The sequence below is a fragment of the Oncorhynchus clarkii genome, chromosome 12 (genome assembly GCF_045791955.1).
Source record: "Oncorhynchus clarkii lewisi isolate Uvic-CL-2024 chromosome 12, UVic_Ocla_1.0, whole genome shotgun sequence".
In the NCBI taxonomy this organism is placed as follows: Eukaryota; Metazoa; Chordata; class Actinopteri; order Salmoniformes; family Salmonidae; genus Oncorhynchus; species Oncorhynchus clarkii.
The window spans coordinates 99,485,764-99,620,122 of record NC_092158.1 but is presented as its reverse complement, the minus strand read 5'-3'; the positions used below and the strand labels follow the sequence as shown (position 1 = coordinate 99,620,122).

General features: G+C 44.9%; 4 protein-coding genes across 5 annotated transcripts; 3 read left to right on the top strand and 1 right to left on the bottom strand.

The window, feature by feature from the left end:
* Nucleotides 1-61: 61 nt before the first annotated feature.
* LOC139421741 (lipopolysaccharide-induced tumor necrosis factor-alpha factor homolog) lies at nt 62-21,126 on the top strand. The gene is made up of 5 exons (XM_071172862.1): nt 62-94; nt 16,364-16,419; nt 18,340-18,462; nt 18,795-18,990; nt 19,429-21,126. Exons 2-5 carry the CDS (start codon nt 16,377-16,379, stop codon nt 19,541-19,543), a joined length of 477 nt encoding a protein of 158 aa, XP_071028963.1. The 5' UTR covers nt 62-94; nt 16,364-16,376; the 3' UTR covers nt 19,544-21,126.
* Nucleotides 21,127-26,344: 5,218 nt separating this feature from the next.
* Nucleotides 26,345-99,885, bottom strand: LOC139421720 (ubiquitin carboxyl-terminal hydrolase 7). Of its 2 annotated transcripts, none has more exons than XM_071172834.1 (31): nt 98,685-99,885; nt 83,536-83,637; nt 83,195-83,393; nt 81,698-81,836; nt 81,485-81,573; nt 79,506-79,614; nt 75,171-75,301; nt 73,755-73,809; nt 66,095-66,175; nt 64,322-64,412; nt 61,657-61,739; nt 59,732-59,841; nt 56,258-56,435; nt 55,204-55,348; nt 52,836-52,966; nt 51,986-52,120; nt 51,437-51,538; nt 51,152-51,257; nt 49,559-49,651; nt 48,618-48,685; nt 45,222-45,322; nt 44,818-44,971; nt 43,405-43,472; nt 42,900-43,008; nt 41,504-41,581; nt 37,315-37,415; nt 35,508-35,607; nt 35,156-35,275; nt 33,190-33,261; nt 30,898-30,988; nt 26,345-27,298 (listed from the first exon to the last, which is right to left on the bottom strand). In XM_071172834.1, the coding sequence occupies exons 1-31, from the start codon at nt 98,767-98,769 to the stop codon at nt 27,192-27,194; spliced, it is 3,333 nt and encodes a 1,110-aa protein (XP_071028935.1). In that variant the 5' UTR covers nt 98,770-99,885; the 3' UTR covers nt 26,345-27,191. The 2 variants fall into 2 exon arrangements, with proteins under 2 accessions (XP_071028935.1, XP_071028936.1); XM_071172835.1 differs by having other exon boundaries at nt 42,900-43,002.
* A 3,557-nt stretch (nt 99,886-103,442) lies between these two features.
* Nucleotides 103,443-116,132, top strand: LOC139421737 (HUWE1-associated protein modifying stress responses-like). The gene is made up of 4 exons (XM_071172857.1): nt 103,443-103,804; nt 105,161-105,244; nt 107,458-107,748; nt 112,909-116,132. Exons 1-4 carry the CDS (start codon nt 103,609-103,611, stop codon nt 113,163-113,165), a joined length of 828 nt encoding a protein of 275 aa, XP_071028958.1. The 5' UTR covers nt 103,443-103,608; the 3' UTR covers nt 113,166-116,132.
* Nucleotides 116,133-121,369: 5,237 nt separating this feature from the next.
* Nucleotides 121,370-132,213, top strand: LOC139422623 (enoyl-CoA delta isomerase 1, mitochondrial-like). Its single transcript, XM_071173769.1, has 7 exons — nt 121,370-121,465; nt 124,361-124,486; nt 127,694-127,821; nt 127,954-128,100; nt 128,562-128,683; nt 130,847-131,025; nt 132,173-132,213. Exons 1-7 carry the CDS (start codon nt 121,423-121,425, stop codon nt 132,211-132,213), a joined length of 786 nt encoding a protein of 261 aa, XP_071029870.1. The 5' UTR covers nt 121,370-121,422.
* The last annotated feature ends 2,146 nt before the right edge of the window (nt 132,214-134,359 follow it).

Sequence of the window (134,359 nt, the reverse complement as noted above, 5' to 3'; positions counted from 1 at the left end):
GGCCTGGGAGTGGATAAGGGAGAGAGGGAAGCAGAGAGAGAGTTCTCCGTACTATCAACAACTACAACACATATTTATCTACACAGCTAGACAGGTAAGACTCTCTACTGAATTACATTCATTATTACTGTTGTTAGACAGGTAAAACAAAGGTTCAATATAATAAATAAATAAAAGGTAAGAATCTATACTGAATTACATTCATTGTTATGGTCGTCAGGGTTGACCTGTGGCTTTCAGGTGACTTCAGGTGTGAGGTTCTCAGGCCGTTTGATAACTTAGAACCCACTGGGCAAAAACTGGTTGAATCAATGTTGTTTCCACGTTATTTCAACCCCCCCCAAAAAATGTGATGACGTTGAATCAACGTGGAAGACCGGACGGATTTGCATAAAGTCATCAACATAATGGAATTATTATTATTTTATAAATATTTTTTTACACCCAACTTCGAACCTAAATCCAATGGCATGGAGACATGTGTTGTTGATTTCACACTGAATTCACATGAGTTGACAACTCGACCGAATGTAAATCCCAACTAGACATTGAACTGACGTCTGTGCCCAGTGGGTAGTTTTCATAGATTACACTGAAACAGATCTGAAGACGGGCTACAGAAACTAAACCAAACTGTTGAAATACTCATCATTCACTATCCACCTGTGAGACTGAGCAAGATAGAGATGAGGTGTGTGATGTCATTAGGGGGGGGGTTAGGTGCTTGGGAGTTGTCTCCCTGTCATATGGAGTAGGTGTCTGGTCTGAGAGTTACAGAGCGACTGCCTTTACAAGGCAACAAATCCCTTTGAAAACGGCCTATGGGGTGTCCATATGAGTCAGAAACACTTATTCTAGTGTCACAATTGACTCCAAAGTGGAAATAGGATCATTTTGGTCGTTTTGAAGTCAGTCTCGTCTAAAATGGAGTTTGGAACATTCACGCATCACAATGGGTAAATGAAGGCTGGGTTTTGATTTGCTGATGTCCTTTTGCCCATTAACATGGGCTGAACAGCTGCCGTGATCGCTCTCTATCCAATAGCACAGACAGTGTGACAGACCTGTTCAGCAGCTCCGACTGTGTACATCAGACAACACATAGCAAACACCTTAGTTAGATGTAAAATTGCGCAACTAAAAAAAAAATCCTTGACAAATAGGCTACGGTGTCTCATGAGGGACAAACATCACTAACCAAACGCAGAATCGGTCAGGAAAAATATAGAGTTTTTCTAATGAGGAACAGAAAATGCCAATCGGAGTGTTCAGTGGATCTATAAGGGTTCATTATAAACTGGGTGGTTTGAGCCCTGAATTCTGATTGGCTGAAAGCCATGGTATATCAGGCCGTATACCACGGGTATGACTAAACATTTATTTTTACTGCTCTAATTACGTTGGTAACCAGTTTATAATAGAAATAAGGAACCTCAGGGGTTTGTGATATATGGCCAATATACCACGGCTAAGGGCTGTGTCCAGGTACTCCGCGTTGTGTCGTGCTTAAGAACAGCCCTTTAGCCGTGATATGTTGGCAATATACCACACCTCCTCGGGCCTTATTGTTTAATTATAGACTACCCTGACATTCTCTGTTTCCTGCTTCTATCATGTTAAATACTAACCACTACCAGTATGGACTGTCAGTAGGTTGGTATAGTCTACATCACCATTCCATTTAGTAACAGTGTCTTCATTCTACCGGTATGGACTGTCAGTAGGTCTAATAATCCAATATACTGTGAGTTCCCTTCGGTTGGTATAGTCTACATCACCATTCCATTTAGTAACAGTGTCTTCATTCTACCGGTATGGACTGTCAGTAGGTCTAATAATCCAATATACTGTGAGTTCCCTTCGGTTGGTATAGTCTACATCACCATTCCATTTAGTAACAGTGTCTTCATTCTACCGGTATGGACTGTCAGTAGGTCTAATAATCCAATATACTGTGAGTTCCCTTTGGTTGGTATAGTCTACATCACCATTCCATTTAATAACAGTGTTTCATTTAGTCTTCATTTGCTTCCTCTGTAAACACACTCACTGCCATGTCGTTGTTGTTGAGGATCATTAGTAACAGCTGATAATATATATATATATTTTTTTAAACGGATATTGAGGCCAATTAAATCGGTTAATTTGGAGCGAAGCACAGATCAAGTGGTAACATTTTGTTCCTGACTTGTTGTGTCAACACAACCTCACACTCTATTCCTGAAAATATATATATATATAAATATCTATAATATATTTGTAATATGTACAAAACGTTTTTCAGCAGATTTTGGTGCGTTTTTGTAAGTTTTTTGTGTGGCTTAATTTGTATAAAATACACACATTTTCAGAGTAGTCTTTTAAAAGTTATAGGAGCAATGGAGTTTGGGTAATGGAGTTCTACACAGCCTTTTTTTAGTGTCCCACATTTATTTATATAAAAAACAAACGTCTTAACGACCCAATATTGTTAATCAACCAGGTCGTGACCTAAATAATTATAATATAATATTATCCTTACGCTGTTTTATTATTATTGTTGTTGTTGTTGTTGTTGTTGTTATTATTATTATTATTATTATTAATGCCGATACTGTTTTCTATGCTTGTTTTCACTTAACACTTTGGGATACTGGTGCTGTATCGGATTTTATGTGGGTTGCCAGATTGGAGTAAAAAACTGTTTTTGTCTGGGGGGTTTTGTGTGGTATCGATGAAGGTATTTGATTGGGAAATGGGGATACACGTTCGTGATGGGAAATAAATTCATCAATAAATGTGAGGAATTTTATTTGATTTCACCTTTTATTTAACTAGACATAGTTAAAACAGAAGACCTGTCGAAATAATCTGTTTGGTGCAACTATAACAAGTCTGGACTAGGATCAATTAAACCATATCTATAACAAGTCTGGACTAGGATCAATTAAGCCATATCTATAACAAGTCTGGACTAGGATCAATTAAGCCATATCAATAACAAGTCTGGACTAGGATCAATTAAGCCATATCAATAACAAGTCTGGACTAGGATCAATTAAGCCATATCAATAACAAGTCTGGACTAGGATCAATTAAGCCATATCAATAACAAATCTGGACTAGGATCAATTAAGCCATATCAATAACAAGTCTGGACTAGGATCAATTAAGCCATATCTATAACAAGTCTGGACTAGGATCAATTAAGCCATATCTATAACAAGTCTGGACTAGGATCAATTAAACCATATCTATAACAAGTCTGGACTAGGATCAATTAAACCATATCTATAACAAGTCTGGACTAGGATCAATTAAACCATATCTATAACAAGTCTGGACTAGGATCAATTAAACCATATCTATAACAAGTCTGGACTAGGATCAATTAAACCATATCTATAACAAGTCTGGACTAGGATCAATTAAACCATATCTATAACAAGTCTGGACTAGGATCAATTAAGACATTTCTATAACAAGTCTGGACTAGGATCAATTAAACCATATCAATAACAAGTCTGGACTAGGATCAATTAAACCATATCTATAACAAGTCTGGACTAGGATCAATTAAGACATATCTATAACAAGTCTGGACTAGGATCAATTAAACCATATCTATAACAAGTCTGGACTAGGATCAATTAAACCATATCTATAACAAGTCTGGACTAGGATCAATTAAACCATATCTATAACAAGTCTGGACTAGGATCAATTAAGCCATATCAATAACAAGTCTGGACTAGGATCAATTAAACCATATCAATAACAAGTCTGGACTAGGATCAATTAAGACATATCTATAACAAGTCTGGACTAGGATCAATTAAACCATATCTATAACAAGTCTGGACTAGGATCAATTAAACCATATCTATAACAAGTCTGGACTAGGATCAATTAAACCATATCTATAACAAGTCTGGACTAGGATCAATTAAACCATATCTATAACAAGTCTGGACTAGGATCAATTAAACCATATCTATAACAAGTCTGGACTAGGATCAATTAAACCATATCTATAACAAGTCTGGACTAGGATCAATTAAACCATCTCTATAACAAGTCTGGACTAGGATCAATTAAGCCATATCAATAACAAGTCTGGACTATCAATTAAGCCATATCAATAACAGGTCTGGACTATCATTTAAGCCATATCAATAACAAGTCTGGACTAGGATCAATTAAGCCATATCAATAACAAGTCTGGACTAGGATCAATTAAACCATATCTATAACAAGTCTGGACTAGGATCAATTAAGCCATATCAATAACAAGTCTGGACTATCAATTAAGCCATATCAATAACAGGTCTGGACTATCATTTAAGCCATATCAATAACAAGTCTGGACTAGGATCAATTAAGCCATATCAATAACAAGTCTGGACTAGGATCAATTAAACCATATCTATAACAAGTCTGGACTAGGATCAATTAAGCCATATCAATAACAAGTCTGGACTATCAATTAAGCCATATCAATAACAAGTCTGGACTATGATCAATTAAGCCATATCAATAACAAGTCTGGACTAGGATCAATTAAACCATAACCTATAACAAGTCTGGACTAGGATCAATTAAGCCATATCAATAACAAGTCTGGACTAGGATCAATTAAGCCATATCAATAACAAGTCTGGACTAGGATCAATTAAGCCATATCAATAACAAGTCTGGACTATCAATTAAGCCATATCAATAACAAGTCTGGACTATGATCAATTAAACCATATCAATAACAAGTCTGGACTAGGATCAATTAAACCATATCAATAACAAGTCTGGACTAGGATCAATTAAGCCATATCAATAACAAGTCTGGACTAGGATCAATTAAGCCATATCAATAACAAGTCTGGACTAGGATCAATTAAACCATATCAATAACAAGTCTGGACTAGGATCAATTAAGCCATATCAATGCAGTTAAACAGGTTAATGTAATGATTTCTGTTGTCTTATACTTATGGCACTTCCCAAGGCCATTTCATGATGATTACTGCAGCCCTGTCAGTCATGTTATATAATTAGGCTGTTGTAAACAAGGCATATGCCAGCATTGTTGGACTACTGCCTCTGCCCAGAGGCCGACAAGACTTTCCTGGCAACGGCCGTTAGAGCTCACTTTGCCACGTATGAGCCCTGGTTAGAGTCCCTGTTGCAGCTTTCGCCGTCTTCCGCTACACTGGTGGCAGAGTTGGGATCAGAGTCCAGCTCACGGTCTATGTGATCGAGTGGTGGCAAGCGTTCTGTTTTTCAACATTGTGTTGGGTGTAATTACGTTGATGTGAACAGTGGATGACAACAACGGGCGTGACAGATAGAAGTCGTCACTACAGGTGTGAACATGTCTTTACGTGTAAAGTAGCCTGAAGCTGAATGGGAAATGCTAAACCCCGACCAGTTATTCAGAACAACATCCACTGTGACTGTCTCATTTACATATGTTCTCTTATGGAACAAACACATTCTACACATTTACATATGTTCACTTATGGAACAAACACATTCTACTCATTTACATATGTTCCCTTATGGAACAAACACATTCTACTCATTTACATATGTTCCCTTATGGAACAAACACATTCTACACATTTACATATGTTCACTTACCAGTGTGGACCCCGGAACAAACACATTCTACTCATTTACATATGTTCCCTTATGGAACAAACACATTCTACTCATTTACATATGTTCCCTTATGGAACAAACACATTCTACTCATTTACATATGTTCCCTTATGGAACAAACACATTCTACACATTTACATATGTTCACTTACCAGTGTGGACCCCGGAACAAACACATTCTACTCATTTACATATGTTCACTTATGGAACAAACACATTCTACACATTTACATATGTTCACTTATGGAACAAACACATTCTACTCATTTACATATGTTCACTTATGGAACAAACACATTCTACTCATTTACATATGTTCACTTATGGAACAAACACATTCTACTCATTTACATATGTTCACTTATGGAACAAACACATTCTACTCATTTACATATGTTCACTTATGGAACAAACACATTCTACTCATTTACATATGTTCCCTTATGGAACAAACACATTCTACTCATTTACATATGTTCCCTTATGGAACAAACATATTCTACACATTTACATATGTTCACTTATGGAACAAACACATTCTACACATTTACATATGTTCACTTATGGAACAAACACATTCTACTCATTTACATATGTTCACTTATGGAACAAACACTTTCTACTCATTTACATATGTTCACTTATGGAACAAACACATTCTACTCATTTACATATGTTCACTTATGGAACAAACACATTCTACTCATTTACATATGTTCACTTATGGAACAAACACATTCTACTCATTTACATATGTTCCCTTATGGAACAAACACATTCTACTCATTTACATATGTTCCCTTATGGAACAAACATATTCTACTCATTTACATATGTTCACTTATGGAACAAACACATTCTACTCATTTACATATGTTCACTTATGGAACAAACACATTCTACTCATTTACATATGTTCACTTATGGAACAAACACATTCTACTCATTTACATATGTTCCCTTATGGAACAAACACATTCTACTCATTTACATATGTTCCCTTATGGAACAAACACATTCTACTCATTTACATATGTTCACTTATGGAACAAACACATTCTACTCATTTACATATGTTCCCTTATGGAACAAACATATTCTACTCATTTACATATGTTCACTTATGGAACAAACACATTCTACTCATTTACATATGTTCACTTATGGAACAAACACATTCTACTCATTTACATATGTTCACTTATGGAACAAACATATTCTACTCATTTACATATGTTCACTTACCAGTGTGGACCCCGGAACAAACATATTCTACTCATTTACATATGTTCACTTACCAGTGTGGACCTCAGGAACAAACACATTCTACACATTGACAAACTACCCGTTTAAAGTGTTATAAAAACCAGGGCTCCCGAGTGGCGCAGCGGTCTAAGACACTGCATCTCAGTGCGGGGGGCGTCACTGGTTCAAATCCAGGCTGCATCACATCCGGCCGTGATTAGGAGTGCCATAGGGTGGCGCACAATTGTCCCAATGTGATCTGAGTTTGGCCCGGGGGTGTAGGCCGTCATTGTAAATAAGAATTTGTTCTTAACTGACTTGCCTAGTTAAGGTTAAAAATAAAACCATGGTACTTTTATTACTGAAGTACATATGTGTTGATTAATTATTTCTTTCTTCAGTGGAAATATAGAATATGTATAAAATACCAAATATACCAACAGCTAAATTAAGCAGATATTTACAACTCTATAACCATGTTAATCATTACTGCAACATTCAAACTACACACATTAACCATGTTAATCATTACTGTAACATTCAAACTACACACATTAACCATGTCATCATTACTGTAACATTCAAACTACACACATTAACCATGTTAATCATTACTGTAACATTCAAACTACACACATTAACCATGTCATCATTACTGTAACATTCAAACTACACACATTAACCATGTTAATCATTACTGTAACATTCAAACTACACACATTAACCATGTTAATCATTACTGTAACATTCAAACTACACACATTAACCATGTTAATCACTACTGTAACATTCAAACTACACACATTAACCATGTCATCATTACTGTAACATTCAAACTACACACATTAACCATGTCATCATTACTGTAACATTCAAACTACACACATTAACCATGTCATCATTACGGTAACATTCAAACTACACACATTTAACCATGTTAATCACTACTGTAACATTCAAACTACACACATTAACCATGTTAATCACTACTGTAACATTCAAACTACACACATTAACCATGTTAATCACTACTGTAACATTCAAACTACACACATTAACCATGTTAATCATTACTGTAACATTCAAACTACACACATTAATCATGTCATCACTACTGTAACATTCAAACTACACACATTAACCATGTTAATCACTACTGTAACATTCAAACTACACACATTAACCATGTTAATCACTACTGTAACATTCAAACTACACACATTTAACCATGTTAATCACTACTGTAACATTCAAACTACACACATTTAACCATGTTAATCACTACTGTAACATTCAAACTACACACATTAACCATGTCATCATTACTGTAACATTCAAACTACACACATTAACCATGTTAATCACTACTGTAACATTCAAACTACACACATTTACCATGTTAATCATTACTGTAACATTCAAACTACACACATTAACCATGTTAATCATTACTGTAACATTCAAACTACACACATTAACCATGTTAATCACTACTGTAACATTCAAACTACACACATTTACCATGTTAATCATTACTGTAACATTCAAACTACACACATTTAACCATGTTAATCACTACTGTAACATTCAAACTACACACATTAACCATGTTAATCATTACTGTAACATTCAAACTACACACATTAACCATGTTAATCATTACTGTAACATTCAAACTACACACATTAACCATGTTAATCACTACTGTAACATTCAAACTACACACATTAACCATGTCATCATTACTGTAACATTCAAACTACACACATTTAATCATGTCATCACTACTGTAACATTCAAACTACACACATTAACCAGTTAAAGGGAATGAATACATTAGATACAAATATATAATACAAAATAATGAATACAAAAGTCAAGATTTGGCTATAACCTGAGTACAAACAAAGTGTGTGTGTATATGTGTGTGTATTATGGTGTGTATATGTGTGTAAGTGTGTGTGTGTATATGTGTGTAAGTGTGTGTAAGTGTGTGTGCGTATATGTGTGTAAGTGTGTGTGTGTATATGTGTGTAAGTGTGTGTGTGTATTATGGTGTGTGTATATGTGTGTAAGTGTGTGTGTGTATATGTGTGTAAGTGTGAGTGTGTGTATATGTGTGTAAGTGTGTGTGTGTATATGTGTGTAAGTGTGTGTGTGTATTATGGTGTGTATATGTGTGTAAGTGTGTGTGTGTATATGTGTGTAAGTGTGTGTGTGTATATGTGTGTAAGTGTGTGTGTGTATATGTGTGTAAGTGTGAGTGTGTGTATATGTGTGTAAGTGTGTGTGTATATGTATATGTGTGTAAGTGTGTGTGTGTATATGTGTGTAAGTGTGAGTGTGTGTATATGTGTGTAAGTGTGTGTGTATATGTATATGTGTGTAAGTGTGTGTATTGTGATGTGTATCATATTTCCCATCATAAACATTTATCCACATTCCCCAATCAAATACGTTCTGAAGAAAAGCGTGTAGGACTACTGTTGCCTACACGGAAAAAGGGCCGTGTAGAACACCATTACCCATCATGCATTGGTCTAATAACTTCCAAAAGATTGTTCCCGAAATTTGCCCCCCATAAAATGTATTCTCTTATGATGTCACAAAGAACAGTTGTGTATTTTCCTACTATGACATCACACACAGTTCTTTTCCTGTCTTTTCACACGAATTAAGAAACACAAAAAAACGCACAAAATCTGCTGAAATACTTTTTTTTTGTACATATTTGTGCACGAACTGAGTGTGAGATTGTGTTGGTGTCATCACACAGTTCCACGGTTAGCGCAGGCAACAGACGAGGGTGCAGCCCTACTACTGTACACTATTCTCCATACTATAGTTCTATGTACACTAATCTTCCAACATGACCATGTGGCTTGAAGAACTGAATGAATCAAACCAGAAACTGGTTCTCCAACCCTGTTTTCACGATTCAGAAATACTTTCCTAAACCCTAAATAATCAACAAGATAAGAGTTTTGTTTTTTAAATCTACCAACTGGTGCTGAAACGGAGAAGAATGTGCATGTACACACGACTTGGCCGAAAGTGGAAAAAAATGTGTGGATTCGGCTATTTCAGCCGCACCCGTTGCTGACAGGTGTATAAAATCGAGCACACAGCCATGCAATCTGCTTAGACAAACTTTAGCAGTAGGATGACCTTACTGAAGACCTCAGTGACATTCAATGTCAGTTCGTCAAATTTCTGCCCATGCTAGAGCTGCCTCGGTTAACTGGAAGTGCTGTTATTGTGAAGTGGAAAAGTCTAGGAGCAACAACGGCTCAGCCATGAAGTGGTAGGCCACATAAGCTCACCGAATGGAACCGCCGAGTCCTGAAGCGCGTAGAGTGTAAAAATGGCCTGTCCTTGATAGCAAAACACTCTCTACTGAGTTCCAAACTGCCTCTGGAAGCAACATCAGCACAAGAACTGTTCGTCGGGAGTTTCATTAAATGGGTTTCCATGGCCGAGCAGCCGCACACAAGCATAAGATCACCATGCACAATGCTAAGCATCAGGTGGAGTGGTGTAAAGCTCGCCCCCATTAGACTGGAGCAGTGGAAACGCGTTCTCTAAAGTGATGGACGAATCTGCGTTTGGCGGATGCCAGGAGAACGCTACCTGCCCCAATGCATAGCGCCAACTGTAATGTTTGGTGGAGGAGGAATAATGGTCTGGGGCTGTTTTTCATGGTTCAGGCCCCTTAGTTCCAGTGAAGGGAAATCTTAACACTACAGCATACAGTGACATTCTAGACGATTCTTTGCTTCCAACTTTGTGGCAACAGTTTGGGGAAGGCCCTTTCCTGTTTCGCCCCTGTGCACAAAGCGAGGTCCATACAGAAATGATTTGTTTGAGATCGGTGTGGAAGAACTTAACTGACCTGCACAGAGCCCTGACCTCAACCCCATCGAACACCATTGGGATGAATTGGAACGCCTACTGCGAAACAAACCTAATTGCCCAACATCAGTGGCAGAACATCATTAATGCTCTTGTGGCTGAATGGAAGCAAGTCTCCGCTGAGGAAAGGCTGTAGAGATGTTTATGTTTATGTTTATGTTTATGTTTACCTTGTATTTCCTCATTTAGATCCCGACTTAGGAATTCATACCTTTCCTAAGAACATCTTTCCTACGCACTTCTCATTATTTTGCATTCAGACTTTGTCAGTTGTGTAATACTCTCTGAATACATTTCATTCAACCACTGAAAATGCTCCTACTTGCTGGCCAACCAAGTTTTCATTCAATAAGGGTATTCAGGATATTTATCTTAAGCCATCCCTTCAAATACGGGGAAGCATCCTGCAGGGCACCAGAGGAGACAGACAGGGAAGCATCCTGTAGGGCACCAGAGGAGACAGATAGGGAAGAGAAGCATCCTGCAGGGCACCAGAGGAGACAGACAGGGAAGAGAAGCATCCTGTAGGGGACCAGAGGAGACAGACAGGGAAGCATCCTGTAGGGCACCAGAGGAGACAGACAGGGAAGCATCCTGCAGATCTGCATTCCTCCTCTTCTGTTGTACGGGTGTCTGACTGCTTCCACCAACGTGTGTGTTTACATGTCTGTGTGTGTGTCTATTCCATATGTGCATGTGTGTGTCTATTCCATATGTGTATGTGTGTGTCTATTCTATATGTGTCTGTGTGTGTGTCTATTCTATATGTGTCTGTGTGTGTGTCTATTCTATATGTGTCTGTGTGTGTGTCTATTCCATATGTGTATGTGTGTGTGTCTATTCCATATGTGTCTGTGTGTGTGTCTATTCTATATGTGTCTGTGTGTGTGTCTATTCTATATGTGTCTGTGTGTGTGTCTATTCCATATGTGTATGTGTGTGTGTCTATTCCATATGTGTCTGTGTGTGTGTCTATTCTATATGTGTCTGTGTGTGTGTCTATTCTATATGTGTCTGTGTGTGTGTCTATTCTATATGTGTCTGTGTGTGTGTCTATTCTATATGTGTCTGTGTGTGTTTACACGTGTATGTGTGTGTGTCTGTAGGCCTTTGTTCCCCACCCTAGTTAAGATGGGCATCCTTCATGTTGCATAGTGTATAATCCCACTGACAGCAGAGGACTGAGTGGCTGACAGTCAAAGCTCTGTCTGATGGATGGGTGGGCAGTGTGTGTGTGTGTGTGTGTGTGTGTGTGTGTGTGTGTGTGTGTGTGTGTGTGTGTGTGTGTGTGTGTGTGTGTGTGTGTGTGTGTGTGTGTGTGTGTGTGTGCGTGCGTGCGTGCGTGCGTGCGTGCGTGCGTGCGTGCGTGCGTGCGTGTGTGTGTGTGTGTGTAGGTCTATGAAAGGCCCCAGGCAGGTTACAATAGTGAAGGCGTAACTCAGCTCTAGAAAAGGAGCTGGTCCGTATGTCTGAGTCTGGGGTAGAGTTAGATTTGGGTCAGATAGATAGTTCCCTCTCAGGTCAGGTTTAACAGGTATAGGATAGATAGTCAGGTATAGGATAGATAGTCAGGTATAGGATAGATAGTCAGGTATAGGATAGATAGTCAGGTATAGGATAGATAGTCAGGTACAGGATAGATAGACAGGTATAGGATAGATAGACAGGTATAGGATAGATAGTTCCATCTCAGGTCAGGTTTAACAGGTATAGGATAGATAGTCAGGTATAGGATAGATAGTCAGGTATAGGATAGATAGACAGGTATAGGATAGATAGTCAGGTATAGGATAGATAGACAGGTATAGGATAGATAGTCAGGTATAGGATAGATAGACAGGTACAGGATAGATAGTCAGGTATAGGATAGATAGACAGGTATAGGATAGATAGACAGGTACAGGATAGATAGTCAGGTATAGGATAGATAGTCAGGTATAGGATAGATAGACAGGTATAGGATAGATAGACAGGTACAGGATAGATAGTCAGGTATAGGATAGATAGTCAGGTATAGGATAGATAGTCAGGTATAGGATAGATAGTCAGGTATAGGATAGATAGTCAGGTATAGGATAGATAGTCAGGTATAGGATAGATAGACAGGTATAGGATAGATAGTCAGGTATAGGATAGATAGTCAGGTATAGGATAGATAGTCAGGTATAGGATAGATAGTCAGGTATAAGATAGATAGTTCCATCTCAGGTCAGGTTTGACAGGTATAGGATAGATAGTCAGGTATAGGATAGATAGACAGGTATAGGATAGATAGTCAGGTATAGGATAGATAGTCAGGTATAGGATAGATAGACAGGTATAGGATAGATAGTTCCATCTCAGGTCAGGTTTAACAGGTACAGGATAGATAGTCAGGTACAGGATAGATAGTCAGGTATAGGATAGATAGTCAGGTACAGGATAGATAGTTCCATCTCAGGTCAGGTTTGACAGGTATAGGATAGATAGTCAGTGTTCTGGCTTCCAAATGGAATCCTTAGGGGCTTTACAACATTCGGAACATTTAGTCTCAGAATTCCCTGCTTTGCAGAAGTCCTGGTTTCAGGATTCTAGATTCAGCAGCAACACAACACTGATCCAGTAGTGAGATGAGATTTGGTCGCTGTAGAATGAGATCATCTCACTGTATAAATGTTCTGCCGTTTGTGGATTGGGGTCAGATGCAGTGAGCTACAAATGTATTGGGACATATGACATATTTGTTGTTGTTTTTGGCTCTGTTACTCCAGCACTTTGAAATGATACAATGTCTATGAGGTTAAAGGTCAGAGTGCAGACTTTAATTTGAGGGTATATTTTCATCTGTATCAGGTGAACCGTTTAGAAATGACAGCACGTTTTGTACATAGTCTCCCCCCCACCTCATTTTACGGGACCAAAAGTATTTGAACAAATTACCTGTAATTAAAATAGTCCAAGGTTTTGTATTTGGCCCCATATTCCCGTGGTCGTTTTGTAAATGTTTCTTCTTTGTGGAATTCAGGAAGTAGAGTAGATGTTGCCATAGTAACAGCTAATGGAAACCCCCCCCCCCAAAAAAAATATAGCTCTCTAAATTATAGTTTGGGTACCAGTCTGTTTAGCCGTCATTCCCCTTTATGCTGAACATCTGACGTGGAGTACAAGGAGAGGAATGTTAGCTAAACAGACTGATACTGAGACTAGTGAAGCCCCGCCTATAAACCTTTAAAAGACACAAGACGACACTCCCTAAATAACTACAGGACAGTGAGGTTTGTTCAGCTCATTCTTACCATAACTACTAGTCTGTGGAGTATGCTGAGTGACAGGTTTCAGCTGTGGAGTGAATGTGTGACTGTGTGACTGTGTGTGTGTGTGTGTGTGTGTGTGTCTGTGTGTGTGTGTGTGTGTCTGTGTGTGTGTGTGTGTGTGTGTGTGTGTGTGTGTGTGTTCTCCGTACCTTGAGTTGTAACACCACCTAGTGGCTGAATAGAGCATTACGTCAGCCTGGGTTGGACTTGCATTATGTCAGCCTGGGTTGGACTTGCATTATGTCAGCCTGGGTTGGACTGGCATTATGTCAGCCTGGGTTGGACTGGCATTATGTCAGCCTGGGTTGGACTGGCATTATGTCAGCCTGGGTTGGACTGGCATTGTATCAGCCTGGGCTGGACTTGCATTATATCAGCCTGGGCTGGACTTGCATTGTATCAGCCTGGGCTGGACTTGCATTATGTCAGCCTGGGTTGGACTTGCATTGTATCAGCCTGGGCTGGACTTGCATTATGTCAGCCTGGGTTAGACTTGCATTATGTCAGCCTGGGCTGGACTTGCATTGTGTCAGCCTGGGTTGGACTTGCATTGTATCAGCCTGGGCTGGACTTGCATTATGTCAGCCTGGGTTGGACTTGCATTGTATCAGCCTGGGCTGGACTTGCATTATGTCAGCCTGGGTTAGACTTGCATTATGTCAGCCTGGGCTGGACTTGCATTGTATCAGTCTGGGCTGGACTTGCATTGTATCAGCCTGGGTTGGACTTGCATTATATCAGCCTGGGCTGGACTTGCATTGTGTCAGCCTGGGTTGGACTTGCATTGTATCAGCCTGGGCTGGACTTGCATTGTGTCAGCCTGGGTTGGACTTGCATTGTATCAGCCTGGGCTGGACTTGCATTATGTCAGCCTGGGTTAGACTTGCATTGTATCAGCCTGGGCTGGACTTGCATTATATCAGCCTGGGCTGGACTTGCATTGTATCAGCCTGGGCTGGACTTGCATTATGTCAGCCTGGGTTAGACTTGCATTATATCAGCCTGGGCTGGACTTGCATTGTGTCAGCCTGGGTTGGACTTGCATTGTATCAGCCTGGGCTGGACTGGCATTGTGTCAGCCTGGGTTGGACTTGCATTGTGTCAGCCTGGGCTGGACTTGCATTGTATCAGCCTGGGTTGGACTTGCATTATGTCAGCCTGGGTTAGACTTGCATTATGTCAGCCTGGGCTGGACTTGCATTATATCAGCCTGGGTTGGACTTGCATTATGTCAGCCTGGGTTAGACTTGCATTGTATCAGCCTGGGCTGGACTTGCATTATATCAGCCTGGTTTAGACTTGCATTGTATCAGCCTGGGTTAGACTTGCATTGTGTCAGCCTGGGTTGGACTTGCATTATGTCAGCCTGGGTTGGACTTGCATTATGTCAGCCTGGGTTAGACCTGCATTATATCAGCCTGGGTTGGACTGGCATTATGTCAGCCTGGGTTGGACATGCATTGTATCAGCCTGGATTAGACTTGCATTGTATCAGCCTGGGTTGGACTGGCATTATGTCAGTCTGGGTTGGACTTGCATTATGTCAGCCTGGGTTAGACTTGCATTACGTCAGCCTGGGTTGGACTTGCATAGTATTAACGAAGGCAGTGGCACACATTTTACAGGGGCTGACTTCATATCCAAGGCCTCACTTCAGTCCCACTTTAAACCAATTACAACTGTGTCACGGCTTTTCGGTAGCCTACATAGAGGCTTCATAAGCGCTACATAAATGCTTCTCTAATCGCCTATACGTGTATGTTATCCTCTATAAATGGTGTGTAAACATATCGCTTTATGTCACATTGGGCAATTCAACCTGTAAATGGTTCATATGTCACCCTTTATACACCATTTATAGAGGTCGCAAGCGCTTATAGATGATTTGTGAAATAATCGGGGTTTTTTTTGTAGCCCTTATGAAGCCTCTCACTCTAGACCTGGCTGTAAAAACACACCTGATTCAAGTCTTGTTTCGGAGATGATGATTGGTTGATTCAGTCCTGATGAGCCTGGTTCGCTCCAGAGGACGATGCTGATGTTACAGTGCTTATGGTAGACACACCTGGTGCGGCAGGGTAGGCTAGTGGTTAGAGCGTTGGACTAGTAACCATAAATGGTTGCAAGTTCAAATCCACGAGCTGACAAGGTACAAAACTGTCGTTATGCCCCTGAAAAGGTAGTTAACCCTCTGTTCCTAGGCCGTCATTGAAAATAAGAATTTGTAAAATAAAAAATAAATGGTAGACACACCTAACCTCTGACCCCTCTCACAGAAAGCCCAGGACAATGAGCGTAAATGGAAAAGAACCTCCACCCTACAACATACCAGGTACGTCAACATTCTGTTGTTCGCTGTGACATGCGGACAATAAAGTTGTATTGTACTATTACATACAAGGCTGTAGCTATACTGTACCTGTGTATCATATGGGTTACGTCCCAGGTTGTTACTGTACCTGTGTATCATATAGGTTACGTCCCAGGTTGTTACTATACTGTACCTGTGTATCATATAGGTTACGTCCCAGGTTGTTACTGTACCTGTGTATCATATAGGTTACGTCCCAGGTTGTTACTATACTGTACCTGTGTATCATATAGGTTACGTCCCAGGTTGTTACTGTACCTGTGTATCATACAGGTTACGTCCCAGGTTGTTACTATACTGTAGCTGTGTATCATATAGGTTACGTCCCAGGTTGTTACTATACTGTACCTGTGTATCATATAGGTTATGTCCCAGGTTGTTACTGTACCTGTGTATCATATAGGTTATGTCCCAGGTTGTTACTGTACCTGTGTATCATATAGGTTATGTCCCAGGTTGTTACTATACTGTACCTGTGTATCATACAGGTTACGTCCCAGGTTGTTACTGTACCTGTGTATCATATGGGTTACGTCCCAGGTTGTTACTGTACCTGTGTATCATATAGGTTACGTCCCAGGTTGTTACTGTACCTGTGTATCATATAGGTTACGTCCCAGGTTGTTACTGTACCTGTGTATCATATAGGTTACGTCCCAGGTTGTTACTATACTGTACCTGTGTATCATATAGGTTACGTCCCAGGTTGTTACTGTACCTGTGTATCATACAGGTTACGTCCCAGGTTGTTACTGTACCTGTGTATCATATAGGTTACGTCCCAGGTTGTTACTATACTGTACCTGTGTATCATATAGGTTACGTCCCATGTTGTTACTGTACCTGTGTATCATACAGGTTACGTCCCAGGTTGTTACTGTACCTGTGTATCATATAGGTTACGTCCCAGGTTGTTACTATACTGTACCTGTGTATCATATAGGTTACGTCCCAGGTTGTTACTGTACCTGTGTATCATATAGGTTACGTCCCAGGTTGTTACTATACTGTACCTGTGTATCATATAGGTTATGTCCCAGGTTATAACTATACTGTACCTGTGTATCATATAGGTTATGTCCCAGGTTGTTACTATACTGTACCTGTGTATCATATAGGTTACGTCCCAGGTTGTTACTGTACCTGTGTATCATATAGGTTATGTCCCAGGTTGTTACTATACTGTACCTGTGTATCATATAGGTTATGTCCCAGGTTGTTACTATACTGTACCTGTGTATCATATAGGTTACGTCCCATGTTGTTACTGTACCTGTGTATCATATAGGTTATGTCCCAGGTTGTTACTGTACCTGTGTATCATATAGGTTATGTCCCAGGTTGTAACTATACTGTACCTGTGTATCATATAGGTTATGTCCCAGGTTGTTACTATACTGTACCTGTGTATCATATAGGTTATGTCCCAGGTTGTTACTATACTGTACCTGTGTATCATATAGGTTACGTCCCATGTTGTTACTGTACCTGTGTATCATATAGGTTATGTCCCAGGTTGTTACTGTACCTGTGTATCATATAGGTTATGTCCCAGGTTGTAACTATACTGTACCTGTGTATCATATAGGTTATGTCCCAGGTTGTTACTGTACCTGTGTATCATATAGGTTAACGTCCCAGGTTGTAACTATACTGTACCTGTGTATCATAAGTGCCAGGTGTCACTTGCTATAGATTGTATTCATTCTATTTTACATATTGGAGCTATCTAATCAACCTCTTTCTTTCTCTTTTCCTAACTCTCAAACCCCCCCGCAATTCTCTCCTTCATCTCACCCCTCCCTCCCTCCCTCTCTCTCCTCCCCCTCCCCCCCTCCCTCCCTCTCTCCCTCCCTCCCTCCGTCTCCCTCTCTCTTCCAGTTGAAGGACAAGGTGATAGTGGGGTGAAGGTATATCATGTCCATACCCCCTTCAACCCTCCTTCCTCCACCATCCCCTCCAATAATTACTCTGTGTTTCAGTCTCAGTCTCAGGGAAAGCCAGGTAAGCACTTCCTGTCCTAAGCCTCATTTATACTGTCCGCAAGCACACAACACCAGAACTGCATCCACACCAGCTAGCTCGTCTAGCGAGCTAAAATGAAATCTCATTTGGTCGAAAAATTGTTTTGACTTCAAAAGAAACTTGAACGCAATCATGGCGTATTTATAACTGGTAAATTCCCAGGTTCCAAGGGAGATTATTTTGAAGGCAGCAGAAGTATCTCTCTCTCGTCTCTACCGTTTATACCATCTTTGTCTCCCTTGTTCCCCTCTACACCAGCAGTGTTGGAGCCAGACACAATATAACTTGTCCTCTTCTCTCTCTTCCCCCAGTGTACACCAGTGGAGGAGGTGGTATTGGAGGAGGTGGTGAAACTCCCACTCAGAAGTTTGTGAGTTATGACACAGAACTGGGCCGTTCAGAGGGCATGACCACCTGTACTTCCTGTCAACAACAGGTGATGACGAACGTGACCTATAAAGTCGGAGCCTACGCCTGGCTCATGTGCATCCTCTTCATCCTCTGTGGGTGAGTAAAGAAGGGGAGGGGGGAGGGTGGGAGGGATGGAGGGGGGAGGGTGGGAGGGATAGAGGGGAACAGAGGGACCCATAAAGTGGTCTTCATCCTCTGTGGGTGAGTGAAGAAGAGGAGGGTGGGCGGATAGAGGGGAACAGAGGGACCCATAAAGTGGTCTTCATCCTCTGTGGGTGAGTGAAGAAGAGGAGGGTGGGGGGATAGAGGGAAACAGAGAGGAACAGAGGGACCCATAAAGTGGTCTTCATCCTCTAAGGGGGAGTGAAGAAGAGGAGGAGTTGTAGAATGTCTTGATACTTTTGAGGGAATTAGACGTGTCTAAAATCAACTGAACACCATGTCTCCCACCCTTCTCCCCATCAATCTCCCACCTCTCTCTCCCCCACCACTTCCACTCTCCCCATCTCCTCCAATCCCCCCTCTCTCTCCCAGGTTGGTAGTGGGCTGCTGTCTGATCCCGTTCTTCATGAAACACTTTAAGGATGCGTACCACTCCTGTCCTCGTTGCAACCGCATTATCCACGTGGACAAGCCACGCTGTTGCTGACCGCCATACCACCACCCACCACTAGGAGAGCTGCTGCTGACTGCCATACCACCACCCACCACTAGGAGAGCTGCTGCTGACTGCCATACCACCACCCACCACTAGGAGAGCTGCTGCTGACTGCCATACCACCACCCACCACTAGGAGAGCTGCTGCTGACTGCCATACCACCACCCACCACTAGGAGAGCTGCTGCTGACTGCCATACCACCACCCACCACTAGGAGAGCTGTTGCTGACTGCCATACCACCACCCACCACTAGGAGAGCTGCTGCTGACTGCCATACCACCACCCACCACTAGGAGAGCTGTTGCTGACTGCCATACCACCACCCACCACTAGGGGAGCTGCTGCTGACCGCCTTAACCCCACCCACCACTAGGGGAGCTGCTGCTGACTGCCACACCACCACCCACCACTAGGAGAGCAATTGCTGACCGCCATAACCCCACCCACCACTAGGGGAGCTGTTGCTGACTGCCATACCACCACCCACCACTAGGGGAGCTGCTGCTGACCGCCTTAACCCCACCCGCCACTAGGGGAGCTGCTGCTGACTGCCACACCACCACCCACCACTAGGAGAGCAATTGCTGACCGCCATAACCCCACCCACCACTAGGGGAGCTGTTGCTGACTGCCATACCACCACCCACCACTAGGAGAGCTGCTACTGACCGCCATACCACCGCCCACCACTAGGGGGAGCTGGTGCTGTGGCCAATATGCTTTACTACCAGCAGGGGAGCTGTGGCTCTGCTCTCAGTCTGACCACTGGCCACTCTCTCGGTCTGGATTCCATTAGAAGTGCATCAGTTCAGTGAAATGCCTTTCTCACAGAAAACATGCTCCCTTTCCCTCATGCACCCACAGCTCGGTGTAGGAATTTGAGAGTGGTTATATTTATCCAGCCCCATCCCTCAGCTGTTTACCAATGCAGTGGCGAGGTCAGGGTGACCGTTTTTTGGTAGTTCTTTGAATTGCAGATTGCCCTTTTAAATTTCGGGTTTCAATACGGCTCTTATCTACACTCTATCAGAACAGCGAGGGAGAGGAAAAGGGGGGGATGTTTTCAGAATGGAATCCAGCCGAAGGGAGAGACCTCCTAGCAGCAGCCCCACAGAAGGGGATGTTTTCAGAATGGAATCCAGCCGAAGGGAGAGACCCCCTAGCAGCAGCCCCACAGAAACCTACAGGATTTACACAGTCGTAGGATGAATCCACAAAATGGCACCCTACTCCCTATATAGTGCACTACGTTCGCGAGGGAGCTAGTACAAAAGTAGTCCACTACATAGGGAATAGGGTACGATTTGGGACACACTTTAGTTTAAATGCTGACCTAACTTAATGTACCAGAGGGTTGTAAATAGTATGAATCTGTGACCTATTTTTGTAAAATAAAAATAAAAACAAGCTAGCAGATGAAGACGTGGTAGAGCTCAACCTGGGCCTTGTTCACAAAGGGAGCAGGGTTGTACAGTTCTAGTAACTTACCCAGGTTTCCCACAAACCCCAGGTTGGAATATGAGAAGGGAAGAGGGTAGCCTGGGTACTAGTCTGTTAAGATATCATTCCACTCTTTGTTCTTGGCAAACATGGCAAAGAGTGGAATGTTAACACACAAACAGACTGGATTTCTCCAGGCTAGGAAGAGGCAGAACATACGGGAATACGCCAACTGGGATGTCTGATTGGTTACCGGACTACTGCAACCCGTTGAGTAACCTTATACAGAACCTTCAGATAGAAATGTGTTGTGTAGAACAGACATGATTCCCTGGTAAATGTCTATCTATATTCCCGTTGAGTAACCTTATACAGAACCTTCAGATAGAAATGTGTTGTGTAGAACAGACATGATTCCCTGGTAAATGTCTATCTATATTCCCGTTGAGTAACCTTATACAGAACCTTCAGATATAAATGTGTTGTGTAGAACAGACATGATTCCCTGGTAAATGTCTATCTATATTCCCGTTGAGTAACCTTATACAGAACCTTCAGATATAAATGTGTTGTGTAGAACAGACATGATTCCCTGGTAAATGTCTATCTATATTCCCGTTGAGTAACTTTATACAGAACCTCCAGATAGAAATGTGTGTATCTGTCGGTTGGTCAACCCAGGGCCTTAATCAAGGGAATATAGATAGTAATGTATACATTTTACCAGGGAATCATGTCTGTTCTACACAACACATATTTCTATCTATATTCCCTTGATTAAGGCCCTGGGTTGACCAACCGACAGACAACGAGCCCAATATTCAGATAATGATCATTGTAGCTATGATTCCTACAAATCGGGCATCATTTAGTGCTCTCCCCAGGTCTTCCCCCCCTTTCAGAAAGCTGTTATGTACATAAAGGACTGAACTGGGTGTTTTACCTTAATTTAAAATTAACCAAATATGATTTTATTGAGAAAACTCATCATTCTAACTGTCAACTACAATGACGTGCAACAGCACCACATAGCTGACCTGATCTGTTATATTGTGTAACAACATCACACAGCTGACCTGATCTGTTATATTGTGTAACAACATCACACAGCTGACCTGATCTGTTATATTGTGTAACACCACACAGCTGACCTGATGTTCTGTTATATTGTGTAACACCACACAGCTGATGAGAAATGGAGTACTGTTTCTTCCAGACGTGATATTGCTTACATAGATTATATGCCTCTAATAAAATATATTATCACTTTTGTTGTGGTTTGGTTGTTGCATTAGACAGGGAGTTGAGAGTAAATGAGAGGTGGCTGTCTGCCTGTTCAGGGGCAGAACGACAGATGTGTACCTTGTCAGCTCGGGGGTTTGAACTTGCAACCTTCCGGTTACTAGTCCAACGCTCTAACCACTAGGCTACCCTGCCTCCTCTACACTCTAACCACTAGGCTACCCTGCCACCTCTACACTCTAACCACTAGGCTACCCTGCCACCTCTACACTCTAACCACTAGGCTACCCTGCCGCTAAAGACCAAAAGGTTTATCACTTCCTGTGCCTTCAGAAAGTATTCAGACCGCTTGACGTCTTCCACATTTTGTTACAGCCTTATTCTTAACATTTATTAAATTGTCCCCCCCATATCAATCTACACACAAAACCCCATGACAAATAAAAACGGAAATATCACATTTAAATAAGTATTCAGACCCTTTACTCAGTACTTTGTTGAAGCACCTTTGGCAGCGATTACAGCCTCGAGTCTTCTTGGGTATGATGCTACAAGCTTGGCACACCTGTATTTGGGGAGTTTCTAACATTCTTCTCTGCAGATCCTCTCAAGCTCTGTCAGGTTGGATGGGGAGTTTCTAACATTCTTCTCTGCAGATCCTCTCAAGCTCTTTCAGGTTGGATGGGGAGTTTCTCCCATTCTTCTCTGCAGATCCTCTCAAGCTCTTTCAGGTTGGATGGGGAGTTTCTAACATTCTTCTCTGCAGATCCTCTCAAGCTCTGTCAGGTTGGATGGGGAGCATCGCTGCACAGCTATTTTCACGTCTCTCCAGAGATGTTCGATCGGGTTCAAGTCCGGGCTCTAGCTGGGCCACTCAAGGACATTCAGAGAGACTTGTCCCGAAGCCACTCCTGCATTGTCTTAGCTGTGTTCTTAGGTTCATTGTCCTGTTGGAAGTTGAACCTTCACCCCAGTCTGAGGTCCTGAGTGCCCTGCAGCAGGTTTTCATCATGGATCTCTGTGTACTTTTCTCCGTTCATCTTTCCCTCAAACCTGACTAGTCTCCCAGTCTTTGCTGCTGAAAAACATCCCCTAAGCATGATGCTGCCACCACCATACTTCACCGTAGGGATGGTGCCAGGTTTCTTCCAGACGTGATGCTTGGCATTTAAGCCAAAGAGTTCAATCTTGGTTTCATCAGACCAGAGAATCTTGTTTCTCATGGTCTGAGAGTCTTTAGGTGCCTTTTGGCAAACTCCAAGCGGGCTGTCATGTGCCTCACTGAGGAGTGACTTCCATCTGGCTACTCTACTATAAAAGCCTGATTAGTGGTGCAGAGATGGTTGTCCTTCTGGAAGGTCCTCCAATCTCCACAGAGGAACTCTGGAGCTCTGTCATGAGTGACCATGGAGTTCTTGGTCACCCCGATTGCTCAGTTTGGCCAGGCGGCCAGCTCTAGGAAGAGGCCTCCATCATTTTAGAATGATGGAGGCCACAGTGTTCTTGGCAACCTTCAATGCTGAAACAATTTTTTGGTACTTTTCCCCTTTTCCCCTCGACACAATTCTGTCTCTGAGCTCTACGGACAATTCCTTCAACCTCATGGCTTGGTTTTTTTCTCTGACATGCACTATCAACTGTGGGACATTATATAGACAGGTGTGCACCTTCCCAAATCATGTCCAATCAATTTAATTTAGACTCCCAAGTAGAGTCTAAATTCCAGGTAGACTCCAATAAAGTTACGGAAACATCAAGGGTTATCAATGGAAACACGATGCCACGGAGCTAAATTTCGAGACCAGATATTTCTGTTTTTAATACATTTGCAAACATTGAATTTTTTATTTTTAGAACTTTGTCATTATGGGGGTATTGTGATGTCATTATGGGGTATTGTGATGTCATTATGGCGGTATTGTGATGTCATTATGGAGTATTGTGTGTAGATTGCTGAGAAAAAAACTAATATTTAATCAATTATAGAATAAGGCTGTAAACGTAACAATATGTGGTACTAGTCAAGGGGTCTGAATGCACTGTACATCCACACCACAACGCCACTAAATTTTATTTAAAACATAAATTAGTACATTTCTGGAAGTAGGCCAACAAGACAACTTGCTCGTCCTGGTGCTGTCCTTCTCAGCATTGTTTTAACATGTATATACAGTGAGTGTACAAAACATTAAGAACACCTTCATATTGAGTTGCGCAACCCCCCTTTTGCCGTCAGAACAGCCTCAATTGGTCGGGTATGGACCGTACAGTGGCGTAAGGGTTCCACAGGGATGCTGGCCCATGTCGACTCCAATGCTTCCCACAGTTGTGTCCAGTTGGCTGGATGTCCTTTGGGTGGTGGACCATTCTTGATACACACAGGAAACTGTGGAGTGTGAAAAACCCAGCAGCTTTGCATGTCTTGACACAAACTGGTGCACCTGGCACCTACTACCCTACCCCGTTCAAACACATCTAATCTTTTGTCTTGTTCATTCACCCTCTGAATGGCAACACATACACAATCCATGTCTCAATCGTCTGTAGGATTAAAAATCCTTCTTTAACCAGGTCTCCTCCCCTTCATCTTTAACCAGGTCTCCTCCCCTTCATCTTTAACCAGGTCTCCTCCCCTTCATCTTTAACCAGGTCTCCTCCCCTTCATCTTTAACCAGGTCTCCTCCCCTTCATCTACACCTATTGAAGCGACATCAATAAGGGATCAAAGTATTTCACCTGGTCAGTCAACGTCGTGGAAAGAGGTGTTCTTAATGTTCTGTCCGCTCTGTCTATATACTGGCTCCATATAAAACCTGGTTTTAACTCGACTCAGACGGGACTGGCAGCGAGCGCACATGTTTTTATAGAAAATTTTATTCAACATACATTTTCCAGCAAAAAAAAAAAAAAAGGCAATATACAGGAGTAGTTGTGGTACACTGCTGCTACAGGGACGAGCTTCAACTGGAAACACACCCAATCAAGGAGGAACAAGGGCGTTGATCAGGGCCCGTATCCACCAAGAGTCTCAGGATAGTAGAGCTGGTCTAGCAGCAGTTTGGACTTTTTAGATCGTAAAGGAATAAGCTTGTACGGACAGATCCTAGATCAGCACTCCTAAATCAAAGACACTGTGGATAACGGGCCCTGATCTCATCATCTAGGGTGACAAAACTCCAGTAACTTTTTTCCCCAGAATTCCCTGGGTTTTCCCAGAAATCCCTGTTGGATGATTCCTCTGAATCAGAGGAGTAATACGCAGGTAGTCTGGAATCCTCCAACTGGGATGTGTGGAAAACCTGGGAGTTTTTTTGGGGGGAAAAGTTATTTCTAAACCCTAATCCCACCGGTCAGTAGCGCAGCTCGTTATCTTAACCCTTAACATCAATATCAGAGCCAACGGGTGCCGTTAGTTAAAACAAAAAACAGGAGAAAACAGAACCAAAACAAGAATCTAAAGAATCAAGGAACCCCTAAAACGAAAACAAAACAAAAACTACACAAGAAATATGAACACCTGAATCTTCTCAGTTTGTAGCCAACCAATAACATCGTTCTGTGTTTCTCATTTCACGTTTTTGTTGTGTTTTTTTTAAATATATACACACAATTTCAAATCTCTTCACAAAGCCAACTATGATGGGCTTTTAGGGAGGGGGGGGGGGGGGCATTCCATCTGTGCTTAAGAAAAAAAAGGTCAGTGTGTTTTGTTGTTCTAATAATAATTATAGTAACACTGGTTCTGTGTATATATGGTGAAACCAGAGGGCTCACTAATGGCCGAAACTTCCTACTAAAGCAGCACTACTCAAACTCCCCAAACACCAGAAGAGGTACAGCCCATCCCAAACCCTCAGTCAAACTCCCCCAACACAAACCCTCAGTCAAACTCCCCCAACACAAACCCTCAGTCAAACTCCCCCAACACCAGAGGAGGTACAGCCCATCACAAACCCTCAGGGATGGAGGGAACATAACAGGGCAGGAAAAGAGGAGAGGAAGGGCAACATTAAAATCATAAGTAGGACCAAAGTTGCCATTTACCAGTCCTGAGAAACGGCTTTGATATGGAGTGGCAACGTGCAAGATGAAAGTACAGACCACTTCTTCTCTTTTTACATTTATTTTAAACAGATGCTGTGGATTTTTATTTTATTATACAAGAAGATATTGCAGAAAAAAAGACAAAAACTGATTTTTTTTTATTTTTTAAAGATGGAAACACTTTGACTAGTTGACTAAAGGAGAAGGGGGGGGGGGGGGAGGATATGAAGAGGATCACATCAGGAATACTAGTCTCAAGCTTCAACCCTTCTGTAACTGGTTCTCTTCTTTAAAATACCAAATCATCCTTCTTGGTTTCTGTCCCCCCCCCCCCACCCCACCACTATACGCAGCAGCGCTCTTTACGTTTTGAAACAACTCTTATCATTAAAAACAAAAAACAAAATAAACCAGGAAAAAGTAAAGTTCATCTTCCTGTCCTTTCTCCAATTTCATTTCTTTCATCCAGACAAAAAATAGGCAGTCGGAGTTAGAGAAGCCAAAAACCTAACAGCCTCAAAAACAGTAGAAGGGCGGTGGTGGGGGGAGGAAGGGGGAGAGGGGGTTTGGGTGGAAGGCGGGGGTTTGGGTCGAAGGGGTGGTATAGTATTCATCATCATCATCATCAGCAGCCTGCTAATGGATGGATGGGATCGATCCGTGTGACAGGAGACACGGTGTCTGTCTGTGGAAGGTGTTAGAGGTGGGGCACAGACACTTGGTTGGTTACAGTCTGTGGTTATGGTGGGTTAAGGAGGAAGAAGAGAGAGGAGGAAGAGGAGGGAGGAGGAAGAGGAGGGAGGAGGAAGAGGAGGGAGGAGGAAGAGGAGGGAGGAGGAAGAGGAGGGAGGAGGAAGAGGAGGGATGAGGAAGAGGGAGGAGGAAGCGGGAAGAGGAAGAGGAGAGTTGCTCAGTTGTGGATCTTGATAGCTTTCTCCAGGTAGGTATAGCGACCTCTCTTCGGGGCTTTGTTGAAGTGGTCCAGGCCTAACCAGGGTCGAGGGTGGGACATGTTACCTAGAGGGGAGAGGAGGGATGTTACAAAACCACAGCACACAGTTCACATTCTGAGAGAGAGGAAGCCTGGTGGTGGTGGTAGTGTTACAATACCACAGCACATAGTTAACATTCAGAGAGAGAGGAAGCCTGGTGGTGGTGGTAGTGTTACAAAACCACAGCACACAGTTAACATTCTGAGAGAGAGGAAGCCTGGTGGTAGTGTTACAAAATCACAGCACATAGTTAACATTCAGAGAGGAAGCCTGGTGGTGGTGGTAGTAGTTGTGTTACAAAACCACAGCACATAGTTAACATTCTGAGAGAGAGGAAGCCTGGTGGTGGTGGTAGTAGTTGTGTTACAAAACCACAGCACATAGTTAACATTCTGAGAGAGAGGAAGCCTGGTGGTGGTGGTAGTTGGTAGTAGTTAGTAGTAGTAGTATCACAATACCACAGCACATAGTTAACATTCTGAGAGAGGAAGCCTGGTGGTGGTGGTAGTTGGTAGTAGTAGTAGTATCACAATACCACAGCACATAGTTAACATTCTGAGAGAGAGGAAGCCTGGTGGTGGTGGTAGTTGGTAGTAGTTAGTAGCAGTAGTAGTAGTGGTAGTAGTAGTGTCACAATACCACAGCACATAGTTAACATTCTGAGAGAGGGGAAGCCTGGTGGTGGTGGTGGTGGTTGGTAGTAGTTAGTAGTAGTAGTAGTTAGCAGTAGTAGTAGTGGTAGTAGTAGTGTCACAATACCACAGCACATAGTTAACATTCTGAGAGAGGGGAAGCCTGGTGGTGGTGGTGGTGGTTGGTAGTAGTTGTAGTAGTATTAGTAGTTGGTAGTACTAGTAACAGTGGTAGTAGTTAGTAGCAGTGATAGTATTAGTCGTAGAAGTGGCAGCGGTAGTTAGTAGTAGTGGCAGCAGTAGTATTAGCAGCGGTAGTTAGCAGTAGAAGTGGCAGCGGTAGTTAGTAGTAGAAGTGGCAGCGGTAGTTGGTAGTAGAAGTGGCAGCGGTAGTAGAAGTGGCAGCGGTAGTTGGTAGTAGAAGTGGCAGCGGTAGTTGGTAGTAGAAGTGGCAGCGGTAGTTGGTAGTAGAAGTGGCAGCGGTAGTTGGTAGTAGAAGTGGCAGCGGTAGAAGAAGTGGCAGCGGTAGTTGGTAGAAGAAGTGGCAGCGGTAGTTGGTAGTAGAAGTGGCAGCGGTAGTTGGTAGTAGAAGTGGCAGCGGTAGTTGGTAGTAGAAGTGGCAGCGGTAGTTGGTAGTAGAAGTGGCAGCGGTAGTAGAAGTGGCAGCGGTAGTTGGTAGTAGAAGTGGCAGCGGTAGTTGGTAGTAGAAGTGGCAGCGGTAGTTGGTAGTAGAAGTGGCAGCGGTAGTTGGTAGTAGAAGTGGCAGCGGTAGTTGGTAGTAGAAGTGGCAGCGGTAGTTGGTAGTAGAAGTGGCAGCGGTAGTTGGTAGTAGAAGTGGCAGCGGTAGTTGGTAGTAGAAGTGGCAGCGGTAGTTGGTAGTAGAAGTGGCAGCGGTAGTTGGTAGTAGAAGTGGCAGCGGTAGTTGGTAGTAGAAGTGGCAGCGGTAGTTGGTAGTAGAAGTGGCAGCGGTAGTTGGTAGTAGAAGTGGCAGCGGTAGTTGGTAGTAGAAGTGGCAGCGGTAGTTGGTAGTAGAAGTGGCAGCGGTAGTTGGTAGTAGAAGTGGCAGCGGTAGTTGGTAGTAGAAGTGGCAGCGGTAGTTGGTAGTAGAAGTGGCAGCGGTAGTTGGTAGTAGAAGTGGCAGCGGTAGTTGGTAGTAGAAGTGGCAGCGGTAGTTGGTAGTAGAAGTGGCAGCGGTAGTTGGTAGTAGAAGTGGCAGCGGTAGTTGGTAGTAGAAGTGGCAGCGGTAGTTGGTAGTAGAAGTGGCAGCGGTAGTTGGTAGTAGAAGTGGCGGCGGTAGTTGGTAGTAGAAGTGGCGGCGGTAGTTGGTAGTAGAAGTGGCGGCGGTAGTTAGTAGAAGTGGCAGCGGTAGTTAGTAGTAGTAGTGGCAGCGGTAGTTAGTAGTAGAAGTGGCAGCGGTAGTTGGTAGTAGAAGTGGCAGCGGTAGTTGGTAGTAGAAGTGGCAGCGGTAGTTAGTAGTAGAAGTGGCAGCGGTAGTTGGTAGTAGAAGTGGCAGAGGTAGTTAGTAGCAGTGTGTGTCAGCTACATGCACAAGCACAGCCTGGCTAGCTACCGCCCCCTAGAGAAGACAGGCAGCCTGGCTAGCTACCGCCCCCGCTAGAGAAGACAGGCAGCCTGGCTAGCTACCGCCCCCCCTAGAGAAGACAAGTAGCCTGGCTAGCTACCGCCCCCTATAGAAGACAAGTAGCCTGGCTAGCTACCGCCCCCTATAGAAGACAGGCAGCCTGGCTAGCTACCGCCCCCCCCCCCCCCCTAGAGAAGACAGGCAGCCTGGCTAGCTACCGCCCCCCCCTAGAGAAGACATGCAGTCTGGCTAGCTACCGCCCCCCCTAGAGAAGACAGGCAGCCTGGCTAGCTACCGCCCCCCCCTAGAGAAGACAGGCAGCCTGGCTAGCTACCGCCCCCCCTAGAGAAGACAAGTAGCCTGGCTAGCTACCGCCCCCTAGAGAAGACAAGTAGCCTGGATAGCTACCGCCCCCAAGAGAAGACAAGTAGCCTGGCTAGCTACCGCCCCCTAGAGAAGACAAGTAGCCTGGCTAGCTACCGCCCCCTAGAGAAGACAAGTAGCCTGGCTAGCTACTGCCCCCTAGAGAAGACAAGTAGCCTGGCTAGCTACCGCCCCCTAGAGAAGACAAGTAGCCTGGCTAGCTACTGCCCCCTAGAGAAGACAAGTAGCCTGGCTAGCTACCGCCCCCTAGAGAAGACAAGTAGCCTGGCTAGCTACCGCCCCCTAGAGAAGACAAGTAGCCTGGCTAGCTACTGCCCCCTAGAGAAGACAAGTAGCCTGGCTAGCTACCGCCCCCTAGAGAAGACAAGTAGCCTGGCTAGCTACCGCCCCCTAGAGAAGACAAGTAGCCTGGCTAGCTACTGCCCCCTAGAGAAGACAAGTAGCCTGGCTAGCTACCGCCCCCTAGAGAAGACAAGTAGCCTGGCTAGCTACCGCCCCCTAGAGAAGACAAGTAGCCTGGCTAGCTACCGCCCCCTAGAGAAGACAAGTAGCCTGGCTAGCTACCGCCCCCTAGAGAAGACAAGTAGCCTGGCTAGCTACTGCCCCCTAGAGAAGACAAGTAGCCTGGCTAGCTACCGCCCCCTAGAGAAGACAAGTAGCCTGGCTAGCTACTGCCCCCTAGAGAAGACAAGTAGCCTGGCTAGCTACCGCCCCCTAGAGAAGACAAGTAGCCTGGCTAGCTACCGCCCCCTAGAGAAAAGACAAGTAGCCTGGCTAGCTACCGCCCCCTAGAGAAGACAAGTAGCCTGGCTAGGTACCGCCCCCTAGAGAAGACAAGTAGCCTGGCTAGCTACCGCCACCTAGAGAAGAGACAGACTGGATCCTCTCAATCCGTACACGACATTGGACAAGAAGTCCCGAAAGTAACAGAAATTGTAGTACCGAACCGTTTTTCATGTTCTAGTGTTCAAAAGAGTACCAACGTTTTGGCATACCGTGCAAAACTAGTAGTTAGTAGTACTGTACCTGGCTGTGGCTGGAAGTCTTTCAGGTTGACCTCGTACTCATCCTCAGTGAGGTACTGATGCCGGCCCATCATCACTATCGCAAACTTGAACTGCAGACAAACAAAGAACAGTGAGAATTCAGTAAGGGGTTTATACTCCTCCCTCCTGGTTATAACTACTCCTCCCTCCTGGTTATAACTGCTCATCACTCAACAGGTCAGTAAGGGGTTTATACTCCTCCCTCCTGGTTATAACTACTCCTCCCTCCTGGTTATAACTGCTCATCACTCAACAGGTCAGTTAGGGGTTTATACTCCTCCTTATATATCTCAGTGACATACTCTGCCAGTAAAGTAGCGGTATTTCCTCTCTATTGACAGTTGACAAATAATTGTTATTACTCACAAAGCTGAAACGACTCGTTTTTGACAACAGTAACATATAGTATCATAGCGGCTAGGCTATAGATGACTGACGGATGTAGTAGCATAGCGGCTAGGCTATAGATGGCTGATGGATGTAGCAGCATAGCGGCTAGGCTATAGATGGCTGATGGATGTAGCATCATAGCAGCTAGGCTATAGATGGTTGATGGATGTAGCAGCATAGCGGCTAGGCTATAGATGGCTGATGGATGTAGCAGCATAGCGGCTAGGCTATAGATGGCTGATGGATGTAGCAGCATAGCGGTTAGGCTATAGATGGCTGATGGATGTAGCAGCATAGCGGCTAGGCTATAGATGGCTGATGGATGTAGCAGCATAGCGGCTAGGCTATAGATGGCTGATGGATGTAGCATCATAGCGGCTAGGCTATGGATGGCTGATGGATGTAGCAGCATAGCGGCTAGGCTATAGATGGCTGATGGATGTAGCATCATAGCGGCTAGACTATAGATGGCTGATGGATGTAATCTGAAACGACTCGTTTTTAACAACAGAAAACAGTAGGCGTTTTTAACAACGGTCTTCGCCGCAATTCCATTTCAAAACGTCGCTCAACTGTCAGTATTGCTTGTGTGTATCAAAACTCTCCCTTCACTCTGCGTGCTAAGTGGGAGCCAGCAGTGAAACAAGGGGCTGGGTTTCAGACTCATAAAAGACACACCCTTGTCTTTGGTACACTCGCCTTATGCTCTTGGGGGGACTCCCCGTTTGCGTGTACAATTATGTTGACGTCAGGGGGCCTGAAACGTCCCATAATTCAATTCACCAAGGTTGTACATCCCCGCTAAGAAAAGTCAGCCGAAACTTTAACCTCACCGTCAATACGGAGAAGTCAACACGGTGTAAGTAAAAAACGTACAAGTTTAAGTAAAAAAAGGAATGTAAAACGTGTAGCAAAATGTGCTGCTAATGCACACGACGGCACAAACACGTCTCGTAAAAGTAATGATGTTTCTGTTTGGTTCGCATTTGGAAATGGTAGAAATAAAACTTATTCAGAAGTTCCAGCTAGGCAGGCTAACGGTAGTTAGCTAATTAATTAATTTGCTAGCTATCCTACAGTAGGTGTCTAATAATTATATAACGTTAATATAAGTAGACATGCAATCATAATTGACTGTAACACATATAAAGCATCCACAAGCTATCGGTGGCTGAAAATACAACTGCGGGATGAGACGAATTTCCGGGCAAGGGCGGTCCATTTAAAAACCTAAATCATTAAGTTTCCACTTCATTTGAGGGCTGAGGGGAGAGGGTGTGTCTTTTAAGTGTTTGGAATGCAGCCACGGTCTGGGCAGATACGGTCATTGCAGGAAGCAGATTATTTGTACATCACTGTTGACCAAATAATGGTTTTTAGAACACAAAAAATGTGCAGTTGTGTTGCCTAATCATCGAAATTACCGACATTATCAAAATGGCTTCGGTAAGAGGGCAATGTGGTCAGTAGTTTTCAGTTTATCGTTAGTGGACACCCTGGAAAGAAAGCAATGGCGAGGGAGGGAGGAGGAGAGAGAGAAGGCGAGAGACAAGGCGAGAGAGGAGGAGAGAGAGAAGGCGAGGGAGGAGGAGAGAGAGAAGGCGAGGGAGGAGGAGAGAGAGAAGGCGAGTGAGGAGGAGAGAGAGAGAAGGCGAGTGAGGAGGAGAGAGAGAGAAGGCGAGTGAGGAGGAGAGAGAGAGAAGGCGAGTGAGGAGGAGAGAGAGAAGGCGAGGGAGGAGGAGAGAGAGAAGGCGAGGGAGGAGGAGAGAGAGAAGGCGAGGGAGGAGGAGAGAGAGAAGGCGAGGGAGGAGGAGAGAGAGAGAAGGCGAGAGAGGGAAGGGAGAAATAGGGAGGGATTGAAGACGGGGAAGAAAGTACTGACCTTCTCAAACTCTTTCTCCTGGATTTCCAGCATGCTCTGAATCCTCCTCATCACATCTCTGAACGGCTCACCCTGAGAACACACACAAGAGGTAGTCCAGGAAAAAACCAGCAGCGTTACAATCCTCCAAGCTGTTTAAAGGCACAGTCAATTTAGTGTATGTAAAACTTCTGACCCAGTGGAATTGTGATACAGTGAATTATAAGTGAAATAGTCTGTCTGTAAACAATTGTTGAAAAAAATTACTTGTCCTGCCCAAAGTAGATGTCCTAACCAACTTGACAAAACTATAGTTTGGTAACAAGACATTTGTGGAGTCGTTGAAAAACTAGTTTTAATGACGCCAACCTAAGTGTATGTAAACTTCTGACTTCAACTGTATATCAAACCTTTGATCTACTCAAATATCCATTATTAGCGTGTTCTAACCACTCCTATAAAAACGATAGATTATCAGACACTCAACAAGAAGGTCTGATTTCATTATTACTGAAACAGGTATAAGTATAAAGATCCAGTACGGGGGGAAAAAATTTTTAAAAATTGGAGGCCCCTTTTTACACGTCACTGCTGTGATGTAAAACTCCTGACAAAATGCAGAGCGAATAGAACAACTTCGAAAAAGACCTTTGATAAATCTTGGGGAATCTCTTGTACAACAGGTTAAAGTCATGTACAACAGGTTAAAGTCATGTACAGCAACACCAAGATTTAAAACAGTAAAATAAACTTCTCAGAAAGTTTTGAACGGCCCAGAGGAGTTAAACAAGGTTGTCCGTTGTCTCCATATGCATTTGTTCTGGCCATTGAAATTCTCTCTTAAGTTTAGATCGAACAATAACATCAAGGGTTTACAAAATCATAGACTAAAAACAAGTGTTAATATATGCAGATGACTCAAGTTTCTTAAGTATTTAATTTTTTAAATCACACCGTTTAGCTCCAATCACATCACAGTTTATGTATTCACTAACTTACGCTATCTACACCAGACTACTCATCTTTCAAATTACATATGAGCAAATAATATTTACATTTATTTGGAATGGTAACCCAGACAACATTAAAACATACTTATTTATATAATGAATATGTTTGGGGGACTGAAATGTAAATATTAAAAAGCATTAAAAAGATCTCACTAAAAGCTTCACTCATACAGAAGTTCTACTGAAACCCAAAATGGTTCCTCAGTAGCAACATGTGTTGTTAATCCACAATACTGTAGTATTGTAGTGAAAAGGAAGCCTGCACACACCTGTTTGCAACAAGGCACTAAAGTAATACTGCAAAAAATGTGGCAAAGCAATTAACTTTTTGTTAGATATCTTGTTTTAACAACATTATGTGGCAAAAATAGTAGCAGTGCAGTACAACTTTACCATCAGCTACAGTAGACTAGACACCTCTGTCTGAGACAGCAGGACAGACATGCTTCAGCATCAGCTACAGTAGACTAGACACCTCTGTCTGAGACAGCAGGACAGACATGCTTCAGCATCAGCTACAGTAGACTACACACCTCTGTCTGAGACAGCAGGACAGACATGCTTCAGCATTAGGCTTTTAGTCCCACCAGATCCAGTCAGACCAGTCAGTCACACCAGATCCAGTCAGACCAGTCAGTCCCACCAGATCCAGCCAGTCAGACCAGTCAGTCCCACCAGGTCCAGTCAGTCAGAACAGTCAGTCCCACCAGATCCAGAACAGTCAGTCCCACCAGATCCAGAACAGTCAGTCCCACCAGATCCAGCCAGTCAGAACAGTCAGTCCCACCAGATCCAGCCAGTCAGAACAGTCAGTCCCACCAGATCCAGCCAGTCAGAACAGTCAGTCCCACCAGATCCAGCCAGTCAGTCCCACCAGATCCAGCCAGTCAGAACAGTCAGTCCCACCAGATCCAGCCAGTCAGACCAGTCAGTCCCACCAGATCCAGTCAGTCAGAACAGTCAGTAAGACAACACACCTGTCTGATCTTCAACAGGAAGGGGATTCCAAACGTTCCAAAGACCTCCTTGTGGAAATGTGCGACGGGAATCAACATCTCAGTGTCCTTATCCAGGTCTACCTGGTCCAGAGGAAGTTCCTAGAGAGAGAGAGAGAGAGAGAGAGAGAGAGGGGTTAGGAGGAGAGGAGGAACGTACCTCTATTCTGAAGGTGTGGAGAGAGAGGAGTGAGCAGAGAGGGGTTAGGAGGAGAGGAGGAACGTACCTCTATTCTGAAGGTGTAGAGAGAGAGAGGAGGAACATACCTCTATTCTGAAGGTGTAGAGAGAGAGAGGGAGGAGGAGAGAGGTTAGGAGAAGAGGAGGAACGTACCTCTATTCTGAAGGTACGGCTGGCGGCGGGAGATAAACATTCTAACAGCTCGTCCTCCTGGTGAACCCCGATGATCTTATAGCTTACTATCTCCAACAGTCTGGAGAGGGAGGTGGGAGGGAGAGGGCGAGAAGGGGCGTGGTGAGGGAGAGAGAGAGGGGGCGTGGTGAGGGAGAGAGAGAGGGGGCGTGAGGGAGAGAGAGGGGGCGTGAGGGAGAGAGAGGGGGCGTGAGGGAGAGAGAGAGGGGGCGTGAGGGAGAGAGAGAGGGGGCGTGAGGGAGAGAGAGAGGGGGCGTGAGGGAGAGAGAGAGGGGGCGTGAGGGAGAGAGAGAGGGGGCGTGAGGGAGAGAGAGGGGGCGAGAGGGAGAGAGAGAGGGAGAGAGAGAGGGGGCGAGAGGGAGGGCGTGAGGGAGAGGGAGGGCGTGAGGGAGAGTGAGAGGTTAGAGGCAGGGTGGAGAAAAGTAGAGAACAGCAGCAGTTATGCCTAATAATACCATTGAAGAACCCCAGGGTGCAATACAGGCCTGACCATGAAGAACCCCAGGGTGTAATACAGGCCTGACCATGAAGAACCCCAGGGTGTAATACAGGCCTGACCATTGAAGAACCCCAGGGTGTAATACAGGCCTGACCATGAAGAACACCCGGGTGTAATACAGGCCTGACCATGAAGAACACCAGGGTGTAATACAGGCCTGACCACCAGAGGTATAATAATACCATTGAAGAACCCCAGGGTGTAATACAGGCCTGACCACCATTAATAGCATTGAAGAACCCCTGGGTGTAATACAGGCCTGACCACCATTAATACCATTGAAGAACCCCTGGGTGTAATACTGGCCTGACCACCATTAATACCATTGAAGAACCCCTGGGTGTAATACAGGCCTGACCACCATTAATACCATTGAAGAACCCCTGGGTGTAATACAGGCCTAACCACCATTAATACCATTGAAGAACCCCTGGGTGTAATACAGGCCTGACCACCATTAATACCATTGAAGAACCCCTGGGTGTAATACAGGCCTGACCACCAGAGGGATATTAATACCATTGAAGAACCCCTGGGTGTAATACAGGCCTGACCACCAGAGGGATATTAATACCATTGAAGAACCCCTGGGTGTAATACAGGCCTGACCACCAGAGGGATATTAATACCATTGAAGAACCCCTGGGTGTAATACAGGCCTGACCACCAGAGGGATATTAATACCATTGAAGAACCCCTGGATGTAATACAGGCCTAACCACCATTAATACCATTGAAGAACCCCTGGGTGTAATACAGGCCTGACCACCAGAGGGATATTAATACCATTGAAGAACCCCTGGGTGTAATACAGGCCTAACCACCATTAATACCATTGAAGAACCCCTGGGTGTAATACAGGCCTAACCACCAGAGGGATATTAATACCATTGAAGAACCCCTGGGTGTAATACAGGCCTGACCACCAGAGGGATATTAATACCATTGAAGAACCCCTGGATGTAATACAGGCCTAACCACCATTAATACCATTGAAGAACCCCTGGGTGTAATACAGGCCTGACCACCAGAGGGATATTAATACCATTGAAGAACCCCTGGGTGTAATACAGGCCTAACCACCATTAATACCATTGAAGAACCCCTGGGTGTAATACAGGCCTGACCACCAGAGGGATATTAATACCATTGAAGAACCCCTGGGTGTAATACAGGCCTAACCACCATTAATACCATTGAAGAACCCCTGGGTGTAATACAGGCCTGACCACCAGAGGGCAGCACTGTGGTGACAGTCTCTCTGCTTACCGGAGCTTCTCTGAGCCTTTGTCGGAGAGCTCCACAGCTTTTTTACATTCCTCCAGCAGGTCCCTGACACAGCCATGTTTATCTGGGTAGAGAGTGATCTCCTGGAGGGAGAGAGTTAGTTACGAAAATCCTTTATTCATCATCATCAGGGTCAAAGGTTAGAAAGCCTTAGTGAGATAACGTTTTTCATACGAGGTGACAGTACAGAATGTTAACTGTTATTTGAGGGTATTTTAATGAACATGTTTATTTAATTTATACACTTTCTACATCTAGATCCTCCTTTTGAAGAAGTCATAAGTATTGAGACAAAATTCACTTGGGTGTATTAAAATAGTGAAAGGTTTAGTGTTTGGTCCATATTTCTAGCACGCAATGAATAGATCAAGCTTGTGACTCTACAAACTTGTCAGATACATTTGCAGCTTGTTTTGGTGTAACATTAAAAGATCAGGCCCCGCCCCCTACCATAACCAACAACAGGGCGGTATGATCAGGCCCCACCCCCCACCATAACCAATAACAGGGCAGTATGATCAGGCCCCGCCCCCCCACCATAACCAATAACAGGCGGTATGATCAGGCCCCGCCCCCCATCATAACCAATAACAGGGCGGTATGATCAGGCCCCACCCCCCCACCATAACCAATAACAGGGGGGTATGATCAGGCCCCGCCCCCCACCATAACCAATAACAGGCGGTATGGTCATTACTATTCATGATTCATTCAGGTCTATCTGTAACCATGGTAGCATCCACATTAATGTAGAAGTGTTTAGAAACATCTATTCTTATTTACAATAAAAATGACTCCAAAATGTCAAAATGTTATTTACCCTTCATTTCTATTGGGCACAACATAACGCAATTTCATGCAACTAGTTGGTAGTCACAAGCTTGATGGATGTAGTCATTGCATGCTAGGAATATGGGACCAAATACTAAACCTTTGACTATTTTAATACATGATAGATACATAAAGTGCTTTCATTTCTAAAACAGATATGAAAATACCCTCAAATAAAAAAATGTGACATTCTGTTCTGTCGCCTCAGGAAACATCACATTCAACAAGCTGGAGAATAATCTAAATGTCGTCTCTCTACTGTGTGTAATCTAAATGTAGTCTCTCTACTGTGTGTAATCTAAATGTCGTCTCTACTGTGTGTAATCTAAATGTCGTCTCTCTACTGTGTGTAATCTAAATGTCGTCTCTCTACTGTGTGTAATCTAAATGTCGTCTCTACTGTGTGTAATCTAAATGTCGTCTCTCTACTGTGTGTAATCTAAATGCCGTCTCTCTACTGTGTGTAATCTGAATGCCGTCTCTCTACTGTGTGTAATCTAAATGCCGTCTCTCTACTGTGTGTAATCTAAATGTCGTCTCTCTACTGTGTGTAATCTAAATGCCGTCTCTCTACTGTGTGTAATCTAAATGTCGTCTCTCTACTGTGTGTAATATAAATGTCGTCTCTCTACTGTGTGTAATATAAATGTCGTCTCTCTACTGTGTGTAATCTAAATGCCGTCTCTCTACTGTGTGTAATCTAAATGTCGTCTCTACACTGTGTGTAATATAAATGTCGTCTCTCTACTGTGTGTAATATAAATGTCGTCTCTACTGTGTGTAATATAAATGTCGTCTCTCTACTGTGTGTAATATAAATGTCGTCTCTACTGTGTGTAATCTAAATGTCGTCTCTCTACTGTGTGTAATCTAAATGTCGTCTCTCTACTGTGTGTAATCTAAATGTCGTCTCTCTACTGTGTGTAATCTAAATGCCGTCTCTCTACTGTGTGTAATCTAAATGCCGTCTCTCTACTGTGTGTAATCTAAATGCCGTCTCTCTACTGTGTGTAATCTAAATGCCGTCTCTCTACTGTGTGTAATCTAAATGCCGTCTCTCTACTGTGTGTAATCTAAATGCCGTCTCTCTACTGTGTGTAATCTAAATGCCGTCTCTCTACTGTGTGTAATCTAAATGCCGTCTCTCTACTGTGTGTAATCTAAATGTCGTCTCTCTACTGTGTGTAATCTAAATGCCGTCTCTCTACTGTGTGTAATCTAAATGCCGTCTCTCTACTGTGTGTAATCTAAATGTCGTCTCTACTGTGTGTAATATAAATGTCGTCTCTCTACTGTGTGTAATCTAAATGTCGTCTCTACTGTGTGTAATCTAAATGTCGTCTCTCTACTGTGTGTAATCTGAATGTCGTCTCTCTACTGTGTGTAATCTGAATGTCGTCTCTCTACTGTGTGTAATCTGAATGTCGTCTCTACACTGTGTGTAATCTGAATGTCGTCTCTACACTGTGTGTAATCTAAATGTCGTCTCTCTACTGTGTGTAATCTAAATGTCGTCTCTCTACTGTGTGTAATCTAAATGTCGTCTCTCTACTGTGTGTAATCTAAATGTCGTCTCTCTACTGTGTGTAATCTAAATGTCGTCTCTCTACTGTGTGTAATCTAAATGTCGTCTCTCTACTGTGTGTAATCTAAATGTCGTCTCTCTACTGTGTGTAATCTAAATGTCGTCTCTCTACTGTGTGTAATCTAAATGTCGTCTCTCTACTGTGTGTAATCTAAATGCCGTCTCTCTACTGTGTGTAATCTAAATGCCGTCTCTCTACTGTGTGTAATCTAAATGTCGTCTCTCTACTGTGTGTAATCTAAATGTCGTCTCTCTACTGTGTGTAATCTAAATGTCGTCTCTCTACTGTGTGTAATCTAAATGTCGTCTCTCTACTGTGTGTAATCTAAATGTCGTCTCTCTACTGTGTGTAATCTAAATGTCGTCTCTCTACTGTGTGTAATCTAAATGTCGTCTCTCTACTGTGTGTAATCTAAATGTCGTCTCTCTACTGTGTGTAATCTAAATGTCGTCTCTCTACTGTGTGTAATCTAAATGCCGTCTCTCTACTGTGTGTAATCTAAATGCCGTCTCTCTACTGTGTGTAATCTAAATGCCGTCTCTCTACTGTGTGTAATCTAAATGCCGTCTCTCTACTGTGTAATATAAATGTCGTCTCTCTACTGTGTGTAATCTAAATGTCGTCTCTCTACTGTGTGTAATCTAAATGTCGTCTCTCTACTGTGTGTAATCTAAATGTCGTCTCTCTACTGTGTGTAATCTAAATGCTGTCTCTCTACTGTGTGTAATCTAAATGCCGTCTCTCTACTGTGTGTAATCTAAATGTCGTCTCTACACTGTGTAATCTAAATGTCGTCTCTCTACTGTGTGTAATCTAAATGTCGTCTCTACTGTGTGTAATCTAAATGTCGTCTCTCTACTGTGTGTAATCTAAATGTCGTCTCTCTACTGTGTGTAATCTAAATGCCGTCTCTACTGTGTGTAATCTAAATGTCGTCTCTCTACTGTGTGTAATCTAAATGTCGTCTCTCTACTGTGTGTAATCTAAATGTTGTCTCTCTACTGTGTGTAATCTAAATGTCGTCTCTACACTGTGTAATATAAATGTCGTCTCTACTGTGTGTAATCTAAATGTCGTCTCTCTACTGTGTGTAATATAAATGGTCTCTACTGTGTTTAATATAAATGTCGTCTCTACTGTGTTTAATATAAATGTCGTCTCTACTGTGTTTAATATAAATGTCGTCTCTACACTGTGTGTAATATAAATGGTCTCTACTGTGTTTAATATAAATGTCGTCTCTACTGTGTGTAATCTAAATGTCGTCTACTGTGTTTAATATAAATGTTGTCTCTCTACTGTGTGTAATCTAAATGTCGTCTCTCTACTGTGTGTAATCTAAATGTTGTCTCTACTGTGTGTAATCTAAATGTTGTCTCTACTGTGTGTAATCTAAATGTTGTCTCTACTGTGTGTAATCTAAATGTTGTCTCTACTGTGTGTAATCTAAATGTTGTCTCTACTGTGTGTAATCTAAATGTTGTCTCTACTGTGTGTAATGTTGTATCTCTACTGTGTGTAATGTTGTATCTCTACTGTGTGTAATCTAAATGTTGTCTCTACTGTGTGTAATCTAAATGTTGTCTCTACTGTGTGTAATCTAAATGCCGTCTCTCTACTGTGTGTAATCTAAATGTCGTCTCTACACTGTGTAATATAAATGTCGTCTCTACACTGTGTAATATAAATGTTGTCTCTTTACTGTAATCTAAACAGGGAGGGGCGGGGGGGGGGGGGGGGGTGTGTGATGTTACCTCTTCTCTGTACTGGCTGTTGAGCCATATGGACTTAAAGCTCCTCCTGTTCTCAAAGTCTGTGATCTTCATCTTCAACTGAGAGGAGACAACATTAACAGTCAGTACACACACCCCCCCACAGGTACACCCCCACACCCACAGGTACACCCCCAATGTCAACCATTGTCCTATCGTGATTATGTACCCAGAAAACATTGCGGTGTACGAGGCCATCGCCCTTTATCGGACAGACACATTATAAAAATGTTTTAATATAGTAAAATAATAAGCTAAAAACAACAGTTGGGCTGTAGAGCAACATCTAATGCAACTGGACGAATCAAGATAATGTTGAAAGACCTAGGAGAATCACGAGGAAAGATAATGTAGTTGAAAGACCGGGAGAATCACGTGGAAAGATAATGTAGTTGAAAGACCGGGAGAATCACGTGGAAAGATCATGTAGTTGAAAGACCGGGAGAATCACGAGGAAAGATAATGTAGTTGAAAGACCGGGAGAATCACGAGGAAAGATAATGTAGTTGAAAGACCGGGAGACTCACGAGGAAAGATAATGTAGTTGAAAGCCTGGTCAGAGGCTAAGAGCAGGCCTTATATAATACTCCACACCACCTCCTGCTCCATGCTGAAGCTCCTCCACCACCAGAGATGATGATTATATTGAATTAGCTAACTTTGGATTTCCCCCCTAATGGTTAAGACCGGTAGGAAGTTCTGGAGAGAACTTCTCCTCTCCTCGGCCATGCAGGGTGGCAAAAGCGATCGCTTCTGGAACGATCAACTTTACGCTGTACATCTAAAAATGACTGTTCAACGTAAAACCAGGGTTAAATTGTAGCAGGTTTATCCAGATGAGAGACGTCTCTGATACTTCATGTTCAACAACAACATACGTTGTCAGTCATCTGATAAACCCTCGTATCAACACAAAGACATTTCAATCATTTGAAGGCTGAAGGTGTGCCAGATGACCTCTCGTTGGTCAGCGTGTGACGCTGGGCACAGTGCTCAGGTTGACTAGACTACCGATATTGTCTAGAGGTTTATTCTCCCAAGTTAAAAAACCCTGGAGGTCAATGACGGTGACATACTCAGGTCCACACGTCTTCTGTCACAGGAGATGAGGTGCAGAATGTAAAGACGACATGAAGAGGTTTTCCTGACTGATGGGTTTGGGGTCTGTCGACCGATGGGACTCGTATCTTAAACATCTGAATGGGGACTGATAGGAAGTGACTCGCTGCTCTGCTGTCTACCGAGAGCGACACCGTTCTTCACCGGGACGCGCCAGCCAAGTTCAAATAGACTCAGTCATCCGCTGTCACGTCGCCGTCAATGCTGACTGTCAATCATATCTCTCACACACACACCCCCCACACACACACACACACACCTGTTGGTAGTAGAGTTTCTTGGGTTGACGTGGTTTGAAGAACTGCAGCAAATCTCGGAGGGTTCCTTCATAGTTGTGTCTGAGAGGATTCCCAGGTCCGTCTCTGTACCTGCCCAGAGAGGAGAGGAGAGGGGGAGGAAAGAGGAGGAGGAGAGACAGAGGAAGGAGGAGAGACATAGGGAAGGGGGAGGAGAGAGAGGGAAGGGGGAGGAGAGAGAGGGAAGGAGGAGAAGAGAGTGAAGGAGGAGAAGAGAGTGAAGGAGAAGAGAGTGAAGGAGGACGAGAGAGAGAGGGGGAGGAAGAGAGAGAGAGGGGGAGGAAGAGAGAGGGAAGGAGGAGAGAGAGAGGGGGAAGAGAGAGGGAAGGAGGAGGAGCGAGAGAGGGAGTAGGACGAGAGAGAGAGGGACAGGTTACTCAACAAGTCAACTTGGGGCTTCAAACTTTTCATACTGTACTGCACACGTAAAACCGGAGTGTGTGTCCGTGTGTGTGACGGCAGTCCTACCCCTGGGACTTGAAGAACTGGAGGAGCATGGGATCTGTGTTCAACCTCTGAGCCACCGTCTTCGCCACCTGACAAGACAGGTTAAAGAGATTCTCCAGTACTTTTGTAAGGTGCAAGAAAGCAGTTGCTTTCAAACTACGGATTTCATGGCAAATTGAGGTAAGACAGTAATTCCGCTCATAGATTTTACATAACTATGAACAACAGTATGAACAACAAACACCTTGACACATCCAGCCCAAAGCAGTAGGTTCAAAAATACATTTAGTGGCCAAAGTACCGGAGCATGTCTTTAAACACACTAGCTTTATGGAACAATACCCAAAGTACCAGAGCATGTCTTTAAACACACTAGCTTTATGGAACAATACCCAACGTACCAGAGCATGTCTTTAAACACACTAGCTTTATGGAACAATACCCAAAGTACCGGAGCATGTCTTTAAACACACTAGCTTTATGGACCAATACCCAAAGTACCGGAGCATGTCTTTAAACACACTAGCTTTATGGAACAATACCCAACGTACCAGAGCATGTCTTTAAACACACTAGCTTTATGGAACAATACCCAACGTACCAGAGCATGTCTTTAAACACACTAGCTTTATGGAACAATACCCAACGTACCAGAGCATGTATTTAAACACACTAGCTTTATGGAACAATACCCAACGTACCAGAGCATGTCTTTAAACACACTAGCTTTATGGAACAATACCCAACGTACCAGAGCATGTCTAACAAAACAGACTAGCTTTATGGAACAATACCCAACGTACCGGAGCATGTCTTTAACAAAACAGACTAGCTTTATGGAACAATACCCAAAGTACCGGAGCATGTCTTTAAACACACTAGCTTTATGGAACAATACCCAACGTACCGGAGCATGTCTTTAAACACACTAGCTTTATGGAACAATACCCAACGTACCAGAGCATGTCTTTAAACACACTAGCTTTATGGAACAATACCCAGAGTACCAGAGCATGTCTTTAAACACACTAGCTTTATGGACCAATACCCAACGTACCAGAGCATGTCTTTAAACACACTAGCTTTATGGAACAATACCCAACGTACCAGAGCATGTCTTTAAACACACTAGCTTTATGGACCAATACCCAACGTACCAGAGCATGTCTTTAAACACACTAGCTTTATGGAACAATACCCAACGTACCAGAGCATGTCTTTAAACACACTAGCTTTATGGACCAATACCCAAAGTACCGGAGCATGTCTTTAAACACACTAGCTTTATGGACCAATACCCAAAGTACCAGAGCATGTCTTTAAACACACTAGCTTTATGGAACAATACCCAAAATGTTGAAGGAACGGCCACAATGCAAGACGGTGTGACCTCTTGCTGACCTGGTAGTTCATCCTGTTGGTAGTGTGTGTTACCTGGAAGTAGTTCATCCTGTTGGAGAGTGTGACGACAAAGCCGGGGTCGTTGTGGATGGTCTTGTCACAGAAGATAACGTCCACTCGGTGGTAGAGGTCCCGGAAGTAGTCCTTGGCTGTGGGCAGCTCACTGCTGTCGTTCTCTGGGTCGTCTCTGAGGAGAGGAGAGGACGAGACGAGACGAGAGGAGACGAGAGGAGACGAGAGGAGACGAGAGGAGACGAGACGAGACGAGAGGAGACAGGAAAAACAGACAGACATTAGCTGGGAGAGGCTAGTCAATGTGTTACTGAATTCTCCAAACACAATGAGTTGAGATGACCAGAACATTCTCTACGACAGGGCTCTCCATGTCGGTTCCCTCCTGTGGGTTGTTGTTAGATTCCCATGTTGGAATGACTTACTTCTGGAAGACGATGATGTCTCCGTCCATGAGCTCATCCAGGGCCTTGTCCAATGACACGTCGTAGTCCTGTATCCGCTCTGTTAAATTAGGCTTCACTTCCTGGAACACAGACACATGGGAGATGGAGGCTGTTTGTGTAGATGTGATAGACCTGGAGTTGGGTGTGTGTGTGTGTGGTTCACCAAGCCCGTTTACCAAACTCACGGTTTGGTACGTCTTGCGGTTTAGGGGTTTGGTACGTCTTGCGGTTTAGGGGTTTGGTTCGTATTGTGGTTTGGTTCGTCTTGCGGTTTAGGGGTTTGGTACGTCTTGCGGTTTAGGGGTTTGGTACGTCTTGCGGTTTAGGGGTTTGGTACGTCTTGCGGTTTAGGGGTTTGGTTCGTATTGTGGTTTAGGGGTTTGGTTCGTATTGTGGTTTAGGGGTTTGGTTCGTATTGTGGTTTAGGGGTTTGGTTCGTATTGTGGTTTAGGGGTTTGGTTCGTATTGTGGTTTAGGGGTTTGGTTCGTATTGTGGTTTAGGGGTTTGGTTCGTCTTGCGGTTTAGGGGTTTGGTTCGTATTGTGGTTTAGGGGTTTGGTTCGTATTGTGGTTTAGGGGTTTGGTTCGTATTGTGGTTAAGGGATTTGGTTCGTATTGTGGTTAAGGGGTTTGGTACGTATTGTGGTTAAGGGGTTTGGTTCGTATTGTGGTTAAGGGATTTGGTTCGTATTGTGGTTAAGGGGTTTGGTACGTATTGTGGTTTAGGGGTTTGGTACGTATTGTGGTTTAGGGGTTTGGTTCGTATTGCGGTTTAGGGGTTTGGTTCGTATTGTGGTTTGGGGGTTTGGTTCGTATTGTGGTTTAGGGGTTTGGTTCGTATTGTGGTTTAGGGGTTTGGTTCGTATTGTGGTTTAGGGGTTTGGTTCGTATTGTGGTTTGGGGGTTTGGTTCGTATTGTGGTTTAGGGGTTTGGTTCGTATTGTGGTTTGGGGGTTTGGTTCGTATTGTGGTTTGGGGGTTTGGTTCGTATTGTGGTTTAGGGGTTTGGTTCGTATTGTGGTTTAGGGGTTTGGTTCAGTGCAGCAGGAAAATGAAATAGCAACAGTTACTGCAGTAAATGTTTGTTTTGTCAAAAGATGTTAAACCCAGGAAGAGATAATGAGTCAAATGAAGGACCTTCGGAAAAAAATAGTCCCCAACAATGGTTAAACCACAGCAGGGAAACATTTGAGGTCAGGAACAAATTATGTTGACATTTTTGGGTGTAATTACTCTTCAATTTAGGCGTGCACCACCCAGTGTAGAGGACTAGTGGTCTGGTTTACCACCCAGTGTAGAGGACTAGTGGTCTGGTTTACCACCCAGTGTAGAGGACTAGTGGTCTGGTTTACCACCCAGTGTAGAGGACTAGTGGTCTGGTTTACCACCCAGTGTAGAGGACTAGTGGTCTGGTTTACCACCCAGTGTAGAGGACTAGTGGTCTGGTTTAGCACCCAGTGTAGAGGACTAGTGGTCTGATTTACCACCCAGTGTAGAGGACTAGTGGTCTGATTTACCACCCAGTGTAGAGGACTAGTGGTCTGGTTTACCACCCAGTGTAGAGGACTAGTGGTCTGGTTTACCACCCAGTGTAGAGGACTAGTGGTCTGGTTTACCACCCAGTGTAGAGGACTAGTGGTCTGGTTTACCACCCAGTGTAGAGGACTAGTGGTCTGATGTACCACCCAGTGTAGAGGACTAGTGGTCTGATTTACCACCCAGTGTAGAAGACTAGTGGTCTGATTTACCACCCAGTGTAGAAGACTAGTGGTCTGATTTACCACCCAGTGTAGAGGACTAGTGGTCTGGTTTACCACCCAGTGTAGAGGACTAGTGGTTTGATTTACCACCCAGTGTAGAGGACTAGTGGTCTGGTTTACCACCCAGTGTAGAGGACTAGTGGTCTGGTTTACCACCCAGTGTAGAGGACTAGTGGTTTGATTTACCACCCAGTGTAGAGGACTAGTGGTCTGATTTACCACCCAGTGTAGAGGACTAGTGGTCTGATTTACCACCCAGTGTAGAAGACTAGTGGTCTGATTTACCACCCAGTGTAGAGGACTAGTGGTCTGATTTACCACCCAGTGTAGAGGACTAGTGGTCTGATTTACCACCCAGTGTAGAGGACTAGTGGTCTGATTTACCACCCAGTGTAGAGGACTAGTGGTCTGATTTACCACCCAGTGTAGAGGACTAGTGGTCTGGTTTTACCACCCAGTGTAGAGGACTAGTGGTCTGATTTACCACCCAGTGTAGAGGACTAGTGGTCTGATATACCACCCAGTGTAGAGGACTAGTGGTCTGATTTACCACCCAGTGTAGAGGACTAGTGGTCTGATTTACCACCCAGTGTAGAGGACTAGTGGTCTGGTTTACCACCCAGTGTAGAGGACTAGTTGTCTGGTTTACCACCCAGTGTAGAGGACTAGTGGTCTGGTTTACCACCCAGTGTAGAGGACTAGTGGTCTGATTTACCACCCAGTGTAGAGGACTAGTGGTCTGATTTACCACCCAGTGTAGAGGACTAGTGGTCTGATTTACCACCCAGTGTAGAGGACTAGTGGTCTGGTTTACCACCCAGTGTAGAGGACTAGTGGTCTGATTTACCACCCAGTGTAGAGGACTAGTGGTCTGATTTACCACCCAGTGTAGAGGACTAGTAGTCTGGTTTACCACCCAGTGTAGAGGACTAGTGGTCTGGTTTACCACCCAGTGTAGAGGACTAGTGGTCTGATTTACCACCCAGTGTAGAGAACTAGTGGTAGAGGACTAGTGGTCTGGTTTACCACCCAGTGTAGAGGACTAGTGGTCTGGTTTACCACCCAGTGTAGAGGACTAGTGGTCTGGTTTACCACCCAGTGTAGAGGACTAGTGGTCTGGTTTACCACCCAGTGTAGAGGACTAGTGGTCTGATTTACCACCCAGTGTAGAGGACTAGTGGTCTGATTTACCACCCAGTGTAGAGGACTAGTGGTCTGGTTTACCACCCAGTGTAGAGGACTAGTGGTCTGATTTACCACCCAGTGTAGAGGACTAGTGGTCTGATTTACCACCCAGTGTAGAGGACTAGTGGTCTGATTTACCACCCAGTGTAGAGGACTAGTGGTCTGATTTACCACCCAGTGTAGAGGACTAGTGGTCTGATTTACTGAAGGTTTACCACCCAGTGTAGAGGACTAGTGGTTTGATTTACCACCCAGTGTAGAGGACTAGTGGTCTGGTTTACCACCCAGTGTAGAGGACTAGTGGTCTGATTTACCACCCAGTGTAGAGGACTAGTGGTTTGATTTACCACCCAGTGTAGAGGACTAGTGGCCTCTACATAGTAGAGGGACTGGTGTGGGTGGGTGTGTGTGTGTGTGTGTGTGTGTTCACCTCATAGAGGATAAGGCTGGTCTCCTGTTGAAAGCCTGCTCTCTCACACATGACGGGCAGCAGGTCTCCTGGTAGAGAAAACAACGTACATTTAACACTCCTTCACACACACACCTCAACTCTAATACTACTCCACACCTACCACAGGGTTCTCCTCAGGATTTAACAAGGAGGTGCTGCTGAGTAAGGAGGGGGAGGCCTAACTGAACCACCCCCCTCTAACTGAACCCCCCCCCCACTCTAACTGAAACCCCCCCCCACTCTAACTGAACCCCCCCCCACTCTAACTGAACCCCCCCCCACTCTAACTGACCCCCCCCCCACTCTAACTGAACCCCCCCCCCACTCTAACTGAACCCTCCCCCACTCTAACTGAACCCTCCCCCACTCTAACTGACCCCCCCCCACTCTAACTGAACTCCCCCCCCCCACTCTAACTGAACTCCCCCCCCCCCACTCTAACTGAACCCCCCCCCCCCTCTAACTGAACCCCCCCCTCTAACTGAACCCCCCCCCCACTCTAACTGACCCCCCCCCCCCCACTCTAACTGAACCCCCCCCCCACTCTAACTGAAACCCCCCCCCACTCTAACTGAAACCCCCCTCTCTAACTGAAACCCCCCCTCTCTAACTGAACCCCCCCTCTCTAACTGAACCCCCCCCCCTCTAACTGAACCCCCCCCCCCTCTAACTGAACCCCCCCCCCCTCTAACTGAACCCCCCCCCCTCTAACTGAACCCCCCCCCCTCTAACTGAAACCCCCCCCACTAACTGAAACCCCCCCCTCTAACTGAACCCCCCCCCCTCTAACTGAACCCCCCCCCCCTCTAACTGAAACCCCCCCCTCTAACTGAAACCCCCCCTCCATTTCCTGCACTCTAGGAGGCTTAAATAACAAAAGCGAAACAATTCAATTGAAACAATTCAATTGAAACACGTACGTATTTTACAGGATATAGCAGTGTAGATATGTCCACAATAATTTAAGCTTCTGCTTTTGGGATCATACATCTTCAAGAACAGCATGACGTCGTCTGAAAAGAGAAGAGAGAGTGTGAGGACGATCATTATTTATTAAAACAAAAAATGACCATCTATTTTTACTTGACCACAGTTATGTAAAAAAATAGTCACGGTCTGTGATAATTGGGTAATAGTCACGGTCTGTGATAATTGGGTAATAGTCACGGTCTGTGATAATTGGGTAATAGTCACGGTCTGTGATAATTGGGTAATAGTCACGGTCTGTGATAATTGGGTAATAGTCACGGTCTGTGATAATTGGGTAATGGTCACAGTCTGTGATAATTGGGTAATGGTCACAGTCTGTGATAATTGGGTAATAGTCTGAACTCACGGTCTGTGATAATTGGGTAATAGTCACGGTCTGTGATAATTGGGTAATAGTCACGGTCTGTGATAATTGGGTAATAGTCACGGTCTGTGATAATTGGGTAATAGTCACGGTCTGTGATAATTGGGTAATAGTCACGGTCTGTGATAATTGGGTAATAGTCACGGTCTGTGATAATTGGGTAATAGTCACGGTCTGTGATAATTGGGTAATAGTCACGGTCTGTGATAATTGGGTAATAGTCACGGTCTGTGATAATTGGGTAATAGTCACGGTCTGTGATAATTGGGTAATAGTCACGGTCTGTGATAATTGGGTAATAGTCACGGTCTGTGATAATTGGGTAATAGTCACGGTCTGTGATAATTGGGTAATAGTCACGGTCTGTGATAATTGGGTAATTAGTCATGGTCTGTGATAATTGGGTAATAGTCATGGTCTGTGATAATTGGGTAATAGTCACGGTCTGTGATAATTGGGTAATAGTCACGGTCTGTGATAATTGGGTAATAGTCACGGTCTGTGATAATTGGGTAATAGTCACGGTCTGTGATAATTGGGTAATAGTCACGGTCTGTGATAATTGGGTAATAGTCACGGCCTGTGATAATTGGGTAATAGTCATGGTCTGTGATAATTGGGTAATAGTCACGGCCTGTGATAATTGGGTAATAGTCACGGCCTGTGATAATTGGGTAATAGTCACGGCCTGTGATAATTGGGTAATAGTCATGGTCTGTGATAATTGGGTAATAGTCATGGTCTGTGATAATTGGGTAATAGTCACGGCCTGTGATAATTGGCTAATAGTCACAGTCTGTGATAATTGGGTAATAGTCACAGTCTGTGATAATTGGGTAATAGTCACGGTCTGTGATAATTGGGTAATAGTCTGAACTCACGGTCTGTGATAATTGGGTAATAGTCACGGTCTGTGATAATTGGGTAATAGTCACGGTCTGTGATAATTGGGTAATGGTCTGAACTCACGGTCTGTGATAATTGGGCAATGGTCTGAACTCACGGTCTGTGATAATTGGGCAATGGTCAGTCTGTGATAATTGGGTAATAGTCACGGTCTGTGATAATTGGGTAACAGTCTGAACTCACGGTCTGTGATAATTGGGTAATGGTCTGAACTCACGGTCTTTGTCGAACTTGGGTAATGGTCTGAACTCACGGTCTTTGTCGAACTTGGGTAACGTTGCTCCGCTGGCAGCCATCTCAGGATCCACTGTCTCCAAAAATATAGTCCAGGGATTCTCGTTGTCGCTCAAGTCTATCATCTGGGGAGAATACACACACACACACACACACACACAGGGTTACACACACACACAGGGTTACACACACACACACAGGGTTACACACACACACACAGGGTTACACAGACACCAGTCCCTCTACTGTCTTCCAAGAGACGACATGACAGTTTCCAGGACAACCTGGTGGTTGTGTTACTCACAGACTTGCTGCAGTCTGCCTCGTAGTCCAGCATGGCAGGTCTCTTGGTGCCGTTGCTCCGGGCCTGCATGGGCCACAGCCTCATCTGGTCCTGTGGGAATCCCTGTAGCACATCAATACACTGTCAGACTGGGCCTACACACAAGCAAGGTTCCTCTCCAGGGTTCTTACTTCAACGTCCTCCGGGAGAAGTAGAACCGTGGTGGAACAGCAGGTTAAAAAGGTTAACAGAGGAGAGGACAGCAACACACAGAGAGACTGAGACAGAGAGAAGACAGGAACAGGGAGAGACAGGAACAGAGAGAGAGAGAAACAGAGAGAAGACAGGAACAGAGATAGAGAGAAACAGAGATAGAGACAGAGAGAAGACAGGAACAGAGAGAGAGAGAGAGACAGAGAAGACAGGAACAGAGAGAGAGAGAAACAGAGAGAGAGAGAGAGAGAGAGAGAGAGAGAGAGAGAGAGAGAGAGAGAGAGAGAGAGAGAGAGAGAGAGAGAGAGAGAGACAAGACAGGAACAGAGAGAGACAGAGAGGAGACAGGAGTCTCACCATGGTCTGGGAGAGATTCTGGACAAACTCCTGCAGCGTGGAACTCTTCAGGACCTTGAACACAGTGTACTTCACCTTCTCCTCATCATACATGTCATTACCCTGGTGACCACAGAACTGGTCCTCTGTCACAATCTGGGAGGAGAGAGAGAGGAGAAGGAGAGGAGAGGGAGAGAAGGAGAGCGGAGGAGGAAGAGAGAGAGGGCGAGGAGAGCGGAGGAGGAAGAGAGAGAGGGCGAGGAGAGTGGAGGAGGAAGAGAGAGAGGGCGAGGAGAGCAGAGGAGGAAGAGAGAGAGGGCGAGGAGAGCAGAGGAGGAAGAGAGAGGGCGAGGAGAGCGGAGGAGAGAGAGAAAGGAGGAAGAGAGAGGGCGAGGAGAGCGGAGGAGAGCGGGAGGAGGAAGAGAGAGAGGGCGAGGAGAGAGGGAGGAGGAAGAGAGAGGGCGAGGAGAGCGGAGGAGAGAGAGAAAGGAGGAGAGAGAGGGTGATGGGGGAGACAGAGGGCGAGGAGAGCGGAGGAGAGAGAGAAAGGAGGAGAGAGAGGGTGATGGGGAGACAGAGGGCGAGGAGAGCGGAGGAGAGCGGGAGGAGGAAGAGAGAGAGGGCGAGGAGAGAGGGAGGAGGAAGAGAGAGAGGGCGAGGAGAGCGGAGGAGAGAGAGAAAGGAGGAGAGCGGGAGGAGGAAGAGAGAGAGGGCGAGGAGAGCCGAGGAGAGAGAGAAAGGAGGAGAGAGAGGGTGATGGGGGAGACAGAGGGAGGGGGAAGAGAGCGAGACAAGTGATTCAGAACAACAACATTCTCCAAAAGCTGTTCTGTTATCTGGACCTGTGACTTGGGGGGGCTCCAAGCCTTACCTGGACCTGCATGTAGAGATGGGCCTCCTGCCGCTCCTTCCTCTTCTGAGCCTCAACCCTCTTCTCCTCCTGAAGCCTCTCCACCAGCTGCTGGGGGATGTCCACGTCGTTTACAGCCAGCAGCACCTCACCTGGAGGGAGATGGGTAAACACAGGGTTACCTAACAATACCTCACCTGGGGGGAGATGGGTAAACACAGGGTTACCTAACAATACCTCACCTGGGGGGAGAACACAGGGTTACCTAACAATACCTCACCTGGGGGGAGAACACAGGGTTACCTAACAATACCTCACCTGGAGGGAGAACACAGGGTTACCTAACAATACCTCACCTGGGGGAGATGAGTAAACACAGGGTTACCTAACAATACCTCACCTGGGGGGAGAACACAGGGTTACCTAACAATACCTCACCTGGGGGAGATGAGTAAACACAGGGTTACCTAACAATACCTCACCTGGGGGGAGAACACAGGGTTACCTAACAATACCTCACCTGGAGGGAGAACACAGGGTTACCTAACAATACCTCACCTGGAGGGAGAACACAGGGTTACCTAACAATACCTCACCTGGAGGGAGAACACAGGGTTACCTAACAATACCTCACCTGGAGGGAGAACACATGGTTACCTAACAATACCTCACCTGGGGGAGATGAGTAAACACAGGGTTACCTAACAATACCTCACCTGGAGGGAGAACACAGGGTTACCTAACAATACCTCACCTGGAGGGGGAACACAGGGTTACCTAACAATACCTCACCTGGAGGGGGAACACAGGGTTACCTAACAATACCTCACCTGGAGGGGGAACACAGGGTTACCTAACAATACCTCACCTGGAGGGAGAACACAGGGTTACCTAACAATACCTCACCTGGAGGGGGAACACAGGGTTACCTAACAATACCTCACCTGGAGGGAGAACACAGGGTTACCTAACAATACCTCACCTGGAGGGAGAACACAGGGTTACCTAACAATACCTCACCTGGAGGAAGAACACAGGGTTACCTAACAATACCTCACCTGGAGGGAGAACACAGGGTTACCTAACAATACCTCACCTGGAGGGAGAACACATGGTTACCTAACAATACCTCACCTGGGGGAGATAGGTAACCCTGTGTTTACCCAACAATACCTCACCTGGAGGGAGAACACAGGGTTATCTAATCATGTGCTACAAAAGGTAGTATAAGGCTTCATAGCATTGGCTTAGTGAGTGATCAGGCTTCATAGAGCAAAAATTCACCACCACAAGGTGACTTACTGAGTCGTAAAGCACCACAAGGTGACTTACTGAGTCGTAAAGCACCACAAGGTGACTTACTGAGTCGTAAAGCACCACAAGGTGACTTACTGAGTCGTAAACCACCACAAGGTGACTTACTGAGTCGTAAACCACCACAAGGTGACTTACTGAGTCGTAAACCACCACAAGGTGACTTACTGAGTCGTAAACCACCACAAGGTGACTTACTGAGTCGTAAACCACCACAAGGTGACTTACTGAGTCGTAAACCACCACAAGGTGACTTACTGAGTCGTAAACCACCACAAGGTGACTTACTGAGTCGTAAACCACCACAAGGTGACTTACTGAGTCGTAAACCACCACAAGGTGACTTACTGAGTCGTAAACCACCACAAGGTGACTTACTGAGTCGTAAACCACCACAAGGTGACTTACTGAGTCGTAAACCACCACAAGGTGACTTACTGAGTCGTAAACCACCACAAGGTGACTTACTGAGTCGTAAACCACCACACAGGGTTACATCATTTCTCAGGACACGTGAGCAGTGTTGGTGACTTACTGAGTTATAAAGCACCACAAGGTGACTTACTGAGTTATAAAGCACCACAAGGTGACTTACTGAGTTATAAAGCACCACAAGGTGACTTACTGAGTTATAAAGCACCACAAGGTGACTTACTGAGTTATAAAGCACCACAAGGTGACTTACTGAGTTATAAAGCACCACAAGGTGACTTACTGAGTTATAAAGCACCACAAGGTGACTTACTGAGTTATAAAGCACCACAAGGTGACTTACTGAGTTATAAAGCACCACAAGGTGACTTGCTGAGTTATAAAGCACCACAAGGTGACTTGCTGAGTTATAAAGCACCACAAGGTGACTTACTGAGTTATAAACCACCACAAGGTGACTTACTGAGTTATAAACCACCACAAGGTGACTTACTGAGTTATAAACCACCACAAGGTGACTTACTGAGTTGTAAACCACCACAAGGTGACTTACTGAGTGGTAAAGCACCACAAGGTGACTTACTGAGTTATAAAGCACCACAAGGTGACTTACTGAGTTATAAAGCACCACAAGGTGACTTACTGAGTTTGGACTCGCGGATGTACACCAGCATGTAAGCGTTGGTGCAGTGACGTACTGACAGGTCGTCGTCATGGCCACCGTAGTTGTGTTCAATGGCTTCCTCCTTGGTGCACCGTGACACCACGTCATCATCAAACTTACACCACTGGAGAGGAAGGGGAGAGGGAGAGAGAGACAGATGTACCTTATTAAGAAAACAGTTTTATGTACCGTCATTGTATCATTTCTCAGGACACGTGAGCAGAGTGTTGGCTGCATATTATGACATCATCTTTCAGGACACGTTAGCAGAGTGTTGGCTGCATATTATGACATAATCTCTCAGGACACGTGAGCAGAGTGTTGGCTGCATATTATGACATCATCTCTCAGGACACGTGAGCAGAGTGTTGGCTGCATATTATGACATCATTTCTCAGGACACGTGAGCAGAGTGTTGGCTGCATATTATGACATCATTTCTCAGGACACGTGAGCAGAGTGTTGGCTGCATATTATGACATCATCTCTCAGGACACGTGAGCAGAGAGTTGGCTGCATATTATGACATCATTTCTCAGGACACATGAGCAGAGTGTTGGCTTTACATTATGACATAATTTCTCAGGACACGTGAGCAGAGTGTTGGCTGCACATTATGACATCATTTCTCAGGACACGTGAGCAGAGTGTTGGCTTTACATTATGACATAATTTCTCAGGACACGTGAGCAGAGTGTTGGCTGCACATTATGACATCATTTCTCAGGACACGTGAGCAGAGTGTTGGCTTTACATTATGACATAATTTCTCAGGACACGTGAGCAGAGTGTTGGCTGCACATTATGACATCATTTCTCAGGACACGTGAGCAGAGTGTTGGCTGCATATTATGACATCATTTCTCAGGACACGTGAGCAGAGTGTTGGCTGCATATTATGACATCATTTCCCCTTTACTGTGTTAATAACATGATAAAACACCTTTCAGGTTGACAAAACAACAGCAGTTCTTACACCCCATTAATGATCCAATATACTACTGCTAACTGATTGGTGGGTTGGGGGACTCACGATGGGCTCCTTGACGCTGACTTTTCCGTCTCCTTTGGGGTTGAGGTAGACAACATAGTGTCCTCCGTGGTTGTCTCCACTGTGGACCAGCACGGCATGCAGGATGTAGTTGGCCGGGTCCTTAGAGTCAGTCTTCTGGAGAAACTCATCCAGGGGAAGCTGCTCCGGAAACTCAAACCTGGGAGGGAGGGGAGACAGAGGAGAGACAGAGGAGAGAGAGAGGAGGGGGAGGAGAGACAGGAGAGGAGAGACAGAGGAGAGAGAGAGGAGGGGGAGGAGAGACAGGAGAGGAGGGGGAGGAGAGACAGGAGAGGAGGGGGAGGAGAGACAGGAGAGGAGGGGGAGGAGAGACAGGAGAGGAGGGGGAGGAGAGACAGGAGAGGAGGGGGAGGAGAGACAGGAGAGGAGGGGGAGGAGAGACAGGAGAGGAGGGGGAGGAGAGACAGGAGAGGAGGGGGAGGAGAGACAGGAGAGGAGGGGGAGGAGAGACAGGAGAGGAGGGGGAGGAGAGACAGGAGAGGAAAGGGACGAGACACAGACACACAGAGTGGGGGACGAGACAGAGAGGGGGACGAGACAGAGAGGGGGACGAGACAGAGAGGGGGACGAGACAGAGAGGAAGGAAAGGTGTTTTTGTGATCAGTATTATGGTCTCCATGTTCCTCCTGTGTTGTAGCTTCAATATGAGCTCCATTCAGGACATCAGACTCCCTGGTGAAGCAGACAGGAATGTGCTGTGTTACCCCTGTGGGGCTTTGACCTACACAGGGGGGGTCAGTTACCGTGACCTACACAGGGGGGGTTAAGTTACCGTGACCTACACTGGGGGGGTTAAGTTACCATGACCTACACTGGGGGGGTTAAGTTACCATGACCTACACTGGGGGGGTTAAGTTACCATGACCTACACTGGGGGGGTTAAGTTACCATGACCTACACTGGGGGGGGGTCAGTTACCGTGACCTACACTGGGGGGGTTAAGTTACCATGACCTACACTGGGGGGGTTAAGTTACCATGACCTACACTGGGGGGGTTAAGTTACCATGACCTACGCTGGGGGGGTTAAGTTACCATGACCTACACTGGGGGGGTCAGTTACCGTGACCTACACTGGGGGGGTTAAGTTACCATGACCTACACTGGGGGGGTTAAGTTACCATGACCTACGCTGGGGGGGTTAAGTTACCATGACCTACACTGGGGGGTCAGTTACCGTGACCTACACTGGGGGGGTTAAGTTACCATGACCTACACTGGGGGGGGGGTTAAGTTACCATGACCTACACTGGGGGGGTTAAGTAACCATGACCTACACTGGGGGGGTTAAGTTACCATGACCTACACTGGGGGGGTTAAGTTACTATGACCTACACTGGGGGGGGGGGGGGTTAAGTTACCATGACCTACACTGGGGGGGTTAAGTTACTATGACCTACACTGGGGGGGGGGGGGGGGGGGTTAAGTTACCATGACCTGCAATGGGGGGGGGGTGTTAAGTTACCATGACCTGCACTGGGGGGGGTTAAGTTACCATGACCTACACTGGGGGGGTTAAGTTACCATGACCTACACTGGGGGGGGGTCAGTTACCATGACCTACACTGGGGGGGTTAAGTTACCATGACCTACACTGGGGGGGTTAAGTTACCATGACCTACACTGGGGGGGTTAAGTTACCATGACCTACACTGGGGGGGGTTAAGTTACCATGACCTACACTGGGGGGGGTTAAGTTACCATGACCTACACTGGGGGGGTTAAGTTACCATGACCTACACTGGGGGGGTTAAGTTACCATGACCTACACTGGGGGGGTTAAGTTACCATGACCTACACTGGGGGGGGGGGGGGGTTAAGTTACCATGACCTACACTGGGGGGGGGGTAAGTTACTATGACCTACACTGGGGGGGGTTAAGTTACCATGACCTGCAATGGGGGGGGGGGGGGGGGGGGGGGGGGTGTGTTAAGTTACCATGACCTGCACTGGGGGGGGGTTAAGTTACCATGACCTACACTGGGGGGGTTAAGTTACCATGACCTACACTGGGGGGGGTAAGTTACCGTGACCTACACTGGGGGGGTTAAGTTACCATGACCTGCAATGGGGGGGGGGGGGGGGGGGGTGTGTTAAGTTACCATGACCTGCACTGGGGGGGGGGTTAAGTTACCATGACCTACACTGGGGGGGTTAAGTTACCATGACCTACACTGGGGGGGGTCAGTTACCGTGACCTACACTGGGGGGGTTAAGTTACCATGACCTACACTGGGGGGGTTAAGTTACCATGACCTACACTGGGGGGGGGGGGGGTTAAGTTACCATGACCTGCAATGGGGGGGGGGGGGGGTGTTAAGTTACCATGACCTACACTGGGGGGGGGGGGGGTTAAGTTACCATGACCTACACTGAGTTGACAAAACATTATGAACACCTGCTCTTTCCATGACATAGACTGACCAGGTGAATACAGGTGAAAGATATGATCCCTTATTGATGTCACTTGTTAAATCCACTTCAATCAGTGTAGATGAAGGGGAGGAGACGGGGTTAAAGAATGTTTTTTAAGCCTTGAGACAATTGAGACATGGATTGTGTGTGTGTTCCATTCAGAGGGTGACAACATATTAGTGACTTTGAACGGGGTAGGGTAGTAGGTGCCAGGCACACCGGTTTGTGTCAAGAACTGCAACGCTGCTGGGTTTTACCACGCTCCAGTTTCCTGTGTTTATCAAGAATGGTCCACCACCTAAAGGACATCCAGCCAACTGGACACAACTGTGGGAAGCATTGGAGTCAACATGGGCCAGCATCCCTGTGGAATGCTTTCAACACCTTGTAGAGTCAACATGGGCCAGCATCCCTGTGGAATGCTTTCAACACCTTGTAGAGTCAACATGGGCCAGCATCCCTGTGGAATGCTTTCAACACCTTGTAGAGTCAACATGGGCCAGCGTCCCTGTGGAACCCTTTCAACACCTTGTAGAGTCAACATGGGCCAGCATCCCTGTGGAACGCTTTCAACACCTTGTAGAGTCAACATGGGCCAGCATCCCTGTGGAATGCTTTCAACACCTTGTGGAGTCAACATGGGCCAGCATCCCTGTGGAACGCTTTCAACACCTTGTAGAGTCAACATGGGCCAGCATCCCTGTGGAACGCTTTCAACACCTTGTGGAGTCAACATGGGCCAGCATCCCTGTGGAACGCTTTCAACACCTTGTAGAGTCAACATGGACCAGCATCCCTGTGGAATGCTTTCAACACCTTGTAGAGTCAACATGGGTCAGCATCCCTGTGGAACGCTTTCAACACCTTGTAGAGGCCACGCCCTGATGAATTGAGGCTGTTCTGAGGGCAAACGGGGGGGCAACTCAATATTAGGAAGTTGTTCTTAATGTTTGGTATAGTCAGTTTACCTGTGGAATCAACATGTTTAGACAGGTGTGTGTGTAGGTGTGTGTTTGTTTACCTGTCGTTGATCTTGATGTTTTGGTCGGTCTGAGGGTCGTACATGAACCTCATCAGCTGCAGGTGCAGTATGGGAGGGAAAGTCAGGAACTTCACACCCTTCTCCGCTTCCTGAAAACACACATATGACCGGTAAGTCTACTGACTCATCATCTGTGTGTCCTACCTCCAGTAGATTAAACAGGACCAGAGACCTCCCAGGTCTGAATCTAGACAGAGAGTATACAGGCCCAGAGACCCCCCAGGTCTGAATCTAGACCCCCCCAGGTCTGAATCTAGACAGAGAGTATATAGGACCAGAGACCCCCCAGGTCTGAATCTAGACCCCCCCAGGTCTGAATCTAGACAGAGAGTATATAGGACCAGAGACCCCCCAGGTCTGAATCTAGACCCCCCCAGGTCTGAATCTAGACCCCCCAGGTCTGAATCTAGACCCCCCAGGTCTGAATCTAGACCCCCCCAGGTCTGAATCTAGACCCCCCAGGTCTGAATCTAGACCCCCCAGGTCTGAATCTAGACCCCCCAGGTCTGAATCTAGACCCCCCCAGGTCTGAATCTAGACAGAGAGTATGTGTAGATTATAAAGGACCAGAGACCCCCCAGGTCTGAATCTAGACCCCCCAGGTCTGAATCTAGACCCCCCCCCCCAGGTCTGAATCTAGACAGAGAGTATGTGCAGATTATAAAGGACCAGAGACCCCCCAGGTCTGAATCTAGACCCCCCAGGTCTGAATCTAGACAGAGAGTATGTGTAGATTATTCAGGACCAGAGACCCCCCAGGTCTGAATCTAGACAGAGAGTATGTGTAGATTATACAGGACCAGAGACCCCCCAGGTCTGAATCTAGACAGAGAGTATGTGTAGATTATAAAGGACCCAGAGACCCCCCAGGTCTGAATCTAGACCCTCCCAGGTCTGAATCTAGACCCCCCAGGTCTGAATCTAGACCCCCCCCAGGTCTGAATCTAGACCCCCCCCAGGTCTGAATCTAGACAGAGAGTATGTGTAGATTATAAAGGACCCAGAGACCCCCCAGGTCTGAATCTAGACCCTCCCAGGTCTGAATCTAGACCCCCCCCAGGTCTGAATCTAGACAGAGAGTATGTGTAGATTATAAAGGACCCAGAGACCCCCCAGGTCTGAATCTAGACCCCCCAGGTCTGAATCTAGACCCTCCCAGGTCTGAATCTAGACCCCCCCAGGTCTGAATCTAGACCCCCCAGGTCTGAATCTAGACAGAGAGTATGTGTAGATTATAAAGGACCAGAGACCCCCCAGGTCTGAATCTAGACCCCCCAGGTCTGAATCTAGACCCCCCAGGTCTGAATCTAGACCCCCCAGGTCTGAATCTAGACCCCTCCAGGTCTGAATCTAGACCCCCCCAGGTCTGAATCTAGACAGAGAGTATGTGTAGATTATAAAGGACCAGAGACCCCCCAGGTCTGAATCTAAACAGAGAGTATGTGTAGATTATTCAGGACCAGAGACCCCCAGGTCTGAATCTAGACCCCCCAGGTCTGAATCTAAACAGAGAGTATGTGTAGATTATAAAGGACCAGAAACCCCCCAGGTCTGAATCTAGACAGAGAGTATGTGTAGATTATAATCGGACCCAGAGACCCCCCAGGTCTGAATCTAGAGAGAGAGTATGTGTAGATTATACAGGACCAGAGACCCCCCCAGGTCTGAATCTAGACAGAGAGTATGTGTAGATTATACAGGACCAGAGACCCCCCCAGGTCTGAATCTAGACAGAGAGTATGTGTAGATTATACACGACCAGAGACCCCCCAGGTCTGAATCTAGACAGAGTCATATAAAGCATCTTTTAACCATACATACGGCCTGAATAAGGCCTCACCTGTAGTCATATATAGCATTTTAATCATACATACGGCCTTTATAAAGCCTGAATAAGGCCTCACCTGTAGACCGTGTTCTCCTGCGTCGTATTTGTTGTCTCCGTCAAGCTGCTCCACAGCGACATAGTCCTTAAAGGACTCAAAGACTAGAGAGAGAGAGAACAAACAGTTAGACACATACACACACACACACCTTGTGGTTATAGAGTGTCTGCCCTGAGATTGAAAGGTTGGGAGTTCCATCCCCGTACGAGTCATACCAAAAGACAGTAGAAATGTGATTTGAAGCACTCAGCATTAAGGACACCGGGAGTAAAGACATTCTGCATGTGGAACTCAGATAAACCCTGAACCCTAGAACAGCCTGGCCTTTCAGCTTATCAGAACACACTAGAGAACGTTGCCAGGTATCCCCTTTAGCATCAGCATCAGATGCATATCAACCTGCAAGATGGCTAACATGCCTGATAGTGAATAAACGAGTGTAAATTATTAATTGCATTAAATAATATTCATGGAAATATATAAATATATATAAAAAATAAAATAAAAAAGTATTTGTTTAGAGAGTCATGGATCTGTTTTGTTTAATTCTACAATCCTAGCAGGCTAGTCTTGTTTGTGTGTTCACTGTTCCTAGCAGGCTAGTCTTGTTTGTGTGTTCACGGTTCCTAGCAGGCTAGTCTTGTTTGTGTGTTCACGGTTCCTAGCAGGCTAGTCTTGTTTGTGTGTTCACGGTTCCTAGCAGGCTAGTCTTGTTTGTGTGTTCACGGTTCCTAGCAGGCTAGTCTTGTTTGTGTGTTCACGGTTCCTAGCAGGCTAGTCTTGTTTGTGTGTTCACTGTTCCTAGCAGGCTAGTCTTGTTTGTGTGTTCACGGTTCCTAGCAGGCTAGTCTTGTGTGTGTTCACTGTTCATTGCAGGCTAGTCTCCGTTGTGTGTTCACGGTTCCTAGCAGGCAAGTCTTGCTCACGGTTCCTAGCAGGCTAGTCTTGTTCACGGTTCCTAGCAGGCTAGTCTTGTTCACGGTTCCTAGCAGGCTAGTCTTGTTCACGGTTCCTAGCAGGCTAGTCTTGTTCACGGTTCCTAGCAGGCTAGTCTTGTTCACGGTTCCTAGCAGGCTAGTCTTGTTCACGGTTCCTAGCAGGCTAGTCTTGTTCACGGTTCCTAGCAGGCTAGTCTTGTTCACGGTTCCTAGCAGGCTAGTCTTGTTCACGGTTCCTAGCAGGCTAGTCTTGTTTGTAATCAACTTGTCTGACAGGGAAATTGATGAAGAAGTTGTCCAGGTCACATTTCTGCCTTTGCCCATGTAAGACTCTACGTGACTCAAAACCACACCGTCAAACAGTCTCTCCCCCCGCCGGCCCGGTCTCCCACCCCGCCGGCCTGGTCTCCCACCCCGCCGGCCCGGTCTCCACCCCTTGACCATTTGTCTACACCGCCAAGACGGGGGCCTCTAAACGTCTCTAAGATCCAGCCGCGCCGACAGGACGACTGCGCCCACCACATAAAGCCCCTTCTCAAAGCAGAAACCCCCCCTGTATGAGGACGGAGACTGGAGCGATATGACACACATCCAATAACCCCCCCTGTATGAGGACGGAGACTGGAGCGATATGACACACATCCAATAACCCCCCCTGTATAAGGACGGAGACTGGAGCGATATGACACACATCCAATAACCCCCCCTGTATGAGGACGGAGACTGGAGCGATATGACACACATCCAATAACCCCCCCTGTATAAGGACGGAGACTGGAGCGATATGACACACATCCAATAACCCCCCTGTATAAGGACGGAGACTGGAGCGATATGACACACATCCAAACCCCCCCTGTATAAGGACGGAGACTGGAGCGATATGACACACATCCAAACCCCCCCCTGTATAAGGACGGAGACTGGAGCGATATGACACACATCCAATAACCCCCCCCGTATAAGGACGGAGACTGGAGCGATATGACACACATCCAATAACCCCCCCTGTATGAGGACGGAGACTGGAGCGATATGACACACATCCAATAACCCCCCCTGTATGAGGACGGAGACTGGAGCGATATGACACATCCAATAACCCCCCCCGTATAAGGACGGAGACTGGAGCGATATGACACACATCCAATAACCCCCCCCGTATGAGGACGGAGACTGGAGCGATATGACACACATCCAATAACCCCCCCTGTATAAGAACGGAGACTGGAGCGATATGACACACATCCAATAACCCCCCCTGTATAAGGACGGAGACTGGAGCGATATGACACACATCCAATAAGCCCCCCTGTATGAGGACGGAGACTGGAGCGATATGACACACATCCAATAACTCCCCCTGTATGAGGACGGAGACTGGAGCGATATGACACACATCCAATAACCCCCCTTGTATAAGGACGGAGACTGGAGCGATATGACACACATCCAATAACCCCCCTTTTATAAGGACGGAGACTGGAGCGATATGACACACATCCAATAACCCCCCCTGTATAAGGACGGAGACTGGAGCGATATGACACACATCCAATAACCCCCCTTGTATAAGGACGGAGACTGGAGCGATATGACACACATCCAATAACCCCCCTTGTATAAGGACGGAGACTGGAGCGATATGACACACATCCAATAACCCCCCCTGTATGAGGACGGAGACTGGAGCGATATGACACACATCCAATCACCCCAGAGAAGGAAAGGGGATTGATACTCACTGTTTTTCTTTCCTTTGATACTGAGCTGGATGTCGTAGTAATCCTCTATCCGCTCTGACCGGTAGTCAACGTGCTTACACTGGATATAGGACTGGAGAGAGAGAGACAACACACAGTTACACTGGATATAGGACTGGAGAGAGAGATACAACACACAGTTACACTGGATATAGGACTGGAGAGAGGGATACAACACACAGTTACACTGGATATAGGACTGGAGAGAGGGATACAACACACAGTTACACTGGATATAGGACTGGAGAGAGAGATACAACACACAGTTACACTGGATATAGGACTGGAGAGAGAGAGAGAGAGAGACAACACACAGTTACACTGGATATAGGACTGGAGAGAGAGATACAACACACAGTTACACTGGATATAGGACTGGAGAGAGGGATACAACACACAGTTACACTGGATATAGGACTGGAGAGAGGGATACAACACACAGTTACACTGGATATAGGACTGGAGAGAGAGAGAACACACAGTTACACTGGATATAGGACTGGAGAGAGAGAGAACACACAGTTACACTGGATATAGGACTGGAGAGAGAGAGAAAGAGAGAGAGAGAGAGAGAGAGACACAGTTACACTGGATATAGGACTGGAGAGAGAGATACAACACACAGTTACACTGGATATAGGACTGGAGAGAGAGACAACACAACACAGTTACACTGGATATAGGACTGGAGAGAGACACAGTTACACTGGATATAGGACTGGAGAGAGAGAGACAACACACAGTTACACTGGATATAGGACTGGAGAGAGGGATACAACACACAGTTACACTGGATATAGGACTGGAGAGAGAGATACAACACACAGTTACACTGGATATAGGACTGGAGAGAGGGATACAACACACAGTTACACTGGATATAGGACTGGAGAGAGAGATACAACACACAGTTACACTGGATATAGGACTGGAGAGAGAGAGAGAGAGAGAGAGAGAGAGAGAGAGAGAGAGAGAGACAACACACAGTTACACTGGATATAGGACTGGAGAGAGAGATACAACACACAGTTACACTGGATATAGGACTGGAGAGAGGGATACAACACACAGTTACTGGATATAGGACTGGAGAGAGGGATACAACACACAGTTACACTGGATATAGGACTGGAGAGAGAGAGAACACACAGTTACACTGGATATAGGACTGGAGAGAGAGAGAGAGAGAGAGAGAGAGAGAGAGAGAGATACAACACACAGTTACACTGGATATAGGACTGGAGAGAGAGACAACACAACACAGTTACACTGGATATAGGACTGGAGAGAGACAACACAGTTACACTGGATATAGGACTGGAGAGAGACAACACAGTTACACTGGATATAGGACTGGAGAGAGACAACACAGTTACACTGGATATAGGACTGGAGAGAGACAACACAGTTACACTGGATATAGGACTGGAGAGAGACACAGTTACACTGGATATAGGACTGGAGAGAGACACAGTTACACTGGATATAGGACTGGAGAGAGACACAGTTACACTGGATATAGGACTGGAGAGACACACAGTTACACTGGATATAGGACTGGAGAGACAACACAGTTACACTGGATATAGGACTGGAGAGAGAGATACAACACACAGTTACACTGGATATAGGACTGGAGAGAGAGACAACACAGTTACACTGGATATAGGACTGGAGAGAGAGACAGTTACACTGGATATAGGACTGGAGAGCGCGACAGACAACGGGGAGAGAGAATAGAGGACATGAACGTACCACCATCTTTCCTCTGAACAGTTTGGGGATGGTTCCCTCCACGCAGGTGCCTTTCATTTTGTTCTCAACGTTGTCCAGGAGCTGGAACACACAAACACATTATGGAAGGAACAGTGAATGTGAGTGGAGCAGAGATGGAGCCCAATTTGACTGGAGCGCAGAGCGAGGTTACAAAGACTGGAGTGTCGGCCTTCTTCAAATCACATTTCTACTGTCTTTTGGTATGACTCGTACGGGGATGGAACTCCCAACCTTTCAATCTCAGGGCAGACACTCTAACCACAGGGTGGGTGGGTGGGTGGGTGTATGTGTGTGTGTGGCTAACTGTTTGTTCTCTCTCTCTAGTCTTTGAGTCCTTTAAGGACTATGTCGCTGTGGGGCAGCTTGACGGAGACAACAAATACGACGCAGGAGAACACGGTCTACAGGTGAGGCCTTATTCAGGCTTTATAAAGGCCTTATGTATGGTTAAGATGCTATATATGACTACAGGTGAGGCCTTATTCAGGCCGTATGTACAGTGCCTTGCGAAAGTATTCGGCCCCCTTGAACTTTGCGACCTTTTGCCACATTTCAGGCTTCAAACAAAGATATAAAACTGTATTTTTTTGTGAAGAATCAACAACAAGTGGGACACAATCATGAAGTGGAACGACATTTATTGGATATTTCAAACTTTTTTAACAAATCAAAAACTGAAAAATTGGGCGTGCAAATTTATTCAGCCCCTTTACTTTCAGTGCAGCAAACTCTCTCCAGAAGTTCAGTGATGATCTCTGAATGATCCAATGTTGACCTAAATGACTAATGATGATAAATACAATCCACCTGTGTGTAATCAAGTCTCCGTATAAATGCACCTGCACTGTGATAGTCTCAGAGGTCCGTCAAAAGTGCAGAGAGCATCATGAAGAACAAGGAACACACCAGGCAGGTCCGAGATACTGTTGTGAAGAAGTTTAAAGCCGGATTTGGATACAAAAAGATTTCTCAAGCTTTAAAGATCCCAAGGAGCACTGTGCAAGCGATAATATTGAAATGGAAGGAGTATCAGACCCCTGCAAATCTACCAAGACCTGGCCGTCCCTCTAAACTTTCAGCTCATACAAGGAGAAGACTGATCAGAGATGCAGCCAAGAGGCCCATGATCACTCTGGATGAACTGCAGAGATCTACAGCTGAGGTGGGAGACTCTGTCCATACGACAACAATCAGTCGTATATTGCACAAATCTGGCCTTTATGGAAGAGTGGCAAGAAGAAAGCCATTTCTTAAAGATATCCATAAAAAGTGTTGTTTAAAGTTTGCCACAAGCCACCTGGGAGACACACCAAACATGTGGAAGAAGGTGCTCTGGTCAGATGAAACCAAAATTGAACTTTTTGGCAACAATGCAAAACGTTATGTTTGGCGTAAAAGCAACACAGCTCATCCCCACAGTCAAACATGGTGGTGGCAGCATCATGGTTTGGGCCTGCTTTTCTTCAGCAGGGACAGGGAAGATGGTTAAAATTGATGGGAAGATGGATGGAGCCAAATACAGGACCATTCTGGAAGAAAACCTGATGGAGTCTGCAAAAGACCTGAGACTGGGACGGAGATTTATCTTCCAACAAGACAATGATCCAAAACATAAAGCAAAATCTACAATGGAATGGTTCAAAAATAAACATATCCAGGTGTTAGAATGGCCAAGTCAAAGTCCAGACCTGAATCCAATCGAGAATCTGTGGAAAGAACTGAAAACTGCTGTTCACAAATGCTCTCCATCCAACCTCACTGAGCTTGAGCTGTTTTGCAAGGAGGAATGGGAAAAAATGTCAGTCTCTCGATGTGCAAAACTGATAGAGACATACCCCAAGCGACTTACAGCTGTAATCGCAGCAAAAGGTGGCGCTACAAAGTATTAACTTAAGGGGGCTGAATAATTTTGCACGCCCAATTTTTCAGTTTTTGATTTGTTAAAAAAGTTTGAAACATCCAATAAATGTCGTTCCACTTCATGATTGTGTCCCACTTGTTGTTGATTCTTCACAAAAAAATACAGTTTTATATCTTTATGTTTGAAGCCTGAAATGTGGCAAAAGGTCGCAAAGTTCAAGGGGGCCGAATACTTTCGCAAGGCACTGTAATTGATTTGGGCCCAATAGACCTGGCATATGGCCTGGATAGAGGGGCCAAAAGGGTGTTTGTCATCCCCAGTGGCTCTGCAAGTGAGGAGAGGATGTTCTCCACCACTGTCCTGCTCTCCAGACACCATCACATGAGCCTGTAGACCGACTGGCCAAACTCCTGGATCTAAAAATGATTTCTAAAAAGGCACTAATAAGAACATTTTCATTTTATTTGTATTTAATTCTAAGTAAGTCACAGGCCATATGCGTAATTTATAGACCATAATGATTAAATACAACTAAATGCTGTTTAAATGCTGAGTGCTTGAGGTCCCTACCAGCCACTCCCAAATGTTACACAATGTATTTCTTTGTAGAATACAGCCTTGAAATAATACAGCCTAAATAATTCATTTGTGGTCTCCCTGTCTGGGTCTGAACCTATTGAGAGTGTTTACATGCTGTTTAACATGGCATGTAGTCTATTCAGAGTGTTTAACATGGCATGTAGTCTATTGAGAGTGTTTAATATGACATGTAGTCTATTCAGTGTGTTTAATATGACATGTAGTCTATTCAGAGTGTTTAACATGGCATGTAGTCTATTCAGAGTGTTTAATATGACATGTAGTCTATTGAGAGTGTTTAATATGACATGTAGTCTATTCAGAGTGTTTAATATGACATGTAGTCTATTCAGAGTGTTTAACATGGCATGTAGTCTATTCAGAGTGTTTAATATGACATGTAGTCTATTCAGAGTGTTTAATATGACATGTAGTCTATTCAGAGTGTTTAATATGACATGTAGTCTATTCAGAGTGTTTAATATGACATGTAGTCTATTCAGAGTGTTTAATATGACATGTAGTCTATTGAGAGTGTTTAATATGACATGTAGTCTATTCAGAGTGTTAATATGACATGTAGTCTATTCAGAGTGTTTACATGCTGTTTAATATGACATGTAGTCTATTGAGAGTGTTTAATATGACATGTAGTCTATTGAGAGTGTTTAATATGACATGTAGTCTATTGAGAGTGTTTAATATGACATGTAGTCTATTGAGAGTGTTTAATATGACATGTAGTCTATTGAGAGTGTTTAATATGACATGTAGTCTATTGAGAGTGTTTAATATGACATGTAGTCTATTGAGAGTGTTTAATATGACATGTAGTCTATTGAGAGTGTTTAATATGACATGTAGTCTATTCAGAGTGTTTAACATGACATGTAGTCTATTCAGAGTGTTTAATATGACATGTAGTCTATTCAGAGTGTTTAATATGACATGTAGTCTATTCAGAGTGTTAATATGACATGTAGTCTATTCAGAGTGTTTAATATGACATGTAGTCTATTCAGAGTGTTTAATATGACATGTAGTCTATTCAGAGTGTTAATATGACATGTAGTCTATTCAGAGTGTTAATATGACATGTAGTCTATTCAGAGTGTTTAATATGACATGTAGTCTATTCAGAGTGTTAATATGACATGTAGTCTATTGAGAGTGTTAATATGACATGTAGCCTATTTGAAATGATGAACGCTTCTTACAATGACCTTTTCATGTTTATTATCGACCGATTAATCGGAATGGTCGATTAATTTGGGACAATTTCAAGTTTTCATAAATAGGAATTTTTGGACACCGATTTGGTCGATTAATTTTTTTACACCTTAATTTAACTTGGCAAGTCAGTTAAGAACATATTCTTATTTTCAATGGACAGCCTACTGGGGAATGGGGGGTTAACTGCCTTGTTCAGGGGCAGAAGGACAGATTTTTACCTTGTCAGCTCGGGGATTCAATCTTGAAGCCTTACATTTAACTTCTTGGTGACAGGGGGGCAGTACTGGAGTAGCTAGGATGAATAAGGTGCCTTTCTGAATATCTATGTTAAAAACATCCTAAAGATTGATTCTATACTTAGTTTGACGAGTTTCTACGGGCTTTAACTTTTCGTCCGAGGTTCGGCGCGGGTTCGAACGAGCTTTTGGATTTGTTTACCAAACGCCCTAACAAAAGAAGATATTTGGACATAACTGATGGACATTATCGAACAAATCAAACATTTATGGTGTAACTGGGATTCCTGGGAGTGCATTCTGATGAAGATCATCAAAGGTAAGTGAATATTTATAATGCTTTTTCTGACTAATGTTGACTACCCATTATCTTTTTGGCTGCTTTGTTGTCTGAACGCTGTACTCAGATTATCGCATGGTTTGCTTTTTCTGTATAGTTTAAAAAAAAAATCTGACACAGCGGTTGCATTAAGGAGAAGTACATCTCTAATTCCATGTGTAATACGTGTATTTTCATCAACATTTATGATGAGTATTTCTGTAACTTGATTTGGCTCTCTGCAAAATCAATGCAATGTAAAATGATATTTTTTGACATAAATATGCATACATGTATTGTGTAACATGAAGTCCTATGAGTGTCATCTGATGAAGATCAAAGGTTAATGCTTAATTCTCTCTATTTGTTCTTTTTGTGACTCCTCTCTTTGGCTGGAAAAATGGCTGTGTTTTTCTGTGGCTTGGTGGTGACCTAACATAATAGTTTGTGATGCTTTCGCTGTAAAGCATTTTTGAAAATCAGACACTGTGGCTGGATTAACGAGAATGTTATCTTTAAAACGGTGTAAGATACTTGTATGCTTGAGGAATTTTAATGACATTTGTTGTTTTGAATTTGGCGCCCTGCACTTTCACTGGCTGTTGGCGGGTCCCACGTGTCTGAGAGAGGTTAACTAGTCCAACGCTCTAACCACCTGCCTTACATTGCACTCCACGAGGAGCCTGCCTGTTACACGAATGCAGTAAGAAGCCAAGATAAGTTTAATGCTAACTAGCAACTTATCTTATAAAAAACAATTAATCATAATCACTAGTTAACTACACATGGTTGATGATATTACTAGTTTATCTAGCGTGTCCTGCGTTGCATATAATCGATGCGGTGGCATTCGCGAAAAAGGACCAGCGTTGCTCCAACATGTACCTAAGCATAAACATCAATGCCTTTCTTAAAATCAATACACAGAAGTATATATTTTTAAACCTGCATATTTAGTTAATATTGCCTGCCAACATTAATTTCTTTTAACTAGGGAAATTGTGTCACTTCTCTTGCAACAGAGTCATGGTATATGCAGCAGTCGTTGCGAACTAATTGGCCAGAATTGTAATTAATTTTAATTATGCCATAACATTGAAGGTTGTGCAACAGGAATATTTAGACTTAGGGATGCCACCCCTTTGATAAAATACGGAACAGTTCCGTATTTCACTGACAGAATAAACGTTTGGTTTTCGAGATGATAGTTTCCGGATTCTACCATATTAATGACCTAAGGCTCGTATTTCTGTGTGTTATGTTATAACTAAGTCTATGATTTGATAGAGCAGTCTGACTGAGCGGTGGTAGGCACCAGCAGGCTCGTAAGCATTCATTTAAACAGCACTTTCCTGCGTTTGCCAGCAACTCTTCGCTGTGCTTCAAGCATTGAGCTGTTTATGACTTCAAGCCTTTCAACTCCCGAGATGAGGCTGGTGTAACCGATGTGAAATGGCTAGCTAGTTAGCGGGGTGCGCGCTAATAGTGTTTCAAATGTCACTCGCTCTGAGACTTGGGAGTAGTTTTTCCCCTTGCTCTGCATGGGTAACGCTGTTTCGAGGGTGGCTGGTGTTGATGTGTTCCTGGTTCGAGCCCAGGTAGGAGCGAGGAGAGGGACGGAAGCTATACTGTTACACTGGCGATACTCAAGTTCCTTAAAAGAACATCCAATAGTCAAAGGTTAATGAAATACAAATGGTATAGAGGGAAATAGTCCTATAATTCCTATAATAACTACAACCTAAAACTTCTTACCTGGGAATATTTAAGACTCATGTTAAAAAGAAGCACCAGCAGCTTTCATATGGGGCGGAGTGTTGGACTCGTAACCGGAAGGTTGCAAGTTCAAATCCCCAAGCTGACAAGGTACAAATCTGTCGTTCTGCCCCTGAACAAGGCCGTTAACCCACTGTTCCTAGGCCGTCATTGAAAATAAGAATTTGTTCTTAACTGACTTGCCTAGTTAAATACTATAGTGAAATCATCTTGGTTCTAACCCTGGTTCTAACCCAACCAGGTCAATAGATCTGACCCATTACTATAGTGAAAACATCTTGGTTCTAACCCTGGTTCTAACCCAACCAGGTCAATAGATCTGACCCATTACTATAGTGAAAACATCTTGGTTCTAACCCAACCAGGTCAATAGATCTGACCCATTACTATAGTGAAAACATCTTGGTTCTAACCCTGGTTCTAACCAACCAGGTCTAAAGATCTGACCCATTACCACAGTGAAAACATATTGGTTCTAACCCAACCAAGTCAAAAGATCAGACCCATTACCATAGTGAAAACATATTGGTTCTAACCCAACCAGGTCACTAGATCTGACCCATTACTATAGTGAAAACATCTTAGTTCTAACCCTGGTTCTAACCCAACCAGGTCAATAGATCTGACCCATTACTATAGTGAAAACATCTTGGTTCTAACCCTGGTTCTAACCCAACCAGGTCAATAGATCTGACCCATTACTACAGAGAAAACATCTTGGTTCTAACCCAACCAGGTCAATAGATCTGACCCATTACTATAGTGAAAACTTCTTGGTTCTAACCCAAGCAGGTCAATAGATCTGACCAGCAGCATTTTAATCTTCCTATAGCGGGTTGCCGGGAATCCGCATTTAACATTCATAAACCACGTCACGGACCGTTCTAAAAACGACTTGTTAGGTCATTGGCTAGCTAGTTAACCTGGTAACTTTAGTCTATCCAGACATCTGGGGACTCAGACAGAAGGGTAAAGCTTCTTCAGGAGATCAAGGATCATAGTAATGACAGACATCTTGCATGTCATCCTCAAACCAGACTTTTTTCTTAAAGAGACAGTGTACCATTTTCAATGGAACACTTCTCAAATAGGAAAATGGTGCTTTTACACAACGCAGAAACGGTCTCATTTTCCACATATTATTTTGTAATTGCAATGGCATGTATTTATCAACTTTTTAAAAACTTTTATAATAAACTAATGTATTTACAATGTTACATATTAGTTTCTAGGTCTCAACCTGTGCTTCAAAAGTAGCTAGAATTCATATAGGCCCAAAATAGGCTGTATCTCAATCCATTTAAAAAGGTGCAATATGCAAAAATCGCTCCATCATTTCCTGGTGGTTAAAATTTGAATAGCTCGCTTAATTTCAATTTGTGACCAAATCAAGCAATGTACAGTGTAGAGAATAATTGTACCATCTACACCGCTGTGAACTCTCTCTTCTATAACCAAAAATATTGTATTTTCAGCTGGTATACAAAACCTAAAGACAAATAAACACAAACAAACCTTCAGATCTGGTCTGGTGCTCCTACATTTTGTGTGGTGCAACGAACATGATTAAATTCAGCCCTGAATACACACACACACTATTGAATGAACACACACACACACAGAACAACTACTCACCACTCTGCAGAGCTCCTGAACGTCGTGTTGCATGAAGCTGTCTAATGTCTCCCACCTGCAGAGAAAACAACACGTTGTCAACTACTGTCAGAAGTCATCATCTTTAATAAACACATTCACAGTCAACTACTGTCACAATACCACCATGTTATAAACACATTCACAGTCAACTACTGTCACAATGTAACCATGTTATAAACACATTCACAGTCAACTACTGTCAAAATGTAACCATGTTATAAACACATTCACAGTCAACTACTGTCACAATGTAACCATGTTATAAACACATTCACAGTCAACTACTGTCACAATACCGCCATGTTATAAACACATTCACAGTCAACTACTGTCACAATGTATCCATGTTATAAACACATTCAGTCAACTACTGTCACAATGTATCCATGTGACAAACACATTCACAGTCAACTACTGTCACAATACCACCATGTTATAAACACATTCACAGTCAACTACTGTCACAATGTAACCATGTTATAAACACATTCACAGTCAACTACTGTCAAAATGTAACCATGTTATAAACACATTCACAGTCAACTACTGTCACAATGTAACCATGTTACAAACACATTCACAGTCAACTACTGTCACAATGTAACCATGTTATAAACACATTCACAGTCAACTACTGTCACAATGTAACCATGTTATAAACACATTCACAGTCAACTACTGTCACAATGTAACCATGTTATAAACACATTCAGTCAACTACTGTCACAATACCACCATGTTATAAACACATTCACAGTCAACTACTGTCACAATGTAACCATGTTATAAACACATTCACAGTCAACTACTGTCACAATGTAACCATGTGACAAACACATTCACAGTCAACTACTGTCACAATACCGCCATGTTATAAACACATTCACAGTCAACTACTGTCACAATGTAACCATGTTATAAACACATTCACAGTCAACTACTGTCACAATGTAACCATGTTATAAACACATTCACAGTCAACTACTGTCACAATACCACCATGTTATAAACAACACATTCACAGTCAACTACTGTCACAATACCACCATGTTATAAACACATTCACAGTCAACTACTGTCACAATGTAACCATGTTATAAACACATTCACAGTCAACTACTGTCACAATGTAACCATGTTTAATCACTGACCCATAACGGACCACAATGCAAAGCATCACTTAATCAGGACAAGGTGACGTATTACCAGGGTCCATCCCTGTAGTCACTACTCAGGGCAAACCGTAGCAAAACATTTAGCAACGGAAAATGAAAACAGCCGTTTCTCAGACATAAATCAGGTAGTCCCTTTTCCAGTCTCATTGATTAATCGATCGATCGATCGGTCATTTCATTTCTCCTGCAGCGTTGCTAGCTGAGGGGTCCTGCCACCTACCCAAAGGACTTGGTGAGTTTCTTGGTGCCGACGGGCTTGTCGCTGTGTTGCAGCTCATAGAAAACCCTCTGTAGAGCCAGCGGAACACTCTTAGACGAGTCGTCTCCCTCTGTAGGCATCATGTACACCGCCTGGTACAGGAGAAAGAGAGAGAGAGAGGGGGGGGGGGGGTTAGACACACTAACACTCTCCCTCTGTAGGCATCATGTATACCGCCTGGTACAGGAGAGAGGGCGAGAGGGGGGTTAAACACAAACACTCTCCCTCTGTAGGCATCATGTACACCGCCTGGTACAGGAGAGGGGGGGGGGGGGGTTTAGACACACTAACACTCTCTCTCTGTAGGCATCATGTACACCACCTGGTACAGGAGAGAGAGAGAGAGGGGGGTTAAACACAAACACTCTCCCTCTGTAGGCATCATGTACACCGCCTGGTACAGGAGAGAGAGAGGGGGGGTTAGACACACAAACACTCTCTCTCAGAAGAGTCATCTCCCTCTGTAGACATGTACACCGCCTGGTAGAGGAGAGAGTTTAGACACACAAATATACTCTCTCAAAAGAGTTGTCTCCCTGTATAGACATCCGGCGCCGACAGAGATGGCCGCCTCGCTTCGCGTTCCTAGGAAACTATGCAGTTTTTTGTTTTTTTACGTGTTATTTCTTACATTAGTACCCCAGGTCATCTTAGGTTTCATTACATACAGTCGAGAAGAACTACTGAATATAAGATCAGCATCAACTCACCATCAGTACGACCAAGAATATGTTTTTCGCGACGCGGATCCTGTGTTCTGCCTTACAAACAGGACAACGGAGTGGATCCTATGCAGCGACCCAAAAAAACGACTCCGAAAGAGAGGGAAACGAGGCGGTCTTCTGGTCCGACTCCGGAGACGGGCACAGCGCGCACCACTCCCTAGCATTCTTCTTGCCAATGTCCAGTCTCTTGACAACAAGGTTGATGAAATCCGAGCAAGGGTAGCATTCCAGAGGGACATCAGAGACTGTAACGTTCTTTGCTTCACGGAAACGTGGCTTACTGGAGAGACGCAATCCGAAGCGGTGCAGCCAACAGGTTTCTCCACGCATCGCGCAGACAGGAAAAAACATCTTTCTGGTAAAAAGAGGGGCGGGGGCGTATGCCTTATGACTAACGTGACATGGTGCGATGAAAGAAACATACAGGAACTCAAATCCTTCTGTTCACCTGATTTAGAATTCCTCACAATCAAATGTAGACCGCATTATCTACCAAGAGAATTCTCTTCGATTATAATCACAGCCGTATATATCCCCCCCCAAGCAGACACATCGATGGCTCTGAACGAACTTTATTTAACTCTCTGCAAACTGGAAACAATTTATCCGGAGGCTGCATTCATTGTAGCTGGGGATTTTAACAAGGCTAATCTGAAAACAAGACTCCCCAAATTTTACCAGCATATCGATTGCGCAACCAGGGGAGGAAAGACCTTGGACCATTGTTACTCTAACTTCCGCGACGCATATAAGGCCCTGCCCCGCCCCCCTTTCGGAAAAGCTGACCACGACTCCATTTTGTTGATCCCTGCCTACAGACAGAAACTAAAACAAGAGGCTCCCACGCTGAGGTCTGTCCAACGCTGGTCCGACCAAGCTGACTCCACACTCCAAGACTGCTTCCATCACGTGGACTGGGAGATGTTTCGTATTGCGTCAGATAACAACATTGACGAATACGCTGATTCGGTGTGCGAGTTCATTAGAACGTGCGTTGAAGATGTCGTTCCCATAGCAACGATTAAAACATTCCCTAACCAGAAACCGTGGATTGATGGCAGCATTCGTGTGAAACTGAAAGCGCGAACCACTGCTTTTAATCAGGGCAAGGTGTCTGGTAACATGACCGAATACAAACAGTGCAGCTATTCCCTCCGCAAGGCTATCAAACAAGCTAAGCGCCAGTACAGAGACAAAGTAGAATCTCAATTCAACGGCTCAGACACAAGAGGCATGTGGCAGGGTCTACAGTCAATCACGGACTACAGGAAGAAACCCAGCCCAGTCACGGACCAGGATGTCTTGCTCCCAGGCAGACTAAATAACTTTTTTGCCCGCTTTGAGGACAATACAGTGCCACTGACACGGCCTGCAACGAAAACATGCGGTCTCTCCTTCACTGCAGCCGAGGTGAGTAAGACATTTAAACGTGTTAACCCTCGCAAGGCTGCAGGCCCAGATGGCATCCCCAGCCGCGCCCTCAGAGCATGCGCAGACCAGCTGGCCGGTGTGTTTACGGACATATTCAATCAATCCCTATACCAGTCTGCTGTTCCCACATGCTTCAAGAGGGCCACCATTGTTCCTGTTCCCAAGAAAGCTAAGGTAACTGAGCTAAATGACTACCGCCCCGTAGCACTCACATCCGTCATCATGAAGTGCTTTGAGAGACTAGTCAAGGACCATATCACCTCCACCCTACCTGACACCCTAGACCCACTCCAATTTGCTTACCGCCCAAATAGGTCCACAGACGATGCAATCTCAACCACACTGCACACTGCCCTAACCCATCTGGACAAGAGGAATACCTATGTGAGAATGCTGTTCATCGACTACAGCTCGGCATTCAACACCATAGTACCCTCCAAGCTCGTCATCAAGCTCGAGACCCTGGGTCTCGACCCCGCCCTGTGCAACTGGGTACTGGACTTCCTGACGGGCCGCCCCCAGGTGGTGAGGGTAGGCAACAACATCTCCTCCCCGCTGATCCTCAACACTGGGGCCCCACAAGGTTGCGTTCTGAGCCCTCTCCTGTACTCCCTGTTCACCCACGACTGCGTGGCCACGCACGCCTCCAACTCAATCATCAAGTTTGCGGACGACACAACAGTGGTAGGCTTGATTACCAACAACGATGAGACGGCCTACAGGGAGGAGGTGAGGGCCCTCGGAGTGTGGTGTCAGGAAAACAACCTCACACTCAACGTCAACAAAACTAAGGAGATGATTGTGGACTTCAGGAAACAGCAGAGGGAACACCCCCCTATCCACATCGATGGAACAGTAGTGGAGAGGGTAGCAAGTTTTAAGTTCCTCGGCATACACATCACAGACAAACTGAATTGGTCCACTCACACAGACAGCATCGTGAAGAAGGCGCAGCAGCGCCTCTTCAACCTCAGGAGGCTGAAGAAATTCGGCTTGTCACCAAAAGCACTCACAAACTTCTACAGATGCACAATCGAGAGCATCCTGGCGGGCTGTATCACCGCCTGGTATGGCAACTGCACCGCCCTCAACCGTAAGGCTCTCCAGAGGGTAGTGAGGTCTGCACAACGCATCACCGGGGGCAAACTACCTGCCCTCCAGGACACCTACACCACCCGATGTCACAGGAAGGCCATAAAGATCATCAAGGACATCAACCACCCGAGCCACTGCCTGTTCACCCCGCTATCATCCAGAAGGCGAGGTCAGTACAGGTGCATCAAAGCTGGGACCGAGAGACTGAAAAACAGCTTTTATCTCAAGGCCATCAGACTGTTAAACAGCCACCACTAACACTGAGTGGCTGCTGCCAACACACTGACACTGACTCAACTCCAGCCACTTTAATAATGGGAATTGATGGGAAATGATGTAAATATATCACTAGCCACTTTAAACAATGCTACCTTATATAAATGTTACTTACCCTACATTATTCATCTCATACGCATACGTATATACTGTACTCTATATCATCGACGGTATCCTTATGTAATACATGTATCACTAGCCACTTTATACTATACTATGCCACTTTGTTTACATACTCATCTCATTTGTACATACTGTACCCGATACCATCTACTGTATCTTGCCTATGCTGCTCTGTACCATCACTCATTCATATATCCTTATGTACATATTCTTTATCCCCTTACACTGTGTACAAGACAGTAGTTTTGGAATTGTTAGTTAGATTACTTGTTATTACTGCATTGTCGGAACTAGAAGCACAAGCATTTCGCTACACTCGCATTAACATCTGCTAACCATGTGTATGTGACAAATAAAATTTGATTTGATTTGATTTGATATACACCGCCTGGTAGGCACAGAGGAGAGGGGTGTTAAACACACTTGAGCGTAGTATGACAGAGCGGTAGTTAGTCGTCTCCCTGTACAGACGTCATATACACCGCCTGGTAGGCACAGAGGAGAGGGGTGTTAAACACACTTGAGTGTAGTATGACAGAACAGTAGTTAGTCGTCTCCCTGTATAGACATCGTAGGCACAGAGGAGAGGGGTGTTAAACACACTTGAGCGTAGTATGACAGAGTGGTAGTTAGTTGTCTCACTGACCCTCCGCAGCTGGTTGGTGAAGAACAGGGTCTGTAGGAGGCTGTTCATATAACATGTCGCTCCCTGGTTCTTCAGACCCACGTAGCCGGTGTGTTTCTTGGAGTCCCACCTGCACACACACAGGAGAGCAAGGGGTTAATCTAACTACACACACACACACACACACACACAGGAGAGCAAGGGGTTAACCCAACTACACACACAGGAGAGCAAGGGGTTAACCCAACTACACACACAGGAGAGCAAGGGGTTAACCCAACTACACACACAGGACAGCAAGGGGTTAACCCAACTACACAAACAGGAGAGCAAGGGGTTAACCCAACTACACACACAGGACAGCAAGGGGTTAACCCAACTACACACACACACACACACACACAGGAGAGCAAGGGGTTAATCCAACTACACACACACACACACACACACACACACACACACACACACGAGAGCAAGGGGTTAATCTAACTACACACACACACACACACACAGGACAGCAAGGGGTTAACCCAACTACACACACACACACACGATATCAATGGGTTAACCAGGGGTGGGTAACTACAGGAAGAGGGTTGGACAGCCCTGCTCTAAACCAGGGGTGGGTAACTACAGGAAGAGGGTTGGACAGCCCTGCTCTAAACCAGATGTGGGTAACTCCAGGAAGAGGGTTGGACAGCCCTGCTCTAAACCAGGGGTGGGTAACTACAGGAAGAGGGTTGTACAGCCCTGCTCTAAACCAGATGTGGGTAACTACAGGAAGAGGGTTGTACAGCCCTGCTCTAAACCAGGGGTGGGTAACTACAGGAAGAGGGTTGTACAGCCCTGCTCTAAACCAGGGGTGGTCAACTCCAGGAAGAGGGTTGGACAGCCCTGCTCTAAACCAGGGTTGGGTAACTCCAGGAAGAGGGTTGTACAGCCCTGCTCTAAACCAGGGGTGGGTAACTCCAGGAAGAGGGTTGGACAGCCCTGCTCTAAACCAGATGTGGGTAACTCCAGGAAGAGGGTTGTACAGCCCTGCTCTAAACCAGGGGTGGGTAACTCCAGGAAGAGGGTTGGACAGCCCTGCTCTAAACCAGGGTTGGGTAACTCCAGGAAGAGGGTTGGACAGCCCTGCTCTAAACCAGGGGTGGGTAACTCCAGGAAGAGGGTTGGACAGCCCTGCTCTATAACAGGGGTGGTCAACTCCAGGAAGAGGGTTGGACAGCCCTGCTCTAAACCAGGGGTGGTCAACTCCAGGAAGAGGGTTGGACAGCCCTGCTCTAAACCAGATGTGGGTAACTACAGGAAGAGGGTTGTACAGCCCTGCTCTAAACCAGGGGTGGGTAACTCCAGGAAGAGGGTTGGACAGCCCTGCTCTAAACCAGGGTTGGGTAACTCCAGGAAGAGGGTTGGACAGCCCTGCTCTAAACCAGATGTGGGTAACTCCAGGAAGAGGGTTGTACAGCCCTGCTCTAAACCAGGGGTGGTCAACTCCAGGAAGAGGGTTGGACAGCCCTGCTCTAAACCAGATGTGGGTAACTCCAGGAAGAGGGTTGGACAGCCCTGCTCTAAACCAGATGTGGGTAACTCCAGGAAGAGGGTTGTACAGCCCTGCTCTAAACCAGATGTGGGTAACTCCAGGAAGAGGGTTGGACAGCCCTGCTCTAAACCAGGGGTGGGTAACTCCAGACCCTTGAGGACCTGATTGGTGTCACACTTTTCTCCATCCCCAACAAACACAGCTGATTAATCAAATTTAATTCTAATCTGAAGATCATGATCAGGTGATTATCGGAGTCAGGTGTGTAAGCTGGGGCAAGATTGACATCAATCACGCCCCAGCGGACTGGAATTGCCCCGCCCCCCGGGTTAACCCAACTACACTGGGACACAGGGGAGAGCTAGAGGGAAGGAGAGAGAGCTAGAGGGAAGGAGAGAGAGAAAGAGAACAGGTGAGATAGAAGAGGGAAGGAGAGAAGTAAGGAATCAAGACTCACGCCACTCCGTGAGGAGCGTCTGCCTGCACGTAGACTTCAAAGGAGACTTGATCATCCTCCACAAAGCCTCTCTCTGGATCAGTCACATCCTGAAAACACACCGGAGAACAATTATGTTGGCTGTGTCTGTACGTGTATATACACACACCAGTGTATACCGGTGTGTGTGTGTGTATCCCGGTGTGTGTGTGTGTGTGTGTGTGTGGTACTCACGCTCCAGGACATGAAGTTAGAGAAGCCCCAGTCGTTCTCCTTGTGGAAGAAGAGGTGGCTGATTCTGCGGCTGAACGACTTCTCATCGTCCTTATAGTTGATGATCTTCAGCATGGCCTGAGCGTGGCACGACCAGGACCTAGCAGGGGGACACATTTACACGTTACACCAGGAAACTACTTCAGCATGGCCTGAGCATGGCACGACCAGGACCTAGCAGGGGGACACATTTACACGTTACACCAGGAAACTACTTCAGCATGGCCTGAGCATGGCACGACCAGGACCTAGCAGGGGGACACATTTACACGTTACACCAGGAAACTACTTCAGCATGGCCTGTGCATGGCACGACCAGGACCTAGCAGGGGGACACATTTACACGTTACACCAGGAAACTACTTCAGCATGGCCTGTGCATGGCACGACCAGGACCTAGCAGGGGGACACATTTACACGTTACACCAGGAAACTACTTCAGCATGGCCTGTGCATGGCACGACCAGGACCTAGCAGGGGGACACATTTACACGTTACACCAGGAAACTACTTCAGCATGGCCTGTGCATGGCACGACCAGGACCTAGCAGGGGGACACATTTACACGTTACACCAGGAAACTACTTCAGCATGGCCTGTGCATGGCACGACCAGGACCTAGCAGGGGGACACATTTACACGTCACACCAGGGGGACACATTTAAATGTTACACGACACACATGAGCTAAGGCAGTGTTTCCACTTAAAAAAGTCAAAATAAAAAGTCTGATGGGGAAGTGTGTGTGTGTGTGTGTGTGTCTGTGTGTGTGTCTGTCTGTGTGTCTGTGTGTGTGTGTGTGTGTCTGTGTGTGCGTGTGTGTGTGTGTGTGTAGCGGAGGTGAGTTGAACTCGTGCTCTCGTGATGAGTTCACGTCACCCTGCCTACAACTTCAAAAACAGCGCCACCCTCGACCCAAGATGAAATGTCCTGTCCTAATGAAGGGTTAAGTTGGTTCCCCCAGCGTGAGGCCGGGGTTCAGATCCCAACCATGACCTCTGTCTGTATCATGTGACGTCCATGGAGGCACCGGGATACAGATACCATGAGGTCGTCGCTAGAAACAGGACCGGAGACAAACGAAGCAATGCGGTGTGTGTGTGTGTGTGTGTCTATCAGGGTCTCTGCCTGCATGCTGTGTGTGTGTGTGTGTGTCTATCAGGGTCTCTGCCTGCATGCTGTGTGTGTGTGTGTGTGTGTGTATCAGGATCTCTGCCTGCATGCTGTGTGTGTGTGTGTGTGTGTGTGTGTGTATCAGGATCTCTGCCTGCATGCTGTGTGTGTGTGTGTGTGTGTGTGTGTGTGTGTGTGTGTGTGTGTGTGTGTGTGTGTGTGTCGATCAAGGTCTCTACCTGCATGCTGTGTGCATGCCCGTGCACTAAGGGCCTAATGATTAAGGCGTTGGTCCCCTGAGTGTGTGTGTGTGTGTGTGTGTGTGTGTGCGCATCACGTGACTTACGTGGAGTCGGAGTCTGCGTTGCACTGCAGGAAGAAGCCAACACTCTTCTGGTGCGGCCGGTCTGGGTAGAAGCGAGGCATCACCATGATCTTCCAGGGCAGGTTCCTGACGAAGCAGGACGGGCTGAGAACAGACTCACTCAGCCGGCTGAACCTCTCCACCACAAAACGACATGTCGCCTCCGAACGCCAGCTGGTATCTACATACACGGGAGAGGAGGGGCAGGGTGGGTCCATCAGGGTGGGTCCATCAGTGAGTGAATGAGTGAGTGAGTCCATCAGTGAGTGTGTGTGTGTCCATCAGTGTGTGTGTGTGTGTGTGTGCAGGTGAGTCCTCCTCACCATCCTCCATGTCCTCCTCTGTGTTGTGTCCGTCTGCCATGGCAACGTTCCCGTTAATCACCGGGTTGGCTGGGATTCTCGGGGGATCGTCTGTGTCCCCAGCTGCACGCACGCGCACACACACACACACACACACCGAGAGAGGAAGACGTTAGATAAACAGAGATATCAGGGCAGGAAGACAACAGCATGGTGATTTCTTGTTAGTATCACGGACAACCATCACATTATGTTGTCATTCAGCGTCACGTGTTTTCCAAGCTACATCACATTGTGTTGTCATTCAGAGTCACGTATTTTCCAAGCTACATCACATTGTGTTGTCATTTGGGTCACGTGTTTTCCAAGCTACATCACATTGTGTTGTCATTCAGCGTCACGTGTTTTCCAAGCTACATCACATTGTGTTGTCATTCAGCGTCACGTGTTTTCCAAGCTACATCACATTATGTTGTCATTCAGCGTCACGTGTTTTCCAAGCTACATCACATTGTGTTGTCATTCAGCGTCACGTGTTTTCCAAGCTACATCACATTGTGTTGTCATTCAGCGTCACGTGTTTTCCAAGCTACATCACATTGTGTTGTCATTCAGCGTCACGTGTTTTCCAAGCTACATCACATTGTGTTGTCATTCAGCGTCACGTGTTTTCCAAGCTACATCACATTGTGTTGTCATTCAGCGTCACGTGTTTTCCAAGCTACATCACATTGTGTTGTCATTCAGCGTCACGTGTTTTCCAAGCTACATCACATTGTGTTGTCATTCAGCGTCACGTGTTTTCCAAGCTACATCACATTGTGTTGTCATTCAGCGTCACGTGTTTTCCAAGCTACATCACATTGTGTTGTCATTCAGAGTCACGTATTTTCCAAGCTACATCACATTGTGTTGTCATTCAGAGTCACGTATTTTCCAAGCTACATCACATTGTGTTGTCATTCAGAGTCACGTGTCTTCCAAGCTACATCACATTGTCCTTTTTAAAAACCTGCTGTACGTAACAAACACATTCAGTCTGGTTCGTGTTTTCATTTTCTGCCAAGGAAAAAAACATTGCGATAGCGGCATCGTCCCAGGCCTAACAGAAATATGTTGTTTCTCACTGGTATGATGATGATATGAAGGGGAAGATACACACAGTCCCCTGGCTAGGAATGATCCCCTTCAAATAGGAGGCTCGACGTCTACCAGCATGTTATTTCAGCATGATGCCCAACAGAGACACAATACAAAACACCCAGAACAAGAACATGTGCAGAGAAACACTTTGGTTCCTGAAACATCAGAGTCTTCTGAATTATAGTTATGATGACTGGGTCAGTTTAAAACACTGATCTGAATTATAGTTATGATGACTGGGTCAGTTTAAAACACTGATCTGAATTATAGTTATGATGACTGGGTCAGTTTAAAACACTGATCTGAATTATAGTTATGATGACTGGGTCAGTTTAAAACACTGATCTGTAAGGTGGTTATGATGACTGGGTCAGTTTAAAACACTGATCTGTAAGGTGGTTATGATGACTGGGTCAGTTTAAAACACTGATCTGTAAGGTGGTTATGATGACTGGGTCAGTTTAAAACACTGATCTGTATTATAATTATGATGACTGGGTCAGTTTAAAACACTGATCTGTAAGGTGGTTATGATGACTGGGTCAGTTTAAAACACTGATCTGTAAGGTGGTTATGATGACTGGGTCAGTTTAAAACACTGATCTGTAAGGTGGTTATGATGACTGGGTCAGTTTAAAACACTGATCTGTATTATAATTATGATGACTGGGTCAGTTTAAAACACTGATCTGTAAGGTGGTTATGATGACTGGGTCAGTTTAAAACACTGATCTGTAAGGTGGTTATGATGACTGGGTCAGTTTAAAACACTGATCTGTAAGGTGGTTATGATGACTGGGTCAGTTTAAAACACTGATCTGTATTATAATTATGATGACTGGGTCAGTTTAAAACACTGATCTGTAAGGTGGTTATGATGACTGGGTCAGTTTAAAACAATAATCTGTAAGGTGGTTATGATGACTGGGTCAGTTTAACACAGTGATCTGTATTATAGTTATGATGACTGGGTCAGTTTAAAACAATAATCTGTAAGGTGGTTATGATGACTGGGTCAGTTTAAAACACTGATCTGTAAGGTGGTTATGATGACTGGGTCAGTTTAAAACACTGATCTGTAAGGTGGTTATGATGACTGGGTCAGTTTAAAACACTGATCTGTAAGGTGGTTATGATGACTGGGTCAGTTTAAAACACTGATCTGTATTATAATTATGATGACTGGGTCAGTTTAAAACACTGATCTGTAAGGTGGTTATGATGACTGGGTCAGTTTAAAACAATAATCTGTAAGGTGGTTATGATGACTGGGTCAGTTTAAAACACTGATCTGTAAGGTGGTTATGATGACTGGGTCAGTTTAAAACACTGATCTGTAAGGTGGTTATGATGACTGGGTCAGTTTAAAACAATAATCTGTAAGGTGGTTATGATGACTGGGTCAGTTTAAAACACTGATCTGTATTATAATTATGATGACTGGGTCAGTTTAAAACACTGATCTGTAAGGTGGTTATGATGACTGGGTCAGTTTAAAACACTGATCTGTAAGGTGGTTATGATGACTGGGTCAGTTTAAAACACTGATCTGTAAGGTGGTTATGATGACTGGGTCAGTTTAAAACACTGATCTGTATTATAATTATGATGACTGGGTCAGTTTAAAACACTGATCTGTATTATAATTATGATGACTGGGTCAGTTTAAAACACTGATCTGTAAGGTGGTTATGATGACTGGGTCAGTTTAAAACACTGATCTGTATTATAATTATGATGACTGGGTCAGTTTAAAACACTGATCTGTATTATAATTATGATGACTGGGTCAGTTTAAAACACTGATCTGTATTATAATTATGATGACTGGGTCAGTTTAAAACACTGATCTGTATTATAATTATGATGACTGGGTCAGTTTAAAACACTGATCTGTAAGGTGGTTATGATGACTGGGTCAGTTTAAAACAATAATCTGTAAGGTGGTTATGATGACTGGGTCAGTTTAACACAGTGATCTGTATTATAGTTATGATGACTGGGTCAGTTTAAAACAATAATCTGTAAGGTGGTTATGATGACTGGGTCAGTTTAAAACACTGATCTGTAAGGTGGTTATGATGACTGGGTCAGTTTAAAACAATAATCTGTAAGGTGGTTATGATGACTGGGTCAGTTTAAAACACTGATCTGTAAGGTGGTTATGATGACTGGGTCAGTTTAAAACACTGATCTGTAAGGTGGTTATGATGACTGGGTCAGTTTAAAACAATAATCTGTAAGGTGGTTATGATGACTGGGTCAGTTTAAAACACTGATCTGTATTATAGTTATGATGACTGGGTCAGTTTAAAACACTGATCTGTAAGGTGGTTATGATGACTGGGTCAGTTTAAAACACTGATCTGTGTTATAGTTATGATGACTGGGTCAGTTTAAAACACTGATCTGTATTATAATTATGATGACTGGGTCAGTTTAAAACACTGATCTGTAAGGTGGTTATGATGACTGGGTCAGGTTAAAACACTGATCTGTGTTTAATCTTTAGAACAGAAGTTCATTTCCCTGCAATCTAAACATGCTGTTCGCATCCCAAATAGCACCCTATTCCCTACATAAGGCTTTGGTCTAAAGTAGTGCACTATGGGCCCTATTCCCTACATAGGGCTTTGGTCTAAAGTCGTGCACTATGGCACCCTATTCCCTATATAGTGCACTACTTTTAACCAGGGCCCGATTTAGGATGCGGACACAGTCTGGTCATCTTTAACCATCAGGAAGAACACTGTAGTGCCGAGGCAGTGTCGCAGCAGCAGTGTGTGTGTCTGTGTGTCGACTACAGCAGTCTGGTAATTAGTAACAATGAAGGATTAAGCTGTGAGCTCCTCTGACACACACAAGCCTGTGTAGCTGCTTTAGGAAGGGGACAGGAGGAACTCAGGCAGGTAATTACCCAGACAAAGAGCCCGGGACTAGTCTCATCAATCACAACTAAGATGTCTACTGAAGAACAACACAGGAAGTCTGTATCTCAAACGGCACCCTATTCCCTATATAGTGCACTACTTTAGACCAGGGCCCCTAGGGAAGGTGTAGAGAATAGGGTACCATTTGAGAGTCAGACTAAGAGTGTGAGAGTCAGTAAAGTATACCTCGTCTCTGTCAGCTTGTCAGTTTGAATGACAGAAAAGCATCTCATATATATATATTAGTGTGTCCTTACCTACCCTAGCAGTATGAGTGTCATCTCTTCTGTATCCGTGAGAGAGAGAGTCTGGTTGCATGTACTGAGTGTGTGTGTGTACATGGAGCCCCAGTGAGCCACGCTCACGAGACTGGCCTCATTTTTCCAAGTGGATTACAGGCAGCTAACGACATGTGTCACTCAGCCTGCGTCCCTGACGACTCCCTATTCCAGGGATCCTCAACTAGATTCAGCCGCGAGCCGAGTGGCTGTTCGGGGGGCCGGGCTCCCGAGTGGCTGTTCGGGGGGCCGGGCTCCCGAGTGGCTGTTCGGGGGGCCGGGCTCCCGAGTGGCTGTTCGGGGGGCCGGGCTCCCGAGTGGCTGTTCAGGGGGACAGGCTTTCAAGTGGCTGTTCAGGGGGTCGGGCTCCCGAGTGGGCTCCCAGGTGGCGCAGCGGCCTAAAGCACTGCATCTCAGTGCTAGAGGCGTCACTACAGACCCTGGTTCAATCCTGGGCTGGATAACAACCGGCCGTGATTGGAAGTCCCATAGGGTGGTGCACCATTTGCCCAGCGTCGTCCGGGTTACGGGAGGGTTTGGCCGGGGGAGGCAGTAAATTAAGAATTTGTTCTTAACTGACTTGCCTAGTTAAATACAAGTTTAAATAAAATAAAAATATACTTACAAATCATTTGGAGATTGTGCTTCTTGCAGTCAATTTGCAAACAGATATATTGTTTGACTAAAACAACCATTTTAATAGCCTCTAGCACTGAGATGCAGTGTCTTAGACCGCTGAACCAGGTACTGTAGTGATATAGCCTCTAGCACTGAGATGCAGTGTCTTAGACCACTGAACCAGGTACTGTAGTGATATAGCCTCTAGCACTGAGATGCAGTGTCAGACCACTGAACCAGGTACTGTAGTGATATAGCCTCTAGCACTGAGATGCAGTGTCAGACCACTGAACCAGGTACTGTAGTGATATAGCCTCTAGCACTGAGATGCAGTGTCTTAGACCACTGAACCAGGTACTGTAGTGATATAGCCTCTAGCACTGAGATGCAGTGTCAGACCACTGAACCAGGTACTGTAGTGATATAGCCTCTAGCACTGAGATGCAGTGTCAGACCACTGAACCAGGTACTGTAGTGATATAGCCTCTAGCACTGAGATGCAGTGTCAGACCACTGAACCAGGTACTGTAGTGATATAGCCTCTAGCACTGAGATGCAGTGTCTTAGACCGCTGAACCAGGTACTGTAGTGATATAGCCTCTAGCACTGAGATGCAGTGTCATAGACCACTGAACCAGGTACTGTAGTGATATAGCCTCTAGCATTAGAGATGCAGTGTCATAGACCGCTGAACCAGGTACTGTAGTGATATAGCCTCTAGCACTGAGATGCAGTGTCAGACCACTGAACCAGGTACTGTAGTGATATAGCCTCTAGCACTGAGATGCAGTGTCAGACCACTGAACCAGGTACTGTAGTGATATAGCCTCTAGCACTGAGATGCAGTGTCAGACCACTGAACCAGGTACTGTAGTGATATAGCCTCTAGCACTGAGATGCAGTGATATAGAGCGCTGAACCAGGTACTGTAGTGATATAGCCTCTAGCACTGAGATGCAGTGATATAGACCGCTGAACCAGGTACTGTAGTGATATAGCCTCTAGCACTGAGATGCAGTGATATAGACCGCTGAACCAGGTACTGTAGTGATATAGCCTCTAGCACTGAGATGCAGTGTCTTAGACCGCTGAACCAGGTACTGTAGTGATATAGCCTCTAGCACTGAGATGCAGTGTCAGACCACTGAACCAGGTACTGTAGTGATATAGCCTCTAGCACTGAGATGCAGTGTCAGACCACTGAACCAGGTACTGTAGTGATATAGCCTCTAGCACTGAGATGCAGTGCCAGACCACTGAACCAGGTACTGTAGTGATATAGCCTCTAGCACTGAGATGCAGTGTCAGACCACTGAACCAGGTACTGTAGTGATATAGCCTCTAGCACTGAGATGCAGTGTCTTAGACCACTGAACCAGGTACTGTAGTGATATAGCCTCTAGCACTGAGATGCAGTGATATAGACCGCTGAACCAGGTACTGTAGTGATATAGCCTCTAGCACTGAGATGCAGTGATATAGACCGCTGAACCAGGTACTGTAGTGATATAGCCTCTAGCACTGAGATGCAGTGATATAGACCGCTGAACCAGGTACTGTAGTGATATAGCCTCTAGCACTGAGATGCAGTGTCAGACCACTGAACCAGGTACTGTAGTGATATAGCCTCTAGCACTGAGATGCAGTGTCAGACCACTGAACCAGGTACTGTAGTGATATAGCCTCTAGCACTGAGATGCAGTGTCAGACCACTGAACCAGGTACTGTAGTGATATAGCCTCTAGCACCGAGATGCAGTGTCTTAGACCGCTGAACCAGGTACTGTAGTGATATAGCCTCTAGCACTGAGATGCAGTGTCTTAGACCGCTGAACCAGGTACTGTAGTGATATAGCCTCTAGCACTGAGATGCAGTGTCTTAGACCGCTGAACCAGGTACTGTAGTGATATAGCCTCTAGCACTGAGATGCAGTGTCAGACCACTGAACCAGGTACTGTAGTGATATAGCCTCTAGCACTGAGATGCAGTGTCAGACCACTGAACCAGGTACTGTAGTGATATAGCCTCTAGCACTGAGATGCAGTGTCAGACCACTGAACCAGGTACTGTAGTGATATAGCCTCTAGCACTGAGATGCAGTGTCAGACCACTGAACCAGGTACTGTAGTGATATAGCCTCTAGCACTGCGATGCAGTGTCTTAGACCGCTGAACCAGGTACTGTAGTGATATAGCCTCTAGCACTGAGATGCAGTGTCAGACCACTGAACCAGGTACTGTAGTGATATAGCCTCTAGCACTGAGATGCAGTGTCAGACCACTGAACCAGGTACTGTAGTGATATAGCCTCTAGCACTGAGATGCAGTGTCTTAGACCACTGAACCAGGTACTGTAGTGATATAGCCTCTAGCACTGAGATGCAGTGTCAGACCACTGAACCAGGTACTGTAGTGATATAGCCTCTAGCACTGAGATGCAGTGATATAGAGCGCTGAACCAGGTACTGTAGTGATATAGCCTCTAGCACTGAGATGCAGTGATATAGACCGCTGAACCAGGTACTGTAGTGATATAGCCTCTAGCACTGAGATGCAGTGTCTTAGACCGCTGAACCAGGTACTGTAGTGATATAGCCTCTAGCACTGAGATGCAGTGATATAGACCACTGAACCAGGTAATGTAGTGATATAGCCTCTAGCACTGCGATGCAGTGTCTTAGACCACTGAACCAGGTACTGTAGTGATATAGCCTCTAGCACTGAGATGCAGTGTCTTAGACCGCTGAACCAGGTACTGTAGTGATATAGCCTCTAGCACTGAGATGCAGTGATATAGCCTCTAGCACTGAGATGCAGTGATATAGACCGCTGAACCAGGTACTGTAGTGATATAGCCTCTAGCACTGAGATGCAGTGATATAGACCGCTGAACCAGGTACTGTAGTGATATAGCCTCTAAGCACTGAGATGCAGAGTCTTAGACCACTGAACCAGGTACTGTAGTGATATAGCCTCTAAGCACTGAGATGCAGTGTCTTAGACCACTGAACCAGGTACTGTAGTGATATAGCCTCTAGCACTGAGATGCAGTGTCTTAGACCGCTGAACCAGGTACTGCAGTGATATAGCCTCTAGCACTGAGATGCAGTGTCTTAGACCACTGAACCAGGTACTGTAGTGATATAGCCTCTAGCACTGAGATGCAGTGTCATAGACCACTGAACCAGGTACTGTAGTGATATATCTCAGTGCTAGATGCTATGTCTTAGACCGCTGAACCACTCAGGAGCTCATCATTACCAGATCTTCTCATATGTCATCTTTTAACTAGCTATTATCATATTGATTAATTTTATGTCACAAAAAAAAAAACTTGCATAAACACTGAATATAATGTAGGCCTACTTGTTAGGGTAACTTGGGGTAAATCTCCACCCGGGGTAACAAGCCCCCTGCCTGTACTTCTCACAGAAACCACTTCGTTATTATCCCCCCCAAAACATTTTCCCTGGTTTCCACTACTCTTTCTGATCAAAAAATATAATCTGACTCACAATTTTTTTAAGTCATTCCAAAAGAAATGAAATTGGAAGTATAGAGAGACGTTGTACCCCAAGCCACCCTACAATTGTCAGACGTTACATTTCACCCCACTCTCCCCTAGGCACATGTCAGTGCTTCTGCTAAACATCCTGGGTTTAAAACGGAGACGTTCGCGCATATTTAGGAGATGAGAAATAAATACAAGTAGGACTGGAAAGCTGGGATTTCTCTCTTTTCCAACAAAAAGCCTTTAAAATGTCTGTTTCTGAGATTGAAGAATTATTGTGCATTAACTTCTTGTCAGACTGCATGTTTCCCTCCCTGTGGCGCTGAGAACAGGGATGAGCCACGACAGGAATATGTATCTAGCATAGAACAACAAGCCGACAAGGTAAATAGATTAAAAAATATTCTACTATGGGGTTGTTAGATTTTCTTATTATTTACTTGTTTTGTTTGCAGAGGAAAAGTACATGCAGAATGATATCGCATCTACAAAAAATGCGCCTCAGCAGAAATATTTGTTCGATATTTGTTGTTGTTGTTGTTGTTGTGTGGCGGTAATGATTTTGCCGTGGCGCAGCACCACAGCAAAAGGAGCAATACGTTTGACCAGGTCACATGGGGTAGACCCAAAGGCAGCACTATACAGGGAATGGGACAATAGGGTAGACCCAAAGGCAGCACTATGCAGGGAATGGGCCAATAGGGTAGACCCAAAGGCAGCACTATACAGGGAATGGGACAATAGGGTAGACCCAAAGGCAGCACTATACAGGGAATGGGACAATAGGGTAGACCCAAAGGCAGCACTATACAGGGAATGGGACAATAGGGTAGACCCAAAGGCAGCACTATGCAGGGAATGGGCCAATAGGGTAGACCCAAAGGCAGCACTATACAGGGAATGGGACAATAGGGTAGACCCAAAGGCAGCACTATACAGGGAATGGGACAATGACCAGGTCACATGGGGTAGACCCAAAGGCAGCACTATACAGGGAATGGGCCAATAGGGTAGACCCAAAGGCAGCACTATACAGGGAATGGGACAATAGGGTAGACCCAAAGGCAGCACTATACAGGGAATGGGACAATGACCAGGTCACATGGGGTAGACCCAAAGGCAGCACTATACAGGGAATGGGACAATAGGGTAGACCCAAAGGCAGCACTATGCAGGGAATGGGCCAATAGGGTAGACCCAAAGGCAGCACTATACAGGGAATGGGACAATAGGGTAGACCCAAAGGCAGCACTATACAGGGAATGGGACAATAGGGTAGACCCAAAGGCAGCACTATACAGGGAATGGGACAATAGGGTAGACCCAAAGGCAGCACTATACAGGGAATGGGACAATGACCAGGTCACATGGGGTAGACCCAAAGGCAGCACTATACAGGGAATGGGCCAATAGGGTAGACCCAAAGGCAGCACTATACAGGGAATGGGACAATAGGGTAGACCCAAAGGCAGCACTATACAGGGAATGGGACAATGACCAGGTCACATGGGGTAGACCCAAAGGCAGCACTATACAGGGAATGGGCCAATAGGGTAGACCCAAAGGCAGCACTATGCAGGGAATGGGCCAATAGGGTAGACCCAAAGGCAGCACTATGCAGGGAATGGGCCAATAAGGTAGACCCATAGGCAGAACTATGCAGGGAATGGGACAATAGGTTTGACCAGGTCACATGGGGTAGACCCAAAGGCAGCACAATGCAGGGAATGGGCCAATAGGGTAGACCCAAAGGCAGCACTATGCAGGGAATGGGACAATAGGTTTGACCAGGTCACATGGGGTAGACCCAAAGGCAGCACAATGCAGGGAATGGGACAATAGGTTTTGCTATGAAAAGTTAAGCATTAGATCACATATTTTGGTATTGCCTCCATGTAGCTTGTTTGTGGCCACAGGTTGAAGGCTGAAAAATATCAACATTAATCTAAACATTAACCCGATAAATAGCGCTGTTGGGCGAGTCGGAAAACCAGAAATCAACTACCTGGAAATCACAAGAGGGCTGTTGACAGAGATAGGTGGGATCGGGCATTAAATGTACTTTTTGGACCACCAGCCACCGTAGCAGGTAGATAAAAAAAATATATGTGATTCCTTTAATTGCTTTATTTTTTTAAAACCCAGCAGAAATAAGTTGAAAACAGCCACCGTAGCAGGTAGATAAAAAAATAAAAAATAAAAATATGTGATTAATTTAATTGCTTAATAAAAAAAGAAGCAGAAATACGTTAAACAGCTACTGCATTATTTATTAAGCTATAAATGTGATAAAACGTCACTATTTTTTTTTACTCACAAATGCAGGTGGAATGTTCACACTGGAGCCTTGACCTCTTACCCACCAATGCCACAATCTACCCGCTTTTGGCAGGTGTTCATTTTAGGCCCTGGATAGGATGGACTGAGAGTAGTTGGGGGGGCGGGGTTTAAAGAGTAGTTGGGGGAGCGGGGTTTAAAGAGTAGTTGGGGGGGGGCGGGGTTTAAAGAGTAGTTGGGGGGGCGGGGTTTAAAGAGTAGTTGGGGGGGGGGCGGGGTTTAAAGAGTAGTTGGGGGGGGGCGGGGTTTAAAGAGTAGTTGGGGGGGCGGGGTTTAAAGAGTAGTTGGGGGGGCGGGGTTTAAAGAGTAGTTGGGGGGCGGCGTTTAAAGAGTAGTTGGGGGGCGGGGTTTAAAGAGTAGTTGGGGGGCGGGGTTTAAAGAATAGTTGGGGGGCGGGGTTTAAAGAGTAGTTGGGGGGGCGGGGTTTAAAGAGTAGTTGGGGGGCGGGGTTTAAAGAGTCGTTGGGGGGCGGGGTTTAAAGAGTAGTTGGGGGGCGGGGTTTAAAGAGTAGTTGGGGGGCGGGGTTTAAAGAATAGTTGGGGGGCGGGGTTTAAAGAATAGTTGGGGGGCGGGGTTTAAAGAATAGTTGGGGGGCGGGGTTTAAAGAGTAGTTGGGGGGCGGGGTTTAAAGAGTAGTTGGGGGGCGGGGTTTAAAGAGTAGTTGGGGGGGGCGGGGTTTAAAAACTCACCTTCTATAACAGTTATGACTGAAAATACAATGTATAATACAAGTACATTAAAATATGGACTCATCAACCCAAAGGAGGGCTACTTTGAAGAATCTCAAACATAAACTAAATAGATTTTAACACTTTTTTTAGGTAATTACATGATTCCATATGTTATTTCATAGTTTTGATGTCTTCACTAGTCTCCTACAATATAGAAAATAGTAAAAATAAAGAAAAACCCTTGAATGAGTAGGTATGTCCCAACTTTTGACTGGTACTGTACATGTAACCAAAGAAAAAGCTGTAAAAAATACATTTTTTTGTCCCCGGAAGAGTCTGTCCTGCATCTCAGTAGGAGTGCTGATCTCAGATCAGTCTGTCCTGCATCTCAGTAGGAGTGCTGATCTCAGATCAGTCTGTCCTGCATCTCAGTAGGAGTGCTGATCTCAGATCAGTCTGTCCTGCATCTCAGTAGGAGTGCTGATCTCAGATCAGTCTGTCCTGCATCTCAGTAGGAGTGCTGATCTCAGATCAGTCTGTCCTGCATCTCAGTAGGAGTGCTGCTCTAGAATCAGTTTGTCTTGCATCTCAGTAGGAGTGCTGATCTGAGATCAGTTTGTCCTGCATCTTAGTAGGAGTGCTGATCTCAGATCAGTCTGTCCTGCATCTTAGTAGGAGTGCTGATCTCAGATCAGTCTGTCCTGCATCTTAGTAGGAGTGCTGATCTCAGATCAGTCTGTCCTGCATCTCAGTAGGAGTGCTGATCTCAGATCAGTTTGTCCTGCATCTCAGTAGGAGTGCTGATCCCAGATCAGTTTGTCCTGCATCTCAGTAGGAGTGCTGATCTCAGATCAGTCTGTCCTGCATCTCAGTAGGAGTGCTGATCTCAGATCAGTCTGTCCTGCATCTCAGTAGGAGTGCTGATCTCAGATCAGTCTGTCCTGCATCTCAATAGGAGTGATGCTCTATAATCAGTCTGTCCTGCATCTCAATAGGAGTGATGCTCTATAATCAGTTTGTCCTGCATCTCAGTAGGAGTGATGCTCTATAATCAGTTTGTCCTGCATCTCAGTAGGAGTGCTGATCTCAGATCAGTCTGTCCTGCATCTCAGTAGGAGTGCTGATCTCAGATCAGTTTGTCCTGCATCTCAGTAGGAGTGCTGATCTCAGATCAGTCTGTCCTGCATCTCAGTAGGAGTGCTGATCTAGAATCAGTTTGTCTTGCATCTCAGTAGGAGTGATGCTCTAGAATGAGTTTGTCCTGCATCTCAGTAGGAGTGATGCCCTAGAATCAGTTTGTCTTGCATCTCAATAGGAGTGCTGATCTCAGATCAGTTTGTCCTGCATCTCAGTAAGAGTGCTGCTCTGGGGTCAGTTTGTCCTGCATCTCAATAGGAGTGCTGCTCATCTAGGATCAGTTTGTCCTGCATCTCAGAGTAGGAGTGCTTACCACTGGTACTAAGTTTGGTACATTAAGTAAGAGTAGTGCATGGTATTCAGCAGCTGGGATGGGAAAGGGGCCAGGCCAGGAATAACCACTGGTGTTAAGTTAGGTAGATTTAGTAAGATGTTAAAATGAAAATGGTTATAAGAATGACAAGGTGCCAATGTAAACCAACTGGTTGTAGTGTATGACTATTACAGTGGAAGGCCTCTTGTCCATGCACCTCAACTAGACCTGAATCTGCTCATCCAAACACCAGTTGTGTAAATAAATCAGAGATTCTATCAGTTGGACTGATGCACCTGTGGTAATGATGAATGATATGTCATCTCCATCCTATGCATCACAAATGATCATAATGCTAAAGTGCATGCTATTGACGAACATTTTTGCTAAACTGTCAGAAATGTTGTTTACTGTCCCAACTTAATGGGGATCATTAAAAATGGCGCGTTGTCTTCAATACAATGAAGCAGCAAATCCCCGCGCGCTGGCTGTGTCGACGCAACCTCCACATGCAGGCCTTGCCGCAGAAACATAAACCCTGCCACCCACCTCGAGTTGTTATGTTGGCTAAATCCTCAACTTGGCTAAACGCCATCTATCTAGCTGTGCACCATTACATATTTCCGGGCGTCTTTTGGGCATTTCAGTAACGTTAGTCTAAACTAGCTTTGCGAACTATCGTTGATGTACGGCAAAACCAAATTGACGCATCTGTGTTGATTAACTTGAATTGTAAGCTAGCTAGTACCTCTTTGCTAGCTAATGAAATAGGTAGATAGATATCACCACTGCTAAGTTAGTTAGCCATCTACATGATTATTTCATGTATAGCTAGCACATTTGAAAATCACATAAATGACATGCGAGTCCCAATGACGATGATGCAAACCATTCCCTTTATAAAAACGTAAACAAACAGGCTAAGGGCCTTGCTTCAAATGGATCGCTTTAAAATGCTAGCTAAGTATCCACCATCTTGGAATCGCCACACACCCCCCCGGTCCACGGAGAGGCCTCCTATAACGGTCACTAAAAGGCCAACCATTTTCAGTTAACAAATCAGCAAAACAATTATATTACAAATACAAATTATTAAATTATACATATATTGTTTACAACTAAACTGAGTGATCGTACCTTGTTACCTGGTTACTGTTACCTGGCTACTGTAGCTTGGCTACCGTTCGCCGATTAGCGGCTAGCTGACGTTAGTTAGCTAATTACAAATACATTACACAGTCGGGTTGGCTAGTTAGGCAAACAAATAGTAAACGCACCGTAACCATGAGATCCCTGTAAAAAAAATACCTCAACTAACTTACCAATTGGTCTGTCAAATGTGTAAGTAAATAGCAACATTTCCCTAATACCTGCTGGGTCATTAATAGCCATTGTTAAAACGGCATGCGTAGGCTCAAAGAGTCATGTGAAACAAGCTAACTTTAGCTAAGTGGGCTACTGTTTACAAAACATGAACGGGAGTGTAACATCCAGACTAAAAATGTGTTACCGTTAACCCCTGTGACCGGGGCACAAACGATCGATTTTGTAGCGCGAGTGAGAACTATTGACCCGGGTTTATTTTGGCAACTAGTTGGTTGGCTAGCTGACCGCGATGAATGAATTGTACATGCTATTGCTAACTAGCCAACTGATCCAAATATACATCAAAGTAAGTGAAGCTTGTTAGGTGACAGATATACGACGGTTGTAAATATACTGTAAAAACGTGTGGTTTATGTAATGTTTCACTCGCGTTGTCTTACGTTAAACCAAAACGGATGTTTTGACCATCGTTAGCTACCAAGTTGACTGCGCCACGTTTAATCACGCCGACTTGGACTAGCTAGCTAGCGTCAAGACCGTGAGAGTGCAAGAAATCAGTCCGTTAATGTGCTAACCTGCCAGTTGCATATGTGTGATGTAAGTTAGCGAGTCTCGGCTAGTTACCGGGTCGTCCAACGTTAACTAACTAGTTACATCCAACGACGCTTGTATTTGACATGTCAACAACACTTAAGTTAAAGCTAAGCTAACGTTGGCTACTGACTAAACGAGGTCAGATGCTGCTGCAGCAATGGACGCATCATCAGCAAAATGAGTTGTGACCATTCAGTCTAGGCCTTGATGTTTACAGTGACGATACATCAGTTCACGCTAGCTATGCACTTCCAACTATTTTAATGTAAATGTTGTGTTAGTTTATCGTCCCCTTCCCGTGACTTTTTCGTACCTTCCATCTCCATATCCTCGGGCTCGCTAAGTTGTTGCTCGCCGGCTTTCTGCTGCTGCTGTTGTTGAGTGTGGTGGTGGTTCATGTTGGCAACTGTTGTGAAGCGATGATGATGCCTGTTGTCTTTGTTCCCCTCGAACTTGTCGGTTGCTGGTTCCGCGGGGAGCCGGTTACTGGGTTGTTGGTGAGGTGTTTGCGGGTGCGGAGGTGGAATAGACAGGTCAAACCTGGTCGGCTGGGCCTGTTCTAAAACAACCTCGGCCTTTTCTCCCGTCAGCGCCGGGGATTGAGGGGAGGAGGTCGGTGGGGGAGCAGGCAGAGAAACGCGGACGTATTTGCTTGCTATTCGCCCAATCTCGGCGCCTTGATGGGTGCAAGTCGCTGACGGTGGTGATGACTACGGCTCCAAAAAAGGGAGACCCGTTGAATTAAATAAGTCCCGACTTTTACCCCGGGTAATATGGGGCAATTGGTTAAGTGAGAAAGACAACTCACGACCTGCAGCCTGAGAAACAAATACTGTTGCCCTGTTTTAAAGCCAACTGGCACAAGGCAGCCAACTAACGAAATTAGTCAATCGGGAAAAACAAATGTTCATAAACTATCAATGCACATTGAAATACAACTTTCCCTTCGATATTCCCAGTCCGTGTGCTCCTCCGATTGTCCCTCGTCTGGGGGAGAGCAGAGAAAAAAGCTATCCATTCAAACCTGCTTCTAATTTGAAATCGCAGTAATTTAGAAGTTTAGGGTGATAGCGATGCCACAGCCCGATATCGACTTTCCCACACATTAAATCACCGTATTAATATTAGCAACAAAATTCAGCACCTTGTCGCATTTCAAAACGTCTGTTCAATGAATAAATGTGCCCGGTCACAGCCAGAGCCTCTCACCCGCTTCCTTGGTTTGTGATGTTGAGTTTGAGGTAAAAACTCAAAATGGCGGTCGCGCTCTTCTCTGAAATGTCACATCCGCATGGAGATCTAAACACTCCCGCACACAGCAGAATCGCTGGGTCGCTCGCTGACTGACTGTCTATTTTTCATTAACCAATATACTGGTCAGCAATCATAGGCTACAACTCATGGAGGTAAAAAAAAATAATAATCATAGCTAATATTATAGGTTAGTTGGTATAACGGGTTATAGCAGAGGTGTCAAGATCATTTTGCTCCGGGGGCCGCATTCGGTCTTCAACGAGGTCCGGAGGGCCGCGCTGAAAACTGGTTATATTTCCACACCGTCAAAAAGTGCAAAAAAAATTGTCCTCTATCCATCGTTTTTTGAATTGTCGATGCTCTAGTCTGTCTAGTCTTCATTTAGGTGATTATTAGCAAGCTGGACACAGTCAAGAAACTGTATGAATGTAAGTCAATTATAATTGACAAAGTTTCGATTTGGTTTTAGTCATTTTACAGTAAGCCTATAATAAGTATGTTACAGTATGTCCCCCCCCCCCCCCCAAAAAAAAAACACCCATGGGCCGGATTCTGACACCCCTGGGTTATAGCGTTTACCAGAAATAAGAGTGTACTGGATGCAGTTAAAGGGCCCATTTTCTTTAAAATAATTGCAACAAGACACTGCAAACACATAACATCAGTTTTATTCCCCAGTGCTATGGATATGAGTTGTAGAAATGGCATTATTTTCCCCGCTTTTGGAGTATATTCTGTTTTAACCATATATGATGAGTCAATATCGCAGTGTAAAAACAGTGGAAGGGCCCAACATAATTTTTTTTTGTCTCTAAGCTTCAATTTTACAATACAAAGAAATTCTCTGGTACATAACTGGACAACTGAACATTGTAACATTTTGACACAATACACTGATATAAGGCTGTATCACAACGGGTCGGGATTGGGAGTCCCATAGGGCATAGGGCAGCATTGGGAATCCCATAGGGCAGCATTGGGAGTCCCATATGGAGTCCCATAGGGCATAGGGCAGCATCGTCCGGGGTAGGCTGTTATTGTGAATAAGAATTAGTTCATAACTGACTTGCCTAGTTATATAAAGGGGGTGAATGCAGGTAGCCAACCCCATGCTTCAGTCTATTTATTTGCACTTTGCTGCATCAGTTGGGCTAAAGTTGATTGTTTATTTCTAATAGCATACCTGATAATATGGGTCATGCATAGGCTAGATACTGTACATGGCACAATATGTTAAAATCCTATAAAACTGGCTGCTCTATTTACTGCATTGTTATGGGACTGTTGTAAAAATGCAGTAAACTTGAAAGGTTCACAGGAATTAAATGATATCTCAAGCCTCATAGTGGACCCACACACTCATACGGAATTGGTTTATAAAGTTTTTAATTCATAGCTAGTATGTGTATTATTGTTGTAGCTATTAGCTACAATATGAAGAGTATCCTTCCCTCCTATCATAGATGAAGCAATATGAAGTGTGACGAGATATGTTCTGTTTGTAGGAAAACAGTGTCCTCTAGTGGAGAGATAGGAGAAGGGTGCTGGAAGTTGCTGTAGTTCGGTACAGCAGCTTTTCAGCTGACTCATCCAAAGCTATTGGAATGTCTCGTTCATCTACCTCCACCCACACACAGGAACACACACTGGCCTAACCCGGTCTTGACCAACAAGCTGCCATGATTACCATAGATATGATACCAGACACATCACTTGTAATTTTCCTGCTGTTTAAGGAAAGTGGCCTATTAAATAATTATATATCTACGTTGTGAAGAATCCAATCCAAATCAAATTGTATTTCTCACATGTGCCACAGTGAAATGCTTACAAGCCCCTAACCAACAATGCAGTTAAGAAAATCCTCCCAAAAAGTAAGAAATAAAAGTAACAAATAATTAAAGAGCAGCAGTAAAAATAACAATAGCGAGGATATATACAGGGGGTACCGGTACAGAGTCAATGGGCGGGCGCACCAGTTAGTTGAGATAATTGAGGTAATATGTACATGTAGGTAGAGTTATTAAAGTGACTATGTGTAACCTGTGTGAAATGGCTAGCAAGTTAGTGGTGGTGCGTGCTAATAACGTTTCAATCGGTGATGTCACTCGCTCTGAGACCTTGAAGTAGTTGTTCCCTGTGGTTTTTGTGGAGCAATGGGTAATGATGCTTCGTGGGTGACTGTTGTTGATGGTGGGGTTCCTGGTTTCGAGCCCAGGTAGGGGCGAGGAGAGAGACGGAAGCTTTACTGTTACATATGCATAGATAATAACAGAGAGTAGCAACAGCGTGGAAGAGAGGGGGGAGCAATGCAAACGGTCTGTGTAGCCATTTGATTAAATGTTTTGTAAACATAGCTGAGCTGCCAAGTGTTTTAATTAATTCACTTAACACTCAGTCCATGTTGTTACACAAACTGTGGTTCCCTTTACTAGAGGATAGGTCCCCTAGATTCACACCTGTCTGCCTCCAGCCTTGAAGGTGTTTGATCAGCAATGAGCTCAGCCCTGGGTCGTGTTCATTACACACCAAACAAAAGAAAACGGATTGAAACAGGGAGTGCTGAGAAGAAGCTGGGGGGGTTTGGTTTCCTGGGGCCCAGAGTTTTTCCAGTTCTGGTAGACTAACCTAACAAGGTAAAACTTGGGACCCTAGTTGTAGGGTATAACATGGTAATACATCAGGTGTAAAATAGATTTATATGGGCTATGATGGGACCAGAGTTGTTCGCATCATGGTTAAAAGAAAACTAGACAACAACGGTGATTGGACAATATAACTAACAGGGCAGAGCTGGCTTTATGCAGGGTTGCATCATGTAGGTCACATTGTATGTCATCACTGTGTTGATTGATTCATTGATAAGGGACCACCCAAAGTGTGAATGTAACCTTTTTTCTCTGAACACAAATAAATAATATATAATATTATATATATATATATATATATGAAGTTACCACTTCCTTTCCCCTGGCCAGAGAGGATCAGAGCTCATAGGCTTCTCTAGGCTACCTGCAGCTGTGGTTGTTATCATTTGGCTACAGTTGATCAGACAGAAGCCCCGATTTATTGTGCACAAGTTGACAAATCATGAGGCAAATCAGTCTAAACAACAGTACTTTGTCCCTCTTTTCAATACTTTTTTGTTAATATTTTCATCCCGAATTTTGGGGCAAATGCCAGCTCACTACACAGCGGCTCTGCTGTGCTGATCTTTGCAATGTGGGTAGATGGAAACCGCCACATAATGCTACAAACTAAGACACATATCCTATATGTATGTTCTACTTCCCATAAATGTCGAGTTAGTATCTCGAAATGTTGACTTACGTATCTTGAAATTTACGTATTTCAAAATGTTTAGTTAACATCTCCAAATGTTGATTTTCTATTTCGAAATGTTGACTTGACTTAGTGTCTTTACATTTTGAGATAACAGTAAAAAAAAAAATGTAGATAGTACCTAAAAAAAATTGTAGCTAGTAGCTCTAAATGTTTTGATAGTATAAACATTTCAAAATGTTTTTGGTGGCAGGAATGGGCTTCCATAAATTTTGAATGGCTATAAATTCTAGTGGAAACCTAAAACCACAGCTTTTTACTTCTCACACAAGCTTTAAGTAGCTAAGAATTTTCGTGGCGTTCCTTTACGTCATTTCTATGACAGATGTTTCTGTGGTCCACTGAAATCATCAGCACAAACCTGAAGCCACGACCCAGAGCCATACTGACCAATCACTGATTGGAATAGGGGCGGAGTCGAAACGACAACACGGTAGTATGACTTTTATATAGGCGGACGTCGGCAACGTCAAAAAACTAGTTGAAGAGTCTTTTCAGACCGGAGTAGTCGGTTTGAGAAACAGCTATTAAGTCATAACTAAATTAATGAATTTCCTAACGGACATTTATTCGCATCGCCAAGTAATTTATTAATCGACATACTAAAGTTGTAATCTTACCCGAGGGTTTTAACGGTGTAAATGGAGGAGAAGAAGAAAGACGGAGACCCGGAGATTCAGGAACACGGACCCGAACATTGGTTCTCAAAATGGGAGCGGCAGTGTTTGGCCGAAGCGGAGCAAAGAGATTCAAACGAGGAGGAGGCCGATAACGACCAGGATAAATTATGGCATCTCTTCCAGAATTCCGCCACTGCCGTGGCTCAGCTCTACAAAGGTCCGAGACAAGACCAGAACTATCTAACGTTTATTCGGATGTCACCCCTGCGCCTTGTTACTGAGCTTTGCTATGCTACTCAGTCACTGTTAGTGGCGGTGGGAAGTAGCTCATGTTAGCTAACTAGCTGGTAGCCATCTAGCTGGTAGCCAACTAGCTGGTAGCCAACTAGCTGGTAGCCAACTAGCTGGTAGCCAACTAGCTAGTAGCCAACTAGCTAGTAGCTGATCAGCTGGTTAGCTAGCTACTGTAGCAACTGTTTGCCATCTTAAGTCAAGACATCCCGTAATTATAGTTTGCTCGTTTTCTTTTGTGTGTTTAGTAAATCAGAACACCTAAAAGTTTTTGTTTCATAAAAATATACAATCTTGAGCGTTACAGTAGTTTTATCTGGCTGTTGTTCGCCAAAACGTCTATCTAGCTAACGTTATCGTCTATAGCTAGTTAATGAAAACTGCTAAGCAACATAACCAGCCAACACACTTTTTCGCTAGATAAGTTAGTTGAATAGCTATCTCAGCCAGTCTTTTTTTTAAACTAACATGGTTTATACTGTTACCAGAGTTAACCATCTGGTCAGAGAAACTGCGAGTCCGACCAAATGTCAGTGAACAAGTATCAGAGAAACAAAATGGCGACGGAAACAACAATCATCGCTGCGCGACATTCCCCTTGTGACAGATTGTATCTTTCACTGTTGCCTTTTTGTTAGGTGTGTCTGGGAGCTAATATTACTTACCATAGATATACATGAACGTTTTATGATATCCGTTTTGGTTTTATGTCTACAAATCAACGAATAACCCGAGTTGTTATAACAGTGCATAACTGAAAATTTAAACAAAATGGCGAAGATTTACTATTGGCTTTTGGGGTTATTGAAAATTCTTACCCGCTACTGTAATACTTCTCATAGTTCAGTATATCTATCGTAACCGTAGGTTCTTTAGTTACTAAGGTATCAAGTATTTGTAATATACGACTGCAACTTTCCTGCTGAAAGGGCAATTTTAGTTGGTGCGTTATGCACTCGTGCTCATAAACTGTCGAGTTGGCCATCTAGTGCTGGCTGACAGTTATTTTTATTCCAAAGCCCGCCTGCAACTCTAGATGCAAGACAAAATGGCGAATAAAAACAGTCTCCTGTAATCAAGACGCTTTCAGTCTCATGTGTTGCCTTGTATCATGTACTACTAAAGTGGGAATACTGTACAATTAATTGGCGCTTAACTTGCTATTTATGTAAACCGTTGTCAACCAGGCTATTTATGTAAACTGTTGTCAACCAGGCTGTCTGTCTTAGTAGGAAATTCCAACAAACCTGTAATGTCTTTTGGTGGTGTGTTGTCTCGACAGACCGAGTATGTCACCAACAGGGGGGGCTTTCTTTGTGGGTGCCGTTTCAGAACGCAGCCACAGCCGTGACCAACCTGTACAAAGGTAGGTGTCAGGGACACTCAAGGTGTTTTCAGTTTCTTGTCTTCTAACTTGCTTTCACAACAGTATAGGATCATCGTAACAGTCTATAGGCTTTTCATTATTGTTCTGCTGTGGTCTAAGCATGTATTGATTTGCATTGTAGTTGTCAAGATACTTGGCCTACCACAGGGGTAGGGTACTTCAGAAGACTCGCTAAAGGGTAGTCAGGACAGAGCTAAATAGGTTGAGGACCAAAGGCTCATCATCAAAGTCCATAGGCTTTCCTTTGTCATTCTGCTGTAAACAGGACATGTATTGATTAGTGGATAGATAGAAACTTGTAAACAATCAAGGGCCTCTTCTAGTCACCTGAGTATTGACCATCTCGCCATTTACAGCCGTCCTGTCAAGTTCTGGTCCTGGAGAGCACAGCAGGGTGTGCAGCCTAACTCTCAAACTCTAGTCGGTATTCTGCCTTCTCACTACAGTTTTCAGCCACCACCTTCGCCAACGACTGGCTCATGTGAACTACAATCCCGACACTGTATTTTTTTTAATGTTTGGAAAAGTCAATAACCATCGCTTGGATACGGCTGTGGAAACATATGGCCCTTTATCTTTCATCAGTGAGAGAAAAAACTGTAGCAGTTACAGCAGTTACAGTTACAGCAGTTACAGAACTGTAGCAGTTACAGCAGTTACAGATCTGTAGCAGTTACAGCAGTTACAGATCTGTAGCAGTTACTACAGTTACAGCAGTTACAGTTACAGCAGTTACAGAACTGTAGCAGTTACAGTTACAGCAGTTACAGATCTGTAGCAGTTACAGTTACAGCAGTTACAGATCTGTAGCAGTTACAGTTACAGCAGTTACAGATCTGTAGCAGTTACAGCAGTTACAGATCTGTAGCAGTTACAGTAGTTACAGATCTGTAGCAGTTACTACAGTTACAGCAGTTACAGTTACAGCAGTTACAGATCTGTAGCAGTTACTACAGTTACAGCAGTTACAGTTACAGCAGTTACAGAACTGTAGCAGTTACAGCAGTTACAGATCTGTAGCAGTTACTACAGTTACAGCAGTTACAGTTACAGCAGTTACAGAACTGTAGCAGTTACAGTTACAGCAGTTACAGCAGTTACAGCAGTTACAGCAGTTACAGCAGTTACAGATCTGTAGCAGTTACAGTTACAGCAGTTACAGATCTGTAGCAGTTACAGCAGTTACAGATCTGTAGCAGTTACAGTAGTTACAGATCTGTAGCAGTTACAGATCTGTAGCAGTTACAGCAGTTACAGATCTGTAGCAGTTACAGTAGTTACAGATCTGTAGCAGTTACAGATCTGTAGCAGTTACAGATCTGTAGCAGTTACAGCAGTTACAGATCTGTAGCAGTTACAGCCGTTACAGATCTGTAGCAGTTACAGCAGTTACAGATCTGTAGCAGTTACAGCAGTTACAGATCTGTAGCAGTTACAGCCGTTACAGATCTGTAGCAGTTACAGATCCACACAGCTATGGCTGCCTCATCAAATGAAACTACACTTGTGCTGCACCTCCTGAGTTATGCTTCTCAGGTGTTTCGGAGCACATAGCCAATTAGCACAGGTGATGGGCCTCCTGTAACATGGAGATATGGCCCTGTGGGAACCCTAACCCTATAAAGGTGTGTATCCATTTTTACCTTGTTGTTTTTTTTGAAAATTGATTTCTTGCTGATAGGAAAGATGTATAGTTTTGGAAGCATACAGACCTTACCTGAAGTGATGCATGTTATGGTTCAGATTGAGCGCCGAGGCTCTTATCAAATCTCCCCCTGTACAGAAGATGCCTCGGTCCAATAACTAATGTGTATTGGAACAGAGTCATGTTCAACGGCTAGTTCTAGTTCAGCACTAACACATCTGATTTCAGCTGATCGTCAAGAGTCCCTGTGGATAGTTGAATTATGTGTGTTAGTGCTGGACTAGGACAAAAGCCTCCATACCCTGTGGCTCTCCAGGATCATGATTCCAGCATCTGTGCTGTCTGACTGGCAACCTCTGGAAGGGGGGGCTGCCTGCCTATAGTTCTATAGTGAACCGTCAACTGTTAGTCACAGGTTTCACTCAGGCTACACAAAGGAACCTTCAACCAAGTCTCATCACACTTTCTCACACACACACACTTTCTCTCACACTTTCTCACTCAATGTCACACACATTCCTTTCTCTTTCTGCCCCCCACCACACAGAGTCTGTGGAGGCCCACCAGCGTAGCTACGACCTAGGTATACAGATCGGCCACCAGCGTCGCAACAAGGATGTGCTGGCCTGGGTGAAGAAAAGGAGGAGAACCATCCGGCGAGAGGACCTCATCAGCTTCCTGTGTGGCCGGGCCCCACCCCCCCGGACCTCCAGAGCCACCCTCACCCCAGGACACAGACTGACCATGGTCTCCCCTAACCGGCCTCCCCCGGCCCCTGAGACAGACTCCTCTGTGGAGGCTGACCTCCAGCCCTTCAGAGAGGCCATCGCACTGCATGGTAAATACACAAATATACAGTGGGGTCTAAAATTGATAAAGGAGAGCAAAAATTACTGTATAAAATCAAACATTTGAGTACTGAGCTGTATTTTATGGTTTAAAAAATGGGGAAGTTCCACTACCGGTCAAAAGGTTTAGAACACCTACTCTTTCAAGGGTTTTTCTTTCATTTTTACTATTTTCTACATTGTAGAATAATAGTGGAAGACATCAAAACTATGAAATAACACATTAAGGAATTACGTGTTAAACAAATCAAAATATATATTTTATATTTGAGGTTCTTGAAATTTAGCGACCTTTTGTCTTGATAACAGCTTTACACACTCTTGGCATTCTCTCAACCAGCTTCATGAGGTAGTCATCTGGAATGCATTTCAATTAACAGGTGTGCCTTACGAGTACATTTGTGGAATTTCTTCCCTGAATGCATTTGAGCCAATCATTTGTTTTATGACAAGGTGTACAGAAGATATTTGGTAAAAGACCAAGTCCATATTATGTCAAGATCAACTCAAATAAGCAAAGAGAAACAACAGTCCATCATTACTTTAAGACATGAAGGTCAGTCAATATGGGAAATGTCAAGAACTTTTAGAGTTTCTTCAAGTGCAGTCACAAAAACCATCAAGCTCTATGATGAAACTGGCTCTCATGAGGACCGCCACAGGAAAGGAAGACCCAGAGTTCCCTCTGCTGCAGAGGATAAGTTCATTACAGTTACCAGCCTCAGACATTGCAGCCCAAATAAATGCTTCACAGAGTTCAAGTAACAGACGCATCTCAACATCAACCGTTCAGAGGCGACCGTGAATCAGCCGCCATGGTTGAATTGCTTGCAAAGAAACCACTACTAAATGGCACCAATAAGAAGAGACTTGCTTGGGCAAAGAAACACAAGCAATGGACATTAGACTGGTGGAAATTTGTCCTTTGGTCTAGAGTCCAAATTGGAGATTTTTGGTTTCAACCACTGTGTCTTTGTATTTGCTGTGTGGGTGATCGGATCTCCGTATGTGCATTTCACACCGTAAAGCATGGAGGAGGAGGTGTTATCGTGTGGGGGTGCTTTGCTGGTGACATTGTCTGTGATTTATTTCAAATTCAAGGCACACTTAAACAGCATGGCTACCACAGCATTCTGCAGCGATACGCCATCCCATCCGGTTTGGGCTCAGTGGGACTATCATTTGTTTTTCAACAGGACAATGACCCAACACACCTCCAGGCTGTGTAAGGACTATTTGACCAAGAAGAAGAGTGATGGAGTGCTGCATCAGATGACCTGGCCTCCACAATCACCCGACCTCAACCAAATTGAGATGGTTTGGGATGAGTCGGACCGCAGAGTGAAGGAAAAAGCAGCCAACAAATGCTCAGCATATGTGGGAACTCCTTCAAGACGGTTGGAAAAGCATTCTGGGTGAAGCTTGTTGAGATATTGCCACGCGTGTGCAAAATCTGTCATCAAGGCCAAGGGTGACTATAATGAAAAATCTCAAAAATGAAATATGTTTTGATTTGTATAAAACTTTTGGTTACTTCATGATTCCATGTGTTATTTCATAGTTTTGATGTCTTCACTATTCTACAATGTAGAACATAGTAATAAAAAAAACTTGAAATGACACCGCCTGGTATAGAGGTTCTGGATGGCAGGGAGCTCGGCCCCAGTGACTTACCTTAGGGTTAGGGTCAGAGGGCACATAGCACTGCACAGTAAATATACATCTATCTCTAATGGTTAGGGTCAGAGGGCACATAGCACTGCACAGTAAATACAGATACAGCGCATTTTAAAGTATTCAGACCCCCTGATTCTTTCCCCCCCAACTTTTTGTTACGTTACAGCCTTCTAAAATGTATTAAATAATATGTCCTCATTAATCTACACAATACCCCATAATGACATCACAATACCCCATAATGACGTCACAATACCCCATAATGGCGTCACAATACCCCATAATGACAAGCAAAAACAGTTTTTTCTTTTAAAATGTTGTTCCTTAAAAAAAAAAAAAATTATTTACATAAGTATTCAGACCCTTTGCTATGCTATCGAAATTGAGCTCAGGTGCATCCTGTTTCCATTGATCATCCGTGAGATGTTTCTACTACTTGATTGGAGTCCACCTGTGGTAAATTCAATTGATTGGATATGATTTGGAAAATCACACACCTGTCTATATAAGGTCCCACAGTTGACAAGGGTCCCACAGTTGACAAGTGCATGTCAGAGCAATAACCAAACCGTGAGGTCGAAGGAATTGAACTTAGAGCTCAAAGACAGGATTGTGTCAAGGCACAGATCTGTTTACGGGTACCAAAAAAATGTCTGCAGCATTGAAGGTCCCCAAGAACACAGTGGCCTCTTAACTTATTCCATTTTGGAACCACCAAGACTCTCTTCGTAGAGCTGGCCGCCCGGCCAAACTGAGCATTCGGGGAAGAAGGGCCTTGGTCAGGGAGGTAACCAAGAATCTGCTGGTCACTGACAGAATTCCTCTGTGGAGATTGGAGAACCTTCCAGAAGGACAACCATCTCTGCAGCACTCCTCCAATTAGGCCTTTTATGGTAGAGTGGCCAGACAGAAGCCACTCCTCAGTGAAACTGCTTGGAACGTGCCAAACGGCACCTAATGACTCTGACCATGAGAAACAAGATTCTCTGGTCTGCTAAAAACCCAGATTGAAATCTTTGGCCGGAAAGACAAGCGTCCCGTCTGGGGGGGAAAACCTGGCACCATCCCCACGGTGAAGCGTGGTGGCAGCATCATGCTGTGGGGATGTTCTTCAGCGGCAGGGACTGGGAGGATAGTCAAGATCGTGGGAAAGATGGACAAAGCAAAAGTTCCGAGACCTTTTAATGAAAACCTGCTCCAGAGCGCTCAGGACCGGGGCGAAGGTTCACCTTCCAACAGGACAACAACCGTAAGCACACAGCCAACGTAGGAGTGGCTTGGGGAAAAGTGTCAGTGTTCTTGAGTGGCCCAGCCGGAGCCCGGACTTGAACCCAATCGAACATCTCTGGAGGATCCGTGTTGGTCATTCAGAGGGAGAGTCCTAAACTGCACCCTATTCCCTACAATCAGGGAGGGGCAACTTCGATGGGGGCGGGGGCCTAAAACAAATCTGAACTAGTCAAGAGGGGCTGCAGTGTCTCGCCAGTCTGCGTACCCACATCAATACCCCTTAACACACACACATATTGCGAGGGAAAACGTTTGTATGCTGTCAAGAGCAGGACCCACAATGTTTTACATTTTAAAGTTATTTTTTTTTGCAATTGTAGACTTTGCCATGGGGTGTAGAAAATGTTGCTGTTTTTTAAAATCAAGTTTACTGTAATTCTACGCATTTTGCCATGTGGTTTTCATAATATATGAGTAATTCGACCATGATAACAAGTTTAGGTAGCAGGCCGCAAAAATTGTATTCTACTATTATAAGTTGAGACTAGATGTCGACCGATTATGATTTTTCAACGCCGATACGATTATTGGAGGACCAAAAAAGCCGATGCCGATTTAAATAAATAACATATATTTATAATAAAATAAAAATATATATTTTTAAATACATTCTATTTATTTGTCTGGTTGACATGTGAGATCTCAATTGCAGCCAGAGGAGGAGGGTCAGTTTATACAGGGAATGTATCCTATTTTAAAAAAATATATTTGTAATAATGACAATTACAACAATACTGAATGAACACTTATTTTAACTTAATATAATACATCAATAAAATCCTTTTAGACTCAAATAAATAATGAAACATGTTCAATTTGGTTTAAATAATGCAAAAACAAAGTGTTGGAGAAGAAAGTAAAAGTGCAATATGTGCCATGTAAGAAAGCTAACGTTTCAGTTCCTTGCTCAGAACATGAGAACATATGAAAGCTGATGGTTCCTTTTAACATGAGTCTTCAATATTCCTAGGTAAGAAGTTTTAGGTTGTAGTTATTATAGGACTTTTTCTCTGTATACGATTTGTATTTCATTAACCTTTGTTCTTATAGGCACTTTAGTATTGCCAGTGTAACAGTATAGCTTCCGTCCCTCTCCTCGCCCCTCCCCGGGCTCGAACCAGGAACACAACGACAACAGCCACCCTCGAAGCAGCGTTACCCATGCATAGCAAGGGGAACAACTACTAGAAGGCTCAGAGCGAGTGATGTTTGAAACGCTATTAGTGCTCACCCCGCTAACTAGCTAGCCATTTCACTTCAGTTACACCAGCCTCATCTCGGGAGTTGATAGGCTTGAAGTCATAAACAGCGCAATGCTTGACGCACAACGATGAGCTGCTGGCAAAACGCACGAAAGTGCTGTTTAAATGAATGTTTACGCGCCTGCTTCTGCCTACCACCGCTCAGTCAGATACTTGTTTGCTCAGTCAGATTATATGCAACGCAGGACACACTTAGATTAACTAGTAATATCATCAACCATGTGTAGTTAACTAGTGATTCTGATTGTTTTTTATAAGATAAGTTTATTGCTAGCTAGCAACTTACCGTGGCTTCTTACTGCATTCGCGTAACAGGCAGTCTCCTCGTGGAGTGCAATGTAATCAGTTAGAGGCGTTAGTTAGACTAGTTAACTGTAAGGTTGCAAGATTGGATCCCCCGCAGCTGACAAGGTGAAAATCTGTCGTTCTGCCCCTGAACAAGGCAGTTAACCCACTGTTCCCAGTAGGCCGTCATTGTAAATAAGAATTTGTTCTTAACTGACTTGCCTAGTTAAATAAAGGTGTTAAAAAAAATAATACTTGAAATCGGTCCTAATTTGTCTGCCTTTCCGATTAATCGGTCGACCTCTAGTTGAGTCCACGATTGAGTTCCAAAAGTTATTTAAAAAAATAACACTTTTGATCCCGAGGACCTCATGTGGGCTGCGGGCCGCCGGTTCCCCATCCCATGTTGACCAGAGCCCTATGGACCCTGCTCCAAAGTAGAGATGATATAGGGAATACAATGCCATTTGGGGATGTACCGTTGTGCCCCAGGGCCTGAATGCATCCTAGACTTCCTTTGTCTTCTCTGAGTCAGGGTTCGAAGATTGAGTTTGACCTTGTGGTGGTGGCTTTCTTTCCTTCGCCCCTCCCTACCCCCCCCCCCCCCCCCCCCCCCCTCCAATCTGTCCTCTCCAGGTCTAAGTGGGGCTATGGCCAGCATCAGTGTTCGTTCCGGTACCCCAGGCTCTCCCACCCACGTGGGGGGTGCTGGTGGGGGTGGGTCGACCCCGGTGGGGCGTCGGCGTAACGGTCTCCATGACGTGGACCTGAACACTTTCATCTCCGAGGAGATGGCCCTGCACCTGGACGCTAACCCCAGGAAACGCAGCTCCGCCCAGTGCAATGACGTCATAACAGACTCCCCCACCCATAAACGCAACCGGATGATCTGATTGGGCAGCCCAGCCCCCGGGAGGGTTAAGAGACCTTTGTGGGAGGGGGGGGGGGGGGGGGTTGAGATCTTGAAACAGACAGACTGAAGGATGTATGGCTGTGGAGTGAACCGGCGTTGAGGACTAAGGAGGCCTTCCATTTAGTTGAGTGGGTGGTGTCCTCCTGTCCTTGTCTCCTTTCCTAGTTGAGAGCACTGGTCTAAACTGAAAGCATGCTTGTTGGAAACCTGTCATCCATCCTTCCTAACCCCGTTAGGCTGCATCTACACAGGTAGCCTAATTCAGATCTTTTTTTCCACTAATTGGGCCTTTTTGACCAATCAGATCAGTTCTTTTCCCAGTAAATGGGCAACAGGACAGAATTGTGCTGTCTTTGTAAACGCAGCCTCAGTGATCAGTGACCGTGAGGAACGGAAGCGAGGACAGAAGGGCATCGAGGAGGTTGGGATGGAGCCCCCGTTCAGAGGAGAAATGCACTGTGCTGATTTAAAATAAAAAAGACGCCACTTGATCCTCTATACTTGTCGCTCCCCCCCCTCTCTCTCTCTCTCTCTCCTCACCCCATCCTCACCCCTCCTCCCTTCCTAAGGAACCGAGGGCTGGGGAAAACGTGTTACTCAGTGAACTAGATAAGGATCGATGCCAGAAGTGGTTCTGTTGGAGAGATGCCTTCTTTGCTAGAACTTATTGCTTTGTGTTAGTCATCCTGCTCAGTGGACATTGATGCTGTCTGTGATGATGAAGAGGAGGACTTCCCTCACTTGACATTTCCTGACTGTGTCCCAAATGGCACCCTAGTCCCTACACAGCACCCTAGTCCCTACATCATAGCCCCTACACACCACCCTAGTCCCTACACAGCACCATAGTCCCTACATCATAGTCCCTACACAGCACCCTAGCCCCTACACAGCACCCTAGTCCCTACATCATAGCCCCTACACACCACCCTAGTCCCTACACAGCACCATAGTTCCTACATCAGCCCCTACATCCTAGTCCCTACACAGCACCCTAGTCCCTACACCCTAGTCTCTACACAGCACCCTAGTCCCTACATCATAGCCCTTACATCCAAGTCCCTACACAGCACCCTAGTCCCTACATCCTAGTCCCTACACAGCACCATAGTCCCTACATCATAGCCCCTACACCCTAGTCTCTACACAGCACCCTATTCCCTACACCCTAGTCTCTACACAGCACCCTAGTCCCTACATCATAGCCCCTACACCCTAGTCTCTACACAGCACCCTAGTCCCTACACCCTAGTCTCTACACAGCACCCTAGTCCCTACATCCTAGTCCCTACACACCACCCTAGTCCCTACACACCACCCTAGTCTCTACACAGCACCCTAGTCCCTACACCCTAGTCTCTACACAGCACCCTAGTCCCTACACACCACCCTAGTCCCTACATCATAGCCCCTACACCCTAGTCTCTACACAGCACCCTAGTCCCTACATCCTAGTCCCTACACACCACCCTAGTCCCTACATCATAGCCCCTACACCCTAGTCTCTACACAGCACCCTAGTCCCTACATCCTAGTCCCTACACACCACCCTAGTCCCTACACACCACCTTAGTCCCTACACGGCACCCTACTATATTACAGCATAGGGCCCTTTTTGAAAAGTGTTGCACTATACAGGGTGTTGTTTGGGAGCAGCCCTGCTGTCTCCTGTGTCTAGTTGTGATGGCTGAGGGGGCTGTGGCGTCTCAGGGCTGATTCTCCCAATAGCAGGCTGTTGATATTTGATTGTATCGGCTTCCTTTCTGTCTTTGACAACTGTGCTTCAGCAGTCATGTTAGTGCAACCAACCCGCAAGGGTCAGCGTCCCAAAATCACACCCTATCTATTCCCTAATATATAAAGTGAACTACTTTTGCCTACAGGTCTCACTGGTCGAAGTAGTCCACTATGTAGGGACATAAGGATGCTGTTTGCTCCACGAACCCCAGTGTTCAGGTTCGTATACCTCCACTGCAGTTGGTTCAGTTATACACCGCCTGGCTTCTTCTGTTGAGGTGTATATGTCTAAGTTCAGGAATTATCCATGTTACTTAATGCTGGGATGATATCTGACCTGTCGCCAGACTAACCCTCCAGTCAGGTGATGTCGTGTGGGGGGGGAACCCTAATAGGAAGGTAAACTATGATCACCGTTCACAGTGAGTAAATGTGATGCTCCCTTAAACTTTCAATACATTTTTTTTTTTTTTATTATGTAAAAGATGGGATAGGTAAACGCTCCCGCAAAATAACCTGTGTTTCTACTCCACTACACCTCTGTCCCCTTCTGAGTATGTTGATGTTTTCGGACTATTCTGTTCAGTGTGGTTGTGTGTTCACCATATTACCTGAGTTGGAATAATGATATATATATTTTTTTTTGCACTTAAGCCTCTTTCACATCTAAACTCATGTTGATCTTCCCACCGGAACCAACCAGGCAGTTCATCCTCCACCTACAGGTCTTCAGACACCACCACCTTCACCTCCCTCTGGAACTGGGGGGGGGGGGGGGGGTCACCTGCCACCAAACAGAAACAAACTGAAATGTTTTTGCTACGTTGTGCTGTAATGAACATGCCCCAAAACCAGAAGAGAAAGTCCTGTTTTTGTTTTTTAGTTATTTTTTCGTTGCAAAATGTTTTGCTATGCTGTGCCATACTGAACACCACCCAGAGTAAGAGATGTGGGAGGAGCTAAAGTGGAGGCCCCAGAAACAAACTGACAGAATAGTTATTTTCGTGAGCGAGGAGGGGGGGTGTCTAACATCCCAATGTCCACACTACTGTTTAGTATGCCGTATGAATGGCCGATCCAGTGCATCGCTCCATACTAAGTGATATTGTGACGTAGTCTGTCTTCTAATGGGTGTTCATTATTGACTTGTGTTGATGTGAAAAGATGCAGTTGCCTGACTATTAAAGCTGAAAGGGATAGTTTACCTGAATTATTAGAAAATGCCGTTGGTTTTCTTACCCTGTGTAGACGAGGAATACAGCAAGCCATGCTTGGATTATTGTTTACATGTGCTGCGTTTAGTGTGTCGTCCCCCCCCCCCCCCCCAAAAAACGTAATTGGTGCTGTATCCGTTTCCAGTTAATAAACGGGGAGGGTTTGGGTTGTGGGGGGGGTAAGTAAATACGTCACTCGTTGTTTCAAGCCACACCCCGGGACACCTGCCCAACGCAGTAAACATGTCTGTTAAAGAACGGTTTGGGAAAAACGTGTCGTTAAGTACAAACCGTTCCACAACTCGGAAAACGTTGAAGCCAACTGAACACACCCCTGGCTGTGGTCTCCTAATGCTAACGTTGTAGCATGATTGTCCAAACCCAATGCAACTAAGTCATCACCCCCTGATATACCTCACATTTCATGTCAGACCGATTTGTGTAATTTGTGTGAACTATCCCTTATGTGACAGATTGAGGTTGTTCCTAAGCTCTGATCTAGGATCAGCGAACATGAACCCGTTTTAACCCTGATACAGAGCTCTAACAGTGCCACCATTTTACCTAAATATTTTGCTGTGCCACCTGGACTGTTTATTTAGGAGCACCAGTGAGCCTAGACACATGGAGGGTTCTATCTTCATTACCTACAATCATTTAGATTGTGCTCCTAAATTTCTTTGTGTTCGCCCTACATTTTTCAACTTGTAAATTAAAAAAATTAAAGTTAGCATGGAGCCCTGGCTTAACCAATAGGAGGTCAGAAAGCAGTGCTGACCTAGGATCAGTTTGACCTTTCAGCTCATAATGAGTACCATCATATAGACAGACAGGGAGGAGGGGTTATACTCTGAGACACGTTGTGAATATGGGTCAGAGATCAGTTATTTTGACCACTTCATCCTATCCTGGTTGCTTAATTCAAACCAAGGGGGAGCACCGTTACCTGATCAGAGATCAATTCTTTGGGCCACTTTGTCCTATTCTAGTTGCTTATTCAAACCAAGAGGGAGCACAGTTACCTGATCAGAGATCAATTCTTTGGGCCACTTTGTCCTATTCTGGTTGCTTATTCAAACCAAGAGGGAGCACAGTTACCTGATCAGAGATCAATTCTTTGGGCCACTTTGTCCTATTCTGGTTGCTTATTCAAACCAAGAGGGAGCACAGTTACCTGATCAGAGATCAATTCTTTGGGCCACTTTGTCCTATTCTGGTTGCTTATTCAAACCAAGAGGGAGCACATTTACCTGATCAGAGATCAGTTCTTAGGGCCAAACGGGTACCCTATTCTCTACATGGTGCAGTGTTTCTGACCAGGACACATGGGGAGGTAGATATGGTCTAGGATCAGTTTGACCTTTCAGATCTGAGACACGGTGTGAATACTCTACATGGTGCAGTGTTTCTGACCAGGACACATGGGGAGGTAGATATGGTCTAGGATCAGTTTGACCTTTCAGATCTGAGACACGTTGTGAATACTCTACATGGTGCAGTGTTTCTGACCAGGACAGCAGGGTAACCTAGTGGTTAGAGCATTGGACTATTAACCGAAAGGTTGCAAGTTCAAACCCCTGAGCTGACAAGATACAAAATCTGTCGTTCTGCCCCTGAACAGGCAGGTAACCCACTGTTCCCCAGTAGGCAGTCATTGTAAATAAGAATTTGTTCTTAACTGACTTGCCTAGTTAAATAAAGGTAAAAATGATAGAGGTAGGTAGATATGGGTTACAGTAGATCTCCAGGAAGAGGGTTGGACTGAAAACCCACGGAACAGTAGATCTCCATGAAGAGGGTTGGACAGAACCTACAGGACAGTAGATCTCATCTCCAGGAAGAGGGTTGGACTGAAAACCTAGAGGACAGTAGATCTCCAGGAAGAGGGTTGGACTAAAAACCTACAGGACAGTAGATCTCCAGGAAGAGGGTTGGACTGAAAACCTACAGGATGGTAGATCTACAGGGTTGGACTGAAAACCTACAGGACGGTAGATCTCCAGGAAGAGGGTTGGACTGCCCTGTTCTAAACCAGGGGTGGTCAACTCCAGGAAGAGGGTTGGACAGCCCTGCTCTAAACCAGGGGTGGGTAACTCCAGGAAGAGGGTTGGACAGCCCTGCTCTAAACCAGGGGTGGGTAACTCCAGGAAGAGGGTTGGACAGCCCTGCTCTAAACCAGGGGTGGGTAACTCCAGGAAGAGGGTTGGACAGCCCTGCTCTAAACCAGGGGTGGGTAACTCCAGGAAAAGGGAGGGAGGGGTTATACTCTGAGACACGTTGTGAATATGGGTCAGAGATCAGTTATTTTGACCACTTCATCCTATCCTATCATCCTATATGAGATGAGTAATGCCAGATATGTAAATTTTATTAGCCATGCTGTTTGTGTGCCTTGAATTCTAAATAAATCACTGACAGTGTCACCAGCAAAGCACCATCACACCACCACCTCCATGCTTCACGGTGGGAACCACACATGCAGAGATCATCCGTTCACCTATTCTGCATCTCACAAAGACACAGCGGTTGGAACCAAAAATCTCAAACTTGGACTCATCAGACCAAAGGACAGATTTCCACCGGTCTAATGTCCATTGGTCGTGTTTCTTGGCCCAAACAAGTCTCTTCTTCTTATTGGTGTCCTTTAGTAGAGGTTTCTTTGCAGCAATTTGACCATGAAGGCCTGATTCACTCAGTCTCCTCTGAACAGTTGATGTTGAGATGCGTCTGTTACTTGAACTCTGTGAAGCATTTATTTGGGCTGCAATGTCTGAGGCTGGTAACTCTAATGAACTCATCCTCTGCAGCAGAGGTAACTCTGGGTCTTTTCCTGTGGCGCTCCTCCTGAGAGACAGTTTCATTATAACGCTTGATGGTTTTCACGACTGCACTTGAGTGTGCAAAGCTGTCATCAAGGCAAATACCTCCCTAATGAATTCCCTACATAGTGCCCTAGTTCCAACCCTAATGAATTCCCTACATAGTGCCCTAGTTCCAACCCTAATGAATTCCCTACATAGTGCCCTAGTTCCAACCCAAATACCACCCTAATGAATTCCCTACCTAGTGCCCTAGTTCCAACCCTAATGAATTCCCTACCTAGTGCCATAGTTCCAACCCTGATGAATTCCCTACCTAGTGCCCTAGTTCCAACCCTAATGAATTCCCTACCTAGTGCCCTAGTTCCAACCCTAATGAATTCCCTACCTAGTGCCATAGTTCCAACCCTAATGAATTCCCTACCTAGTGCCCTAGTTCCAACCCTAATGAATTCCCTACCTAGTGCCATAGTTCCAACCCTAATGAATTCCCTACCTAGTGCCCTAGTTCCAACCCTAATGAATTCCCTACCTAGTGCCCTAGTTCCAACCCTAATGAATTCCCTACCTAGTGCCCTAGTTCCAACCCTAATTAATTCCCTACATAGTGCCCTAGTTCCAACCCTAATGAATTCCCTACCTAGTGCCCTAGTTCCAACCCTAATGAAGTTCCTACCTAGTGCCCTAGTTCCAACCCTAATGAATTCCCTACATAGTGCCCTAGTTCCAACCCAAATACCACCCTAATGAATTCCCTACATAGTGCCCTAGTTCCAACCCTAATGAATTCCCTACATAGTGCCCTAGTTCCAACCCAAATACCACCCCAATGAATTCCCTACATAGTGCCCTAGTTCCAACCCTAATGAATTCCCTACCTAGTGCCCTAGTTCCAACCCTAATGAATTCCCTACCTAGTGCCCTAGTTACAACCCTAATGAAGTTCCTACCTAGTGCCCTAGTTCCAACCCTAATGAATTCCCTACATAGTGCCCTAGTTCCAACCCAAATACCACCCTAATGAATTCCCCACATAGTGCCCTAGTTCCAACCCTAATGAATTCCCTACATAGTGCCCTAGTTCCAACCCAAATACCACCCCAATGAATTCCCTACATAGTGCACTACTTTGACCAGGGCATGTAGTTCCACTATGTAAGGAAGAGGGTGTCATTTGGGACCAATAGGTTCTGTCCAGTCTGCAGTACTGTACTCATCTTGTTGCAACACCACTTCACGCCACCAGATGGCGTCAGAGCAGCAGCTCTGGACCGGGAGGACCTCTTTTACAGAGAAACATGGAGGTAGAGGCACCTGATCCATCGGTTGATTGATCGATCGATCAGTAGACTGGGAGGACCTCTTTTACAGAGAAACATGGAGATAGAGGCACCTGATCCTTCGGTTGATTGATTGATCAATCAATCAATCGATCAGTAGACTGGGAGGACCTCTTTTACAGAGAAACTTGGAGACAGAGGCACCTGATCCTTCGGTTGATTGATTGATCAATCAGTAGACTGGGAGGGACTTCTGCTGCAGAGGAACAAGGATAGAGTCATCTGATCGATTGATTAGGTTTATGGTCCGTTAAGAGGAAGATTCCCTCCACTGCTCACCATAAGCTTTAGCCTTGATCCTGAACTTGGCGTAGCAGTTAAGGTGTTGGCTTGACAGTTGTTAAACCTGGGTTCTCGTCTTGGTTGGGGCTACCCACCGAATTCACTACAATATGCTTCCGTGGTTGGTTTCATTGTATTTCCCCTTTAAAGCTTGAATCCTTAATTGGTCAAAAGCTGAGGGATGGGCCTGGAGAAATGTAACCACTCTTAATAAATTCAAAGCAAGAGCTATGTATGCAAAGACTGACCATCCATGATATAAAAATTATATTTTTAACTATGATTTTAGGATATATACAGTGTTTGTTTACATTTACTTTGTTTACAAACATGTGAGTATAACAAGCTTATATTTGGGGTTCTGATGAGGTACGAGAGTTTAACCAATAGTAAAACATACATTAGTATCTAACTATGTACGTCGACGGACCGTAAAAAAATACAACTTCCAAGTCTTCAGTCCTTGACCCTCGAAGTAGCCTGTAAACCAATCCCTGTCAAGCAACCCCCACTTTGTCAGTGGGTGAGTTCGTTTTGCATGGCCCGATACCCCGAGTTAGTTAAAGATTTTTAAAGAACAATGGAATCGTTTAAAAAATAGGAAACTCCTCACCCTGGGCACCGGGCCTCGTTAAACGAGTTGCCCAGTGTGGTTGATAGTCCGGCAGTCTGATAGGGTGAATCACTTTTTCAACACCCACAAAACACCTACAGTCACGGCTTTCAGATCCAATCAGATGCCAATACTGATATGTGGCCCCGCCTCCTCTGTAATTTCCTCCTCCAGGGCAGAGCAGCCCAGCCGCAGTGTGTGTGTCCTGTTTGTGTCAACTTGACGAGTCGAGATGGCAAATGTGTTGAGAAATTCCGCTAAATTCGGGTGTTCAGGTATGTGAACTTACCTGACATTGAGTAAGTACAGCAGGAAGAGTTTAATAGCTATTTCTCCGGAGTTTTGATGGCCCATTTCGAGAACAAACAAGAATATCAGTGGTTAGATTGCATGGCTAAGTAGTTAGCTAGCTAGCTAGCTAGCCTCCCCTTCCCTGGTCTTTCAGAAACTAGAGCAAAGTTCACAGGACGCTTGTGTCTGTCCTTATGTCGCGTAATGTCACATTGTCAGTTTGCGTGGGCTTTCTGGGATCTATCAAGTAGCTAACTATATCAACTAGCTAATATATCGTAGCTGTTATTGTAATTGTGAAAACATGTCTTGGGGGTGTGTCTGTAACTTTCTCACTCATCATTTATTCACGATTCATTCATCATTATTCATAATCATGGTAGCATCCACATTTTAATGTATAAGTGTTCAGAAACAATCTATTCTTATTTACAATAAAAGTGACTCCAAAATGACACTACATTATTTACCATTCATTTCTATTGGGCACCAAATAATCTGAAACAACCAAAACAAACAGCAAATGCAACCAACCAGTTTATAGAGTCACAAGCTTGATGTAGTCACTGCCTGTGAATATGGGACCAAATCATTTGTACTTCTTTAATTGACATAAGTGAATTTGTCCCAATACTTCTGGTCCCCTAAAATGGGAGGACTAAGTACAAGAAGTGCTGTAGTATCTAAATGGTTCACCTGATATGGATGAAAATACCCTCAAATTAAAGCTGACAGTCTGACCTTTAACCTCATAGTCATTGTACCATTTCAAAGTGCTGGAGTACAGAGCCAGAACAACATGACACTGTCCCAATGCTTGTGGATCTCACTGTATATAGTGAATAGGGCTCCAACAACATGACACTGACCCAATGCTTGTGGAACTCACTGTATATAGTGAATAGGGCTCCAACAACATGACACTGACCCAATGCTTGTGGAACTCACTGTATATAGTGAATAGGGCTCCAACAACATGACACTGACCCAATGCTTGTGGAACTCACTGTATATAGTGAATAGGGCTCCAACAACATGACACTGACCCAATGCTTGTGGAACTCACTGTATATAGTGACTAGGGCTCCAACAACATGACACTGACCCAATGCTTGTGGAACTCACTGTATATAGTGAATAGGGCTCCAACAACATGACACTGACCCAATGCTTGTGGAACTCACTGTATATAGTGACTAGGGCTCCAACAACATGACACTGACCCAATGCTTGTGGAACTCACTGTATATAGTGAATAGGGCTCCAACAACATGACACTGACCCAATGCTTGTGGAACTCACTGTATATAGTGAATAGGGCCACAACAACATGACACTGACCCAATGCTTGTGGAACTCACTGTATATATTGAATAGGGCTCCAACAACATGACACTGACCCAATGCTTGTGGAACTCACTGTATATAGTGAATAGGGCTCCAACAACATGACACTGACCCAATGCTTGTGGAACTCACTGTATATAGTGAACAGGGCTCCAACAACATGTCACTGATCCAATGCTTGTGGAACTCACTGTATATAGTGAATAGGGCTCCAACAACATGACACTAACCCAATGCTTGTGGAACTCACTGTATATAGTGAATAGGGCTCCAACAACATGACACTGACCCAATGCTTGTGGAACTCACTGTATATAGTGAATAGGGCTCCAACAACATGTCACTGATCCAATGCTTGTGGAACTCACTGTATATAGTGAATAGGGCTCCAACAACATGACACTGACCCAGTGCTTGTGGAACTCACTGTATATAGTGAATAGGGCTCCAACAACATGACACTGACCCAATGCTTGTGGAACTCACTGTATATAGTGAATAGGGCTCCAACAACATGTCACTGATCCAATGCTTGTGGAACTCACTGTATATAGTGAATAGGGCTCCAACAACATGACACTGACCCAGTGCTTGTGGAACTCACTGTATATAGTGAATAGGGCTCCAACAACATGACACTGACCCAATGCTTGTGGAACTCACTGTATATAGTGAATAGGGCTCTGTTTCAGACACAGCCATGGTCTTATAATACAAGGTCACATGGTTTCAGTGACGATGTCAACTATCATTATTCTGGTTCCTCCAGGAATGTCTACCCTGATGTAACCCTGATATCACATAGCCTGGTTCCTCTCTAGGTTTCTTCCTAGGTTCTGGCCTTTCTAGGGAGTTTTTCCTAGCCACCGTGCTTCTACACTTGCATTGCTTGCTGTTTGGGGTTTTAGGCTGGGTTTCTGTACAGCACTTTGAGATATCAGCTGATGTACGAAGGGCTATATAAATACATTTCATTTGATTATTCCACCCCCTCATTATTATATTGTTTTATTATATTGTTTTATTATTATATTGTTTTATTATATTGTTATATTATATTGTTTTATTATATTATTAAGTTAATTTATTATATTGTTATATTATATTGTTATATTATATTATTAAGTTAATTTATTATATTGTTTTATTATATTGTTTTATTATATTATTAAGTTAATTTATTATATTGTTTTATTATATTGTTTTATTATATTATTAAGTTAATTTATTATATTGTTATATTATATTGTTATATTATATTATTAAGTTAATTTATTATATTGTTTTATTATATTGTTTTATTATATTATTAAGTTAATTTATTATATTGTTTTATTATATTGTTTTATTATATTATTAAGTTAATTTATTATATTGTTTTATTATATTGTTTTATTATATTATTAAGTTAATTTATTATATTGTTTTATTATATTGTTATATTATATTATTAAGTTAATTTATTATATTGTTTTATTATATTGTTTTATTATATTATTAAGTTAATTTATTATATTGTTGTTCTTCGGCAGGTGTGTTGTCCCAGTTGTCCATCCACAGTAGACATGGGAGAGAGTGTGTGTCGCCGTGCTTCTCTCTGCAGCAGAGAAACAACTCTACCTCACCTAAGATCAAGGTGGACCTGGACAACAGTACAGGTAAACCCCTGCACAGCTTCTTTACCTGTCCCAAATGGCACCCTGTCCCCTACATCAGGGTAGACAGTCCTGGTCCTGGAGACAACAGGTACTGTTTACATCAAGGTAGACAGTCCTGGTCCTGGATACAACAGGTACTGTTTACATCAGGGTAGGCAGTCCTGGTCCTGGAGGTCTCAGGTACTGTTTACATCAGGGTAGACAGTCCTGGAGGTCTCAGGTACTGTTTACATCAGGGTAGATAGTCCTGGAGGTCTCAGGTACTGTTTACATCAGGGTAGATAGTCCTGGAGGTCTCAGGTACTGTTTACATCAGGGTAGACAGTCCTGGTCCTGGAGACAACAGGTACTGTTTACATCAGGGTAGACAGTCCTGGTCCTGGATACAACAGGTACTGTTTACATCAGGGTAGGCAGTCCTGGTCCTGGAGGTCTCAGGTACTGTTTACATCAGGGTAGACAGTCCTGGAGGTCTCAGGTACTGTTTACATCAGGGTAGATAGACCTGGAGGTCTCAGGTACTGTTTACATCAGGGTAGATAGTCCTGGAGGTCTCAGGTACTGTTTACATCAGGGTAGACAGTCCTGGTCCTGGAGACAACAGGTACTGTTTACATCAGGGTAGACAGTCCTGGTCCTGGATACAACAGGTACTGTTTACATCAGGGTAGGCAGTCATGGTCCTGGAGGTCTCAGGTACTGTTTACATCAGGGTAGACAGTCCTGGTCCTGGAGGTCTCAGGTACTGTTTACATCAGGGTAGACAGCCCTGGTCCTGGAGGTCTCAGGTACTGTTTACTTCAGGGTAGACAGTCCTGGAGGTCTCAGGTACTGTTTACATCAGGGTAGACAGCCCTGGTCCTGGAGGTACTGTTTACATCAGGGTAGACAGTCCTGGAGGTCTCAGGTACTGTTTACATCAGGGTAGACAGCCCTGGTCCTGGAGGTACTGTTTACATCAGGGTAGACATTCCTGGAGGTCTCAGGTACTGTTTACATCAGGGTAGACAGCCCTGGTCCTGGAGGTCTCAGGTACTGTTTACATCAGGGTAGACAGCCCTGGTCCTGGAGGTCTCAGGTACTGTTTACATCAGGGTAGACAGTCCTGGTCCTGGAGGTACTGTTTACATCAGGGTAGACAGCCCTGGTCCTGGAGGTCTCAGGTACTGTTTACATCAGGGTAGACAGCCCTGGTCCTGGAAGTACTGTTTACATCAGGGTAGACAGTCCTGGAGGTCTCAGGTACTGTTTACATCAGGGTAGACAGCCCTGGTCCTGGAGGTCTCAGGTACTGTTTACATCAGGGTAGACAGCCCTGGTCCTGGAGGTCTCAGGTACTGTTTATATCAGGGTAGACAGCCCTGGTCCTGGAGGTCTCAGGTACTGTTTACATCAGGGTAGACAGTCCTGGTGTTAACAGGTACTGTTTACATCAGGGTAGACAGCCCTGGTCCTGGAGGTCTCAGGTACTGTTTACATCAGGGTAGACAGTCCTTGAGGTCTCAGGTACTGTTTACATCAGGGTAGACAGCCCTGGTCCTGGAGGTACTGTTTACATCAGGGTAGACAGTTCTGGAGGTCTCAGGTACTGTTTACATCAGGGTAGACAGCCCTGGTCCTGGAGGTACTGTTTACATCAGGGTAGACAGCCCTGGTCCTGGAGGTCTCCGGTACTGTTTACATCAGGGTAGACAGTCCTGGAGGTCTCAGGTACTGTTTACATCAGGGTAGACAGCCCTGGTCCTGGAGGTCTCAGGTACTGTTTACATCAGGGTAGACAGCCCTGGTCCTGGAGGTCTCAGGTACTGTTTACATCAGGGTAGACAGTCCTGGTCCTGGAGGTACTGTTTACATCAGGGTAGACAGCCCTGGTCCTGGAGGTCTCAGGTACTGTTTACATCAGGGTAGACAGTCCTGGAGGTCTCAGGTACTGTTTACATCAGGGTAGACAGCCCTGGTCCTGGAGGTCTCTGGTACTGTTTACATCAGGGTAGACAGTCCTGGTCCTGGAGGTCTCAGGTACTGTTTACATCAGGGTAGACAGCCCTGGTCCTGGAGGTCCCAGGTACTGTTTACATCAGGGTAGACAGTCCTGGTCCTGGAGGTCTCAGGTACTGTTTACATCAGGGTAGACAGCCCTGGTCCTGGAGGTCTCAGGTACTGTTTACATCAGGGTAGACAGTCCTGGTCCTGGAGGTCTCCGGTACTGTTTACATCAGGGTAGACAGTCCTGGTCCTGGAGGTCTCCAGTACTTCATGGTTTTGATTTAACCGACCTGGAAGACCAGGGGTGTGGAATTTAGGACATCACTGAACTGATATATTGTTGTAACTACACCCAAAAAATCTAAATGTCTCAGATTTTCCCCGGACCTCATAAATGGTCTCCTGATGTGGTTTCAGCGTTGGTGTGGACTTCCAATTGTGTTGTTTTTTCTTCTATCAAACAAATGTGATTTTGAGAGTGAAAACCTGAAAAAACAGAAACCTGGAAAAACTAAATGGAATCGGGCAACAATTGTAATCGTTTTTCATTATTTGTTATAGGGCCCTCTTCCCTATATAGTGTACTATTTTAACCACAGCCCTATATATTTAGTTGTTATAGGGCCCTCTTCCCTATATAGTGTACTATTTTAACCACATCCCTATATATTTAGTTGTTATAGGGCCCTCTTCCCTATATAGTGTACTATTTTAACCACAGCCCTATATATTTAGTTGTTATAGGGCCTTTATTTAACTAGCTAAGTCCAGTTTTAAGAACAAATTCTTATTTACAATGACGATCTACCGGGTCAGACCTGGACGACGGGTTACGGTTTTCACCACAGGGATTAGGCTGCCATTGGTTGTCTCCCCCTCCTCTCATCCCTCTCCCCCTCCTCTCCTCCCCCTCTCATCCCTCTCCCCCTCCTCATCCCTCTCATCCTCCTCATCCCTCTCATCCTCCTCCCTCTCCCTCTCCTCCTCCCCATCCTCCTCCTCCTACATCTCCCCCTCCCTCTCCCCCTCCTGCCTCTCCTCCTCCCTCTCCCTCTCCTCCTCCCTCTCCCTCTCCTCATCCCTCTCCTCCATATCATCCCTCTCCCCCTCATCCCTCTCCTCCTCCTCCTCCCTTACCTCATCCCTCTCCTCCTCCTCATCCCTCTCCCCCTCCTCATCCCTCTCCTCCTCCTCCCTCTCCCCCTCCTCCTCCCTCTCTAGGTGTAGCTGTGTTGAGGATGCAGAGCCCCCCTGTCAACAGTCTGAGTCTGGACTTCCTCACTGAGTTCTGTATCAATCTGGAGAAACTAGAGATGGATAAGAGTTGTAGAGGTCTGATCATCACCTCGGTCAGTACACACACACACGCACGCACGCACGCACGCACGCACACACACACACACACACACACACACACGTCCTGTCACAAAACCATGATACACACTATAACTCCCCCCGTGTGTGTGTGTGTGGTGTCCCAGACCCTCTCCAAGGTGTTCTCTGCGGGGCTAGACATCATGGAGATGTATGGGAAAAGTCCGGAGCGCTGTGGAGAGTTCTGGAAGGCTGTTCAGGAGATGTGGCTCAAACTCTACGGATCCAACATGGCCACCATAGCTGCCATCAACGTGAGTCAGCACACCCAGACTTCTCTGTCTGTGTCTCTGTCTGTTGGTCCCATGTGTTTATCTATATATAGGGCTCCTATCCAGCAGGTGGCTGTCTATTGGATGTGACTATAGGATCATGACTGATAATCACCTCCTTCTGTCTCCCTGTCTATTGGATGTGACTATAGGATCATGACTGATAATCACCTCTCTGTCTCTCTGTCTCTCTGTCTATAGGATGTGACTATAGGATCATGACTGATAATCACCTCTGTCTGTCTCTCTGTCTATAGGGCTCTAGTCCAGCAGGTGGCTGTCTCATGTCTATAGGATGTGACTATAGGATCATGACTGATAATCACCTCTGTCTGTCTCTCTGTCTATAGGGCTCTAGTCCAGCAGGTGGCTGTCTCATGTCTATAGGATGTGACTATAGGATCATGACTGATAATCACCTCTGTCTGTCTCTCTGTCTATAGGGCTCTAGTCCAGCAGGTGGCTGTCTCATGTCTATTGGATGTGACTATAGGATCATGGCTGATAATCCTCGCTACAGCATCGGACTCAACGAGACTCAGCTCGGCATCGTAGCCCCCTTCTGGTGAGGCACACACACACTAATACACACACACACTAATACACACTGAGTGTTGATGTGTTGAATCTGCTCAGGGTTGTGATGGTTCATGGTCACTGTAGTGTGTGAGGTGCTGAATGTGGTTGTGTTTATGTTGTGGTCGTGTTGTGGTCATGTTGTGGTCATGTTGCGGTCGTGTTGCGGTCATGTTGCGGTCATGTTGCGGTCATGTTGCGGTCATGTTGTGGTCATGTGGTCGTGTTGTGGTCGTGTTGTGGTCGTGTTGTGGTCGTGGTCGCGTTGTTGTCGTGTTGTGGTCGTGTTGTGTTCGTGTTGTGGTCGTGTTGTGGTCGTGTTGTGGTTGTGTTGTGGTCGTGTTGTGGTCGTGGTCGTGTTGTGGTCGTGTTGTGTTCGTGTTGTGGTCGTGTTGTGGTCGGGTTGTGTTCATGTTGTGGTCGGGTTGTGTTCATGTTGTGGTCGTGTTGTGGTCGTGTTGTGGTCATGTTGTGGTTGTGTTTATGTTGTGGTCGTCTTGTGGTTGTGTTTATGTTGTGGTCATGTTGTGGTTGTGGTCGTGTTGTGGTCGTGTTGTGGTCATGTTGCGGTCATGTTGCGGTTGTGGTTGTGTTTATGTTGTGGTCGTCTTGTGGTTGTGTTTATGTTGTGGTCGTGTTGTGTTTATGTTGTGGTCGTGTTGTGGTTGTGGTCGTGTTGTGATCGTGTTGTGTTTATGTTGTGGTCGTGTTTATGTTGTGGTCGTGTTTATGTTGTGGTCGTGTTTATGTTGTGGTCGTGTTGTGGTCATGTTGTGGTTGTGGTCGTGTTGTGTTCGTGTTCATGTTGTGGTCATGTGGTTGTGGTTGTGGTTGTGGTCGTGTTGTGGTCGTGTTGTGGTCGTGTTGTGGTCGTGTTGTGGTTGTGTTTATGTTGTGGTCGTGTTGTGGTCGTGTTGTGTTCATGTTGTGGTCGTGTTGTGGTTGTGGTCATGTTGTGGTTGTGTTCATGTTGTGGTCGTGTTGTGTTCATGTTGTGGTCATGTTGTGGTCGTGGTCGTGTCGTGGTCGTGTCGTGGTCGTGTCGTGGTCGTGTCGTGGTCGTGTCGTGGTCGTGTCGTGGTCGTGTTGTGGTCGTGTTGCGGTTGTGGTTGTGTTTATGTTGTGGTCGTCTTGTGGTTGTGTTTATGTTGTGGTCATGTTGTGGTTGTGGTCGTGTTGTGGTCGTGTTGTGGTCATGTTGCGGTCATGTTGCGGTTGTGGTTGTGTTTATGTTGTGGTCGTCTTGTGGTTGTGTTTATGTTGTGGTCGTGTTGTGTTTATGTTGTGGTCGTGTTGTGGTTGTGGTCGTGTTGTGATTGTGTTGTGTTTATGTTGTGGTCGTGTTTATGTTGTGGTCGTGTTTATGTTGTGGTCATGTTGTGGTTGTGGTTGTGTTGTGGTCATGTTGTGGTTGTGGTCATGTTGTGGTCGTGTTGTGGTCGTGTTCATGTTGTGGTCATGTTGTGGTTGTGGTCGTGTTGTGGTCGTGTTCATGTTGTGGTCGTGTTGTGTTCGTGTTGTGGTCATGTTGTGGTTGTGGTCGTGTTGTGGTCATGTTGTGGTTGTGGTCGTGTTGTGTTCATGTTGTGGTCATGTTGTGGTTGTGGTCGTGTTGTGTTCATGTTGTGGTCATGTTGTGTTCGTGTTGTGGTCATGTTGTGTTCGTGTTGTGTTCATGTTGTGGTCGTGTTGTGTTCATGTTGTGGTCGTGTTGTGGTCATGTTGTGGTCGTGTTGTGTTCATGTTGTGGTCGTGTTGTGTTCATGTTGTGGTCATGTTGTGGTCATGTTGTGGTTGTGGTCGTGTTGTGGTATTGTTGTGGTCGTGTTGTGGTATTGTTGTGGTCGTGTTGTGGTTGTGGTCATGTTGTGGTTGTGGTCGTGTTGTGTTCATGTTGTGTTCGTGTTGTGGTCATGTGGTTGTGGTTGTGGTCGTGTTGTGTTCGTGTTGTGGTCGTGTTGTGGTCATGTTGTGGCCGTGTTCGTGTTGTGGTCGTGTTGTGGTCGTGTTGTGGTCGTGTTGTGGTCATGTTGTGGTTGTGGTCATGTTGTGTTCATGTTGTGGTTGTGTTTATGTTGTGGTCATGTTGTTTTCGTGTTGTGGTCGTGTTGTGTTCATGTTGTGGTCATGTTGTGGTCATGTTGCGGTCCAGGTTTAAGGACACGCTGGTGAACACGGTTGGTAACCGGGCAGCAGAGCTGTCGTTGGAGCTGGGTCTGTTGTACAGCGCTCCTGATGCCCTGAAGATCGGCCTGGTGGACCAGTTAGTCCCTGAGGACCAGGTCCTCTCCACTGCACAGGACACCATGTCCAAGTGGCTGGTTGTACCAGGTCAGAATATTGTCTCTGTCTCTCTCTGTCTGTCTCTCTCTCTAAAAATGATAGAGGTAGGTAGATATGGGTTACAGTAGATCTCCAGGAAGAGGGTTGGACTGAAAACCCACGGAACAGTAGATCTCCATGAAGAGGGTTGGACAGAACCTACAGGACAGTAGATCTCATCTCCAGGAAGAGGGTTGGACTGAAAACCTAGAGGACAGTAGATCTCCAGGAAGAGGGTTGGACTAAAAACCTACAGGACAGTAGATCTCCAGGAAGAGGGTTGGACTGAAAACCTACAGGATGGTAGATCTACAGGGTTGGACTGAAAACCTACAGGACGGTAGATCTCCAGGAAGAGGGTTGGACTGCCCTGTTCTAAACCAGGGGTGGTCAACTCCAGGAAGAGGGTTGGACAGCCCTGCTCTAAACCAGGGGTGGGTAACTCCAGGAAGAGGGTTGGACAGCCCTGCTCTAAACCAGGGGTGGGTAACTCCAGGAAGAGGGTTGGACAGCCCTGCTCTAAACCAGGGGTGGGTAACTCCAGGAAGAGGGTTGGACAGCCCTGCTCTAAACCAGGGGTGGGTAACTCCAGGAAAAGGGAGGGAGGGGTTATACTCTGAGACACGTTGTGAATATGGGTCAGAGATCAGTTATTTTGACCACTTCATCCTATCCTATCATCCTATATGAGATGAGTAATGCCAGATATGTAAATTTTATTAGCCATGCTGTTTGTGTGCCTTGAATTCTAAATAAATCACTGACAGTGTCACCAGCAAAGCACCATCACACCACCACCTCCATGCTTCACGGTGGGAACCACACATGCAGAGATCATCCGTTCACCTATTCTGCATCTCACAAAGACACAGCGGTTGGAACCAAAAATCTCAAACTTGGACTCATCAGACCAAAGGACAGATTTCCACCGGTCTAATGTCCATTGGTCGTGTTTCTTGGCCCAAACAAGTCTCTTCTTCTTATTGGTGTCCTTTAGTAGAGGTTTCTTTGCAGCAATTTGACCATGAAGGCCTGATTCACTCAGTCTCCTCTGAACAGTTGATGTTGAGATGCGTCTGTTACTTGAACTCTGTGAAGCATTTATTTGGGCTGCAATGTCTGAGGCTGGTAACTCTAATGAACTCATCCTCTGCAGCAGAGGTAACTCTGGGTCTTTTCCTGTGGCGCTCCTCCTGAGAGACAGTTTCATTATAACGCTTGATGGTTTTCACGACTGCACTTGAGTGTGCAAAGCTGTCATCAAGGCAAATACCTCCCTAATGAATTCCCTACATAGTGCCCTAGTTCCAACCCTAATGAATTCCCTACATAGTGCCCTAGTTCCAACCCTAATGAATTCCCTACATAGTGCCCTAGTTCCAACCCAAATACCACCCTAATGAATTCCCTACCTAGTGCCCTAGTTCCAACCCTAATGAATTCCCTACCTAGTGCCATAGTTCCAACCCTGATGAATTCCCTACCTAGTGCCCTAGTTCCAACCCTAATGAATTCCCTACCTAGTGCCCTAGTTCCAACCCTAATGAATTCCCTACCTAGTGCCATAGTTCCAACCCTAATGAATTCCCTACCTAGTGCCCTAGTTCCAACCCTAATGAATTCCCTACCTAGTGCCATAGTTCCAACCCTAATGAATTCCCTACCTAGTGCCCTAGTTCCAACCCTAATGAATTCCCTACCTAGTGCCCTAGTTCCAACCCTAATGAATTCCCTACCTAGTGCCCTAGTTCCAACCCTAATTAATTCCCTACATAGTGCCCTAGTTCCAACCCTAATGAATTCCCTACCTAGTGCCCTAGTTCCAACCCTAATGAAGTTCCTACCTAGTGCCCTAGTTCCAACCCTAATGAATTCCCTACATAGTGCCCTAGTTCCAACCCAAATACCACCCTAATGAATTCCCTACATAGTGCCCTAGTTCCAACCCTAATGAATTCCCTACATAGTGCCCTAGTTCCAACCCAAATACCACCCCAATGAATTCCCTACATAGTGCCCTAGTTCCAACCCTAATGAATTCCCTACCTAGTGCCCTAGTTCCAACCCTAATGAATTCCCTACCTAGTGCCCTAGTTCCAACCCTAATGAAGTTCCTACCTAGTGCCCTAGTTCCAACCCTAATGAATTCCCTACATAGTGCCCTAGTTCCAACCCAAATACCACCCTAATGAATTCCCCACATAGTGCCCTAGTTCCAACCCTAATGAATTCCCTACATAGTGCCCTAGTTCCAACCCAAATACCACCCCAATGAATTCCCTACATAGTGCACTACTTTGACCAGGGCATGTAGTTCCACTATGTAAGGAAGAGGGTGTCATTTGGGACCAATAGGTTCTGTCCAGTCTGCAGTACTGTACTCATCTTGTTGCAACACCACTTCACGCCACCAGATGGCGTCAGAGCAGCAGCTCTGGACCGGGAGGACCTCTTTTACAGAGAAACATGGAGGTAGAGGCACCTGATCCATCGGTTGATTGATCGATCGATCAGTAGACTGGGAGGACCTCTTTTACAGAGAAACATGGAGATAGAGGCACCTGATCCTTCGGTTGATTGATTGATCAATCAATCAATCGATCAGTAGACTGGGAGGACCTCTTTTACAGAGAAACTTGGAGACAGAGGCACCTGATCCTTCGGTTGATTGATTGATCAATCAGTAGACTGGGAGGGACTTCTGCTGCAGAGGAACAAGGATAGAGTCATCTGATCGATTGATTAGGTTTATGGTCCGTTAAGAGGAAGATTCCCTCCACTGCTCACCATAAGCTTTAGCCTTGATCCTGAACTTGGCGTAGCAGTTAAGGTGTTGGCTTGACAGTTGTTAAACCTGGGTTCTCGTCTTGGTTGGGGCTACCCACCGAATTCACTACAATATGCTTCCGTGGTTGGTTTCATTGTATTTCCCCTTTAAAGCTTGAATCCTTAATTGGTCAAAAGCTGAGGGATGGGCCTGGAGAAATGTAACCACTCTTAATAAATTCAAAGCAAGAGCTATGTATGCAAAGACTGACCATCCATGATATAAAAATTATATTTTTAACTATGATTTTAGGATATATACAGTGTTTGTTTACATTTACTTTGTTTACAAACATGTGAGTATAACAAGCTTATATTTGGGGTTCTGATGAGGTACGAGAGTTTAACCAATAGTAAAACATACATTAGTATCTAACTATGTACGTCGACGGACCGTAAAAAAATACAACTTCCAAGTCTTCAGTCCTTGACCCTCGAAGTAGCCTGTAAACCAATCCCTGTCAAGCAACCCCCACTTTGTCAGTGGGTGAGTTCGTTTTGCATGGCCCGATACCCC

Coding starts and splice junctions, on each gene's coding strand:
- LOC139421741 (XM_071172862.1), top strand. CDS start 16,377: ATGAGCGTAAATGGAAAAGAACCTCCACCCTACAACATACCAG. Junction 16,420..18,339: donor TCCACCCTACAACATACCAG/GTACGTCAACAT, acceptor TCTCTCTTCCAG/TTGAAGGACAAGGTGATAGT. Junction 18,463..18,794: donor TCAGTCTCAGGGAAAGCCAG/GTAAGCACTTCC, acceptor CTCTTCCCCCAG/TGTACACCAGTGGAGGAGGT.
- LOC139421720 (XM_071172834.1), bottom strand. CDS start 98,769: ATGAACCACCACCACACTCAACAACAGCAGCAGCAGAAAGCCGGCGAG. Junction 81,837..83,194: donor AACGCAGACTCCGACTCCAC/GTAAGTCACGTG, acceptor TCCCCCTGCTAG/GTCCTGGTCGTGCCACGCTC. Junction 59,842..61,656: donor CAGGAGAACACGGTCTACAG/GTGAGGCCTTAT, acceptor GTGTGTTTTCAG/GAAGCGGAGAAGGGTGTGAA.
- LOC139421737 (XM_071172857.1), top strand. CDS start 103,609: ATGGAGGAGAAGAAGAAAGACGGAGACCCGGAGATTCAGGAACACGGA. Junction 103,805..105,160: donor CGTGGCTCAGCTCTACAAAG/GTCCGAGACAAG, acceptor TTGTCTCGACAG/ACCGAGTATGTCACCAACAG. Junction 105,245..107,457: donor CGTGACCAACCTGTACAAAG/GTAGGTGTCAGG, acceptor CCCACCACACAG/AGTCTGTGGAGGCCCACCAG.
- LOC139422623 (XM_071173769.1), top strand. CDS start 121,423: ATGGCAAATGTGTTGAGAAATTCCGCTAAATTCGGGTGTTCAG. Junction 124,487..127,693: donor GGACCTGGACAACAGTACAG/GTAAACCCCTGC, acceptor CTCCCTCTCTAG/GTGTAGCTGTGTTGAGGATG. Junction 131,026..132,172: donor CAAGTGGCTGGTTGTACCAG/GTCAGAATATTG, acceptor CATCCTCTGCAG/CAGAGGTAACTCTGGGTCTT.